Genomic DNA, 138233 nt, shown 5'->3' with positions numbered 1-138233 from the left:
GACTCTGGCCACAGACTCACAGGGAAGTAGAGCAGCAGGGATCCAAAAAGGATGGCTTCCAGCAGGACAACTCCAGAGGTTCGGATCCTCTGTGAACCCAGGAAAGAGAGAGGTGTGTGAACAGGGCAGTGGGAAAGCAGAGCCTGGACGATCGTGGGGGAGAATCTCGGGCCTGTTTTAGGGGTCACTTGATGGCCCTGGGCTAAGGTCTTATCCTATAACATCAGCTCTGCCCTCTTGGTCCACAGCCACGCCCCCCCCCCCCCCCCACCACAGGCTAAGACCAAGGTTGCACGTAGCATCTATCCCCCAACCCTGCCCCCTGCCTCCCCACTCCTAGAAGGGGCCTGATTGCAGACCTGGGCTCCAATCACAAGCTGCTGGAGATAGAAGGATCCCACATATTCCCCAGACTTTGGGTCAGACTGCTTCTTTGTCTAGGTAACCCCTTCTCTGCCTGAAAATCAGTCAGTTGACCTTCAAGACTGGCTCAAATGTCATATTCTCCAGATGGGCTTTCCCAGGCCATCTCAGGCAGGACAACTGGGTCCTTTCTTTGAGCTCACATGGCAACCAACACACACTTCCATCCTCACCTCTATTGTGCTGTGTTGTCATTTTCTTTATAGGCCTGCTTCCTCCGTTCAACTGGGAGCTCCAGGGGAGTCTAGACCACGTCTCCCTAGTGCCTACACTGTGTTTTGAATCAAGTCCAATGCCTACACTTAACAAGCAACAAATCTAAGGCAATGGGGTCACTTGCCCAAGGTCACCTGGTGTGTTAGGTTAAGCATGAAGACCAGAACCCATTTCTTCTGAGTTCTCGTCTTAGGGGGCCTCTGGCCCCTAGGTGATACTGGGGACCCAAGGGACGTGTAGGAGAGGCGGAACCTTCCTTGCCTTGCTCCGGCGGCATCTGTAGGAGAGCAGCATGCTCAGGAAGACCGCCAGCATGCAGCAGGCCTGACAGGCCAGCACGGCTGCCCGCAGTGCCGAGGCTTCCTCCACCAGGCACGGCCTAGCGTCCCTGCAGCTGGTGCAGCCCTCGGCACACGGCTGGCACCGCAGCAGCCTCCCGGAGCTGCCATGTGGGGCCCCGAATTGCCCAGCAGGCTGGGCAGCACTCTCTCCCAACCCTATAAAGAACAAGATGGCTGCAAGGAGAGGGGCCCGGCAGGGGCATGCCAGCCTTCTCTCCCACGGGCCACCATAGCCCTCTTCCTGCCCTCCTGGTCACCCCTGGGGGCGGGCTGGGAAGCAGGGCGAGTGAGGAAGTGGATATTCCCAGGGAAGGACCGGGAAACAGAAAGAGGCAATGCCAGGCTAGGACTCACTGCAAGGCTCAACTTGCATCAGACTGGCATGGTAAGGGCTCATTTTCAGAAGGCTCAGACACTCCCACAGTGGATCCTGCCTGCCTTGCCTGCTTCTCTGCACCTTCTGCCTTTGCCCCACAAGACCCCTCCCTGCCAGTGTCTCACCCCAGCCTTTTCTCCCCAGATACTCCCTCCACCCAGCCCAGCCTGACCCTCACCACGGTTAACATACCCCCGGAGCGGCTTGCCCCGTAGAAACCAGGTCGGCAGCGGCAGAGGTAGTGGCCGAGGACAAAGCCCTGACTGTCCAAGGGGACACACTGCAGGGATGACAAACACGATAGGGGTTTATATGGGGTTTTCGCTCCTGGGAAGAGAAGGAGGGTCTGCGTACCTTCCTATTCACAGCACCTGCTCCTTACAAGGGACCCCCTCCCCCCACTAGAAGTCCTTCCAGTCCTTAGGAATCCTTCTCTCTCTGGAAACCCTACTCTATTCCCGTCATCACCTCTTTTCAACAAAGAGTTTGGGAAGAGATTACCCTTTTATTCTGAGAGGCAGTGACGGGAGCCTCACAGATCCCATGTCCCAGTGCCCAGCTGTTGCTACAGTGAGGCACCGGGGAGGTGGAAGTAGGGAGAACTTGGAGTCCAATCGCATTTGTGTGCCTACATCCTGTTTCAAAGGGTCCCCATCACCTTCACTTTTTGGTTCACAGGTGGTTTGAAAAGGCCCCCACAGAGGAGAGGCTTCCCCTACCAGGGGCCATCTGGCTTTGTCATAGGACTGATTTCCCCAGCCCTAATGCCAGGCTAATGCCAGGCTCGTGGGATGCCAAGGCCGGCTCTTTATTCTACCTCCGTCCATTGATGTCTGCCTAGCAGGGGACGGAGCAGACCTCAGAAGCCAGGCAGGGGAGATGAGCACATGGATGAGGTCAGATCTGCTGGAGGCAGCGGTTAGGAACAGACCTAACAGTGGGATGAAGGAAGGGCTTCGCCCTGGGAGCTTCCACATTGAGCACCTGACTTCACCTAGAAAAGTTACATGGTGGTACTTCTGAAATCGTGGCCCAGCTTCCCTTCTTGCCAGGAGCACGAGAACGCGCTATGTTCCCACCAGCGTCTGCACAATCAGGCCAATGTATACGGAGACGTGCTGTGGCCGGGTTTAATAATGCACTGAATAATGGGAGCCCTTCTCCATCCCTGGACTTAGAGTTCCAAAAACATGTGCCCCAAAAAGCCGCAGATGCCCAAACCCGCCCCACCTCCCAGCAGGCTGCTGGGCTCGCCTTGGCTTTGGTTCAGCTCAGGCACGACACGCGGTCAAGTGCAGCCGTGGAGCAGATTATTATTAGTTCACTGGCCTCCCAGCTTCTCAGTCCCGGGCTTGCAGGATTACCAGCCATTGTTTTCCATTATCTCGATCTCCTGCATCCATGGCTTTGAGTCTGCCAGCACCTGGCTTGGGTTCCCTCACCTTTACCAATCCCAGAGCTCTTCAAGCTCCTTCTTTGGTTAGAGTCCTCCCACATCCCAATCAACAATTACTCTTAGGAGCCCTGTCAACATGGAGAATGTGGTCTAGGAGAGGGAAAGGGAATGATTAATAGGGACTTAGGGAGAGGTCCTGGGGATGGATCTTAGGGCACCCAGTACCAAAAGGGGAGAGCAGACAGGGAGGCATACTGAGAAATCAAAGGAACGAGGGTGACTATCTCCATTGGAGGATGGGGAGCAGGCTGTAAGTGTCCTCACTTTTTTTTTTTAAAGATTTTATTTATTTGACACAGAGAGAGAAGTCACAAGTAGGCAGAGAGGCAGGCAGAGAGAGAGAGAGTGGGGAGGAAGAAGGCTCCCTGCGGAGCAGAGAGCCCGACATGGGGCTTGATCCCAGGACCCTGGGATCATGACCTGAGCCGAAGGCAGAGGCTTTAACCCACTGAGCCACCCAGGCGCCCCACTTTTTTTTTTTAAGATTTTATTTATTTGACAGAGTTCACAAGTAGGCAGAGAGGCAGGCAGAGAGAGAGAGAGAGAGGAGGAAGCAGGCTCCCTGCTGAGCAGAGAGCCTGATGCAGGACTCCATCCCAGGACCCTGGGATCATGACCTGAGCTGAAGGCAGAGGCTTTAACCCATTGAGCCACCCAGGTGCCCCTCATTTTTTTTTTTAAGATTTTATTTATTTATTTGACAGAGAGAGATCACAAGTAGACAGAGAGGCAGGCAGAGAGAGAGGGGGAAGCAGGCTCCCCGCTGAGCAGAGTCCGATGCGGGGCTCGATCCCAAGACTCTGGGATCATGACCTGAGCCGAAAGCAGAGGCTTTAACCCACTGAGCCACCCAGGCGCCCCTCACTATTTTTAAAAAAATGTAGGTTCTACACTCAATGTGGGGCTTAAACTCAAGGTCCCCAGAGATCAAGAGTCACATGCTCTACAGCCAGCCAGCCAGGTGCCCCCTCACTTTTTTTTTTCTATGTTCATGTTTTTTTTATTATTCATTCAACTTTAAGTGCCTATTATGTATCAAGCAGGAGAAGTTGGGAACTTCTCAGAAATGACCATCAACATATCATTTCTGAATTTTCTTTTGTCTTTTAGTTTTTATTTTTTTATTGAAGTATTTTTTGGCTGTAAGTGTCCTCGCTTTTAAATAGCCTGGTATAGGGGGCGCCTGGGTGGCTCAGTGGGTTAAAGCCTCTGCCTTCAGCTCAGGTCATGATCTCAGTGTCCTGAGATCAAACCCCAATCGGGCTCTCTGCTCAGCAGGGAGCCTGCTTCCTCCTCTCTCTCTGTCTGCCTCTCTACCTATTCGTGATCTCTGTCTGTCAAATAAATAAAATAAAATCTTTAAAAATAAATAAATAAATAAATAGCCTTGTATCTGAAGGTGCCTGGGTGGCTCAGTTAAGTGTCTGACTTCAGCCCAGGTCATGATCTCAGGGTCCTGGGGTGGAATCCTTGCTCAGTGGGGGATCTGCTTGTCCCTTTGTCCCTCTCCCCACCCCATGCAGGTGCATGCACGCGCGCACGCATGCACACACACCTACTCTCTCTCAATCTCAAATAAATAAATAAAATCTTGAAAAAATAAAAATAAAAAAATTTAAAGCCTAGAATCTCATTTCTGTCTCTCTCTCATTACTAGGGATTCCCTTGAAGCCCTGAGGCTGATATGCTTTGGTTCAGTTGCTCCCAGGAGCTGGGTGGTGGCAGGGATGGGAAAGGGGAAAGGAGGCAGGACCCCAGGCGCCCCTCCCCACACCGTCTTCCTTATCCTTACCTGGGTGCTGTTGAGATCACACAGGTGTGTGTTGGAGTACCAGCCTGGCCCACTGGCACACTGATTGATGTCCACGCTCTGAAGGTCTATGTCCATCTGCACCTGCCCCCTAGGGCAGTGAATTGGCAGTTAGGGGTGCAGTGAAGGGTGCCAAGGTGGCATGTGTCCTCAGACCCCAGACCAGGGAGCACTGCAAACTTTGCAAACTTTAGCAGAGCAGTTGCAGTGTGCAAGGACAGAGGGCACACCTGCATTCCATTTCTCCAGTGCTATTCATCCTCACTGTTTCTGTGGGCAACAGTCTTCTTCCCTGTAGGTTGTTCCCCGACATCCCTCAGCTTTTCAACATCCTAGCATTTCCTCTTTCTATTAGTGGGTAGACGGAGGGAGCATGTCAAGACATGTGGAAGCCCGGGCTCTGATGATCTGTCTGAAGGGGATTTTCACACTTCTCCACCACATGTATACACACACACACACACAAACACACACACACGCGTGCGTGCGCACAGGCCCTGAACTCAGCTATTAACCACCCCCTCACTCTGCCCAAACCAGATATGAATTGATCACAGCATAGGAACTATGGAATGGAGCTGCCTGGCCCCAGAGCTCCCAAACTCTGCTCTGGGCTGAATGGGGAGACTTGGCTAGAGGCCAGGCTGCTGGCTGGCAGGAGGGAAAGCCTGTTGGAAGCAATGAATAGGGACACAGAGCTGGAAAAACAATTTGAGTGTTGCGTGCCTTGCAGTTCTGTGCCCATTTGCTGCCTCCTCCCCACCAGGGTTCCCAATCACCTCTTTATTTCGGTTGAAGGAGGAGGTCAGTCATTTGAAGAGTACCAGTCAGGACAAGCAGGACTGGAACCCATTTGAGGTGAGAATATAGTCACTGAGAGTGACCCTGGGGACCTGGCCAACTCCTAGACAGAAGGGGCAATGAATGGTTCCCAAGCTTCCCCCCGCCCCCGCCAAGAACTTTTCTTCCCTTGGAGAAGCCTCCTTTTATAGTTCTAGATTGCTTAAGAGCAGCAGGTTGGTCTCCTGGAATGCCCATGAGACTACTTGTGCATGGCCTGTCAACTGTCATCCACACTAAGCCTGCTCCTGCCTTCTCCCCACTCCCCAGACCTGGGGGCAGACCTATGCCCAGCTGTACACACACATATGTCTATACCTACGTACAAGTGGGTTGATTCATACGCACTGTGTACACTCACACCTGTATGTGCTAACAGACAGTTACAGATTCCCAGAGTCAACTGCAAATAGCTGAACGCAAATAGGCACATCTGTGCCCCCCCCAGATACATATGTGTGTGCCAAATGGCCCACGCACAGCTGGCTGGACTCGGCCCCCCCCCACATACCTGCAAATGTGTCGAAGACTGTGCAAACCCACTTACCTGACCTCTGGGCTGAGGTCTGGCTGGAGACCATAGAAGGTGGCAGAAAGAGTGACAAGCCAGCCAGGACGGAGCCGGCCCTCCTGGCACTCCAGGAAGGGAGGAGAGAGCTTCACATGCCTCATGTCCCCCACATAGCCATCCCCCTGTGGCCACTTGGGGCTGCCGAGGCTCCCGAGGTCATTGGTCAGCACACGCTTCTGTAGGGCAGAGGTGTCCGGGGCCCGGGTTGGGCTCTCCTCCTGAACTCTGGTCCCAGACAAGTCCTGAAGGAGGGTCTCCTCCCCCATCCGTGTGGCCTGTAGGGCCAGAGGCAGGTGGCTGGCCCCTGGCGGAGGGTCAAAGGTCAGAAAAGCCCGGTACGCCCTTGGGTCCCCCTCGGCCACGCTGCGGACCAGTGCCTGGTACCACTCTACATCCTCCTCCACACTGGACTCGCGGATGTCGTTGGCCTGCAGCAGCATGTTGAGGAAATTAGCAGCCTGGGCAAGGGTGCCCGCTGCCCTCCATAGCACTGGGGGGAGCCCTGGGCTGGCTTCTGCGCCCTGGGCTTCGTAGCGTTCACTGCAATTAGCCCCCGACAGCTGTTGGGTGTCTCCAGAGTAGAGAAAAGCCAGGGCTGCCTCGGCTCCCTCTAGGGGCACCCACAGGGGCCCAGACCCCGGTTGGACATGGGAGGACAGAGGTGGCCCAGAGCGGAGGGGCCGCGGACCTCCCAGAGCCCAGCTGCAGAGGAAACAGCAGCCCAGCAGTCCCCACACAGGGTGGAGCATGACCCCCGCTCTGGGGCCCATCCTCAGGGCAGCTCTCCGGTCCCTAGGGGTCCAGGCTGCCTGGGGAAACTAGGGGCTCAGGAGAGCCCAGGCTGAGGTTGGCTGGCTCCACACCTCCTATCCTCGCTTTCTCTCTTCCTCTCTCCCTCTCTCTCTCACGCTGTGCTGTCTTGCCTGTTTTTCCTTCTCTCTAATGTCATCAGCTGGCTTCTGGATGTAGGCATGAGGGCTCTGCCCCTCCTCTCTCAGTGTGACCGACCCCCCATTGCAAACCCTCTTAATCCTGGCACCACCCCTCTTCCCTCCTCCTCTCATCCAGCATCTAGGCTCCCTTCCCCCACTGGGCATCCCACATCGGCTCCAGAGAGAGATGAACGGGAGGGAAGAGAATGAGATCAGACCAGTGGCACTCTCCCTCCCTCCCTCCCTCTGCCCTTTGCTCCATTAGGAGAGCTGGGCAAATCCAGGATGGGGCGCCATAGCAACCGCAGATGAGCTTGTGCCCCTCTCTCCTCCCCTCTGCTCCACTCAGCCTCCTGGCAGCAATAGCGACGGGCATGATAAAGGGCCAAGCTGCAGCTCCTGGCAGGCAGCTCTGGCTGCCTGTACCCCCCTGACTCGGTGCTGCCGAACTTGAATTTGAGATTGGGGGTGGTGAGGGCGGGGAAGAGAGCCTAATATAACCACCGCCAATCTCTGAACAAACTGTGGCAGTTTATCAAGAGCTTCTTGTGTGCTTTCTCCCAACGGATCTTCCCCACAAGCATGTATGGGAGGTCAGTATTATCCCCATTTCACAGAAGCAGACACTGAGGCTCAGAGACTCACCTGAGATCACATAGCTCACTTTAAGTTGAGACTCAAGCCCAGAGCTCTGACTCTCCACACTGGCCCCCATCAAACTCCCATGACCCTGTTATTCAAGACTAGTTACCAAAGAGTGAATCGAGGCCCAGAGAGTTTAAAAGTCCCCCCACCCCGCAAGGATCACACTGTCATTCATGACCTCAGCAGGTCTTCACCTTCCACTCAGGGGAGCCTCTCTTCTCCAGCACCACAGAGGTAACAACCCCAGCCAATGGGGTGTATGTACGTGTGTGTATTTGCGTGTACGCACGGGCGCTTGTGTGTAATGAGGACAGGGAGAAGAGAGTGAACAAAATTTTGCTTCTGCTTCACACTCCTTCATTTTGTCATCCTAAATCCCGTCTTCCTTTATTGAGTTAGTACTGCCTTGGATCCAGAGGGTGTATTCTTTTTTTTTCTTTTCCTTTTTTTAAAGATTCCATTTATCATTGGAGACAGAGAGAGAGGGAGGTACAAGAGGCAGGTCAGGGCAGAGGCACAGAGAGAAGCAGACTCCCTGCCAAGCAGGGAGCCTGACACAGAGGTCGATCCCAGGACTTGATCCCGGGACCCCAGGATCACAACCCAAGCCAAAGGCAGATGCTTAACTGACTTAGCCACCCAGGAGCCCCAGAAGGGTGTGGATTCATGCAGGTAGCCATAGAACAAAGCTCCCGTCTTCCTCTCCTGCCGTCTTCCATCACTCTTGTGCTCTCCACTATCCCACTCCCAGAGATCTGGCCCCACATACACAAGCTGTCTCTTGGCTTCGTTCTCTCTCTTGCTCTGCCCACTCCCTTAAACCTTTGATGTCCCAGAGCACTGAGTGTATGCAGCAAGGGATGGGTGATGATTTCTAGAAACTCCCTTTGCTATACTGGTGGGCTCCGTAAACAGTTCTGCATTGGATCCTAAGTGAGAACATTAGAGTGGGAGGGAGAAGAGGGGCTTGAGGGCAGCCCCCCAGCAGAACCCCTATGATGGCAGAACTGGAAGGGCCTCTAGCCCAGACCTTTCTCCGATAGAGAAGGAAAATAAGACTAAAGCTGCGGGTGGGCATCGTTGACCTTCTCAAAGCCATGAAGCTGCTTGTGAGTGGAGTCAGACCTGTAGGACACATGCATAGCTCTCTCCTCAGCCATTGTGATTCCGCGTACTAAGAGAGAGGGATGGAGGGGAAAAGACACCCATTCCAAGCTCTGGGTCTTACTGGTTACTGTTAGTGGAGGGTCACGAACACATTGTATGAAGACATAATAATAATAATCGTTTTGATCCCCCAAGAAGCTTTTCATAATAATAACTACTAACATTTGTGTCGTGTTTTCGCATTTCTGCGTAAGCTTTCATTTAACCCCCACAAAAGCCCCTGGGGGGATTTATTAGTGAACCATTTTTGCCAATAGAACACAGGTTCAAAGATACTAGATTATTTGCTCTTGGTCGTCCATCCAGGAAATGGTGTGAGTAGGACTCAGAGTAGCTGGAGAGCTCTAGAGGGGTAGGGATGGTCCCTGTCTCCCTCATCACTGCAGCCCCGAGGCCTAGCCCACCACTGAACGACTAAGTGATCTCAGGAGCGACTTCCGTTCTCTGGGTTTCTCTTCCCAAACCTTTGAAACTAGGGTCCTACCACTTCAGGGACCACCTAGATGGGCCTCAGTGAAAGAGATATGTGTAGACGCAAGACCCATTCAACAAATACACACAAATTCAATTCATACAAAGATAACACTTCCTTTACTTGAAGCTGAATTTTCAATGCTTTTTCCCAGGACCTGAGCTCTAGGCCTCACATTTAAGGAAGTGGAGAAAGGCAGTATTCCTTGCCCTGCCTTAGAAAGAGCTTGGGATGCCTGGGTGGCTCAGTCATTAAGCGTCTGCCTTCAGTTCAGGTCATGATCCCAGTGTCTTGTCAAACCCTGGGTTGGGCTCCCTGCTCAGCAGGAAGTCTGCTTCTCCTTCTCCCTTTGCTTGTGTTCCCTCTCAGACTGTCTCTCTGACAAATAAATAAGAAAATAAACGAATAAATGAATGAATGAATGAATGAATAAGTAGACATAAATAAACAGATAAATAGACAAATAAACAAACAAACAAATAAATAAATAAAATAAAATAAAGAGCTTGGATGTGTTGCCCTATGTCTCTGTGTGCTCTGGTGCTGGGGTGGTACCCTAGATGGGGTCCACACCAGGTGTAGACCGAGCTTCCCTCCCAGGCCAAGAAAGTAGCTGGACAGCAGAGGGCGCTCCAGAGCTACAGACCTTGCATTCATAGGCTAATTAACCTGTTCTGGGGCCAGGGAGGTTTTCCAGAGACAGCCAGGGATCTTGAGCGGCTGTCTTAAGCCTCTGGAGTTTTGTGATCCTGTAGCAATTTCTCTTCTTTTCTCCAGAAATCTGAGTGACACCTTCCAGGGAGCTGAAGGAGAGTGGGTGGTTTTGAATTCCACTTCTGGAATTGTGTGACCTTAGGTAAATAGCTCTCTGAGCTTCAGTTTCTTCATGGGAAAGGGAAGACGGTTTGTTGTGCAGAATTAGACATGAATTTGTATCAGGAGCCCCTTGCAAAGCATGAGGTTGAACAATCATCCCACGCTTTTATTTCAGTGGTCCACTCTGTGGCAGGAAGCGTCTGTGGCACGGGAGGAGTCCATAATGGGTGAAAAACAGATCTGGCTCCTGCCCTTGTGGAGTTTACAGCCCAGTAGGGAAGACAAGATTTTAATCAAATAACCCCACAGAGAGATGAAAAATCACAGCTATGTCAGAAGTATAACAAAGCAACGGTCTGGGAGCTGGGTGGGGAGGAAGTAAGGACCCAGGCAGGGAGAGTTCCCTGAGGTAGTGAGGAGTGAGTTCAACCTGGGGGTTTATAGGAGTTTACTAAGCTAAAAGAGAAGGGAAAAAAACCTTTCAAGAAAAGGGAATAGCTTATGTAATGGCCATATGTGTACGAGTCTCACACAGGGCTAGCGGAACTGCAGGGGAGAGAGAACAAACTGAAGGCTGATGGGAGATGAGGCCAGACAGAAGCAGGGGTCAGATCACACAGGATCCCACAGGCCTTCTTTTTTTTTTTTTTTTTTTTAAAGATTTTATTTATTTATTTGAGAGAGAGAGACAGTGAGAGAGAGCATGAGCGAGGAGAAGGTCAGAGAGCAAAGCAGACTCCCCATGGAGCTGGGAGCCTGATGTGGGACTCGATCCCAGGACTCCAGGATCACGCCCTGAGCCAGAGGCAGTCGTTCAACCAACTGAGCCACCCAGGCGTCCCCCCACAGGCCTTCTTAAGGAGTTTTCTCTTCACCCAAAGAACGATGGGAAAGTACGGAGGGATATAATCACCGGTTACAGACAAACTTCCATGTTATTTTTTAATGTTAATTTTAGTCTTAAGTAATCTCTACACACAAGGCAGGGCTTGAACTCATGACCCTGTGATCAAGAGTCACATGCTTGGGGCGCCTGGGTGGTTCAGTGGGTTAAATCTCTGCCTTTGGCTAGGGTCATGGTCTCAGAGTCCTGTCATCGAGCCCCACATTAGGCTCTCTGCTCAGCCTGCTTCCCCCCTTCTCTGCCTGCCTCTCTGCCTACTTGTGATCTCTCTGTCAAATAAATAAATAGGATCTTAAAAAAAAAAAAAAAAGAGTCGCATGCTTTTTGGACTGAGCCAGACATGCGCCCTGAAAAATTTCTGTTTTAAAAAAGCTCTGTCTGGGGGGGTGACTGGATGGTTCAGTCAGTTAAGCGGCTATTTTAGGCTCAGGTCATGATCCCAGGGTCCTCAGATCGAGCTCCGCATCGGGCTCCCTGCTCAGCGGAGAGCCCACTTCTCCCTCTCCCTCTGTCGGCTGCTCTGCCTGCTTGTGCTGTCAAATAAATAAATAAAATCTTAAACACACACACACACACAAACTCTCTCAGGCTCCAGGATGCATACCCTCTTCACTCCAATGCACCCTCAGGTACAAAATTGCTAAGTTCTGCTGGCTTATCCTTCCTCCTATCTGTTGCATCTCTCGACATCTCTCAGGGTACAATTTCAATGGTTTCCTAACTGATATCCCTGCCTGCTATCTCCAGTCCAGTCGTCTCCCTCTCCTCCAGTCTATGATCCTCTACACAGCAAGCTTTCTATAATTTGAGCTTTACAGCATGTCTGCAAGTAAGTGAAGCAGCCATCCTGATTCCTATTTTGCAGATGAGAAAACTGAGGTATGAAGGTGCTGTGGAGCTGGTTCATACAGGACTGTGAAATTCAACTGTTAAAATTTCAGGAATTCTGTAAGCCAGTTGTGAAACAGCCACTATTCAAAATTAAATCATGTACACTTATAATTAAATTATGTTTAAAACAAAGGTAATAAAATTTTCAAAACTCATCACTTTCTAATAATTTTACTATTACTATTTACCTATGTTCCTGGGGTTGTTATTCTATCTGCATGATGAAACTATTACATAAGGGTACCCTACTGTTCATCTCTAACTCTGTGTTCAGTAACTCTGTGTTCTGAAGATTGAAATCAGCCATGGTGGGAGTATTTACACGATGGATATCAGCAAATGCTACAAATCAGGTCCTAATTTATTGTTTTGTTGATTATCCATATTTTAAAAAGTGATGAAGGAAAAGTTAGTAATTCAGATTTAAATTTAATTGTTATGCCTGTAGCCATTACACCATGAATAGTACAAAAATTAAGGAAACATTCTTTTTTTAAAAAGATTTTATTCATTTACTTGAGAAAGAGAGAGGGAGGGAAGGAGAGAGAGGACACAAGTGGGGGAGGTGGCAGGAGAGGGATAGGGAGAAACAGACTACCTGCCCAGCAAAGAGCCCCAAGGTGGGCTCCATCCCAGGACCTGGGGATCATGACCTTAGCCGAAGGCAGACGCTTAACCGACTGAGAAACCGTTTTGATTCAGCAAGCAAGTCACTCCCATAATTGACAGTTAAGACTGTCTTTATTTTTTTCACTTTCCTCTTACACTGATGTTGAGGAAAACATCAACCAACTTTCATGCTGCAATTCCTCTATTAATTGAAACCTTAGGTTGGCTATCCACACGAGAGTTTGACCAAAACCAATGAAAGGATTCTTGAGAATCAATTGGTTATATAGGATTTGCAACTGTATACTATTGTTATCATTTGTAAATTGTGTGCTATACATCCTTTATATCAGTAAAATTCATGATAAACATATATATATATATATATGCATACAATGCCCCCTGCCTCCAGAGAGCCAACATTCATCAGCACACCGCTGACTCTAGAACACATTATTCATGTGTCATTCCACAAACATTTACTGGATGCCAGCGGGGATACGGTTAGTCAATGAAGAAATGACTTGGCCAAGGTCACACATCGAAGGTGGCACAGCCGGGACATCACAGATACTCCCCCAAGGCCAGGCACTCTCGGCCAGGACCAAACCAGGCTTTTCAGGGCCGCTCCCCACCGCACCGGGGAGGGGCGGCTTCGGCCTCAGCGCCCGGGAAGTGAAAAGCGAGGGTCGGGGCAGGGGACCAACGACTAGGCGAGAAGCAGCCCACCGCCAATAGCGGCCCAGGCTGTACTAGACGTCACCCTCCGCGGAGGACAGCGCGAGCACGCCCCGGGGAGGGGGCGTGGTTACGGCCTCCCGGAAGTGACGCCATCCGGGGCGGGCCTCGGCGGCGGCGGCGGCGGCGGCGCGCGCCCTCGGCTCGCGCTGGGCTCCGCGCGCCCCCCGCCCCCCTCTATGAGGCAGAGGCCGCGGCGGCCGTTAGCGCTGTCGCTCCGGGGGCCGCGGCGGGCGGGGCTCCGGCGGGGCCCGGCCTAGTCCCCACCCCAGCCCGGCTCCCAGCCGCCCGCCCTCCCTCCCTCTCCCCGATGCAGGGGGCCGAGCTCCGGGACGGCGAGGCGGCGGCGGCCGCCGCTTCGTACCGCGTCCTGAGCCGCCTGCTCGGCTATGGAGAGGCGGTCCCCGAGCCAGGCCCGCCGCCGCCGCCCCCGGGCCATGGTCCCCCGCCGCCACCCTTCCTCGCGCGGCCCGGCCCGCGGGGCTCCCGGCCGCCGCAGCTGATGGTGTTCCGCAACGTGGGTCGGCCGCCGGAGGAGGAGGACGCGGAGGCGGCCCCGGAGCCGGGACCCTCGGAACTGCTGTGTCCCCGGCACCGCTGTGCCCTGGACCCCAAGGCCCTGCCGCCGGGGTTGGCACTCGAGCGGACCTGGGGCCCGGCGGCTGGACTGGAGGCGCAGTTGGCGGCTCTGGGGCTCGGGCAGCCGACGGGGCCGGGGGTCAAGACGGTCGGTGGGGGTTGCTGCCCGTGCCCGTGCCCATGCCCCCCGCAGCCGCCCCCTCCGCAGCCCCAGCCGCCTGCTGTCGCCCCGCAGGCCGGGGAGGACCCCACGGAAACGAGCGACGCGCTGTTGGTCCTGGAGGGCTTGGAGTCGGAGGCCGAGAGCCTGGAGACGAACAGCTGCTCGGAAGAGGAGCTCAGCAGCCCGGGTCGCGGAGGAGGAGGGGGCGGCCGGCTTCTGCTGCAGCCCCCGGGTCCCGAATTACCCCCGGCGCCCTTCCCGATGCAGGACTTGGTCCCCCCAGGGCGCTTGGGTAGAGGGGAGCCGCAGCAACCGCCCCCGCCCCCGCCTCCTCCCGGGCCCCTCCGGCCACTGGCGGGCCCTTCTCGGAAGGGCTCCCTCAAAATCCGCCTCAGTCGCCTCTTTCGCACGAAGAGCTGCAACGGCGGCTCCGGCGGCGGGGATGGAGCCGGCAAGAGGCCTTCTGGAGAGCTGGCTGCTTCTGCTGCGAGCCTGACAGACATGGGAGGCTCTGCGGGCCGGGAGCTGGACGCGGGGAGGTGAGACTGGCGGGGGGCGCTGACTGACAGAACTTCCTTTTCTTCTTTCATATCCCTTTTATTCTGCTGCGAACATGATTCTGACAATTCTTAGGATGTGCTTTTCATAAGGATGCATAGAGACGTAGGCCTAAAGGTGGTGACTTCGCCCATTAGGTCAGAGCTATTTGGGGGAACAGTTTTCACTCTTAGTTCAGTCTGGTGACATTTCTCAGCTGGTTAGCAGCCCCCCAGTTGGGAGAGGATTTGAAACCATCCTCCCACCCCCACCCTGGTCTGGCTTTTATAAAAAGTTTTCCAAGGTGTAGGTCTACCATTACTTCTGGTAAGGAGGTTGCTGGAAATGTTTGGTCTTAGGGGCAAAAAGTTGGTCCTGTAACCGTTTTGCTTATTATTCTCTCTGTGTTTCCCACCCCTTTCATGCTCATGCCTACAAATTGTGTGACACACTTGTGCGGCTGTAGGCCAGCAATTGTTTGGGCATCTCTATTCAAAATGTTAATGTTTTCCTGGTTGGTTTCTTAGATAAACCTGGCTTAGCTCAAGCCTGTGCTGACCATCAACTCTGAGGATAGAAAATAGTTTGCTCTCAAGCCGGTGTGAGGGTTCTAAGTGTGAGGTATAGACATGGGTGTGTGGGTTCTAGGCCAGCTGATGAAAATTCCAAACTTAGAGGTTGTTTTTTTTTTTCTCTGTGTTTCTGAACGGTGGACGGCACTCTGGCATGTAGTGTTAGGTCTGTATACTAGTTTAAAAGCTGTCAACATTTGTGTCAAGAAGTGAGACTTCCCTTGTGGTAACTGCCTTGGTGGTTTGCACTGCCGAATGGGTTCTGAACAAAGATTGGAATTGGTTTTGGTGCCGCTCATACGATGGATTCTTGAGGCACACTGGCAACCACAACCCAAGGCTGAAGAATGGGTAGACAATAGATTTGAGAACTTTACTGTGTACCAGAATCACGTGGGGAGCTTTGGGAAGAGATGAGTGTGTCTGAGGGCCCAAGAGTTTGAATTTCTACAAAGCTTCCCACATGACCCAGAAGTGTGACCTCCACTGGGAACCACTCATCCTTGGACTTCTTTCAGGGGAGTTTGCGTGCTCCCAAGAGAAAAGTATGGGGTCACTTTTGACTTTGCTGCCCTTTCTGAACAGTTGGGCCAGAACATCATCTTGGGGATCAGACCCAACCCATATTTCCTGAAGAAGTCAGTAGGTTGCTGTGTGTTGCCCCCTCAGGTAGACCTATGTTTCTGCCTTTGCTTCCCAAGTGAACTTACGCTGGGAGCTCAGATCTTAAAAACTGTGTGGCTTCCTTTTGTTGTAGGCTCTGCATTCGATGCTCTACTTCCCAGTATAGAGGAAATGTTCATCAGAGGAGGGGGAGGGCAGAATTGAAGCTGTGGTTAATGACATAGGATAGACTGCTAATTTTCTTGTGGTCCGTCTTGCCTTTATTCCATATTGACCAGGACTTGGTCTAAGATTCCAGAGACGCCAAATACGAGGTGTGGCGTGAAATTAGCTGCTATGTCTAATAGATTAGGAAGAGGAAAAGGCATATAACATTATACGGCTTTTTGCCTTTGGAAGCAGAATTTAATGGTCATTGGCTGCTCTGTTACCAACCCTCACACTTAGCACAATACAGATTTCTGCTGCAGAGCAAATTGGGATGTAGCTCTGCAAAGAAGCTTAGTTCAGGGCACTGGAGAATTACATTTTTTGGTCCAAGGGCTTTCTCTGATGAATTGGAGAAGAGCTAGGTATTTGTGTATGAACGTCTGGTTGACTGCTATTAGGAGGCAGCGTGTTGCACAGAGAACGTGAACATCTAGGTTCTGCTTACAACTCCAGCGTCAGTGGAATGTAGCCAATTTTGTCTTCTTCATGCTTCCTCTTTTTTTTTTTCCCCATCTGTAAAATGGGAGTGATTCTCGTCTTGTTCCTGTCCTTGTAGAAATAGAGTGAAGACAAGAGAAATTGAGATGGAATATTTTGTGTTCTTGGAGAAGTAATAAGATTGAACTGGTATTTCTTTTTTAATGCTTAGGATTTGGTGCTGCTAGATTTGCTTGTTAGCTTTTCCACAGCTTACGATGTGCCAGTCTTGTTGGCAGCCTCGCAGCTGTGAGAAACTTGGTAAGTCTGGCCAGGGTAGTTGTGATTTCTATGGATCTGCACCTCCTAAGTGCACCCCGTTGGGAGGAAGGATGAGTTTGGAATTTTAGGCTGTTCTCTTTTTTTGATTGGTAGGGGCCTGGAGGCTGTGAGAAATGTCAGTCTTTTGCCAGAAGGTATATGGCCTCCTGCCTTATTGTTGTTTGGAATTAATTACGGGTCTCTGCAGTCTTCGCTGTATAATTTGGGGCTTTTCAGTAACCTCTGGGTATGGTTCTCTCTGCCCTTCTCCACATCTACCTTTCCCACAGCTATCACTGGAAAGTACCTCCTGCTGTCATATTATAAGGCTTAATAGTTTCCATGTTTTAGCATGAAGCAAACCTTTACTTCCTTTCAGATGCTTTAGAGTCTGGGAAATGGACCTGCCTGGATATACCAAGTCTTAAGTCTTTTGTGTGATAGCTTAGAGAACCCTTTCCAAGTGAAGGAAGAAGTGGGCCACCGACTAATCAGGTTTCTCTTCTGGAGAACTGGGCTAGGCCTTGTAACACACATATGTTGGAATTCAAAGAGCTGGGCTTGATGCCTGTGGGCCTCGGTGTGATATAGAATTGCTATTTCAGGAAAACCAGTGAAGTTCCCTTGTCTTTTTCACATATGTTGAGCTGATTGTCTTCCTTTGTATTTGCTGAGAAATGGCATTTGATCTAACCTTTTAAAATCGTCACATAATACACACATGGTCAGAAATGGGTACCTTGTTCATTTCTCAAGGTTTGTTTTTTCAGAGTTAACAGTTAAGATTATTCCTGGCAGTCTTCGTAATTGTGAGGTGGGAAAATGGAAAATAGTTCTGTAGTGGTTTCCTATCTATTTGTTTGGAAAAAAGATGGAATTCTGGAAAGAGAGGCAGGCTGCCTTGGCATTAGTCTGGGGCCCTGCTGTCATGGACAGACCCGGCAGACATGAGAGAGCCTTCTCTGTTTCCTCGGGTCTTTAGGTCTAAGGGAGTGTTCTTGAGAATAGTCTGACGTGGCGAGAGCAAGATGACTCTATGGTGTGTGTTGAGGAAGTTCTGACTTTTGGCTTGGGTTTTGGGTCCATACTCTGTGGATCTTTTTAACTCTTAAGCCACAAAGTGGTTGTGGTTGGCATCTTTCGGAGTGAGCCACCTAAGTTCAACCTAAATCTTTGTCCATTGAGCCTGTGTCTTTCACTCCTTCACATTTTTCCTGCTAAAATCATTCCAAGGTTTTAGACCTTGGACCACGTCTCTTGGCTTTTCCCCGGAAGTTCCCACCATAGGTTCTTCAGTTGGTGTATGATGGAGTTTTGGATCTGACCTTGCTGCACAGATGTCTGTGTATTGGAACTACAAATGAACACATGGTTTTTGTGCCTGCAGCACATGAACAGACACTGGCTTATGACGTGTTGAAATGGCACGGGCTGGCTGACTTGGCACTGTGTGCTGTAGCAGGCGCAGAGGTAAATTGTGGCCATCAAACCTGGCATTTGGACATCCAAGTTTGGGAGTTACTGTAGAAAAGGACATGTTTAAGTGTTAGGACATCAGTAGATGGGGTTTATGGACAAGGGAGAGTGAAGACATCATTATTTCGTGGTTTATATTTTAGGTTTCAAGGAATTTGAAAAGTGGCCAATGGTTTTATCAATGTGTTGACGGCCCGTCTAGTCTAATGCTTGTAACCCATTTTCTCCCACGGATCTGTTGCCGTCCAGTCGGTAATTTGCAGGGTGGAAGTGGACAGAGGCATTCTCTTTGTCATCTGTAGCACAAGCAGTGTGTAGCTGACACAAAGGACTGCTAGCCGCAAAGAAGACCTTTGCCTCAGGTCTTCTGCTGCTCCTGTCCTTTTCTGCCACGTGAGATACAGCCCGCCATATCCACCCCACCCTATACCGCTCAAGTCTTTCTACTACTAAGATGCATGTGGCCTACTGGCAGAGTTAAAATGACTTAACTCTGCACCCTAATGCTTGTCAGGGTGATCAGAGTGATCTGGGGAGGAATAAAATAACATGGGAATGTAGTATGGAAGGGTTAGTTAAAAATGTTACTGGAGCTGAATCATTCATGTTGCTTTCCCAAAACAGCCCATCCAGCTTAAATGGGCTTTTATCATTTTAAATGCCTCAGACCTACAAAAGGAGATATATAAAGTGTATGTACTATAATAATAATGAATTGCATACTTGGGTACCCACCACTAAGCTTAGCAAATAGAATGTCATCAGTATCTTTGAAGACCCCTGTGTGTTGCTTCCTGATTACATCTCTTCCCTCCCCCACGTAACCACCATCCTCAATTTTATGTTAATTGTTCCCTTGCTTTGTTTTTTATAGTTGTCTGGATTGGTCTTTTCATGAATGACTGCCATTAGAATGCTCTCAGGATCCTTGAGACAGAAACTGCTTAGGATTTTTAGTTAGCGTCTACCCGAAGAGGGAAGGAAGCACTTGTTTTTATTATTAGCCTATCAGCCCCCTAGACCTTCTACCTCTTCAAGCTTCCTGCCCCAAGGCCCCCTTATTTGCCAGAAAAAGCCATCCTAGGGCTCTCAAATGGCTCTGCCCATGTTCAGATTCTGATGTATTTCTTTCTCCAGATCCCAGAAACTATGATTTTCTTCTGCAAAATGCCGGGGGTGGGGGAGAAGATGAGCCGCAGTGAGAAGGCCCCCGCAAGATGTGTGCATTTGGGTACTGCCGTTCTTCAGTGCTTGGCACTGAAGAGACTCGTCCCCAGCATGGGCAGATGGCAGAGTAATGCAGCTTCCTTTGAAAAGAGGCAAACGGCCAAGTGGCTGAGGTGTGAACCCTTTGAGAGGCCAGTGCTTTGGGTTTCTGCTTACTGGGTTTCATGTTGTACCCACAAGTTATCAAATAAAAATCAGCTTGGAAGCCCTTCAGTCTTAAAGTTCATGTCCAGCAGAATTAACTTTCCATCCCAGCCCTCTAGAGCGTTGGAACTAAGCTGCAGACTGTCACAGGCAACTTATATAAACAGAGGACTCCGTGGTTGTGTCTTGTTTTGACACGGCCATGGGCCATGTCTCTCCTGTGTGTGCCTCGGGTGGGGCAGGCATAGGCGGCGCCATCGTTAGATGAGAAGTCTCAGCGTGGAAGAAGTTGCAGAGGGAGCGTGAGGTAGGAACCCAGCATCTTGGCCGTTTCTGAGTAAGGTCTTCGCAATATGGTTTTGAAATTTTGTTTGGAGGGAGTCTTGAGAAGCTTAGACATCTGTGTTAAAACAAATGTGTAAAGATCTTCCAAAGTCAAATAATTTAAATAGGGTTTCATTTCAGATTTTCTGTGCAGCTTCTCTATTGGTGCATTTGAAGTTTTATTTGGTCCTTGGGTGAGAGTAATTTTGGAAGTTGAGCCAGGTATAAGACCTAGAGTCAGGCACTCAATTCGTGGGTTTTTTTTTTTTCTTTTCTTTTTTGTAAGTCTGGTTTGTTGAGGCATAGTTTATGACCACCTAAAATTCCCCCCCCTTTTTTTTAGGTGTCTAGCTCTATTAATTTTGGCAAGCCTATACAGTCATATAAGCTCTGCCATAGTCCAGATATAGCATATTTTTATCACTTCTGCAAATTCTTTACCTTGTAGTCAATTCAGTCATCCTGAGGTAAGGTTTTTGAACTTAGCACATTTCTGGCCAGAAAGTCTTTGTCAGAGTCTTTTGGATTTCGTTCATTTCTCACTGAAAAGCCAGTTGCAATTGGTACAAAGTAAAGTTACCTGTGGTGTATCTTTTCACGGGAGATCTGGGTTTTCCAGCTGGCTCCCTGGAGCAGCATCAAGAAGCCATGGGGAGAGCTGTGTGACTGGCCGCTCAGAGAGGGGAAGGTCCATTTTCTTTGGGACCCAGACAAAGCCCTTAACCAGAGGGAGTCCCCCAAGTAAGCTGATAGTTTTGCCCTATGGCTCGGGGGCATTTGTATAGAAAGCGGGGATCTTAGTGGTTTAACATTGCCTGTGCTTCTTGTGCCATTCTCAAGTCCAAATCTATTCCCTGGTTCCCTTTGGGACCTTCTGCACCTTGGGGCAGGGCCATAGGGAAAGCGTTTGCTCCAAAATGGCACCTGCTCAGGTCAAGAGCCATTGTCTTGACTCCCTTATGAAAATCAGCCTTGCATCTGTCTACCTTCCTCTAGAAATGGACTTGCTAATTACCACTCAAGGTGTTTTACTCTTCCATTATGCTGGGTGTCGAGAGATCTAAAGGGTTTTCTCATTGCTTTGTAGGCTGAACTTCAGAGCGAAATTTATTTTTTTTTAAATTAATTAATTTATTTATTTGAGAGAGAGAGCATGAGAGGCGGGAAGGTCAGAGGGAGAAGCAGACTCCCCATGGAGCTGGGAGCCTGATGCGGGACTCGATCCCGGGACTCCGGGACCGTGACCTGAGCCGAAGGCAGTTGCTTAACCAACTGAGCCACCCAGGTGCCCCCAGAGCGAAATTTATTTAAGAAATTGCCTGAATTATTTCATTCTCCCCCTTTACATTTTAGGCTTTGTTACAGAAGTGTTGTTGACAGTGACTGGGATTTTTTTGGTTTTTCATTGCATCTAGACTTGAGTGTCGTAGTGACGTAAACGCAAATGTGCTCATCCCCCATCCTCCCTCACATTCTCTGTGTGCTCTCTCACCCCCTAGGAAACCCAGGTTGACAAGAACTCAAAGTGCCTTTTCTCCGGTCTCCTTCAGCCCCCTGTTCACAGGTAAGGGTGACAGCTCTCTTTTTCTTCTGACCTCTGAAAGCGGGAGTGTTCTAAGACCTGTCAGGGGGCGCTTACAGATGCCCCACAGAGCAAGCTTCCGGCTGGCCTGCAGTCACTTCCTTCATTCCATGTACTGGGGTTGGGGAGAGGCTATTTTTATGGTGTGGAATGTGTTCTTGACTTTGGAGGCTTTATAGTTGGAGGTAGAGACTGCTTGCTGGTAATTAGGTGGCATGGCAGGTACGCAGTGCTCCGTTCAGGGTTAACGATATAAATTAAAAGTAGGAATTACAAATTTATAGGCTAACAGTGTGTAAATGACTCTCTAGAAGTCATGCAGTTCCTGTTCCTGCTTCCAGGGGAGTTGGTGGATGATCTAATCAACATGATCCGTGATCATCTGGTCTATTTTTAAAGACTCTGGGCAAAGGGTATTACGTGAACTCTTGGCTTACCCATTTGGGGGCCAGGAGTTCTTGCAGCTGTTGGAGTTCTTCATTGTGTCTAATTTAAGTCTTTCCTCTTGCAGGAGGGAACACAGTTGCTCAAGTAGGGAAAGTGGTCAAATGTACTTTGGGTGACTGCCTTCTCCTTAATGGGGAGCTTGTTCAGATAGGGAACCTTTTCCTTATGTCAGTCCTGTATGGAGCTCCTGCTTGAGTAAGCGCCAGAGGAGGTCTTTAGCACAGTGCCTCTCGTCTCAGGCACGGAGTACTCCTCATTGTTTGTGGCCCAGCCAAAAAATCCGAACTTCAAACTCCTTTGGAGATTGTGTCCCTCGAAAAGATGACTGGAAGGATTATGAGTTAAGAATGGACATGTCCAGAAGACGTTCAGCGGGCTTGTGGGACCCCCATTACCACATGGACTGCCATGAGGTGTCCGAACAACTGAGCTGGTGTCTGTAATAGGCACAGGTGGAGAGGGAGGCCTCCGTTCTTACCCAACGTCCAGAATTAAAGAATCCCGTCCTGTGGCAGCATGTCTTTCTCGTTAATCATTGTTTCCTCTAAAGTAAGGAACGCTCACCCACATTTGTACTTTCGGGTTTGATGTTCCTGTTTCAGACAGTCTTAGCTCTTTTGAATTACATCTTTTGTTTTTTTTTCTTTTTTCTTTTGTAATTACTTGCTTTATTTGAGTGCTGTACCTAGGGGTGCCTGGCTGGCTTAGTCGGTTAAACGCCTGCCTTCAGCTCATGTCATGATCTCAGGGTCCTGAGTTCAAGCCCTACACTGAGCTCCCTGTGCAGGTGGGAGTCTGCTGCTGCTCCTTCCTCTGCCCCTACTCCCATTCATGCTTTCTTTTGCAAATAAATAAATAAATAAATAAAATCTTAAAAAATAAGTGCTATAGGGGCGCCTGGGTGGCTGAGTGCGTTAAGGCCTCTGCCTTCAGCTCAGGTCATGATCCCAGGATCCTGGGATTGAGCCTCACGTCGGGTTCTCTGCTCAGCATGGACCCTGCTTCGTCCTCTCTCTGCCTGCCTCTCTGCCCGCTTGTGATCTCTGCCTGTCAAATGAATGAATGAAATCTTCGGGGGGAAAAAAAAAAAAAAGTGCTATACCTATTGTCCAGACCTCTGACCCTTCAGGAAGTGCACTTGTCTGGGCTCATGGCGTTGCTCTGGGCTGCTAGGCTCTCAGTTACTAAGCTATGTGATGAGTCTGGGTCCAGCTTCCCAGAGCTGCTGATGACTTTTAGCAGAGCTTTTTTTTTTTCTTTTTCTCTGTTGCTCCCTTCTTCCCTGCCTCCTTCTCTCTCTCTTTTGTTGCTTGTTTGTTTCTTTTTCTTTCTGTAGGCTCTATGCCCTATGGGGCTCGCACTCATGACCCTGAGATCAAGAGCCACCTGCTCTACTGACTATGCCAGCCAGGGTGCCCCTTGCAGAACTTTTCTGCTTACCTTAATTAGTGCTCCAGACCTTTGTAAAAAACTGTGTTATTAGATTCTGAAAGCCCAACTCTTGGCCTTTTAGAGATATTGGTTACCTCATTTTCTTAACTGGGAAATAATAAAATTCTAGCCGAGGGGTTAATTCAGCATCCTGAATGAGAAAAAGTTGATGGAAATAATACCTTAAGGGCCAAATTAGAGAAATCTTGAGAGTCTTCTCCCTATGGGTCAGACCTACCAAAACTTGTCTATCAACCTTTGTTATAAAACACCCTTTGCCCTCTGGTGACTGAAGTAGAGAGAGGGTAGATGGGCTTGGATGGCAAGATGGAGGGTATAGGGCAGAGAACGGAACTGCATGATAGGCTGTAAATAGAAGAAGCTATGTGCCATCCCCCATCAGGTTCTTCTGGAGCTTACCTGATTTGGCTGACTGTGGAAGTGGTTCATTAGTAGGATTGTAAATGTATTTTTGGCCTTCGTAGTCTCAGCTCTTAGGAATTAGTTGATATGTGAAATGGTTGCTTCTCTTGTGAGGGAATATTCTGGAAAATCTAGATGTAGAAAGCCATTTGGGAAGAAGTTGAGGCCCACCTTGAGACCTTTATCTGCATTCAGGTTACCGTGCAGTTCTTAAATTTTTCTAGCATTTACTTTCCATGTCCATTTGGACTTGCAAGCTGCTTACCTTCCTCCCTAAGGCAGAAATTGGTACACCTGTCTGTAAACATACATGGTGTGGGGTCCATTTGAATAAAGACCTCTTGTGAAGGTTACATAGTGAGCGGCACAACCACAGTTAGTTGGCCTTTCCACTGTCAATCCCGTGTTTCTATCCTAAAGAATCTTTGACCTTTTACAGGACCAAGAAATGATAGAATTAAAAACTGACTTTCCCAGGTGTTTGGGGGTGACTCCAGCTCTGGGAAGCATTAAGATTTGAGGTTTTTGAGAGCCAGGGGAACCTCTTGCCTCCCTTGCTTGCCCTTCGCTTTCCTTTGCTTTTGGCCTCAGCTGTGGGCAAGGTGCTTCCGTAACGTGCTTGGTCCGTGAATCCCTCAGGTGAAACTGTGTCGCTTGTGGACGTGGACATCTCTCAGCGGGGCCTGACCTCTCCACACCCTCCAACTCCCCCTCCTCCTCCGAGAAGAAGCCTCAGCCTCCTAGGTATAGTCTCTGCCCCTCTCTGCTGCCTTGCCCTAGTGGGAGGGGATGAGCTATATGGACCTGTTGTTCTTTTCCAGGAGCCAACATGCTCCTGGGTTTCTAATAATGACCCAATTATTCCCTGTCCCTTTCTCAGCACCCTTGTCATCTCCCTAAGCAATTAAATGGGTCTCTTACCTGCATGCTGTAACATTTACTGTCCATCTGTTGATCAGCCCTGAATCTACAGCTAGTAGACTGCTTTCAGAACATCCTTACATTTCTACTTTCAACAAAGGATACCAGATTAAGATGCTTGTTGCCCTCTGTGCAGAAAGACAGGGGGAAGGTCAGGCCATCTCCATCCAGAGGGCAGCCTGATGATCCTTCTCCCTCGCCTCTGCTTCACCTCACTCACCGGTGCTCCTATTTCTGAACCTCTTGCTTCTGTTCTCTCTTCTAGATGATATCAGTGGGACGCTGCCTACATCTGTCCTTGTGGCTCCGATGGGGTCTTCCCTGCAGTCTTTCCCCCTACCTCCGCCTCCTCCACCCCATGCCCCAGGTTAGCTTAGTATAGAGGCAAGCCTTGTAAAAGTTGGGAGTACAAAGTGATAGACTGTTGATGGATGGGAGAGGTCTATTTATGGAAATAATCGGATTTACGAGACTTAAATCTTATCCCCTTGGCTGGGCCAGAACTCCTTGGAATTGAGGCCAAGAACTGGTTTTTTTAACCCATTTCCCCTGTGGAGGTGAATCTGACTTTTGTTAGGGATAAAAGACTATTGAATTTTTCACCTCTTTGCTGCTGAGACTGCTTTGCAGTCTCTGAGTAGATACCATTTAATTTCCAAATGATGAGAACGTTTAAAGTATTCAAGGTTCTCTGGTGTTTCTAAGCTTTCCGTATTTACTGCAGCCTTGTAAATAAGTACCCAGCATTTAGTAGCCCACACCTGCTTTGCCAGCCTCCAGTACCCAAGGAGTAAAATGAATGAAATCAGCATTCTTTCCTACTTGCCTGGCAAAATCGTTCCCCTTCCTGGGCAAGTAAGCGAGTCACTATTTCCAAGGCTGCTTTACCGGCGCTTCACCTCGAGGTGGGAGAAGCTGGAATCGCTCTAGGCTGGTGAAGCCCCTGACGTAGTCACCTTAGTCAGGTTAGTGAGCAGCTCCCCCACCCCGCTCTTGGGGTCAGACGCCCCCACCCATCCTTCACAGCTTACACGAGCCCACACAGCTTTTTGTTACAGTCCATCCAGCTCCTTCCCACTGCTTTGGCTTCCACCCTTTCCAGCTTAGCTTCTGATGCCTTGCCCCTCTTCAGTTAGCATCTCTGTTTGGGGGTAGGGAGGGTCTGCTTGTGGTTGGGAACCGGGAGGGTGAACAAGTAACTGCCCCTCTCTCGCCCGGCAGATGCGTTTCCCCGGATGGCTCCCATTCGACCAGCTGAATCCCTGCACAGCCAGCCCCCCCAGCATCTCCAGTGTCCCCTCTACCGGCCCGACTCAAGCAGCTTTGCCGCCAGCCTTCGAGAGTTGGAGAAGGTAGGCGGTGCCTGGAGACTGGCGGCTGGCCTCCTCTCCCACTCTCCTTCTTCTGTCCTGGGCTCCCCTTTTCTTATTTTTAGAGGAAGAGTAGTTCTCTTGCCTCTATATTTACAGTGCCAAAGCAGTGTGCTGCGATGATCAATTCCATAAGGGACGTTGGAAAATCGAATCACGGAGAAAAACATTTGAATGTGGTGAAGAACGGTCGTGGAGAACTGTTTACATAGTGGAAGCTGACTTTGACAGATTAACTGACCCAGTTCCCTCTTATTTTTCTTGTAGGCCTTGGTAATGGGATTGTAGGCTTCTGTTACTTTGGAGGGCTAAAGGAATGAGTCTGCTGTTGGTGGCTAATGGTTAAGACACTGTTAGCAGCCCTTATGTAGTGAAATGTTTTGGAAGTGGTGGGAGAGTGGGGATTCTTCTGCAGTAAAATAGATTGTGCTGAAAATGTACCCGTTTCCTCCATGCTGTGAAGTACTTGACCACTTCTTGTCTTTGATAGTGTGGTTGGTACTGGGGACCAATGAACTGGGAAGATGCAGAGATGAAGCTGAAAGGGAAGCCAGACGGCTCTTTCCTGGTACGAGACAGCTCTGACCCTCGTTACATCCTGAGCCTCAGTTTCCGGTCACAGGGTATCACCCACCACACAAGAATGGAGCACTACAGAGGTAAGAGGTGCTGCCGTTTGCCGTGCTGCCGTTTGTGGAGAACCTTCTTCCCCCTTTGCGGGTCACTACTCCTGCTCTTTGGCCTTTGTGTGGGAAGGTTTTATGGAAGTGGAATTACGGATTGGGAGAAAAATCTCATCATGCTCCATTGAATGTTGTTATGGGTACTGGTTTCAGCCCTAGAAGGATTGTTGGCAGGGGTAGGGAGGAAGGTGACGGTTCTCTTGAAAAATACTCTCAGCATTTCTCTCCAAAAGAGGAGAGCCTGAACAAGATTGTCAAACAGAGCAAAGCCCGTAGAACTCTCTCAATAGAAGGAAGAAATAACCTAGGACCATTCCACAAATTCTCCCAGCCTCTGTTCATAGTTAGACTTAACGAATGATGTCACTTCAACTTTCACCTCTATGTAGGTAATTGCTGTAGCTGTAGCTAATAAAGAAAACATAATTAGACTTGACGTCAAGAGAGACTTCTGTTATAATCCTATACACAGAGAGGAGAATTTAGTGTTTACCCTGTGGCTGTCCTGTAGTGAATTTCTTTGCCTGAGAGTCACATCAGCTCCTCCTCCCAGACGGCATGGTGATAATTTCTTCAGGTCACCTGTGTGGTCTCTTAGGAAATAGCCATCAAAACTCAGAGACTTTGTGGGATCAACATGCTTTAGACTATCTGACTTCCTCCCTAGGGGTGTCTCCTCCTCTGTGCTCAGCTGGTGCTGAATGCTGCGGTCACCTCTAGAAGCTGATTTGTTCAACCCCGCTGTCTGGATTGACTTTACATTGTGGCATTCTGTGTTTGACGTGGGCCAGAAACTCACGCGGTCAGCAGTGGCCGGGCTGGTTCCTACATCCTTTGGCTGAATAACTCCCTGTGTCACAAACTTGAAAAGTGGAGAGAACTTAGGGGAGTTTCAGGGATCAGCCTCAAACGAGCTGTGTTAGCCGCTCTTGCGGGCTCTTCTCGGCCCCCGCTGTGTCTTCTCTCTCAGCCGTGTTGTGCTGTATTTATTTGGTTTGCTTCTCATGTGAGGCAGGAAGTGGCATGTTAGGCCAGCATAGCTCTGTCCATGGCTTCCTCCGTCCCCACCCCTAAAGGTGCACGAAGAGAGAGGCCCATCAGTCCACAGACCTGAGAATTAGTTAGATGGCTGTTGCCTGCTCTCCTGCTCTTTCCAAAGGCCAAAATCAAACTAGCAGAAAAATACCCTGCAAAGTAAAGCATTTCAGAATGAAGTATTTTTATAAGTCTATGAAAATGATGAATGGCTCGGCCATGAGACAGGAAATGCCTGACCTCTAAGGTCCCTGATAGGCGAGAGGCCAGTAAGGAGAGAACCTTCACATGGTGCTCCAGTTACTTTTTGTTCAAAGGGGCTTTTCTTCCTTGAATAAATGGAATTTTTAATGGGAGCCTGTGGGTCTTTAAGTTGGCAGTTGCAATGGAGCATTTGTCTTCATCTTTTTAAGTGATACTGTAAGAGTAGCTAGAGAGACTTAGAACTGTAGTTCTCTTGGATTCCATCCCTTTTGTAGGTGATTCCTTTGCACTTAGTGCTTGAGTTTTTGGTTTGTTTTTAGTCACGGGAGTTCATATTCCCTTTTGCTTTTGGGTTTGGGGTGGGATCTTTGCAACATACCAGGGGTGGGAGTGGCTTTGGAAGTTAAAGAAGAAAAGACTAGAATTCGGTGTTTTGTGCCTAACACATGAATGAGTGAGACTTGCAAAACTACTCTTCCTGGGACGCCTGGGTGGCGCAGTTGGTTAAACGACTGCCTCCGGCTCAGGGCGTGATCCTGGAGTCCCGGGATCGAGTCCCACATCAGGCTCCCAGCTCCATGGGGAGTCTGCTTCGCTCTCTGACCTTCTCCTCGCTCATTCTCTCTCTCTCTCACTGTCTCTCTCTCTCAAATAAATAAAATAAAATCTTAAAAAAAAAAAAAAAACTACTCTTCCTTTGTTGGTTGACTATTCTATGAATGCTTGAGCATAGACCTTCCTGAGGGGATGGCATTTCAATCGGCTTTTTCTGTGGCAGTCTTTTTTTTTTTTTTTTTTTAAAGATTTTATTTATTTATTTGACAGAGAGAGATTACAAGTAGGCAGAGAGGCAGGCAGAGAGAGAGAAGAGGAAGCAGGCTCCCTGCTGAGCAGAGAGCCGGATGTGGGACTCGATCCCAGGACCCTGAGATCATGACCCGAGCTGAAGGCAGCGGCTTAACCCACTGAGCCACCCAGGCGCCCCTCTGTGGCAGTCTTTTTTAACGGTCTGTGATTTAAGGATTAGTGTTTATACTAATGTCTTATTAAAGACGATTTTGATTTCTTTTTTTCCATTCATTGTGGAACATAGGGGAACAAGGCAGCTTCAGGGACCTCTTTCTGACTGCTTGCCCACAAATGACCCTCCCAGAATTGCAAATCGTTAAAATGTTCAATTGAGCTTCCCAGATGCTTTAAAAGTAAGTTTTTACATCTTTATCTCTCCCTAATTTTCCATGGCAGGAACTTTCAGTCTGTGGTGTCACCCCAAGTTTGAGGATCGTTGTCAGTCGGTGGTGGAGTTCATCAAGAGAGCCATCATGCACTCCAAGAATGGGAAGTTCCTCTATTTCTTGAGATCCAGGGTTCCAGGTGAGGCTAGAGTTACATTACGTAGTTTCCTTGGGCATGATGCAGTATAATATCAACATGTGTCCCCCTGCCTCCCGGAAAGAGCCATACTTCCTTGAAGTCATTTTTCCTGGCTCTTATGGCAGCCGCTCTTCCTGGAGTCCAGTGGTTAAGTCCCTGCTCCTGAGCATTAATTCTTTGACGTACTGAGAAGGAATCTGCTTCTCAGACCACACGGATGAGAATATTTAACATTGTGAATATTTAACCTGTGACTATTTAACATTCAGAGGTGTCCCCTGTCCTGATCTAGGCATCTCACGCTTCCATGTGAAGCAGAGAGGCGAGAACTTGCTCAGGCTATTTCTACGGGAACAGGGCAGGTAAAAGAGTATTCACTAGAAAGGCCACGGTGAGTGGCAGAGAGGCTGAATTCAGTGGCCATCTGCTGTGGATTTTGTCTGTTTGTACGAAACTTGTTATTAAAGACTAAGTAGTTCTTGTGTCTTTTATCTCTGCCAGCGGCAAATATAAAGACATCTCTCCACTTGGGAGCACTGGGCAGTTCCCATCCCCTGTCCTTACTGGTGTGATTATGTAGCCTTTCTGCCCATGAAGTAGGGAGCTGTCTGTATTATCTCTATGGAGGGGAGAGAAGGGGTGGTTTGGAGGAGTCTGTCTGCTTTTCTAAGGCTGGGGAAAAGCAAAATGACAAGCATATTAATTGAGGGATTTGTAAGATACAAACAGAACTTAAAATGAGAACTTCATGCATTCCCAGTGAATCAAATTAAGATTCTTAAACAAACTATGTGCCAAGAAATTGCTCTAAAAAGAAGTTCCAGGGGAGCCCCAGGCAGAACATCAGTAACAGAATTGAGCCAGGTTACAGGAATGCGTTTTATAATCTTGGTGATTTAAATAAAGCATGACAGGGTGAGAACTGTATTAATTCTCACTTCATTTTGTATTTGCCTCAGTGCCGTCAACATAGTTGGATCATGTGCAGTTGACTTGGTTAAAGGGAAAAATTAGAATCCTTTCTTACAGGAATTGACTAGTAATTTTAAAAATTTGTGGCTTTTGGAGGTTATTTATTTAACAAACATTTATTCTGTAACTCAGTATCAAAAATAAGCCACATTTCTACCTTTGGAGATCTCATAGCCTCAAAGAGAGGACAGGTAGGAAGAAAAAGGCAAGAGCACATGTAGAACTCAATAAAAGGCATGGCGGTTGGTGGTGGATGATTGACAAGAGCTGGGGAAGCAGCTCTGTCTATGGGTGAACCAGGAGATCATCTCAGAGGATTCTGGAATCTGGAGCATGTACCTGTAGAGTATTTGAGAGACTTTGCAGAGTCCTAGACACTCTGCTGTAGCTGATTTCATTCTACAAATGTCCCCTGTTTGCAGAAATTTTAACCAAAATTCTTAACATTGGTAAGGGCTCGAAATTGTAGCAGTTGCTACTATTTATTGACTGTGTATCCTGTGCCATTTACTTTGTCAGGTACTACAGGTTGCATTTCTTACAACAACCCAAAGTTAGCTAATAGATTGGGCTGTTGATAGATAAGACTATTTTCATTTGCCAGTGAAGAAACAGGCTGAAAGGCTCCACTGGGAGGTCACTTAGCCAATCAGGGCTCAAGTCAGAGTTCAAACCCAGGCTCAACTGACTCCAAAGCCTGTGCCTTATCTGCTGCCAGTCTGTTACTGGGGAAAACTAACAGCAAGCAAATTGAAATCTGAGTTTGAGGAGATTTGTGGAGACTGCATAAGGAAGTCAGCAGTGTGTTTATTAGTGGAGGATGTCTTTTGAGGACCTGTGAGGAATGCTCCTGAGAGGATATCTATTTGCACTTAAAACTGTAATCAAGCTGAGAAGGCAAAGCAGAGTTCGTATTTGCTCCCAGACCGTAAGTGACCTCTCTTTGAAGGTTTGAGGCAAAAGCAAAGCCAGTATTCTCCTTTACTTTATTGTTTGCTGTCCTCCTTTGCTTGTCGTAGAAGTCTAGGCATTCTGGGAGGTTGATTCTGTGAGGGACTTGGCGTGAAGAAGAGGTAGTGATTAGCATTTGGGTTGAGTGTTCTCAGCCTACTCCAGTCAGTAGATTGTAAAAGGAGCCTGTTTGTTGAGACTTTGGGATGATGATAACCCAATGCCTACAAGGGTAGGTGTTATTTCGTTTAACCCTTACAAAATCCTTTAAAGGAATATTACAGTCTCTCTTCTTTTCTTTCCTTTCTTTCTTTCTTTCTTTCTTTTTTTTTTGATACAAATTAAGAAACTGAGGTACAGGGGCACCTGGGTGGCTCAGTGGGTTAAAGCCTCTACCTTCGGCTCAGGTCATGATCCCAGGGTGCTGGGATCGAGCCCCGCATTGGGCTCTCTGCTCGGCAGGGAGCTTGCTTCCTCCTCCCCTCTGCCTGCCTCTCTGCTTACTTGTGATCACTCTCTCTCTCTCTGTCAAATAAATAAAGAATATCTTAAAAAAACAACAACAACAACAACTGAGATTCAGTGGGGGCACTGGGGTGGCTCAGTTTGTTAAATGTCCTTCTCTTGATCTCAGCTCAGATCTTGATCTCAGGGTTGTGAGTTCAAGTCTCACATTGGGCTCCATGCTGGGCCTGAAACCTGCTTAAAACACACACACAACAACAGCAACAGCTGAGGTACAGTGAATTGCAGAGCCAGGGTTCAAAGTCAGGTTTTCTTTCTAGCTCAGCACTAGGGCGGGGTACATTAACAGGGCCTGCAAGCTGGTGTTAAAGGGATGCCAGGGATCATGGGAATCATAAAACTAGGACTAACAGAAAAGTTCTGGATGGTGGCAAATCAGAAGCAGAAGGAAGGAAATGAATTGAAATAAATGGAGTAAGTGGCATCAAGGGAGGGACCCTTAGTAAAAATAAAAATGATGGCACCTAATCTTGGTTTCCACTTTATCTCTTTTTAATAGAGGAGCATGGTGGTAACAAAACTGAGGTCGCTGTCTGCATCTCAGTCTGGTCCACCAGGCAGCAGTCTCAAAAAGAGACTGTGATTGGATTAGCACAGAACCCTTGATGCTGTTTGAGCCAAAACTCAAAAGTGAGTCTATCTCTCTTAGTTGGGAGGACCTTCATCATCTGTGAAGTGCATAAAGAGAAAAAACTTTTTTTTTAAACTTTCATTTTATTTTATGTTTTATTTTATTTATTTATTCGACAGAGAGAGAGAGATCACAGGCAGACAGAGCAGCAGGCGAAGGGGGGGGAAGCAGGCTCTCTGCTGAGCAGAGAGCCCAATGCAGGGCTCGATTGTAGGGCCCTAAGATCATGACCTGAGCTGAAGACAGAGGCTCAACCCACTGAGCCACCCAGGTGCCCTAAGATTTTATTTTTAAGTAAGCTCTACATTCAACATGGGGCTCGAACTCACAACCCTGAGATTAGGACTTGCACGCTAATCTGAGCCAGCCAGGCACCCCAATACCTTTTGTTTATTCATCGCACTTTGAATTGCACAACATTAAGGAAATTGGTCTCTTTCGTAACCATCATTAATCTTACAATTATTTGTTCAGTGACAGGTTTTCCCTGTGTCCCAGGGTTTCTTAATTCTGCACTATTGACATTTTGGCCTGGAAAATTCTGGTCTTCAGGGAACAGTTTGGTTTGGCAGAATGACCTGTGTGTGGGAATGCTCAGACTTGGGAAGAGATTTGTCACCCCCATCCTGGTGTTTGTTGGGGGGAGAAAAAACAGTGAAGTGGCCAGAAACTGGATTGGTGCCCAGGAACCCTGGTGTGAAGGACCAGAGGAAGGTTCCTGGTGGTCACAGTCCACCTCACCCTTTCCCTTTCTGCTGTCCTGGTGTGCGTCTCACATTTATTTCCATTTCTAACCTCTTCCGCTAACATGCTCTGGATGTGAGAGCTCCAGCTGTTTGCTGTGTTTGGGGCAAACAGTAAGTGGTCAGGCTGACCCCAGGGAATATCAGAGAATTAACAGGTTTCAAATTGCTATTTGTGAACCTAAGGCTAAAAATAACACAATTAAATAGGCAAGTATATATGGTCATTAAAATTCAAGTAGGCAAACTATCAGATAATTTTATGCTACTTATTATCCTGATCTCTTTAAGCACAGGTCTGATAGTACTGTGTCTTTGGGAATAAATAATTAGATAAGTAAATTACCTTTGTTTTTGAAACGTCATGTTGAATTTAGCTTTATTACAACCTGCCCCCCAAAAGCTTTCTGTTTGCCATAGTTTAATTACTCAAGTTTAATTTACTAAAGAATATATTTTTTTAAAGATTGTATTTATTTATTTGACAGACATAGATCACAAATAGACAGAGAGGAAGGCAGAGAGAGAGAAAGGGAAGCAGTCTCTCCACTGAGCAGAGAGCCCGATGTGGGGCTCGATCCCAGGACCCTGAGATCATAACCTGAGCCGAAGGCAGAGGCTTAACCCACTGAGCCACCCAGGCGCCCAAAAATATTTTTTAAACATAGGAGAGAGAGGGTAAATTCAGAGGCCTTTGAACCCAATACCATTTTAAAACCACTTGAGTTTAAATATATTCAAGAGAGAAATCCATGTATGATGTATGTGTGTGTGTATGTGAGCAGAGAGGACCATTCATGAGGGTGGAAGAGGGCTACAGTGCTTCAAAGGATAAGCCCCAGAATTGAAGGGATAGGAGCAAGGAGAGGCCTGAGAGAGGCTGGTCATGAATCAAAGTGCTGGGGCTGTCCTGGACAGTGCCCTCGTCAGAGAACAGAAGGGCAGGTGCTCTGGGGAGACGCCTGAGGAACCCTCCTTTGAGGTTCTGTGGGCTCAGCTCTTTCTCAAACAGAGCGGATGCTCATGGCAGGCCGGCTTTGTGGGTTCTGTGCTGCTGTAAAGGTCTTTGAGCCCAGTAGGCCTCAGTTTCTTCATATGTGAAATGGGGATAATTGTGATACCTGCCTCAAAGTATAGTTCTGAAGATTGAATGACTTAAATGTGTTAAAGTCAATCCTACTTACTTAGTAACAGTGCAATACGTATTTTGACTTTTTTCTTTTTTTAGAAAGTCTGTTATCAGTGACCATGCAAAGGCTCTGGGAGACAATCTGCAAGCTTTAATTTTTTTTCTTCTCATCCCTTCAAACAAAATTTTAAAATGTTTGAAATTCAACTCCTGAAATGGTAGATGTTATTTTCCAACAAGTTGTGTCCTCAGAATTTCTTTTGATAGGACAGCGGCCGAGAAGAGAATTCTTTCAGAGATTTTGCAGCTCAGATTCTTTCTGAGAGCAGTTTGCTTATTTACCTTCTGTAGCCCCTTTGTTTAGTGAAACCAGAATATTCTTTGTTCCCCTGGACCAGTTTCAGTGTCCCTGCCATTGTGGATGTCTTCGTTCTGTGGCACTGACCCCTGGGTGGGGCTGGAATTTCGCAGCACCGAGCCTGCTGATGCTGATGAAAGCAGGGGGTGGGGCTCCCGTCGGGCCTGGTTGGCATCAGGCAGCGGGCACTTTGGCACTGAGTGGTACTAATTTCAGCTTCCCCGAGCTACCATCATTGGTTTTCTTTTAAAAGCATCATCTTTTTTTTTTTCCCCGTTCCTGGATCCAGCCTAAAATTTCTGGAGCACAAGGGGCGGGAGGAGGCGAATGGGGGGTTGAAGTAAATGGCAGGAGTGACGGGCTTGTAGCCTTGATCCCAGCCATTGCCTTCTGTTTACCAGCCTCTTAGCTGGAATTGGCTGGGGACACCTCTGAGAAGCGTTTCTGAGTTCTCCCCTTCAGGATGCTGTTAGATGTGCCATCGAAGTATCCCCCCCCCCTTTCTAGCAGGGGTGCATTGATTCCTGCTTTTCAGGCCTGGGATTGGCCACGTGGCTCCAAGTAAAGTCTTTAGCTTGGCGGTTTTCACTGGACTCTTCTGAAGAGCGAGACTCTCAGCTGTGAAGAGTGATGCTAGGGAGGCCCTTGGCAGAGGAGGTTTGAGTCCCTTGAGTGAAATACAGTGGTAATATTTCAGCAAATGGAAATCAGTTCTTTGTGGAAGGAGCTTTTGCACCCTACAGAACGCACATGAGAACTATAAGGAAGCCTATTTTCCCTTCCCTGGATTCGCTTCATAAGCGAATTGTAGTTAGCAGCGTTGTTCCTTCTGAATATGTCTTGGTTTTCATTCTTAAAGGACTACCACCAACTCCAGTCCAGCTGCTCTACCCTGTGTCTAGATTCAGCAATGTCAAATCCCTCCAGCACCTTTGCAGATTCCGAATCCGACAGCTCGTCCGGATAGATCACATCCCGGATCTCCCACTGCCTAAGTACAGCGGGGTCTTGCGGGTCGGGGCAGGGATGGAGGTGTAGTTAGAAATGTGAGTGAGGCCTGCCCGCTGATGGCACAGGCATCCTCCTCTCACTTCTCGAGTGTCTTAGCACCTAACTCTAGAAGTGTCACATGGCGGCTCGAAGGGAGGAAGGTGTGTGTGTGTGAGACTCCCTTCTGCAGTCTCTACGAAGAGTGGAAGGGAGGTGGTAAGAGGGAGGGAGACAGAACTATAACAAGTGAGAATGTGGCAAGTTTCTTAGGTCGGCCGAGGGTTTTTTGTGTGTTCCCAGGCATATAGGGGTTGAAGAAGAAGGAGGGCTTGAACAAAGGGGGTCTTTTGCTTAAGGTCTTTGCAAATAACACTTCATGTGTATTCCTCTTTTGTTTTTCGTAGACCTCTGATCTCTTATATCCGAAAGTTCTACTACTATGATCCTCAGGAAGAGGTGTACCTGTCTCTAAAGGAAGCGCAGCTCATTTCCAAACAGAAGCAAGAGGTCGAACCCTCCACGTAGCGAGGGGCCCCCTGCTGATCGCCACCAAGGGTATGAGCTCACTGCCTCACTGTCCAGCCGAGTCTCTTCCCAGACAGTTACTGTCATGCACTGGGCCTCACCTCCCTCCCCCACATCCCATGCGTGTACTCCTGATCCAGGCATCTGCCCAGAGAGTCACGAAGTCTGATAATGGAGGTCCCCCAGGAGGCACATACACCAAATGGGAGAAGAGCAGATAGACACGAGGGGCTTAAAATGTATTTGCCAAGCTATGTGCAAGCTAACCACCAAATATAAACAAGGAGGAGGACACAGAAATGTAGCTAAGTATGGAGCCTTCTCTCATACTTTATCTACTTGCTGTTGCACAAATGACATGGAAAAGAGGAAACCAAAGGGAAGGATAATGTCGTCAAAGAGAATGCAAACGTGCCTTTCATCGCAACAGGAATGCACTTCAGTGAGAACTCCCAAGGTCCAGTGGTTTGGAATGTGAGGGTGAGGAAAACATCCTCGCTTTTCTAGTGAGGGTTCCACCTGGACCACTGAAGAGTAAACGATCAAAAAGATTAAGTGAATTAGCTAAGGGATCCATTTATCTAAGAGGCTCTTCTCCCGTCACTACTTTAACTGAATTCTACTCATTAATTTCCCCATAAAATATCTTGGAATACTGGTTTGTGCAGATTGATTGTAATTAGTCTTTTAAACTGCCTTCTTGGAGGCACTGAAAGGTAGAGGTGAGTAGGGAACAAAATTGCCAGTGAGTCGTGAGTTTGGTGCTTTGGGTTACCTGCAAGATCTCACATTCTCACCGCCAGGGGCGGTGACCCTATCTGCTCTTCGTGTAGGCTGTCCTCCTTGTGCACTGACTACGTCTGCTTCCTCTCCAACCTTCTTTGTTCCCCAGCGCCGTCTCCCACACGAGACAAACTCGGGGAGAAACCCACAGGGAGACGGTCTGAGGATGAAGAGAATCTTCATCTCCCTACGCTCTCTGCTCTCTTCGTAACTGGAGAGTGTGATGACTGGCGTTTATGCCCCCATGGGTTTTTCTGGGCCGTGGCTAAGGTGAACCCAGCTGCGTGCCTCCCCTCTTAGTTCTAGAAGTCCCTGATTCTATTCTACGTGGGGGAAAGCGCTCGAGCTGGGTAACAAAGATTAACAAAGCGAGAAAGAATGAAAGAAGAGAGATCAAAAAATCCTAACTCTGGGACACTGCAGAGCTTTAACTTAGAGCATCCTGGACTGGGTGTACGTCTTGTCATATCTTCGATTACATGCAAGTTGTATCCCCTCGGAAGTGACTCCTAAAACATCCAAATGTTCTGATGGCTGGGGTTTTTCTCTGTTTGGCAGCTTGGCTGCAGTTAGGATGGGAAGGTAGGAAGGAGCTAGGGACGCACTGACACACACCATTGTGGAGGAATCAGGACCCACTAGTTAGAGCCCCTCTGTGGGTGTTATGCCTCAAGAGGACCCCTCCCCAGCAGCACAGTCAAAGGTGGGCTTGGTGCAGGGGTTGGGGGGCGGCGCTCCCAGCTTCAGCAGGTGAGGAGTAAATGACTAACACGGGGCCAAGACGTTTCAGGGTGAGAGGGGCTTGCTAGCTGAAAGAAGTGTGAAGCGGGGATGGTTAGACTTACCCTGTATGGCTCTGGGGGTAGGACAGGGGCCATGATGGATGTAAGGTGTTAAGGAGTTCGACTTCAGTCCCACTTCAGAAGAACTGTTTTACCAGACAGGTCCAGAATCGGAGTGGGTTTCCACAGGCCTTAGTGAACTCCCTACGGGGCTCTGCCTTCAGCTCTGTGTACTCGTTAAGTCCCCAGTGTGGACCGGGAAGAGTGTGCTGGGCGAGGTGGTCTAAGGCCCTGACCTCGCGGAGCTGCTGTTTTCATGAGGAGAGACAGACAGGGAGCATGTAAAGAAGTGAATAGGCTAATTGCAGTTGACCGTCTGTGTTACGAGGAATAAAACCTGGTGGAGTTTAGTGATTAGTGGTGGCATAGTGGTAGTCAAGTTTGGGTGATCAGGGTAGGCCCCTGTGAGGACATGTCATTTCAGCTGAGATATTCAGATATCAGCTGATCATCTGAATATCGAGGCAGAGCGTTCTGGGCAAGGGGGTCCAGTGAGTATAAAGGCCCTGAGATGGGAAGGGACTTGATCCAATGAGGTATAGGCCAGGGGTAGCCAACTGTCATGAGTATGGGGGAGGGGCAGTCATGAATTGGCAAAGGGTTGAACTGAATGAACTCTCAGGGTGTCTTTGATATGTGTGACACCAGGATTGTCATCTATGGCAAAGAATAAGCATCTTGCTGTCCTCACTCCTGATTTAGACCTTAGGGCCCCTTGAAAAAAAGGGAAATGATGCTCGTGAAGGGAGAATCTTTATGTTGTAGAATTTGGCCCTTATGACTTCCTGTCAGTCAGGCTGATGTTAATTTGGGAATTCTGAGCGGGCCACTTGGTCTGTGCATGCTGTTACCTGGGGAGTTTCATGTTGGAGTGCTTGGAGTCAGCAGACAGAGTGACAGGTGGGACGATGCCCTTCTTAAATCAGAAACCACATTGGCCTTTGTGACTGTGTCAGTCCTATTCAATAGCCAGAAGCAGCAGAGACCTGTGGCTGTTCCCAGCTGGGCTCACCAGGGGTTACTCCAGTTTTGTTCCAAGATTTTATTTAGAGGCGGGTTGGGGCATCAGACAATTACGTGCCTGCCTTCAGCTCAGGTCACGATCCCAGAGTCCTGGGATCCAGTCCTATCCCATGTCAGGCTCCATACTCAGCAGGAAGTCTGCTTCTCTCTTTCCTTCTACCCACCCCCTACTTGTGCTCCCTCTCTCTCAAATAAATAAAAATCCCCCCCCTTTTTAAAAAGATTTTATTTGACAGAGAGAGAGAGAAATCACAAGTAGGCAGAGAGGAAGGCAGAGAGAGAGAGGAGGAAGCAGGCTCCCCACGGAGCAGAGAGCCCGACGTGGGGCTTGATCCAAGAACCCTGGGATCATGACCTGAGTCGAAGGCAGAGGCTTTAACCCACTGAGCCACCCAGGTGCCCCAAATAAATAAAATCTTAAAAAAAAAAAAAAAAGAGTTTATTTAGAGAGAGAGCGGGGTTTGTGGGAGAGAATCTTAAGCTGACTCTGTGCTCAGTTCAGTCTCTCCACCCTCAGACTATGATCTGAGCTCAAGTTGAGTCAGACGCTCAGGGCACCTGGGTGACTCAGCTGATTGGGTGTCTTCCTTCAGCTCAGTCATGGTCCTGGAGTCCTAGGATTGAGCCCGTGTCCGACTCCCTGCTCAGTAGGGAGCCTGCTGCCCCCCGACCTCTCACTCTTGCTCTCTCTCAAATAAAATTTAAAAAAAAGAAAAGAAAAGAGATGCTCAACCAATTGAGCTACCCAGGCACCCCTTTTTTCTTTCTTTTTTAGTCCCTGGAGCAGGTGAGCCTCAGGAAAAGAGTAGGGGGAAAAAGTGGGTGGAAAATTTAAGGGGCAAGGGAAATAGAAGTGAGGTGATAGGACAGAATACATTTGTCAGTTATTTTAGGACCTTTTTTTGGTGTCCAAGTCATGGGCTATTCATTTACCCCAGCAAGTGCTGTTGTTACATCCTGAGCCCTCCCCACGGTTTGTGGAAGCCTTTGGCTATCCAGAATTCTCCTTTGGGGCTGTATTTTTCCACCTCCAGAGGCTGGGCTCTTCTCCATTTGCTTCCACTCCATTGAGCTGCTCTCATTTTTTTCCTTTTTTCACCTAGGCATTTGGTTGCCAAGCTCCAGTTTTGAAGAACCAAATGAAGCTACTGTGGAAGGGGGAGTGAGGAGAAACGAGGGAGTTGGAAGGGCTGAGATCCTCCATGCGAAGACTTTGGTCCCCCTCGCAGCCCTGGGGCTTGGAAGAAGCACACGACCACGCTCTGTGCGCGGGGCTCCACCTCGTCACGCCCAGCCCCTGCGCTACCCTGGAGCTGGACGAGCTCCTTGGAAAACTGGAAGAAGTCTCAACACTGTTCCTTTTTTAGACGTTTTGTTTTGGATATTTGCATTTCTCGGTATGGAAAACTTCCTTTAAAGGCAGCTGGGGTCTGTGCCCATTGGACTGGAAGTGGTGCCAAGGGTGATCCAGGTCCAAGGGAGGGGAGGGGAGGGAGGGGATTGCCAGTGACGGTCATTCAGCTGGTGCCAAAGGCGGAGTGTGAGTGTTCACCTTTGACCTTGAAGAAGGGAAGAGAAGGAGTCAGAAGTGCAAATCGAGTTGGGAGTTTCTGAGGGATGAGGATCCTCTTCTGTTTGAGCATGGGTAGCTTCAGTGGGAGCAGGGAAGAAGCGAGGGTGGGTAGTCTCGAATAGAAGATTGCTGAACAAGAACTGGCAGAGGGCCTCTGGCGGGGAAAGCAGGGACGCCTCACATCCTTTTTCTTTAAAGTTTAGGAACCTGGTTTCAGAGTCACCTCTCATAGAAGCTGTGTTAGTTTTGTCATACTGAATTCCTCAGTTTTGTGACCTCAAGTCAGTCCCGTTCTTCCTCCACCCTCCTCCCCTCCCCTTGAGATAACTGTACATTTCACTCTGTTCATGGTAGCATCATTCCTGTTGCTTCTGCCAGCTGCCAAGGCAATCGAGCAATCGACTTTCTCATCACCGGAGGGGTTGAGAGCCCTAATCACAAGCTGCTAAACTTAATGGAGCACGCTTCCAGATTCTTAATGGCAGACTGTACCCATGACTTAGGAGTCAGTGTTACTTACCTCCATGTCTGTCAGCGAGTGAGAGGGAATATGGAGAATAGGGAGAAACAGAGCTCTTGTGCTCGTGCTCTCCGAGAAGCTCTCCAGTGTCTCAGCCTTAATGGAGTGTCTTTGCATCAGAGAGGAGGAGAGCATTGGATCTCGTGTTTTTAGGTTTATCCCTGTTGTCCCACTTCTGGGATGGGAGGTTAGCAAGGGCTTTTTTATTTTCCTGTGTTTTTTCTAGCAACCCAAACACTTTCCTGAGTCTGATCCTGTTTGCCCCCCCGACCTTCATTGGGAAGTCTGTCCGGTGCTGATTTGGGAGCTGTCCACCTTCCAGACAGAAGGGAAGGAGTGGAGTGGCAGGGTCAAGCTCTGGTGTGGTTCATGGTTGTTGAGTTTTTCTGAAGTGGGCCGTTGTCAAGTCATATGATATTATGAGCTTGCTTTTCTGTAGAGTTACTCTGGGGAGAGGTTTGTTGTTAAGATGTGAAGATTGAGCTGTTTGTGTGTTTACTGCTCTTTTTCGTAAATGTTCCATTAGCCTGCCTGGTTCCCCTGGGTTTATATCTGCCTCGTCTCCTGAGATAAATAATATCTTCAGGTTTGTGGTTTCCTGATGGTTTGGGGTGAGGCCCCAGTGTCTTGGTAATTTATAGGACTGCCTCATCTGGAAGCGCTGACCTTTTGCCTTATGTCTTGCATGGAATGACCAGTCTTCCTCCTTATAGCGGAACAAAAAGGAAACATGAATTGTTATCTGTCTGGAAAGAGGGGGTCACAAAACAAGCTTCGTGGCATAAACATAGCCCACCTCTGATTTGTCATGAGGTACCTCTTTTCTCCTTGGATCCTGAAGACAGTGGTCCCAGAAATTGGCTGAACCTGTGAGTCTTGCCTCTTGAGGGTGCGGATGAACTTGCCGTCTTGCAGAAGGTGCCCCCTAGCTTGAGAGCCCGCAGTCTGTAATCCATCGGGATCCTTGAGTAGCTGACGTGCAGCTCTTTGGGTTTTTTGGCCTTTTTTCTTTTATACATTTCAGCCACCCATACTTTAAAAAAAATTCTTTTTTTATAGTGTGTTTTAATGCATTTGCCTGGCTCTGGGGTAGATACTGTGGGAAACACAAGAGGGGAAAGACACCATATCTGGCCTAAGGGAGCTTTTAAGTGACTGCCCCCACGCACAGCAGCTGCAGAGTGACTCTGTGGCAGCAAGAACCAAGGGCTATCTTTAAAGAAGTTCAGCTGGGTAAGATCAGGACAGACCAAATGGTCTGGGAGAGCCCTATGGCAGTGAGGCCTTCGGGTCCTAGGCAAGGGTGAGACAGGCAGGAGACACACAACAGAAACATGGAAACAGCAATCTGCAGGGTGTTCTGAACAGGACACAGCCCCAGGTTAGGCGACGTTGTTGGTCACTCCTTTCTCAGGGCCAGTGGTTTAGATGGAAACTTCTAGTCATCAGGCAAGTCTCAGTGCTGAGGGCTTGTGAGGTGAAGTGAAATCCAAAGCCATAAGTTGGCTAGTTCCTGCCTGTGGCCAGGGGCCTCGCTGCTCTCAGCGCAGTCCAGGGAGGGAGGCAGAGCCCTTGTACCCCTTGTGGTACCGGGGGTTTCCACTGGACAATTCCTGAAGTCAGGTCCAGAACCAAACCAGCTGAGGAGGCATGATCCAAGCTTACCACCATCCTTCTTTCTCCTTCGGGGAGAGCGTAGTATGCACACGTGTCCGTGATTTGTCTGTGTGCTAGTCATGGCCCAGGCTATAGCCTAGATCTTCCTCAGTAGAGCGAGGCAGTTACATGGGGAGAGACAGGCTCCATCGGGAGGTGAGGGGAGGAAGAGGCGGGAGTGGGGCAGCTGGCCGAGCGGCCTGCCTGGTCAGAGCGGGAACAGGAGTGGCTGCCCTGTCGCCAGCCTCCCCTTCATCTTTCCAGGCTGGGCCCACTCCTCCTTTGCCAGTTCCGTGTCGCACTAATCGAAATGCAGTCCACAACTCATTCCTTTTCGCTTGTTGTATTTTAAAGTCACAAACTGGAAAAGGTTCTCACCTCCAGGGACCCATCATCGATTTTACAACCCACAATTAATGGGTCCTTGCCTGTGTGACCCTTACTTGTTCGTGATTGATCTACTGTAACCTTCCTCAGGACAGGTGTAAACCACTGTGAGCTAAGTGACAACTACTGCTACAATTCGCTGTTGCTTGAAATTCACGTGCTGTGGCAGGAGCACAGAATGAGGAGGGTGGGCTTTGCTCTGAGGGCTAGGTAAGTGGGTAACGGCTGGGAGTTTGGGACCGTTGGCGATGGCTTTGGCCCGGTGGCCAGCCTGTGCCTAGATTAGTGAGTGTGAGCCACGGCCTAGAGCGTGTAGGCTTCTGAGAGGAGACGCTTGGTGGGGAGCTCGCCATTAGGGTTTCTACTCCTCCTCTCCTCCCTCTCCCCGGGGGGGCTGATGGTGTCAGCCTCCCTAAGGTTGGGAGTGCCGCAGAGACGGCTGCAAACCTGCTTACGGTGCACATCCAGGAAGACCTGGGGAGCCGGGAGGGGGCTGAGTGCTCACATGTCCAGGTATGAGAGGTAAAAGTAGAGCTGGATGCCCCCGGGGTGCCCGCCTTTTTGGCCCTCACCCTACGCCCCCAAAAGGGCAAGACTGCTTGAAGCCCTTAGGTCCCAGCAGGAAACGGGGCTAGGCAAGACTTTTCCCTTAGGTTAGACCCTTTCCCTGCCCTGCTGCCTTTGCCTTGGCTTTGAGCCTTGGAAATGGAGGGCGAGGTGCTGGGGTCTGGCTCTCTGGCTGCAGGAAGGAGCTCTGAAAGTCAGTGTGCGTGCATGTATGCGTGTGTGCGTGCGTGCGTGTGTGTGTCCGCATGCGTGTCTTCATTTGCAGGAGTCTTGCTACCAGTTGGGGTGTTGAAAGCATCTCCATTGTGGGGAGACCTGCCATTTGTTTTCCACTTTAAAGAGAATGACATGCCCCCTGTCCCTAAGGGAGGAGCTTTTGAGTTAGACATTTTCCCTATGGGAATCCTCTTGGTTTGGTTTGTTGTTGGGGGGGGTGGGGGGTGGATACTGATTTTTAGCTCTAATTGTCAACACAGCTGTTCTTACACTGAATTTGTGCTATTGCATACATGTAGCCATCTTTCTTTTCACTGCAGCAGTGTTTATCAGTAGTTCAAAATGATTTATTTGCTCCTGGGGAGTAAAATCTTTTTTATTAAAAAAGAAAAAGAAAAAAAAAAGGAGAAAGAAAGCAAAGTGTGGCTCCCTCCCCCCATGATAGCTGGAGGATTAGTGAGCCTCAAAGCTCAAGAAGGCAAAGTTGAGTCTGCCAGTCCCTGTGACTTACCCTGTTTTGACATCAGAGCCTTCGTGCTCAGCACAAAAGGACAGGAGGCCTTGAGAAGATGGAGAGCAAAGCCTTGGAAGGAGTGAGGTGGGGTTTGGACCGTAGAGATGGAGGCACTGGGGGACTCAGGTGCTGCAGTTAGAAAAACAGAGTAAGGAATTGTATTTAAAATACTGATTCTCTAATCTGCCAGGGAAAGACCTTTCTTTGCATACAGATTCCATACTGCCATTGTCATTTTCATCGCTTCTTGACCTTCCTGGTAGGTGCCAGCCCAGTTTCTTCCTGCTTCCCGTGCTCTCCTCTGTGCCCCTCTCCCCTCCTTTCCCTCTCCCATCTACCTCTAGGAAGCCAGTCCTGCACACTGAGTCTGTGACTTGCCTTCACGCTCATTTCATCTCGGTTAGAGGGTCCCTGGAACTGCTCCCTGCCCCCCCCCGCCCACCCCCGAAGTGCCAAGAGGTGCAAAGGGGCAGGTCAAAAGCAGCCAGCCGTGGTGGGAGGACGTGAGGGTCTGGTTGCAGCCGGACTGCAATCTTTGCTCCTGGAGAGAGGGTGTGAAGAGAACCAAGGACTCTGTTGATCAGAACCCAGGAGCTCATACACTGCTCCGCCCAGCTCAGGTGGGGTGGGCAGGCTGGTCTGGTGCTCCCTTGAACGGGAACCTGCCCCCTCACGGTTCTGCCCAGCACCTTTTCCAAGGGACAAGCATGATCCCGGCCCCGCTCCGTGGGCAGGCCGGTCACGTGGGCAGGGGTGCCCAGACTGGTGCTGCCTGTGGCACGGCCACTGCTGTACATTTTTTGGTTGTTTTTAAGGAACTCTGTGAAAGAGGGGTGTCGTTCTGGGCTCAGGGTGGCTGCCAGCCCTTCACCAGAAGGGGAGCCGCACCCCTGCCACCACTTCTGTCCTCACATGCCGCCCCACCCCGCCCCCCTCCAAGCCAAAGCGTGGCCTGGCTTTTGTCTTCCCATTTCGTTTTCCTCCTCTCTTCCCCCTTTTTGTGCTTAATTTATTAAAATAGTTGCTGTATAATTTATTTTCATAAACTATAAAAAATTACTAAATGGTTAAAATAGACTTGCAGGCCAATCTTAAACGGGGTGGGAGGGTCTGCGGGTGGGGTGGGAGAAGGGAAAGATGTTTTGATATAAACAAAACAAATGCACTTTGGGTGTGTTTTGGTATTTTTCTGGGGATAGATGGGTGGGTGTTGGGCTGTCCCTGTAGATTAGTTCCAGAACCGGGTGTTTGTATATACTGTATTAATAGGCATGTGTGACTCTTACAAAGGGACGTTAGTAGCTGCTGCAGGTCCTGTTTGGAAACCCCTTGTACAACTCCCAGTTTTTTGTAAGTGTCAGTGCGGGAGACATTGGACTCTTGTGTTTGTATCTCCTTTTTATGATTGCTGTACTGACCCATGTCTTTTTGGGGAGGGGTGAAAAGAGATTTGAAATAAAAATGTTTAGAAATTACTTCAGGTGGTTTGGGTTTGTGTTTGTCAGTCCTTCTCTCGTCTCCTGGACTCCTCACATCACCACCAGCCCCGCGGAGTCAGAGAACCCACCCCTGGTGACTAGGGCATCTCTTGTGATGGGAACCAAGCCGGGTGCCTCCAGAACTGGTCTTGTCAGAATTAGAGATGTTGAAAAGTTCCCCAGGCCGATGGCCATTGCTCAATGCTGCTTTCTCCTTCCCCGGGAAGTGCAGGAGAATTCCAGTGCCCGGGCATTTTTTGGGTTGGTGAGCCATGGGGTGGGGCTGTGGCTAGGCAGAGTGTACGTGTTCCTGCAGCAGTCAGTCCCCACGTTTCCTCGGACCGACAGGCGACGTTTCTCATGAGTTTAACCTGCATCGTTTCTGTCTTGCTAAGCCCAGTACCTCTTGAACCATGCTCTTAGGAGAGAAAAGAAACAGTGTTTCTCTGACAACCATGTGTACTCGGAGCCACTGGAAACTCCCTTCTTCACTTCCCCACCTAACCCTTTCCAAGTCCCCTACTTAGGGGGCCATTGTACCACTTTGGCACATTGAGGAGCACTTCCTGCAATTTCTCTGCATCCTCAGAGCACCAAGCATGCTCCGTGAGCCAAAACCCAGTTTGGGGGAGTTGTGTTTTCACTGGACTGGTGGAAAGAGCCGCCCCAGGGGAGTCTGGGAAGCCCCATTGCCTGAGTCCCCGGCCCGCGTTAGGGCGAGACGGTGTCAGTTCTGTGACAGGGTGAATTTCTTTCTTTCTTTCTTTTTTAAGACTTTGTTTATTTATTTGACAGAGATCACAAGCAGGCAGAGAGAGAGGAAGGGAAGCAAGCTCCCCACTGAGCAGAGTCTGATGGAAGGCTTGATCCCAGAACCCTGAGATCGTGACCTGAGCCGAAGACAGAGGCTTTAACCCACTGAGCTACCCAGGTGCCCCAACAGGGTGAATTCTTTTTTTTTTTTTAAAGATTTTATTTATTTACTTGACAGACAGAGATCACGGGCAGGCAGAGATGCAGACAAAGAGAGAGGCAGAGAGAGGGGAAGGGAAACAGGCTCCCCACTGAACAGAGAGCCCGACGCGGGGCTCGATCCCAGGGCCCTGAAATCATGACCCAAGCTGAAGGCAGAGGCTTAACCACTGAGCCACCCAGGCGCCCCCAGGGTGAATTTCTGATGGAAGTTTTCTTCCGTTTTCGAAGGGAAGGTGCACCAAGCTACAGAGGGTGAACGACACTACGAGGGAAAATGCTTAACCCAGAACCAGCAGTTCAAACACCCCCTTGGCCACCGTATGCACACGGTCTTCAGTCATAAGGACCCTTGGCTCACACCATCGGTCAAGAGCGTTAGTGCACATTGCTTCAAAATAGAGGCGCAGGTTTTAATAATTTCAGACGAGCACCGAGCATCGTTCACAGTCGAGATGACTTAACTCGTTAGGAAAGAGAGCTACAGGAGCCTCTGATTTGGGTGATGGAGCTCAGAGAAGGAGAGGCATTCGTTTGGTCACAGTAAACCCCAAATAAGTAAATCAAAGGGTCCCCTGCCCTCCTCTTTGCCCCCAACACCTGACACCACCTACATCACCCCCTGTGTTCCTCGGCCATTCTCTTCAGCCAGTACTTTGATTCTGTCCCCAAGCCTGGTCCGTGTCACACAGCAGGTGGTGCCCCTCTCCCCTCCGTCCTGGCGTGTGTCCCCAAGGGTGAGGATGAGTGTGAGGGTGAGCAGGGAGAAGGGAGTTTTCAATCTCTCTGGGTTCCCTCCCGCCTCACCTCTACTGTGAGCATCCTGTGTCTCATGGTTCGAGGGCCTGTTGGTGCCACTTGGGATTCTGGAGAACAACCCTTTCATCTGGCGCTCAGCCAAAGGCTCGGGCTTTGACTCCAGCTCTGAAGAGGCATGAGCTGAGTCACCGCTGGCCTCTCGTGGAGCCCCGTCCGAGAAATTTTTTCAGGAGGAGATTTGATCAGGCTAATCCTGTGCACTGATCCCTGTTTACGCTGCGACTTTGGACTCCGTTGCCATGTCCTAATTTAGACGTCCCCCTTTTCGCACCTGGGCAATTCCAGCAACTTCCCAGCTGGTCTTTTTGCATCTTGTCTCCTCTCTCCAGTCCTTCTAAAAAGTCCTTCCCAAGAAAAGATGTGCTCAAGTCCCTTCCTTAGTTGAAAACCCTTCCTTAGTTGATGACTCATCCTAGAGCAGAAAATCTTCCCTCCTCAACTTGGCACCCAACTGTTCTCCTTCGCCTGCCACACAGACTGCAGTCTGGTCGTGACACACGCAGTGTCCCCCGAGGACAGCATCCCTTCTCCTGCCACTCCGCCTTCCCTCATGCTGCGGGACCCTTACCTGTCACTCTCTCCACCTGGAAACTACTCCAAGGGTTTGCTCCGGGACCACCTCTGGAATTGTCACCAGCCACTTGTGGCCCAAACCAATCCTCCTCCCTTGGCCATCTGTTTGTTCATGCATCTGCCTGCTTGCTCATCCTGACCTCCAGTCTGGGAGGGAATGAGCCCAGGTCCTGCTCAGTTCTCTCCCCGCCCCTGGGCCTAGCCCAGTCGAGGACACTCACCAAGGTGAGGAAAGGGGACATCAGCCGCCTTCCCGGGAGTGCTGCTTGCTTTCCCAGCCCAGCCAGCCTTGAGCTTGGATTTTCACCTTTCACACAAGGCAGCTTCCATAGGGGGTTCTTAACTATTAAATGTCAGTTCTCTTCAGAATTTCTCAAGGAATTGGAGTTTGGGTAGTTGAAGGAAGAGTGTGAATGATATAACATGACTGTAACGCAAGGTAGCCCAAAGGTGGGGTGTAGACTGCTTCCTCCTGCAACCAACAGTGTTACAGCACCAGGGCTGTCCTCTGGTGGAACCTGCTTCCCACATAGGGTCAGCAGGCTTCGTCCAGCCACCCGGAGTTACACGGAACCATCTACCGTCCCTGGTGAATTTTCCCCCAACAGAAAGTCTGCATTTAAAAAGCTCATCCCAGGGCACCTGGGTGGCTCAGTGGGTTAAGCCGCTGCCTTCTTGGCTCAGGTCATGATCTCGGGGTCCTGGGATTGAGCCCTGCATCGGGGCTCTCTGCTCAGCGGGGAGCCTGCTTCCTCCTCTCTCTCTGCCTGCCTCTCTGCCTACTTGTGATCTTTCTCTGTTAAATAAATAAAATCTTTTTTTTTAAATAAATAAATAAAATAAAAAGCTCTGCTCAGGAGTGCCTGGGTGGCTCCATTGGTTAAGCCTCTGCCTTTAGCTCAGGTCATGATCCCAGGGTCCTGGGATCGCCTGCTTCTCCCTCTTACTCTGCCCCCCTGCTCCCCCTGCTTGTGCGCGCTCTCTCTGTGTCAAATAAATAAAATCTTTAAAAAAGAATCTTTAAAAAAGCCCATGCTGGGCTTCGGGTCTCATCCCACGTGGTGTCACAGCCCGGCATCCCCCACCCACCCCGCCCACTTCTGAGAACTTGGTTTTGTTTCTGGGCCTTTATTCTGCAAATCAAGGGGTGATGAGACAGGTGGAGAACAGGCGAGGCTACCTAGCTTTATAAGGGGAGGGAAAACTAAGCGTGGGCAGGTCACCGCTGAGCCTGGGCACAGTTTGGAATGTTCGAAATGGGACGGGACAGTCTGGCTGCAGCCATCCTGTGTGGGAGATTGGAAGTTAAAATTTCCTGAAGTTTCTCTGCACGTTGGGTGTCACCCCCTGGAGCGCCTTCCCTGCAGCAGCCACCCTCCCCCATGCCCTCGTGTCAGTGAAGAATAGGGCCATAGGGATCCGTCTCCTTTTCTTCTGGATCAAGGGCTCTTTCCCTGAATGGACACCATATGCAGAAGGCAGTACAAGCCCAGCTTTAGACATGAGCTCTTATTGCTTGTGGACAGTGGGTTCTGTGTCTGGTTCATCTGCTCTGTCTCCCGCCCCCGCCCCCCAGGGGCTGTGCCAGCCCACTGACAGGTGCCCCCTGGATGTTGGCAAAGGCAGCCAGGCCAGCCCTAGAGGCAGCCCTGGGGTTAGGTCCTCTGAGCTGGAATCACCTTCACTGCTGAATGGGGGTGACCGGGGCTAGGGGGTGGACTCGACACCGGAATGGGGATTCACATGGGAAGCAACGTGGGCAGGGAGTGAGCCCAGAATGCCTTGTTCAGTCTGTGGAAGAGGCATCAGGGGAGTGTGCGGGGGCTCTCAGCCAGAGCAAGGGTTGGTGAGCCTGACTCACTCAGGCAAAGTGTTGGTGTTTTGTTTTGTTTTGTTTAAGATTTATTTATTCATTTTAGAGGGAGGGAGAGAGAGTGAGCAGGAAGGAGTTGCAGAAGGAGAGGGAGAGCGAGTCCCAAGCTAACTCCAAGCTAAGCTAAGTGCCGAGCCCGTCATGGGGCTCGATCTGATGACCCGGAGATCACAACTTGAGCAGAAACTAAAAGTAGGTCGCTTCACAGACTGAGCCACCCAGGGGCCCCAGGCAAACTTTTTTAAACTTCACACTCACCGTGAGACTAAGACACATTCCTAGAATCTCAAGGGGCCAGGTATGGGGGGTGGGGACTGGTAAGAAGCGGGGATGGAAGGTCTCAAATGCATCTGACGGGTCCTTTGTCCCCTCTCCATGCTCACACCTCCTCTTTCCCACGCTCCTGGAGGACCTCGCCCAGCCCTTGTAAACCTGTCAGAACACCCGCTCCCCCACTTGCGGGTCGTGTGATCTTGGACCGTCTATTTATGCTTTCTTAGTCTGTCTCCTCTTGTGAAGAGGGAGAGTATTTTTACTTACCCCATGAGTGAGTAAATGAGATAATGCATGTAAAATGCCTGGTACTTCTTCAGCACTCAATAAATAGCCACAGGCACTAATTATTATCATTATTAGTGGCATTTTGAAGAGAGGGACTGAGAGCTTTTGCCTTCTCTAAAGCAGAAGGAAAAATGGAAAGATTTCAGGGCTGTCACCAGAGGCTGCAGCAAGGGGTGGGCTGGAGGGAGGAGGGGGGAAGGTTTCGGGAGGATAAGGCAGATGGGGGGGGGCGGTGGGTGATGGGAACAGGTGGCACCGGGTGAGTTCTTAGGCTTTTCCTGCCACCTAGCGGCGCCTCTGAGCTATGCCACCCAGCTGTCCCCTCGGGTCTGGCTGGGCAGCAGTGGGGCGAGGCTGGGCTTAACATCCCAGAGCGCAGAACCTCCAGTCCTCTTCTGCTGCCTCCATTTAGTGCCCTGTCCCCTCGGAGACCCTGGCCTGGGCACATCCTCCACATGGTCCTAGCATGTGGAACAAGACTCCTTTCTCCAAGTGCAGGGATGGGGGAAGGCTTTGTTCTCTTGGCTCCCAGGCAGAATGAGGAGCTGGGGCAGACACCCCAGGAGCTGGCAGAGACCTCCCCCAGGCCGCACCCTGTCCCCCGCTGGCTTGATGGCCACCCCAGGGGAATGCCAGGCCTCCCCCAGACACTGGGGCCCCAGACCCATCTTGGTGTCTGCGTCGGGTTTTATTGAATTCTCTAAAGATGTGCAACCCTAAGCAGAGCCTGGATCAGGGTTCTCCTGAGCTTTCCCATCTCACCTTCTCCAGAGAATTTTGCCTTTGTCTCTGGGATGAGAGGAGGGGGACAGGGAGCTGCAGCCTGAGTACTCTTCCACCCCCACGTGAAGGACCTGGTTGGGGGGGGGGGCTCTGAGCCAGCTCCGCCTCTGGGGCTTGTCATCTCCCTCCCCAAGGGGAGGCGCCAGCCCTTCCAAGGAGGCTGCATGGAATGATATACTCCTTGCATCATGTCTAGCTCCTGCTTCAAAGGCAGCTGTGCCTGTTTGGTGAGGGGTCTGACCTTGGGTGAGGGGTTTTAGGAGGAGTCTGGGAGCTACATGCTGGGCTGGGGATCTGGAGCCGGCGCTTCCACAGGCCCCACGCATCTGCCCCCCCCCCCCCCCGTGCCCACTTTTCCTCTCAGGGCCTGGTTAGAGCCTCAGCTGCAACGGGCCCAGAATTGCATCATTCTTGGCTTTGTTCACCGAGCAGCAGGTGGAGGAGTGGCCCGCAGTCCATGCCCCCCCTTCCCTCTCATCTCCTTCCTGGGTAACCCTTCTCCTTCCTCCCTTCTCAGACTCACAGCACCCCCACTCTAGGAGTAGCCTGCCTTAACCGTGGCTCTCAGATCCTTCTCCACCCTTCTCCTGCTCCCCAGGGAGCCCTTGAGGCTCCAAGGGGAAGGGAAGGAGGCTGGGGAGGGGTGGCTGGGGGGGTAGGGGGCGGAGCAGAAATCAGCATCAGGAAACTGCCTTTCTCATTTCTGTTCCCCACCCGGTGGGAGGCAGATGCCACCCCCAAAGAAACACCTGGTTGTAGCCAGTATGGTGTCCCAGAATTTGGGAACAAGGTTAAAAACTGTCACCTGATACATGAAAGCTAATAAATAATCAACATAAGGTGAATGAACTCAGCTCTTTGTAGAAAGCACTCAACTTTCATTGATGGTTTATGTGTCTGTCAGTGGGCCCAGAATGTTATACTCCCACCCCAGTCTCCCACCAACCCTGTGAGGTGGTGCTGACATCACTCTTGGCTTATGGATGAGGAAGCTCGGAGCTCAGACGTGAGTGTACCACCCAGCTACGGAATGGAAGACATGGGACTTGAATCTTGGTCAGTCTCCCCCCCGGTGGGGCTCAAAGCTTCTCAAAGAGATGGTTGGAAAGTTTGGTGCTGACCAGGCTGGGGCTGCGCCCCGCCCGCCACTGCCCCAAATGAGGTTTTTGCCCAAGACACTTAAAAAAAAAAAAAGATTTTATTTATTTATTTGATAGAGAGAGACACTGTCAGAGAGGGAACACAAGCAGGGGGAGTGGGAGAGGGAGAAGCAAGCTTCCCACTGAGCAGGGAGCCTGATGTGGGGCTTGATCCCAGGACCCTTGGGTCATGACCTGAACCAAAGGCAGATGCTTAACGACTGAGCCATCTGGGCGCCTCTGCCCAAGACACTTATTAAGAGACAAGACAAATGTCGTTTTAATCTAATGAAGGAGATTCAATAAGATATATGTCAAGTGACCTGGGCTGGGCCCTGCCCCCTTCTATTGCTGCCCCTCTACCGCTGTAGCTGAAAGTTCTGGGCCACGTGGGGAGGAGCAGTAAGAAATAAAGAGCCAGAGCCTGTCGAGGCCCTGGGCTGCCAGGGAAGAGGGAGAACTGGGAGGCTGCACACATGGATCTTGCAGTCCTCACAGGGACCCTCTGCTTATGGGGCTTCCTGAATAGCTTCTGGGTTTAGCATTCTAGCCACTGTGACTTTGTCTAGTAGGAGTCTATTTGTTAGGGCCCGCTCAGCATCTTTGGGGACAGACAGTTCTCAGCCTTGCAAAGCCCAAGCCCAGACTTTAGGTCTAGCCAAGCAGCAGCTGTTCCAGAAGCCCATCGTGGGTGGCTGCTGCCGCCACAGCCACCTCCTCCTCCTTGTTTTCACTTCCCAGTGGCTGCTTCATTCCTGAAAGACAATCAGTGGGAAACAACTAGGAAGAATGGACCCTGCCTTCACAGCCCAGGGCCCAGCTCCACCAGGACCTGGGAGAGGCGGGGTCAGGGTCTGGGGTACATGCATGCTGGCCCTTAGCACTCTTCCCAGTCTCCTGTCTCTTTAGCCCAGGACAGGCTCCCTCTGAAGAGACAAAGGGCCCCATTGACCCCCTAGCCTTGTGACCCCACCCAAATCTGTCCCTCCCCTCCCCAGGCAGCCAGCAGGGCGCTCACTCATTTGGGTAGCAGACAGCGGCCACAAGGCCGATGAGAGGGCATGGCAGGGGAGCCAAGAGAGGGGGCAGCCAGCAGGGCAGGGAAGACTGGGAGTGTGTGATGAGTCCCCACCAGAACCCTGAAGAGATGGGCGGCCCGGGATGAGGGGCTGCCAGGACTCCTGGCTGTAGTTCCAGGAGCAAACAACAAATACCCCACAGGGCCAAAGCGTGGGAGGACCGGGGGAGTCCAACCTCAGCCCCAAGCCAGGCTGCCCCTGAGCTCAGGGCCTCCCCGGACTGCATTCCTGCCTCCCTCCCCCCAGTATGTCCCCCACACCCAGGCTATAAAGCCCCCTTTGTCTGGGCCCACTGAGGATCTTAACTCGCCCCATCTGAGCTTCCCGCCCTCTGCCCCCTCACCCTCTGGTGCCCAACAAAGAGTCCAGGGTGCAGTGGGAAGGGGTAAACCCCCCTTCATGCCAGCCTGGGCACTGGCGTGGGGGGGTAGGGAGTTGAGGCAGCCAGCCCCTGCCCACCAACGCTCCCACCCTGCTTCCAGCCTCAGGGCAGGTTAGTTCCCAGCCCTGTCTGCTCTGGACTCCTCACTCCTGGGCAGCACGCCGGCCTCTCACATGCCTGCTCATGTGACATCGCCCTCAGTGCCGCCCTATCCAGTCAGGGGCAGGACAGAGGGGCAGTGGGCCATCAGGAGCCACCTCTGATGGGGGTGGTGTCAGTGGGGGAAGTGGTCTCTTTGACACCTCTTTGGTCTTTCCCAGAGTGGGTGGCTGCCCTGCCACCAGTCAGGTGCCTGGCTGGCATTGGGGGCTTCAGAGGACCCTTCTGTGGCAGAGGGCCCGAGTTCAGCCCCTCCTCCCACTTGGCATATGCCTGGGGCAGAGCACCCGGTAGGCGACAGGAATCTCTGTCTCTGCTCCCCACACCCAGCCAAGGACCTCAGAACACATTTGAATAGAGGCTGGATCCTGACAGGAGGGATGACGCCTCCCCACATCTCCTGTCCTCACAAGGTCACAGGATCCAGACCCCTGCTCACGGGCAGTGGGGGCAGGGGGTGGGTGGAGGGGACAGTGCTGTGTCCCCCTGTGTCCCAGACTCTGTGGGTGTCTCTGACCTGCTCTCAGGCAACCCTGGAGGAGGGGCATCAGCCTGGGAGACAGTGGTCTGGGCCACGGGGTCAGCTCTGTCACCAAGCTGCCGGGTAGCCTCCGGCAAACCCTTCTGTGGCCCCTGTAACATGAGGGGTGGGGCCCTTCTAAGTCCTAAATCTCGGACATGAAGCGAGGGTCTTCCCTAGGAGAGTGTGCTCTCTGGAAGAACGATGTCCCCAGGACAGGGAGAACAAGGTGTGCTGGCGGGGATGAGCCCCTGGATGTGAGTGGGTGTACGTTCTGTGTGTGTGTGTGACCGAATGCGCGCGGGCGCGCGCGCGGGTGTGAGCGCGGCGCCTCCACCCGCGGGTGGGAGGGGGCGGGGCGGGGCGGGGGCGGGGCCTGCGGGGCGGGGCGGGGGTCCCGGCGACTGACAACCGGCGCTCCTCGCGCTGGGCCGTCGCCCGGCTGCCGCACCGACAGGGCGCATGGAGGGGCCGCCGCCCCCGGTGCCCCCCGGGGCCGGCGCGGCGAGGACGGCGTAACGGACAGTAGCATGGAGCAGGTCGGCCGGCGCGGGGCGCGGGGGCGCGTCTGGGAGGGCAGGGCGGGGGCCGTAAGCACCGGGTGAGGGTGGGCGCGCCGCGGGGGAGGGGGGTCTGGGGCGCTAAGTCTCCGAGTCCGGCGGGAGCCTGGGGCGAGGGATGAGGCTGGTGTGACACTGAGCTGGTGGGTACACACACACACACACATGCACACGCACACGCACACGCACACACACACAGAGGGAGGCGCACACAGAGGGAGCGCACGCTGCTTCTCTCCCCACCCAGGAAATCACCCTCATTTAGAAGCCCCCCTCCGCACGCGGGAAGGTCTCAGCCCTTGCTAGGATCCTAGGCCTGAGGGGGCTGCAGGCCCTGCGGAATGAAGGAGTGACAGGAGACGGAGGGAGCTCTCCCACGCCAACTACCGCCGACCCCCTGGCGAGACCTCACAGCGACAGGACACAACCGTCTCCCTCCCCCACCTACACATGGAGGGTCTTCTCCCAGCCAGCTCCCCCCCACACCCGGTTACAGCAGCTGCAGCAGCTGCTGCCACCATTTCATGGCAGTGAAAAGATGGGGTGGGCTGGGCAGCTTCTCCATATGCCCCCCAAAGGCAGACCTACAGCCCCAGCCAGGCCCAGTGGTCTTTCATTACCCAATCGCCATCAGAAAGGGGCAGGGGTGAAGACTCCCTAAGGCTAGAGAGCCTCACCCCCTCCAGGCTGTGCAGCAAATGGAGAAGGGGGGAGGTCAGTCCCCTTAGGTGAGTGAGGGGGGCCTCTTTTTGGACTGGCAGTCAGTCTTCTGCTCTGAGAGGCAGCAGCCTGGGCAGGAGTGAGGGCGCAGCTCTTGAGATTGTCTTACTCCCTTCATAATCTTGACTTGGTAGGAGGTCTTGGGGTGGGGTCTGGAGTGGTAGGATTTTCTGTTCTTGGGTGTGCCTTTAAGTGCTGGGCTTATCCGCACTCCTGGGCTCTTTGGGGCTGCTCCGCCTGAAGCAGTGGCCTGGGGCCCTGGGCTCTGAGACCTCTCCCCTTCAGACTGAGCGCAGACCCCCTACCTTTGGCAGAGGGGTTCTTGGGTTGACTGTGGTGGTGATGAGGAGGGGCGGGAGGCTGGGTAGGGGTAAGGAGTCAGGGGTGGGGGTGAGCCTAAGTTCTGGGGAGGCGAGAATGCTCTGGACATCTTCTCCTGGGGGCTGCGTGTGCTGTGTGGGGAGGATCTGTGGGCTGGTCTAATCTCTAGGCCTGTTTGGGATCTTCATTGTTAATTTAAATGGCCAGTGGCAGAACCAGGCCTGGCAGGGAGAAGGGGACTCCATTCGTCATTATCTGCTGTCCTCCACTCTGAGTATCAACAAGTGGGGGCTGGGGGAACAGTCCTAAATGCCACTGAATTGCTTACATTAAAACTGTGCATTTTACGTTATGCGAATTTCACCTCAATAAACAAAAAAAGTCGGGGTAGGGCTAGGGATCATTGCTACTTTCTGCCTAGAAAGTAGCTCACTGGGAGTGCAGCTCAGCCTGAATTGCTCCTAAAAGCAGCCCTCAGTTGCTCTCCCATCAGCCTTCTAGACCTTTTCTGGGGGTCAGCTGTTTCCCCTTTCCCAGAGGACAGACTCTGGCTCCCCTGTGCCCTGGCATTGCGGAGGGGAGGAGAGAGAGGAGAGAGTAGGACATTAGGCTCCTGCCCCCGCCCATCAAAGGGACACTGGGAGGTCTTGTATATCTGTCCTCTCTCTGGGCCACTATGAAATCCCTGCTAGTGGTGGTGAACGGTGGCTGTCGCGGTCCTTTCTAGGTGTCCTAGGACATCTCTGCCAAGCAGCACAGCAGTCAGCCTGTCCGCTGGACTGTGAGTTTCGCCCCCCACCCCCAGATGAGGATACTGATGTTCAGCACGACCAGGGACGTGCCCAGGCCGCTGTTAATGTCTGAAGGCAGCCCCAGCCCTGCCGGCCCCATGGGTGTCACCGGCTTTCTGGAGGAGTATGGGGCGCTTCTGAAATCGGAGCTTCTATCACCACACCAGGGGAAGCTCCTATTTTAAGTTTCCCGTGTGCTGAGCCCTCTTGTAAAGTGAAGGATCCTTTTATAGTGCAAGAACCGCCCCAATGTGTCTGTGTGGTATGCGTGGATTTTGGCATGTAGGGTCTCTTAAAAGGGAGCATGCCTGGAATCTCACAGGGGGGAGTGCCCAGATGGAGGGGCTTGCCCCCTGTGGTCAGTGCCCTGCCCCTCTTTTCTTCCCATCTAACTCCCCTCTCCCTCCTAGGCCTGGCTCAGAGCCAGACAGAAGAGAGGGAGCAGCTGCTGGGGATTTCCAGAGCTTCCAGGGGGAGGTGGGAGCTACCCCTCCCCTTCCCTTCCCCTCTCCTCCCCTTCTCTTCCTTCCCTCCTTGTTTCCCTCCTCTCTCCTTTCCTCCTCTACCCTGCCCCTCCACCTCTCCTTGAAGGACACAATGGAGACAGGGAGGAGAGTGGGTCATGGCCCCCCTGTGTGCAAGGCTTCCGTAGAAGAGCTGAGCGGGCTCTGGGGGCCTGTGGCAAAAGCAGGACTGCAGGCTAGCTGCTGGAAGAATTTAAATGCCCTCGCATAGAACCTCAGAATTTAGCCTCCTGGATCTGGGAAGACACTACCGGGCCTAGCTACTCCTAGAGATCCTGCTTCATAGAGCGGAGGCTTGGCATCAGACTTGACCAAGTTACTGAAATTTCAGACCTTGTTTCCTCGTTTATACAGTGGGGCTAATAATAACACCTACCCTACAGGGTGGTCATTGGGTGTAGACAAAATCGTGTCTGTAAAAAGCCTGGCACACAGTAGGCACTCAACTCATTTGAACACATCTTGGCAGTGGGTCAGGTGACATCATGGTTCTTGGAGGTCATCTGCTAGCCTTCTATACACAGTCCAGGCCACGGGACTGATGTAACGCCCTAGTATCACACAGCTGGGAGCCTGCAAGGGCAGGGACCCCAGCCCAAGGCCTCTTCCTTGTCCCCGCATCACGACAAACACGGTTCCTCTGAGGGGTCGCTGGTGGAGAATGGCAGGACTGGGCATCTCTTACCCATTCCCTGCCCTGACACCAGGGTTTTACTGGGTGTGGCTTGTTTGCCCGGCTGCCAGCCCGGAGAAGCCACAGCCCCTTGCTTCCACCCCTGAGCCAGCTGTCCAGAGGTTGTTGGCCTGAGTTCCCAGCTGTTTGGCCGGTTACCAATGGCCCTTGGCCCCAGCCAGGCTAGAGGCTCTGTAGCTTCCCTCCTTGAGGGGTGTTTGGGTGGGATTCCTGAGGGACCTGGTGGCAGGGAGGAGGGTGGGGACTGGCGTCTTCTTGAGTGGCCTGTTGCCCTACTCTTACACCATTAAAGATGCTCAGCGAGGTTTGCTCTGTGGGATGCCTGGGGTTTCTGCCAGAACCTGGGCACACACACCCCGCACCCCCTATGCCCCAGCTCTCAGCTTTGGGCCTCCTTCCTCTGCCATTTGCCCTGTGATGGCCTTCAAGGTCTTAGCCACACACCCAGCATTCCAGGGCCCCTGCCTTCTGCCCTCATTATGGGAGGCCCCTCTTGTTTTCCTCAATACACTGCTTGTACAGCACTGCAGCCCCGACCTAGCCATCCTCTGCTGTTTCTTGCTCTCCCTGGAATCTGAGCCCAAAGAGGACAGGCACATTGACGGTCCCCACCACCGGACATGGCAGTTTGCATGTAATCAGGGCTTAATAAATATCTTTTGCCTTGAATGAACTGGGCCAGCACCTGCTTCAGAGGTGAGCATTTAGGTGGGGGTGGGTTGCTTTCAGGGGACAGGCAGAGGACAAGCTGGGTGCCGGAAAGCCAGAGTCACAGGAACACACCTCTCCTCTGCGATCCCCTCTAGTCCTGCCCTTCCGCCCTTCTCCACCAGAGGGTGCTCCTCCCCCTTCGGTGGAAGGACGGGCGCTGTTGTCCAGGGTCACCACCCGGCCCACAGTTCCAATAACCCCCCTTCCACCCACTGTTTCTCCTTTTCAGCTCCCCGGGTGCTTTGAATCCATGATCAAGCGTGAGCTCCCAGTGGGGAGGCAGGCAGAGAGGGTCTTACTGTTCTCATATTACAGAGGACGAAACAGGAGCAGAGCATGTCCTTTTCTTTAAAGACATACTACTAGGTGGACAGGAGGGGAAACTGACCCCAGGCCTTTGGACTCTGGAGTCAGTGCTCCTTGATGACAGCATGCAACTCCTAGCTGGGTCCTGGGCCAGGCCTGATCCTGGCTGTGGACAGCTCTGGTCGGAGGACCCCTCCCTGACTGCCCCTCCCAACTCTTGCCTTAGCTGGAGTTGGGGGACACAGAGCCTAGAGCTTTGCAGTTTCTTCCTTCACTCAACTCATCACCCTCCGTCTCTCTCCTGCCCAAGTCTCTCCCAGGGCTCCCCTGTGCTGCTAACTTTCTTAACAGGCCTGCCTCCACTTCCTCATCCCCAATGATGCTCTTCCTCACTGTGAAATCTGGCCTCTGCCTCCACCGATCTCCTCTTTGCCCAAGGTGCCCTCTCTGCCCAACACAGTGCCACTTCCTTGGTTCAGGAATGCCCTGGGTCTACTATTCACTTCCAAAGCTGTGACTCCAGTTTAGGCCTCTCTTTGGAGAGACAGACCCAGAGTTTAAGGTGCTGGTCACTCTTCCACTTGGCAACACAGCTTGTGGGTTAAGTGTATGGACTCTGGAGCCCAAATACCCAGATTCAAATTCTGGGTGGACTTTGGTGAGGTACTCAAGCTCTCTGGGCCTCAGTTTCCTTATCCATAAAATGAGGATTATAGTTTCTATTTCAAAGCTCCTTTGTGAGGCTGAATTGGAATAACACTTACAAAGGACGCACAGTGCCTGGCATGCCCTCCCTCCCTCAGAACACTCCAGATTTTTTCATCTCCTTCCCGCAACACCCAGCTGGTCACCAAGTCGTGGGGGCCTCTGATGTTTCTTGCCCCTGTCCTCATTCAGGGTCTCCCTCCTACCATCTCTCCGCCAGCCGCATCTCCTTGCTGCCCCCACCCCCCTGTCTTTCCTGCTAGGTGGCCCATCTCCTCTTAAATCCCTGCCCCCTAGCCAGGCTGGAATCTAAGTGCCTCAGGCCCAGTCACTCCATCGGCATATCCCCCGCCCACGTTTCCTTCCTCATCCCTCCATGCTTCCTGCCCACATATGTACCCTCCTTACCCTCTTCTTGGCTCCAGCCACATCACTAGAATCTGTTTTCTCCTGCCTTTGCCTATGATAGTCCTTTTCCCTGGAGAGCTTTTAACCTCCATTCCTCACCCCCCCCATCTCACCATGAAGCCCCAAAAAGCTTAAGGCCCCCTCATCCTGGAAGCTTTCCTCTGCTCCTTTTTGGAGATCTCACTACAGAGTCAGGATTGGTAAGACTAGGACCCCCACAAGGGAAAGAGCTAGGTCTTATCTCCGTATCCCCAGGGGCAACCTCCAGTCCCCCACCCCCTCATATATATTAAGATTCCCAATAAGCATTTGAGGAAGGTGACTGGGCTGGGGGGGGAACTTAGAAAGAGGAGAAGTATAAGGAGGGTCCTCAGTGAGGGACCCCCCCCCTTCACCCATGCTGGGCTCTACTTCCAGGAACCCCAGAGAAAGCGTGTGCCAGGTATGGAGTGGATTTGGGGGTGGGTGGTGGGACCCGGGAGTGAGACCCCGTGAGCCTAAGGGAAAGGACAGGAGGAAGAAGGGCTGGAGAAGATCAATGGGAGAGGGCCAGGACAGAATGGGGGTGCAGGTCAAGGTGCAGGAAGAGGTGGGAAGGGCAGCTGGGTGGGGGAAGAGCGTACTTTCTGGGAAGTGGGAGAGGGTGGGGGAGGTGAGCGCGGTGCATTGTGGAGGGAGGAATTCATCTGCTGGCGGGTGTGAGCTCATTTCCTCTCACTGCCTCCCGCTGTGTCTGAGGGCATCAGGCTCTGGAAAAAGTGAGCCAGGGGCACCCCAGCGGTCACCACCCTCCTCCGCTCCCCCTACAGCCGCAGTTCAGTCTGGACCCCTGGTGCCACTGCGTCCCCCTTACAGAGACAGCCCGTTTGTTCTGAGAGGGGAGGACCCCTGAGCCAGCGTGGCAGCATTGGAACCCCTGGAGCTACAGGACAGAGGGAGGGAGAAACAGGAACCTTCTTGAAAACCAAGCAAGACAATACAGGCAGTATGATTCGTTACAGTTAGATAGCGGGAAGGACTTCTCAGAAGGGCCAGGGGTAGGGGGTGGGGTAAGGGATGGGGTGGACAATTCCAGTTGCACATGACTTGATGAGGTGAGGTGGGGAAGGAAGAGGAGTCATGAAGGGCCCTTCCATCATTATGAGAGCATCCCCTTTCCAAGGACTGCCAGGGAACTGAAAAGAAATTAAATAAAATGTAAGATTTAAAAACAAGTCGGTACATTCTTCCTCTGGCTCACAGGATTAGGGACGGCCTAGTGGGTGTCTGGGCCCCTCTTAGCCACTCCAAGACCTGAGTCCTGGCCCTGGGGAGACTTGGAGCTGGCGAGGTAGGCAGGCTTTATGAGGTTTCCTTGCCCCGAGGACGTGGGTCATTCCCGTGGGCAGAGTCAGCCTTCCACTTTCGTTGCCTGCTTTATCCCAATCCCATTTGTATCTACCTGTGGCCTCTGCCTTCTTTTCTTCATAATCTGGGTGAAGGAATATGAGAGACCTTTAAATCTGCAAGAAGGCATGGGAAAGAGGTAAACTGAGGCTGTAGGAAATACAGGCAGTAAGAAGGATGTCAGTTAGACAGCAGAAGGGACTTTTCGGCAGAAATGAGGGACTGAGGGACCAATTCTTCCTGGTACATCAGGAAATGGCCTGGAGGGGTCCTGCTTAGGGGCAAGGAAATAAAAAACTGGCTCAAAACCCCAGGGGCTCTTGGGGTCCCCTTGGAATGAAACCCCAAAGGAAGGTTGTGGGGAGCTTGTGACTGGAAGGCCTGGCGCCATCTCTGCCCTCACTGTTGTCCACGGCACAGCAGATCTATGGGCTGGTCCAGAAGCCTGAATCCCAGGCAGGCTGGCTGGCTGGGTGTCTGAAGGGCTGGGGGACCCACCAGCCTCTTTCTTCCAGTCTCCATTTCTCTGCCTTCTTGGGGTCCTGGACTGAGACTCTTGCCTGGGAAGAAGGCCCTAGACAGAGGGGTTAGAGCCCCTGAAGATCCCACCTGCCCCCACCCTTGTCTGTCCTTGTCTCCACGAGTCTCTGGTCAGAAGGCTCCCTAAGCCTTTTTCCCGTCTATCCTTCTCTTCAATCCTGGGTCTCTGTCTTTGTCTCTGACTTTCTTCTTCTGTACTCTGCACTGTCACTATCTTGTCTTGGCCTCTGTGATGCTCTCTGTGTCTCTCAGCCGTTGTTTCTGACCACTTCTGTCTGATTGTGTTTCTCTCTGCTTCCCTTTCCTTTCCTTCTTCCATCCCTCTCTCTCCCTGTGCTAGCTCTGGGTTGGGTGCCCTTGTCCTCTTTCCTCCCCCAGCCAGAATCTCCATCCATTTGGGCCTGTTCCCAGGAGGCCAGCCCAAATTGTCTCCCTGAGACCACCTCTCTTCCCCAGGCTGCTCTGTCTTCTAGCTCCGCCGCCGGCTCAAAGCCCTGCCTGAGCCCCCTTTATCTGTCAGCTGCTCTGGGGAGAGGCGGCGGGTGCGCCCCGTCGGGAGCGCAGGGGGCGGAGCGAAGGGGCTGGCCCCCGGGGCGGGGGGGACACTCCGCGCTCGGCCCCGCCCCCTCCGGCCCCGCCCCTCCCGGGTCCCGGCCCGCGCCCCCAGCAGTGCCCCGGCCGCAGAGCCGCCGCTGCCGCCCGATGAATGGAGTCGCCTTCTGCCTGGTCGGGATCCCGCCCCGCTCGGAGCCCCGGCCCCCTCAGGTGAGGTCGCTGGGCCAGGGGAGGGGGGCGGATCCAGGCGCTGACGGGGAGCTGGCGTCTCAGGGCCGGGGTCGCGGCGCCCCCGCTCGGCGGCACGGCCTGGGGCGCACGCCGCGGGCACCGCGGGCACGGCTGCAGGGAACCTGGGCTGGTGGCGGTCCGGGGGAGGGGGCCGGAGCGAGAAGTGCCCCGGGTAGGGGGGCGGGAAGGGGGAAGGCAGGCAGAGGACCGGGACGCATACGGGGCTGCCAGGGCAGAGGGCACCGACCAGGGCGGCGGTGCCAGGCCCCCCGCGGCCGGGCAGCGGGGGCGGGAGGCCCGCGCCTTTTGTCCGGGTTTTTCAGGCGGGGCGTCTGCCGCCGTTTCCTCTGCCCGAGTTTTCGTTTTCCGTTGGCGAGGCCCCGGCACAGCTGGAGGGAGAGGGAGTGGGGGAGGGGGTTCCCTGAGCGGGATGTCCTTGGCCACGGCGGCCGGACACCCCCCTCCCCGCGCCACACTCGCCCCCTGCCGGGCCTGACCGCACGATGAGCTTCAGGGAGCGGGTCTGTCGCTCCACTGGCTCCTGGGAGAAGACAAACGGGCCCCGGGACCCCATGGTCCCGAAGGCTCAGCTGCACTCCCCTCCGCCCCCTCGGACTGGCTGTGGGTGGGTCTGGGTGCGGGGTGCCAGGGGCATTACTCAGCGCTGGGCTGCTTTGCTTGGGTTCTTTCATCTGCCAGCTGTTGAAGCTGGGGAGGGGCCAGTAAGGACCTCGGGGCCCCTTTGGAGCCAGCCCCCTACCTCCAAGCCTGGTTGACCGGTGCTGGAGTACCCCAACGCTGCACCACCCTCCTTCCAAGTTCAAGGGTTGGACGCTGTCTGGCCAGTCCTTTCCCAGGTTGGAAAAGAAGTTGCCTCAGGGTCCAGGTTGAGGTCAAGGTCTGGGCTGAGGCCTCTTCCTCTTCAAGGCTGGAGGACTTAGTGATGCTCTTTCTCAGCTGCCTCCCCCTCTCCCTCCACCCCATGCTGGAGCTGGGGTCTGGTGCTCTGCAAACTCTTTGAGACTGGTGTGTTTCTCAGAAGCTGGACATATGCTCAGTTCTCCCTCAGCCTGGAGCATTCTCTCTTCCCAGACTCTCCCTGCGCCTTTCAGCCAAAGTGTTTCCTAATTACAAACTTGAAATTCAGGATGGACAGGGGGTGGGGGTGGAGGTCATTAAGCCTGAGTCCCATGGATTCACAACCACCCCCAACCACACATACTTCATCTCCACCCCCCACCTTGTCCACCCCCACCCCAGGCCCAGCTCGGGGTGGATGGGGTTTGATTCCATGGGGTTCAAACCCCTCTGCCAGGTCAACAGCCTTATTCCCAAAAGTGGCTGCTCTTGCTGAGATGTGCTCATTGGCCTGCAATTTGAATCTCCATTACATAACCAGTCATTTCGCCTCCAAACACAACTCAAAGGCCCCTAGCCCCAGCCTCATCCACTTGCTCGCAAGGTGGTTGGGTCCACCCTTAGGTGGTTGGGAACTCCTGTTCCAGCATCTGAGGCCTTGCCTTCCCCTTGGGAATGGTAAGAGCAATAAATCTCTTTTACCTTCAGTGCTGGATTTCAGGACCTCAAAAGGCCTGTGGGTGGGCAGGGTGGGTATTTGGGTCTGAGACCACACAGAAATATTGCCAGAGATGGAACCTGGGTACCCTGATGAGATCTGGGCATAAGGCGAAGCTTTGGGGAAGAGGGTGCTGTTAGGAAGGTGGCTTTGGGACACCATGGGCAGTGGGGTAGGATTTCAAGGATCCCAGTCCAAGCAGAGAAGGACTGGACCTAGGGAGCAGGCCTTGTGCTGGGCTGCCTGCATGGGGACCTCTCTGCCCCCTCATCAGACTTGCCCTGAGCTCGTGGAGAAGGGATGTAGGAGGCCCCTCTGGTCGCCCAGCGGTGCAGCGGTTTGCTGGGGATGGGAGTGGGATGAGGGATGGTGCTGGTTGCAGAACAGGGCAGGAGTGGGCAGGCGCACGTGTCCTTCATCCTTCATTGCAGGGAATACTTAGAGGGGCTGCCTGGTATGTAAGGTTAAAAGAGACTACAAAGCAGGAGAATGGATTAAGTGATAGCAGGAAGGACTGTAGTTACCAGTAGGGAGAGGCTTTCGAGCGGCAGCATCCCAGCCTGGCCAGGAGCATTCCACAAGGAAGTTTCTTCCAGGATAGTAGGGTAGGTAGATCCCCGTGACACTGGATTCCAAGCAGAGGAATCTGGAGAGATTCATAAGGGATGCAAATATATTCAAATAGACATATACATTAGTGCCTGGAAAAAAAAAATGTGTTTTTAAGGAGGTGGGAATTGCTTTACTAATATACCTGATAGTTAAGATGTAGGTAGCAATGACTCTGGGCCAGGATTTATAAAAAATTACTTCTTTTAATCCTCACATCACCTCTGTGATGTGGTACTGTTACTGTCCCCATTTAACAGTTGAGACCACCAAGGCATGGAGAGCTAATAGCTTGGCTTAAATCATATCACTAACAAGTGGCAGAATCTAGGAGGGAATGTGGCACTCTGGTTGGAGACTCCATGCTATTATCCTGCCATCCTGTTTTTTGAGCTTTTTCTGGTCCCACTGTCACTCCTGCCTTGATCAGGGTCCATCTCGCAGCTACAGCTCAAGAGCAAGGTGAATCTCTTGCTGGTTTGGAGCCTGGTTGCTTGTCTGGAGCCTGGCTGCTTGTAGTCACGCTGGGGCAGGGCAGAGGACCGGAGACATCAGGCGTCCATCCAGTGTTGGTGGAACCAGCTCATAGACTCCCCCAGCATGCCCACCCCACCCCACCCCAGGCCAACCCATAGCCCTTGGACTGTGGCTCAGTTCATTGGTGTTTCCCTCCCAAAGGGGCATCAGCCCTGCTCTGTTGGCTGCAGGGGTTCAAAGGTGAGATATTGGCTTGGTCAGGGATTTGGACAAAGCCCGGTTTTAATGATCCTGCTCTCCCTCCCTCCCCAGAGACAGCCATGAATAGGGCCTGTGGGAGCTGGCTCTGCCTTTCCCCAGCACCCCCACCCCCTTCAAACAACCCGCTTTTAGATCCAGGCCCCCCTATTTCATGCGATGTGCAAGCTCTTCAGCTGGGCTGTGCCAGTCAGTACCAGGAGAGCATCTCTTCCCCCCTGCCTCAGTGGGACAGCAGGCTGATATGCCCTAAGGACCACACTTAGGGCGAGTTGGAAACTTGGTGAGAGTGGGATTGTTACCTGTCGGAATGCGTCAGGACTGGAGGGGTCATCATGTTGAACTCCTTCATGCTCTAATGGGGAAACTGAGGCCAGGCAGTACCTAAGGTCAGGTGGCCCGTGAATGCAGGACCTGAACCCGGTGTCCTGATTTCCAGGCTCCCAGGTCTTGCTTTTCTCCATACTATTCTGTCCATGGTGCGCCCCGCCCCCTGCCACCACCACCACCCCGCCCCCCCCGCCCCCCCCGCCGGGTGCTGGGTTCTGGGACTGGGCCTTGGGACAGAGGGGAGGAGCAGGGATGAGAGGACAATGTGCCCCGTTCTTCTCTGTGTCCCCAGCGGCCAGCACAGCGCCTGGCACAGGGCGGTTCTCCATAAATGTTTGTGGAGGCCAGGGAGCAGCCCTGCCCCTGGCCTCCCAGGGTGCCCTGTGCCCGGCTCTCCCCCTGGCATTGTGACAGTTGGTCTGCACATTAGTCCCCTCTAACATCTTGGAGTTATTTGAGGATAAGGAAAGTAATAAAAGGAGCTACTTCCGTAGTGCTTCCCACTAGGTGGGAAGCTACCGTATCGCGGTCCCATTTCACTGATGAAGAAACTGACACAAAGAGATTCTGTGGCTTCCTAAGGTCACACAGCTAGTTGTAAGTGGCAGAGCTGAGGGGTGGAATGGGCCCTTCACATTCCCAGCAGCCCCAAGGGTGTGGTGTTTGTCTTGGTGTCCACAAGGCCAGCATGCAGCCAGTACTCAGAGAACGTTTGTTGACTGACTGGTTGACAGAATATGGAGAAACCTCAGATTCCTGTAATCTAACCCTTTGGAAGTAGCTGGAGTTGGAGTCTTGGGAAGGCAGCCTAGAGGCACGGCATTTGGTTATCTGTTGCGGGTGTGCCTGATCTAAACCCAGACAGGAAAGGAAAGCTCACACCCTCTTTGTTTCCCCAGAATTTTAAGGACATGGTGCTGAGCAATGGGCACATGGGAAAAGACTACAGGTAGGATTAATGAGTCTTGTTACTTTTTCATCTCTCTGGCCCTGAGATCTTCAGCCCAATGCATCACCTTGGATTGGTGGAAGAATCTGCCACCTTCAGTTGGAGGTTCAAGGCAGAGCTTGTCATAGTTCAAGGTTCTGGTTCAAGGCAGTGTCTGGTTCAAGGCAGAGCTTGTCATGGCCACCCAGGCACCTTTCCTCCATGGGATGTTGTGGAATTTCTGGCCACCCCCAGTCCTAAACCTTAGGCCCAGGGTTGTCTCCTCCACCCTCCTCCAACCCATGTGCCCCTGGGCAGGGGACCTGTTTCCCTCTGACTACCCCTCTGCTCCCCACTTGCTGGTCTGAAATCACATCAGTTACCTGCCACACGTCATCTGCAGACAAAGACTGGCGGGGAGCTCTCTAAGGAGAAAGAAGACCCAGTGTGGAGGAGTCCTTCTAATACACAGGCAGCCGTGACGGGTGAGAGGCCTGGGCCTGGCGTGGCCTGTTGGCACGTTGGGGGGCAGGTTGGTGGGCCCTTGCCTTGAGCCTAATGCAGTCCGCATTTCAGCTGCCCACCTTTCTCACTGTGTGATGTGGCCCTCCCGACCAAGTTCTTTGCTTTTAGCCTCTGTTTTCTTACCCCTGAAATAATCTCACTGGGAGGGTGAAACAAGGTGATAGGGGAAAAGTGGCTGACACCTGGTAATCTCCACTGTTAGTAGCAACAATTGTTAAACAGATGAGAGTCAATGGATGGAAACTAGAATGACCTTCTTAGGGCACAACAAGGAGATGTCAGAGCCAATGAGCTGCTCCTGGAGATAATGAGGCTCCCATCAGTGGAGGTGAGCAGGCACAAGCTGGGCTAGAAAGAATTCAGGCATTGGGTGAAGGGTTGAAAGAGAAACTTTAAGCGCCCTGCTTTGGGATCAGTACCCTGTGGTAGGAAGTTAGGGGAGCAGGTGAGAGCTGGTTCTTGTTGCAGGGTACTGGGGAGTAGGGGGGGGCAGAGCCCCAGCCTCCTGGGAACATGAGAGGTAGACTGCTGTGACTGCGGGATGCTAGGAGGCTCCTCTCAGGAGAGGGAGTCCGGGGAGGCTGCCTGGAGGAGGTGTGGTAGGGTAGCTGTGGTTCTGAAGGATGGGAGAAGAAGAAGGCCATTGCAGGCCTGGGCAGGCTTGGTGTTTGAGGGGCAGGGAGGCCCCTAGGCTGCCAGTCCTGAAGTCAGCTCCAAAGCTCCTGGCTACCCAATGGGGTATGGTGGTGGCGGAGGGGGACCTGCTGGCTCCCTGTCCTCCCACGCCTCAGCCTCTTCTTGAGGGGCCAGGCCTGCTCCCAGTGGCAAAGAGCTGTGGCTTGTAAAGAGCGGAACTGGGGAAAGAAAGACTTCTTATGTCCAGTGCCTTTGGGGGCGTCTGGGGGTCGAGGGAACAGTGGGGCTTTTGTGCCCTGCCTCCGGGAATCTGGCCGAGGAGGAGCCGTCCCTGGGTCTGGCTGGGCCCTCAGCAGGCAGGTCCTCTTTGAAGTGACCCTTTCAAAGCTCAGCCTGAATCCCTGGGAGGGGAGACCGCTCAGGGAGGGGCTTAGGGATGACCAAGACTGGCAAGCCAAGCATGGAAAGACCCAGTGCCAGCCTCTTTGTGAAGGCAGGCTGGTAGGAGGGGTGTGGGCTGGAGGAATGTGGCCAGGCTGCGGCGGGGCAGGGGCATGTGGGAGCCATTTAGGAGGACAGCACTCCAGGGGTCTTGGCCCCTCAGTATGGGTTAATATAGGGAAGGACAGAGTTCACCCTGGCCTTGTGCCTGGTTTCTATCAGTCCCCAGATTGATTACTGTCTGATTCTGGGCTCCTAAGTCCACAGCTGTGTCTTCCTTTTTAACTTCCTCAGGGAGCATGAGAACACCCCTTGGAAAGAATCTGTTTCCAGCACGGGACTTAGAGCCCCTGGGAGAAGGGACAGGGGCAGTCTGGCCTATTGGAGATTTTCCTGCTCCTGAGAACCCCCCAAAAGGCTGGAGTGGAGACCCCCACCTTCTACCACAGTTTCCTTCATTCTCAATGTGGAGGAAACTCTGTATTGTTCTCTAAGAGAAAGGGAGGGAGGGAGAGCGAAGCCAGCCAGAGAGGGGGCATCTTGGAAGATTTCAACTGGAGGGATCTTAAAGGCCCCCCTCCCCCACCAACCTGGCCACTTGGCCCCCACCTCCACATTTGACTCATGGCAGAGCTGAGGCCTAGAGAAAGCCCAAGGCCAAAGTGAGGAGACAGAGGAGGAGGGACAGTCTGAAGTGGGAGGAAAATGGAGGATGGAAGCCAGGTGGGGACAGGGTTCAGGCGGCTGAGTTGTATGTAATCCCAGGGTAGTGGAGAAGTTCCCAGAGTCTCTTCAGCTCGACTCTGCTATGATTCCATGAAAGGAGTCTGTGGGTGAAATTTTTGGGGCTGAGCAGTGGACAGTGGCACAAGACAGCCCAAGGTGAGAGCCCTACCCCACCCTGAGGCTCTTTTCTAGTTCATGGCCCCACGCCCTGATCTCTGGGCATCATGGCACTCTCTATACTCGAGAAGATTCTTCTAAATCTCCCTTTCCTCTCCTGAGGGTGTGGCCCCTGGTTCCTCCCCAAGAGAGGGGGAGGAGGGAGCTGAGCACCCCAGGCCCTGATGGGGGGCTGTGGGCGGTTCTGGTACTCTCCTGTATCTTGCACTGGCATCTGCAGAGCTGAGCCTTCATTAACTCTAATGAATCCTTGGCACCATGCCCTCCCTCTGGCCTGAAGTTTCTGGTAGGAGTGAGGGGACAGCTGGATTGAACCTAGAGCCCAGGAGGTAGAAGGGTGTCTGCAAGAGGGGAGTGGGAGGCAGAAAATGGGGGCCAAGCAGCAAGGCTGAGACTGCTGTGGGGAAGAAAAAACAGCCGCCCTTTATTCCCCACTGGGACCTTTTCCTCCCAGATGCTTAGGTCCCCACCGTGCTGGCTGAAGGGTTAGCTTCGAGACTGGGTGTGGCCTGGGACAGTGAAGATATTCCCAGGCTTGGCCTATACATAGAGTGTCTCTCCGCTCCCTAATGTCATGGGGGTGGGGGCAGGAGAAGGACCTGACTCCTGGAATTGGAAAATCAGGCAGCGGGCCAGATCTTAATGCAAACTGACCTTCTTTCATCTGGTGGCCATTTCTTATGTAGGGTCAGCATTCACAGCTCTCTTTGTGGGTCTTGGGATCCAGATGAGTATATGACACAGCCCCTGCCCTCAAAGGGTTCATTGTTGCTTTTCCTGCCACCCAAAAGTTTCACGAAGATCTCATAACCACGTTATGTTTGTTTCTATACTGTCTGCAAGTCCAGAACATTCTTTGCTGCCCCTCGCCCAAATGATTAACATAAACGTGGCCTAGCCTAACTGGGGAGTCAGACAGAAGCAGGCACAAGGGAATGTCTTCACTGCGACATCATCTGAGTGTGAATGTGGTCACAAAGCTAGGAAGAAGGGTTTCATGATGAAAAGAGTGTTGGAGGGTAGAATTCCCACAGGGGTTTGTAAAAAACCAGTTGGTGATAAGATTAATCGCCTTTCTCTCATCTCCTATTTCCAAACCTATCCTTAGGTTGAAGATTCTTTTAGGAAATTCCTTTTGATCGTTTTCAAGGGCCGTCGTGCGGAGGTTGTATATTTACAGAGCCTAGAGCTGAGACTCCGAGAGGGGTAGACAACTTCACCAAAGGTCACCCAGCATCTGCATTTAAAGATTTTATTTATTTATTTGAGAGAGAGAGACAGTGAGAGAGAGCACGAGCGAGAAGGTCAGAGAGCGAAGCAGACTCCCCATGGAGCTGGGAGCCTGATGTGGGACTCGATCCTGGGACTCCAGGATCACGCCCTGAGCCGAAGGCAGTCGTCCAACCAACTGCGCCACCCAGGCGTCCCTAGCATCTGCATTTAAATCTACGTCTTTCTGAATCCTAAGCCCGGCTTGCGGCTTGAGATCTCTGCTACATTCCTCCACAAGAAAAAGCCTGGAGGATACCTATCCCACTCTGGGAAGGTGGACCCTTCCCCTGGCCCCCTCCTGAACCTTGAAATCCATGGAGGTGTTAATAGATATGGGCAAACCCCGCTGCCTCTTCTGAATATGCTCCAGCTCTGAGGGAAGAAGGCTCCACTGAGGCTTGCCAAGGCTTGATAGGATGTCTGGGGGGTGCGGGTTGTGGAGGAGAGAGAGTGGCATTCCAGACAGAAAGATCCAGCATGAGTAAAGGCAAGGTGTGAAATAGCCTGGCCTCTTTTGGCATCAATGAATGCAAGACCGAGAGTCGAGTTGAGATTGTCAAGGCCAAGGAACGGCAAATCCTACCCCTCCCTGCCACCATCATGGCAGACCCCTTCATACGAAGGAGCTTGACTTGCTGCCATAAATACTTTGGAGTCCTGGAAGGGTGTCAGGCAGTGGAGGCAGCAGACCAAGTGAGAGATGATGAGGGCTGAAACTGAAGGTAGGGGGAGAGGACAGGGTAGGAGTAGGACTTATCACCCTCTTCCCCTTTCTAGAAACTTGACATACCATCTCTTCCCCTTGTCTGATAAACCCTTCCCTGCCTTCTCTGTTTTTTAAACTCCTATTCATCCTTCAATGCCCAGGTCAGATATTCTCCTTTGTAAGCCCCCAACCCTAACCCCATTTCCTCAAATATATGGGAACTTCCTCCTCTGGGCAGTGGATCTTAAGCCTCACGAGGGTGGGGACTTAGTGTTGTTCCCTGCTTTATCTGCAGCTTCTAGACCAGGACTTGGTGATTGGATGTGCTGACTGATGAGCAAACATTCCCGTAGCACTTGGTATGCATTGTGAGAACAACAACATAATAATAGGAATATTGGTGACAACTAACATTTAGTTTTTTAAAGATTTTATTTGTTTATTAGAGAGAGCACGAGCAGGAGGAGGGAGAGGGAGAAGCAGACTCCTCACTGAGCAGGGAGCCCGACTCAGGGCTCCATCCCATGATGCCAGGATCATGACCTGAGCTGAAGGCAGATACTTAACCTACTGAGCCACCCAGGGGTCCCACAACTAACATTTATCGAGCATTTTGGTGCCAGACACTGCTGTGCCAAGCATTTTGCATACACTATCTCTCTAATTTGGCACAACCCCATAGGAATAGATTATTTCTGTTTTATAATTGTAGAAATCTCAGGTTAGTAACTAGTCCAAGGACACACAGCTAAGAGGTGGACAAGTGGGGGTTCAAACCCAGATTCCTGGGGCTCCTGGGCGGCTCAGTGGGTTGAGCCACAGCCTTCGGCTCAGGTCATGATCTCTGGGTCCTGGGATCCAGCCCCACATCGGGTTCTCTGCTCAGCAGAGAGCCTGCTTCCCCCCACTCCCACTCTGCCTGCCTCACTGCCTACTTGTGATCTCTGTAAAATAAATAAATTTTTAAAAATATTTTTAAAAAATCCAACCCAGATTTCTCTGAATCCTATTTGGGAATGTTTATTTATTTATTTTTAAAGATTTTATTTATTTATTTGAGAGAGAGAGAGCACAGAGGGGGAGTGAGAGGGAGAAGCGGATTCCCTGCTGAGAAGAGAGCCCATGGAGGGCTCAATCCGGGGACCCTGAGACCACAACCCGAGCAGAAGGCAGACACCCAACTGCCTGAGCCACCCAGGTGCCCCTGTTTAGGAAGGTTTAGACACTATGCTTTACAACCTCTTTGTTTCATGCCTGTCTCTTCATAAAATCAGGGATTGTTTCATTAATTTAAAACAATCCTTTGTGGACTACTGAGCTCAGATTTGTTACAGCAATTCAGATGTGTCAAGCACTCAACAAGTCCTCTCAGGGGCCCCATTGACAACTGAGACGGCAGAGGCTTGGAGAGGGAAACCACTTGACTGGGGTCACAGAGCTGGGAGCTGATCTGAGTTCTCTTGGACTCCTCACCCTCGGTGACACCTACTCAGTAGTCCAGAATGGGACTGGGGGCTGAGCTCTGAGGTTGGCTGACTCCTTCGGGGACACACAAGGGGCAGGGCTAGGCCAGGGACCTAGTCTCCTGCCCCGAGGCCAGTGTGCTCCCTCACTGATGAGCAGAGGGAGTCCCGAGGCAGGCCTGAGGGCCTTGTAATTTCCCAAGTGCCAGCCATCTGTCAGACAGGTGAGCTCCAACGGGGCGGACTGGCCTGGCGCTGGGGTGGGAGGGCCGGTGTCTTACGGCGGCAGAGCCTTACAGGGCCTTGATAGAAGAAGGTGAGAGGCCTCCACTGGGGTCAGGGCATCAGTGGGATATCAGCCATGGGGTGACCCTAAAGACCTCCAGCCGCCGGCGTGGGAGCGGGTGTGAGCCGGGGCCGGACTTCGGCGCTGGTTCCCAGACCTGCCGAGACCAGCCAATGGGATAAGCGTGCTGCGCTCTGTTTGCATTGCTATTTGCATGACCACGCCCCTTCGCCCCGGCTGCTTGGCTTCGGCTCCCCTGCGGGCCTCCCAGGCCCCCGCGGTGTTTCTGGCCCCTGATGCAGGGCTGGCGTGGGCGGGCTGGGGCTGGGGCTGGGGGCTGCGGGCTGCGGGGCGGGCTGGGCGGACCTGGGCTGCCAGCCTGGCCGCACTATTCATAGCTCCGGCTGGCGTAGTTCGCATACTTGGCGTTTCTTACGTCTGGCTGGTCTGAGGCTGCCGCCTCTCCGCGCTCCTCCCTCTTTGTTCCCCTGTCCTTACCTTCTCACCCCCTCCTTTCCCGGCCTCTTCCCCCGCTCCTGCCCCTTCGACCTCTCTGCCAGTCTTCAGAAATCTAGAGGTGGCCCAGCCCACAGGAGGAAACTGAGGCCCAGAGAGTGGGCGTGTCTTTCGACCTGGCCTCCAGGGAGAAACTGGTAGTAATGAGGCGTGTAATGAGGTGGCTAAGAGCCTGGGCTCTGCCCGCAGACGGACCTGGGCTTGAGTCAGAGCTGCCACCCCGCGGGACCCTGGCAAGTTCTTGAGCTTGTGGTCGGGGGAATTTTTTCAGAAACAGTCAAGCTGAGATCTGGAGAAGGGATCTTGGGTTAAGAGAAGATAGGGGTGGGGGAGAGGGATCTGTGGATGTGGAGGGTCAGCCCTGCCTGGGTGGACAAGGGCCTGGCCAGCTGGGCTTGGGGGACAGAGGACACCGAAAGAGGATTGGAGCAGCTTCCCTCTTTTCCCCACCTCTTACTCCCTTATTCCAGTACCCCCACTTTCTGGATCCCATTCCCACTGAGGAAGGTGTGGGGTATCAAAAGATGGCTAAAGATCTGAAGTAGCCTCTGCCCTAGATAGTTTCCCCCTGGAGACAGTGTTCTGGCCAATGTGGACTCTCTCTAAAGAGAGGCTCATTCATTCCTTCGCATTCAGAAACATTGCCACGCACAGTCATAAATATATACACACTAACTCAAGAGTGATACAGGAATCTGACCCAGTCTGGGGTCCAGGGGAGGTGTCTCTGGGGAAATGACTTTTTTGCTGAGAACTACAGGGTGGTTAGGAATTAATTAGGGTGTGGTTTGGTGAGGCAGGGAGGGAGCTGGGCAAGAGAGAACAGCATTCCAAAAAGAGCATGTGCAAAGGGCCTGAGGCTGGAACCTAAAGGCATTGGAAGTAGACCAGGGTAGCAGAATACGGGGCGGGGGGGGGGGGCGGTGTGGTGTACATGCAACCTGGAGGCCCGTCCCACAGGGCCTGGTGGCCACAACTTTAAAACAATGAGTCTGGACCAGAGGAATGGTGGCAGCTTGGAAGAGAGTGGTGAACACGGTTAACTGGTGAAGGAGTCATTTGGGAAGCAGGGTCCTCTGATGGGTGGGATGTGGGGCTTTCTAGGCCGTAAAACCTCCAATTTGTTGATTCCCAGAATGCTTTCCCAGTAACTTTGTCAGGCCAGTATCCCTGAAGAAGTAAGAAAGCCTGAGGGACCTAGAGGCAGAAAAGGGCTAGGACCAGTACCAGTGGCAAGTGTGATGTTCTCTCCATAGCAGCCTTCATGCTGGGACAGTGATCTCTCTCTCACTAACCCCATGTCTCCCATCGCTCAGTGCCCTAGCTCCAATCATTCCCTACCTAGTACCAGATAGGACGGGGGCTCTGAGGGGCCGGGGTGGCAAGTGGGTGTGTGTCACACTTGTCCCAAGAGGCTGCTCTGCTGTTCAATGAGGGAAGGCATGCATAGAGTGCCTGGCATATAGTAAGGGTTCGATCTTAATTACTGCTGTGACATTTACCATGTCCCAGATTCAGGGCCAGGCAAGCAGGGGAGGGGTAGGATCTGGGGTTGGGGGACCAAAGCGATGCCATCTGTCTGCTGACTGCAGAGTCCAGCCCCAAAACCATCATGGCTGCCTCGTGGACAGGAGCCAAGCAAGGTGGTTTGTCCCTGCAGAGCTACCATCCCCTGCACCCTTCCAGCTGCCTCTGAAGCATCCTGGGCTGGATTAGGGAGAGGTTCAGCTCAAAGGCTGGGTGAAGGGATGACCTGGACAGGTTAGGCAGGGCCTGGGGTGAGGGGGTGGGTGGTTTCAGGGGTGGGGCTGAGAGCCTCTCCCTGCCAGGGAGCCCCAAGTACCCTGGGGGAGACTTTCGGCATTTGCCGAGACCTGCCCTGGGAGGGGATGTGGTCTCAGCTTGAGTAGGACGAGCTCTCCCCTGAAAGAAACCAGTGGGTGCACCTGTTGTCTCTGCCCAGGTGCTCAGACAACGGGAAGAGCCTCCGGAGAGGATTGTGTGGGGCCACAGGGAGAGTCAGCCCCAGAGCTCTCCTCCAGTGTGGTCCAGTGTGGAGGAGCAGAACGGATAGCATTTTGGAGCAGAGTCTTTGCAAGTATTCTTCTGCCTTCAGGAATGACTGCCTGCCCTGAATATGACCTAGTCTGCAAAGGGGCTCTGGCCTCTCTCCAGTACCCCTTGACCAAAGGAAACCCTCCCGAAGTTCTCGCGGTCACTCCGTCCTTCTGCAGGGAACCCTGCTCTTCTGTACAAGATGGGGAGGGGTGATCCTGGGGCGTGATACGGGGCTGAGGGGCTTGGAGAAGGCAGTGGGGAGGGGTGGGTGGAGGGATGAGGGCACCCCGCCCACTCGGGGCTGTGAAGGAAGATAAGCATGCCAGACCTGGGCCAGCAGGGGGCTCTGCTGCACATGGGACCCGCCTGCATCTCTGACAAGAGCGCGCACCCTTCAGAGGGTAGGGATGTTTTTCTTGGAGTGTTTGCATGAGAAAGCATTTGAGAATAGGGACTTGCCTCGGCGTTACGCCCTTGCGCACACGTGTTTGTGTGTGTGTGTGTGTGTGTGTTACAGGTGGTGTGTAAGCTGGGAACAGACGTGTGTGCTGAGGTGGGGAGGCCTCAGGGGGCGGGAACCCCACAGTTCCCACGGCTTTTGCTATGGAAACTCTTCCAAGGTTGTGACGCCTTAGGATGATGTGACATCCCGAGAGTTGGGGTATCCATGGGTCCATCCATGCCAAGGACTTACTGGGTGCAAGGGTCAGACTCCCCTGGCACCCTGAGAGCTCCTATTCCGGCTACTAGGGCCCCAAAGGTGACAATAGGGACTCTGAGAAGGCATAACGGAGAGGGGTGGGAGGGCAAGGTCGTCCAGACAGGAGGTTGTCCAGCTATCCTGGGCAAACTCTATGGGCAGGGCCTGCTCTTAGGCCCCCCGGGGAGACTTGTTCATTTGTCCCACCTTCTTTCAACACTGTCCTTCAGATGGGAGTTTCAATAGGACTGCATCCTTTCTTTTTATTGTGGTAAAACACACGTACTATGCAATTGACCATTTCCAGTGGACAGTTCAGGGGCATTAAACACATTCCCATTGCTGCACAACCCTCACCCTCACTGCCGTCCATCTCTCGGACTTTGCCATCTTCCGAAACCGAAACTCTGTGCCCATTAAACAGTCCCTGACTTCCCCCTTTCCCTTGGCAGCCACCGTTCTGTCTTCTGCCTCCTGGCATCCAGGTAGCTCGTCTAAGCAGAATCATGTAACGTCTGTCCTTCTGTTCCCACCTTATTTCACTAAGCGTAACGTCTTCCAGGTTCATCCATGTTGTGATTTCCTTCCTTTTTAGGACCAAATAAATTGTCTCGTATGGATTTACCGCGTCCTGTTTACCCGTTCACGCACCAGTGGGTGTTTGGATTGTTTCCACCTTTTGGCTGTTGCAGATATTGCCGCCATGGATGTGGGTGTACGCATACTGCTTTGAGTCCCCATTGCCGCTTCTTTAGGAGACATAGCCAGAATTGCTACGTCTATGGTAATTCTGTGTAATTTTAGGAGGACAAAGCCATACTGTTTTTCCACAGCAATGGCACCATTTTGCATTCCACAGCAAAGCATATGCAGGTTCCAATTTCTCCACATCCTCCCCAGGAACAATTCATTTTTTTTTTAATTTTTTTTTAAAGATTTTATTTATTTATTTGCCAGAGAGAGAGAGCGCATAGGCAGGCAGAGTGGCAGCAGAGGCAGAGGGAGAAGCAGGCTCCCCGCCAAGCAAGGAGCCCGATGCGGGACTCGATCCCAGGATGCTGGGATCATGACCCGAGCCGAAGGCAGCCGCTTAACCAGCTGAGCCACCCAGGCGTCCCGGAACAACTCATTTTTGAGAGCCTGCGGTGTACGAAGCATTCTAGTAGTACGAATCCACTTCTGAAAAGTTGTCCTTAGGAAGCTCTCAGGCTAATGAGGGAGACTTGGGACATACCCTTGAGCAGCCTCCAATCTGAGGGGAAAGACCCAGGCTGTGAGCTCTGGGAGACCCTGGACAGATATGGGATGAAAACACAAAACACAACAATGAAACCCTGTCTTTTCTCAGGGAGCTCCCAGTCTGATGGAGGAGGCGTAGCTTCTTCCCTCTGGGGAGTCCCACGTGGGCCCAGACACCAGAATGGATACATGGAGGGTGAGCACTGAGACAGTCAAGGGCCGCTGAGTGGAATAAATCAGGGGGTGGAGAGGGCTTGCGGTGGGCCCTGTCCCACGCCAGCCTGTGGTTGCCTGGGCAATGGCGCTCCTGTTTACTTTGTGGCTGGTTCCAGACTCACCCTTTTCTGCAAGTGCTCATTTCCCACCAGAAGGAAAGATGCTCTTTAGTCTCCCCTCTCTCTGCTGTCCCTGAGGAGGGGACTGGCTCTCCTGCTGGGTGGAGGCCCTGCCAGCCTGGCACCTTGGCCGTGTCCCTTGCCTGCCGGGGTCTCACGTTGCCTCCTTCCCCACTCCCAAAGGGCCAAAGTTCTGCTATGGCATTGGGGCCTTCTGCTGATGCCTCCCTGCCTGGGGGGCGCTGGGGCATGTGGGAGCCTGTAAGGGGCTGGCAGTGGGAGGGGGAGATGAAGCCCAGGTGAAGAGGTTCACCCGGGTCTGTGTAGACCTCCCGAGTGTCTGCCCATGTCGCTGGGCCCTTGCGTACACTTGGTTGGGCTGTCGGCCTGACTGTGAGTGTGCGAGAGAGTGTGAATATCCAAAAGACAATCAAGACAGTTTGCGTTGCCTTGGAGGGCATTATGCTAAGTGAAGCAAGTTAAACAGAGAGAGACACATATTGTCCAGTCTCACTTATATGTGGAGTCTAAAAACAACAACAACGACAAAAACCGAGCTCAAAGATAGAGAGAACAGATGTTGGTTACTAGAGGCAGGGGCTTGGGGTGGGCAAAATGGGTGAAGGGTGTCCAAAGGTACAAATTTGGGGTGCCAGGGTGGCTCAGTCAGTTAAGTGTCTGCCTTCGGCTCGGGTCATGATCTCAGGGTCCTTGGGATCGAGCCCCACATCAGGCTCTCTGCTCAGCAGGGAGCCTGCTTCCTCCTCTCTCTCTGCCTGCCTCTCTGCCTACTGGTGATCTCTGTCTGTCAAATGAATAAATAAAAATCTTAATAAATAAATTGTTATTTAAAAAAAGCACAAACTTCCAGTTATAAAATAAATAAGTCACAGGGATATAATACAGGGCATGATGATTCTAGTTAATAATGTGGAATTGCATATTTGAAAGTTGCTAAGAGAGTAAGATCTTAAAAGTTCTTAACCAACTGATTCACCCAGGCGCCCCAGGATCTTAAAAGTTCTTATCACAAGAAAGAAACTTTTATTACTATGTGTGGTGATGGGTGTTAAGTAGACTTATTGTGGTGATCATTTCGCAATATATACAAATAGTGAATCATTAGTTTGCACCCCTGAAACTAATAAGTGTCTCAATTATACCTCAATAAAGAAAATGTTTAAAAGGAAAAAAAGAAACCAGCCCAAACCAGCTTGCATTTCTTGAACCCTTACTATGTGCTTAGGACCTGTGCTAAGGACTTTCTTTAAATTACTTTGTTTCCCCAACAACCTATGAGGTTGGCAAGGAGTGTCATTCCCATTTTACGGGTGAGGATCAGTAGTGAAGTGAAATAACTTGCCCAAGGTCTCATAGCCAGGGAGCGGTAGAGATCCAACTCAGACCTGGAGGTCAAGGACTCCAGAAGTCTCCAGAGCCCGTTGCTGGCCCCTGAGCCTCTGGAATAACTGGGGATTCTGGTTGCTGAGGTCGTGTCCATCTCTCCTTGAGATGGCAGTGGGACTCCTGGGAGGGCAAGTGCTTCCTTCTCCCTTTCCTCCTCCAGCCTTCCTCAGCTCTGGCCCAGTTTGAGGGTAGGAGAGGAGCGTATAGCAAATACCCCAACTCAGGGCAAGCCTGGCTCTGGATGGGGAGAGCAGGAGGTCTGGAGAGACCCTTTGGACCACCCTCTGCTCCATAGGCTGGACTGAGGGAGGTTCCCCAGGCTCCCAGTGACGCAGGGTTATGGCACACCGAGCTTGCTGAAGATGCAGGCTTGCTGGGCCGGCTCATCAGCTTGGCCTGTTAAGGCATGCCAGGACTGCTTACAAGCAGTGCTGGGAACCAGGCCTCTGAATGGGGCAAAGGGGTGGAGGAGGACGGGGGGAGGGGGGAGGCCGCCCTTGAGCAGGGAGACTGGGGCAGGGGTCAGAGGCCCAGGCGTGGGCTGGGCTGGCATGCCTTGGGTATCACATTGCCGGCATGCCTGGGATGGACGGGGACTGGCGGTGGATTTGCTCTGTCTGTGTATGAGATTGTGGGGTGGTTATAGAGGTGAATATATGGGACCTGTCGGAGAGTCATAAATGGGGGAGATTCTCTCCAGGTAGGGGCACTGTTTGTCATGTTTTGGGGATCTACATCTGAGAGGAGGCACTAATTAGGCAAGAAAGAAAAAGAGAAAGAAAAGTAGGCAAAGTGACCCTGAGCCCCTCTCTCTCACTTCCTGAACCACAGGCCTTAAGTGCTATGCTTCTCTCTCTTTTCTTTTCTTTCTTTCTTTTAAAAGATTTTACTTATTTATTTGACAGAGAGAAATCACAAGTAGGCAGAGAGGCAGGCAGAGAGAGAGAGAAGCAGGCTCCCTGCTGAGCAGAGAGCCCGATGCGGGACTCGATCCCAGGACTCTGAGATCATGACCTGAGCCGAAGGCAGCAGCTTAACCCACTGAGCCACCCAGGCGCCCCTGTTTCTCCTCTTCTTACATGCCTTGACCCTTGGGCCCCAGAATGCTCTACTCTTTCCCAGTTCCTGCTTGTCAGGCTGGCCCTACAGTCTTCTTCTGTAGCCCAGGCCACCCTCTTCTTGGTGGTCTAACCCGGAAGGCCCCTGACCTTGCCCTCAAGCAAACCGCCCCCTCATAGAGAGATGCAGCTTTGACACAGGGACTCCCTTGGTATGTGGGGGTCTCCCTTGGTGGGAATGATGACAACTGGCTCGGGCCTGGATTGGAACTTGGGGGCTCCTAAAGGTTTCAGGGGCTGGGATGCTAGTAGAACTATGAGCACCCTGAGATCAGGTGTGTACTTATTCTCCAAGGTGTCCCAGCCCTTGGCCAGGCTCCTGGCCCACAGCAGGCACTCAAGACATGGTTGTCGAATGGATAAACGAGAGGGGGAATAGAAGGAGATCTGAGTTAGTCTGGGATCGGGGTTCAGCTTCGTAAAAGTGACATCTTGAGTCAGGCACTTGCCCTCTTCGAGCCTCAGTTTCTGCATCGGACGAACGGTGGAACACAATCCCTGAATAGCCAACTTAGGGTAAAGGCTGCATGAAATCCAGTGAAAGTGCCTTCAAACAGTAAAGAATGATGATCTCATTTGAAGAGAAGACTGGATGCCCTCCCCTTGGAGGCACAGCCCCCGAGCCCTATCCCAGGGACCCTCAGCAAGATGAAGTTGAATGGATTTTGCAAGCTGGTCAAACTAGAGGATGATGGGAGGGACTGCTCAGCGGGGTAATTCCTGATTTGGGGGGAGGAAGCCGGGGAGGGTGCAGGGGAGGAGGACTCACACCAGGCAGGAAGGCTTGGAATAGAATCTCAGCACCGCCTGGTATTTCCCAGCCCTGGGCCCCATCCCCCCCCTCTGGGACCCACCCCACATTCCTTTCCCAGAGGAAATGGGGGAGGGGGCTGAGAGGCTCCCCAGACCTGTAGAATCAACTGTTCAAACTCTGTACAACCTTCCAGGCCCTACTGTGTGCACCCCATTCATGACACCCCTGCGGAGGCAGCTGGGCAGAGGGGGCAGGGTGGGGAAAGGGCACGTTTGGGTTGGAAGAGACGGGGACCCCCTTGCTGCCCAGCCAGGTTAGAGGGCAGGAAGTAGACATCATATATGGTTTATCATCTCCTAGGTCTCTGAACACAGGAACCCCGTGCTGCTTCTCTGCCTCGCCCCTCCCTGTAGCCCTCAGAAACCTCAGCAGTTTCGAGGGAAGTGGATTCCTGATAGACCCACAGCAGCACCTGTTGGCCACGAGAGGCTCCGTGGGGCACGTAGTGGGGAGAGTAACCCCATTTCCTCAGAATCAGAGACTGGGCTTGCGGCAAGAAGAGAGGAAGTCAGGCAGCTGGAAGGACCTACTGGCTGCTTACTGGGGAGAGCAGGCCGGACTCTGAAGGAGGACATCCCTGAGGCTCTTGCCCTCCGTTGGGGCCACAGTGTGTGACAGGGCTAAGGACAGCGTGTGGTGGGGCTCCCAGCTGGTTTCTGAAGGCCTGACCTTGGTGGGGGAGCAGACAGGGAGGCACAACTGACAAGGGCAGGAGTGACCCTGATCCAGTATCCTTGGTTTTCCAGTGATGGGGGGGCAGGGAGGCTGCTAATGGAGATGCCAGGTCAATGCTCCCCCTGACTGTGGTTCTTTCCCACTCTGCCCCTAAGCTCTCCTGACTCAGCGCCCGAGGCAGCCTTGCTCTTCCCGTCTGGCTTCCGCCAGGGTGGGGGTGGGGGTCCAGCTCCTGCACAGGGGGCCCAGCAAGCGGCAAACAGGAAACAGGAGAACAAAACCCGCTCCCTGGCCCCCACTCGCCTGCCTCACCCTCACCCTTCCTCCTCCCTTCCTCCTCCCTCCCTCGCTCCTGCCCAGCCCAATAGTCCTCTAGTTTGCCTCCCTAGGTCTGGGTCTGGCCGAGTTCCTCTCCTGCCTCTCCATCTCCCTCCCCTACCGCCTCCCACCCCATCCACCGAGATCCACCACGGTGGCTGTCCAGCAGAGGACACAGGTGTTGGGGTGGGGCGGGCAGGGGGAGGTACCCCTTCTGCAGGGCCCTCCCTTTGGTGGTTGCCACTCAAGGACCCAGCCCTATGGCTCTTCCTCCCAGAACTCCTAGATAAGGGAGCAGGGTTGGGCTGAAGGTGCTCCCCTACAGCCACTGCCCTTCCCTGGCTGCCCGCTAGAATTTAGGTGTAAGATCCAAAGTTGGAGTGAGGGGCCCTGGGCTTGGAGTTCCTCGCTTGCCATAACAAGCTAAGTGCTCTTGGGCCTCCACTGCTTTCCTGGAATATGGGGTCATAGCCCGGGGCCTGGGCCACAGGGAGTGGCTATGGTAAAAAGCACCCTGGGAACCATCCAGTGAGGCAGCCATGGTGGCGAATATGCACCTACTAGCCAAGGCCTCTGCTGGCCCCACCCGGGAAGGGGCCTGGGGAGAGAGAGCCAGGAAGGGGAGGCAAGCAGGGTCTGCCATCAACATGGCCTTCCTGTCTGACTCACAAGCTGGGGTGGGGGGTTGGCGAGCTCAGCGCCCATTGTCAGCCTGGCCATGGCCCCTCTGGGTGGAACTAATGGGCAGGGGGTCCTGGGGAAGAGGGATCCTCGCAATCCCCTACCAGCAGTGGTGGGGACCCCACCCGCAGCTTTAGGGGCTATCCTAAGTCTGCTGTGGGGTGTTAGGAGAGTCGGTCTGCTCTCAGTGCTGGGCAGTGTGTGTGTGTGTGTGTGTGTGTGAACGGAGGGGTACAGCACCTATGCATGGAATGTGTGTCTCTGGGCGATGTGTGCATGTCATCTAGCTGCCTTCGTGGGGGTCTCCTGGGGTGTGTGGCTAGTGTGTGGGTGTGTAGGGGGGGCGGGGAGGTGTCTGGTGTGGTTTTAGGAACACAGTGGGTATGTTTGCAAATGTGTGTGTAGGGGGTGTGGGGGGCATATTTGCGTGGGAGGGTGTCCAAAGCATGTATGGAAAGGTGTCCCCCCACAACACATATGTTAGGGGAACAGTGCGTTTATGGGGGGTCTGCAGACGGAGGGAGAGTGAATGTGAGTATGTGTGTGGATGAAGAGTAGCAGCTGTATAGGGGTGTGTGTGTGTGTGTGTGTGTTGTGTGGGTCTGTACAGGGTGGGTAAGTGTGCGTGTACATGTGTGCCCGAGTGAAGGTGTTTCTTGGGCACGTGAAGTTGGATGCGCGGGTGTCCTGTGGAGTACAACTCTGCGTGCGTGTGGGCCTGGGCACCGTGTGAACTTCCGTCGTGCGGGAGGGTGAGGGTGTGTGTGTACGTGTGTGCCCGTGGCCAGGGTTTGCGGCTGCGCGGGGGCGCTGTGTAGTGCCTCCCGCGTGTGTGTGGGTGTGGGTGTGTGTGAGTGTGTGGCATCGGGGCGGCCGCGCACAGGGGCCGCCCCGGAGGGGGAGGCGTCTGTTGGGCGCGACTCGCCGGCGTGTCCGGGCTCAGGCGCCTTCTGCGGCCGGGGAGGCGCGGGAGGCGCGGGGCTGTGCAGCCGTCCTGCCGCCGTCGGAGCGGGCCGTCCATCCCCTCGGGGCCCCTGGGTCCCGGACCCGCGGCTCCGGGGGGCGGGCGGGGACCCCCGGGGCCCGCCTGCCACCCGGGGGGCCGAGGACGCCGCCGGCTGGGCGCCGTGGAGCCCTCAGGGTCCCCTGCGCTGCGCGCCCCGCTCCGGAAGCCCGGCCCGCGGCGCCTAGGGGCCGGGGCGGCGGCCGGACCCTGGGGCCCCCGCCGGCTGCCGCGCTCGTGGGCAGTGCCGTGTGGCGCGTGGAGCGGGCGGGGACCCGGGGCTGGCGCTGGGAGCGAGCCGTCGGCGTGGACTGCAGCGCCCCGGAGCCGCGCTGTCTCTGGCTGCCCTGCCTCGCCCACAGCGATCTCCGCGCGCGGGGGCCGCGCAGTGCCAGGGTGAGCGCCACGGGGCTGCGGGACGAGGGGGGCGGAGAGCTGAACTGGGGCCTTGTCCGGGTGGGTGGGGGGGTGCAGTCGGGCTACCAGCTCCTTGGGCTCTTTGAGCTGAGTGCGACGGAGGCCCCGGAGTAGGGAGGGAGTGAGGAGCTGGAGAGATGTGGTCCAGGGTGGCAGGTTGTGGCTGGGAGCTTCTCTGGGGTTGCTGGATGTGGACCTCCCAGTCTGGGGGGCAGCCTCCAGTGGTTCAAGCCTCTGGGTTTACACGCAGTGAAAGTATGGAAGGGACCAGGGTTGTTGGAAGAGATGCTGGGGCACAGAGTCCTGAGGAGTTTGCTGGGCAGGAACCCTGAGTCAGAGGCAGGCAAGGGTGTTAGTAAGTGGAGTGGAGGGCATCGTTTGGCCATCTTCCTGTTAGGGCGAGTGGGCACAGGGCACAGGAGGGCTTCCTAGTGGGCAGAGGGGTAATGAGTGATCTCAGGGAGAGGACTGACAGGCATGGAGATAGGGGGTGGGGACAGTGTATCTGCTGTCCGGGATCGACCAGGCTGGTAGGGCGTGAGTCACAGTGGGCATCGTGCCCAGCATGAAGGCTGTGCTCCCGCAATGACCTCTTTATGCTACTAGCGGGGAGGAGCAGGACTCCTGGGTTCTGGTTCCTGGTGTTGCTAACCTACCACGTGTCCTCTGTCTCACTTGTGGCCCTGGGGCCATCTGCCCTCTTCCCACCATCAGCTGGCATTTCTGGATGTCTCTAGCTGGACCAGGAGAGTGGTAACCAGTGATGTCCCCGTGTCCCCCCCGAGTCTCTCTCTCTCCACGTCCCCTTGTCTCTGTGCCTCCCCCAGAGAGGCAGAAGTAGGGATGTGTGTGAGCTGAACCCCTTCCCCATCTAGTTGTCTTTCTATTCCCAATGCTGACTCCTTCTCTGTTCCTGTGTCTACCCCCTCACTCCCTGTCAAGACGAGAGCCAGACCCCGTGTTGTCCCAGGTCAGAGGGGAGGAGAGGAAATGTGTGCATCATAGCGTGAAGGATTGAGGTTAAATCCAAGGAAGAACTTCCCACAGGGGCACCGCCAGATCTAGCTGTTGATGGGGGTTGTGTGCTCTTCAGGCAGGGGTGTAGTGGCTGTGACGGTGGGGGGGAGGGGGATTCCCACATGGACATTCTCAGGAGCTGGGTGGAAGGGATGGGGGAAGGGAGACTGGGAGGAAGGAAAAGAGGAAAGGGAGAGGCAGAGACAAGGGAGGAGGTACCAGTGGGGCTTGGGCCAAGAAGGGCCCTGAGAGGAGAAGGCCTGCCCCCTGCCCTGGGTTACAGCCAGGCCCCCAGAGAGGGACACCCCCAGGCCACTGGCTGCTCAGGGCAGGATGTGTGCTGGAGGAGGGGTGGGGGGCGTGCGGGGACCTGTCCCAGCCACTTCTCGTCACTGGGGCAGCTGGTGGCTTAAACCTTAATCCAGGACACCGGCAAAACAATGGGCCCTGCAAAAGAGCCTCATCTCTGAGCCTGGGGGGGAGAGGTGTGCAGGGGAGGCAGCTAACACTGGGGAGGAGCAGGGGCTTCTGGTAGGAGCAGGCAGGGAGGATCCCCCAGACCCTCTTCTCTCCCCCATCAGTTCCTTGCCACATCAGCAGAGATAGAAAATCCTGGGGATTTCAGACCTCAGCAGAATTTCCAGAGAATTTTCTCTTCTGGACTCTTCAGACACCCCCATGGGGGGTGTGGGGCTTGGTGGAACTTGCGGGGAGCTCTAGCTACAAGTGGAAGGAGCCAAGGGTCCATCTCTAGGCCTCCTGCCCCATGCCGGAATCCATGGAATGCCATGGCTGCCCGGACTGGGGAGCACCACTGGGACTGGGGAGTTCTATTGCTTGGACCTCTCAGGGGAATGAGGGCTCACAACCTCATCTGACGAGCTTTCTAAATGGATATGATTGGAATGATTGTCCTGGCCTGGAGCCTCGCTCAGGCCCCCGTACCTTCTACCTGGCCGTGTTTGCTGGGACTACGTGAAGCAAGCCTCCCCCCTCTGTCATGTTTTTCTTTCATCTTCTGAGACCTGACAATCCACCCGCTCTCCCAAGTCTGTGTAACTGTGGTCCCACTTTCCACCCCGCACAGAAGTCCCTAGTGAGGGTGCCTGAGTGGCTGTCGGTTAAGCGTCTGCCTTCCGCTCTGGTTGTGATCCCAGAGCCTTGGGATCGAGTCCCACATTGAGAGAGCCTGGTTCTCTGTCTCCCATTCCCCTTTCTCATACTCTCTCTCTCTCTCAAACGAACAATCTCTGAAAGAAGAAAAGAAAGAAAGAAGGAAAGGAAGGAAGGAAGGAAGGAAGGAAGGAAAAAAGGAATCCCTAGCAAAAGGGCTGGGTCCAGGTCTGCTTTCCACCAGAAGTGTGAACAGGCTGGGGCAGGGATACATGAATGAGTGTCTTAGTATCCGTTCATTGGAGTGGCAGATTTGAACTTTCTCTAGCTGTTAGACTGGGGTGGGGGGTAGAGAAAGGGACTTACTGGGGGGCGGGGGAGGGGAGTTCTCACCCACTAAGCCCACTGACTTTTCCCCTCTCCTCCCAGTTGCCTTTGTTCCCCGGAGGACTCCTATCTGGTGCTGGTGCTGGGAGGAGCTGGGGGTTGAGGACTGTTGAGGGTGGGGGTAAGAGGATTTCTTGCCCTCTGAGGTTTGGATGAGGGCCCTCAGATAGGTTAGGATGCCTGCAGTTGGGGGTTAAAAGCCCCAAGGGAGGCATCCTGGCTTTTCACCGTCTTCTCCAACTTGCCGTCCACCGCCCTGGTCACGCGTCTGTCTGACACCTTCCTGTCACCCACCTTCCCTCTCTGCGTCTGAGCAGGGAATCTGAAGAGAGAGCCCTCTCTCAGGGGGTGTCTGTGCTCTTGTCCCTCCTGCTCCAGAAGCAGACCTGAGTGCCCCCAAACCCTGGTCTTCAGACACCCTCTGCCAGGTCATCTTGGGGAATCCCAAGAATTGCATCTGGTCAGCCAGAGGGCAGTGGAGGGCCTCCCAACCCCCCCATCTGGTTCCCCTCTTCGATCCCATGAATAGCCAGGCCTTTGGCTGGGCTCCAGAGCCTCAGGAAGTCCCTTTGGTTGTCTGGGGTCTGGGCTGCTCCCTCGTGGCTCTAGTCCCCCACCTGCTGTTGCTGCTGCTCCTGAAGGATGCATGTTTGCGCTCCCGTCTGTCAGCGCACGTGCGTGTCTGTGTGTCTGCAGCATATGCCAGGGGCCTGTGTCTGTATGTATGTGCTGTGCAAGACCCTGATTGTGTGCGACTGGGTGTGCACATGTCTATCTAATGTAAGTGTGTGTGTGTGTTTGCTCCTTTGTGTGTCCGTCCTTGTGCACCTTTGCACAAGAGTGTGCTTCTCTGGGTGTGTGCTGTTCTCACTGCAGGAGTGCAGGCTGACGTGTGTGTGTGTGTGTGTGTGTGTGTGATGGTACAGCAGGCAGCAGTGAGCGTGGACGGCAGCAGGCACTTCTCCAGCAAGCAGTCTATATGTGCAGATCCTGGAGCATAGTAGGTGCTCAGTAAACATTTGCCAAACTGACCTGAATGAGAATGTGGTTGGCTGGGGAGACTTGTTTGCCTGGAGGCAAAGGTGACCTGTGGGGATGGAGGGGAGAGAAAGAAAGAAGCAGCTTTGGGCTGCGGAGGGTGGGAAGGGAGTAAGGAGGAGGGGGAGGTGGGGAGCAGGGGAGGGGGCCTGGAACCCCCCAGGGCCCACGCCCCCCCACCAGCTGTCCCCCATCCCTCCTCCTGGCTGCGGAAGGCAGTGTGCAGACTCAGGGGCATGGGCCACATGGCCACTCAACCCTGTCTCCCTGTGCTCCCACAGCTGCCACTGGGCCCGAGAGATGGGTGCTCCCCGGGGCGCCCCCTCCCCTGGCAGGGACCACGGACACTGCTGCTGCACAAAAGTCTCCAGGATGGCTTTGGCTTCACCCTCCGCCACTTCATCGTGTACCCACCGGAGTCAGCCGTGCACTGCAGCCTGAAGGTACCCCCACCTGGTCCCGCCAGCCCTGGCCCCACCTGAGGAAGCCTTAATGGGGGGAGGGGAGATCCCTTTGCCCCACCCCCTCCATGGCCCATCTTCTGTGGCCTGGAAGGAAGGAGGCTCCCAGAGAGGCAGGGACAGCCCTGGCTGGGTCATTTGCATTGTGTGAATGTGGACTAGCTCCCTAACTGCTCTGGGTTTGGTCTTCCCAGGAGAAGGGGTGGGTGGATGGTTCTGGGCGAGCCAGGACGGCTCATGCCCACCACCAGACTCTTGGCCCTTGGAAGGTGAACAACCTTCTATCTTCTCTGAAAGATGGAGATCCAGGGACTCTGTGTTCTCTTTGGCTTCTGAGCTGGGTTCGTGGTTCCCCTCCCTGGCCCAAGCTCTTGGGGAGTCTGTCTCCACATACCTCTGGCACTCCTGGAGTGTCCCCGTCTGCTCTGGCCTGGGCTCTGTGCTCTGGAGAGCAGCAGGCTTCACGGAGGGTGCTCTGGGTTCTAATCCCGCTGTAGCTCTTACCTCACTGTGGACCTTGAGAGGGTCTCCCTCTCCTCCGGGCTCCATTTCTCCTCCCACTTGACCACCAAGAGCCCTCTGGCCCTCACTTAAATGTCAGGCTCTCTGAGTCCAGGAACTGGGGCTGCAGCGTGGGCTGAGCGGTGGAGGGCCTCCCTGCCTGGGAAGCAGGCACTCAGGGGAGGCAGGCGAGGGGGCCCCAGGCAGGAACCAGGGCTCCCCTGGAGGGCCCTGCTCCCTCCCCCACCTGTCTCCCAGCAGGGGAGGAAACAGATTTATTTTGGAGTCAGTGAACCCTATTCTCCTCTTCCCTCCGGGCTGGGACCAGCTGTTGGGGGCTGTCCCTTGGGGAGCTCAGTCCCACCTGCCAGAGAGCCAAGGCCTTGCCTGTGTCTATGAACTTGCATGACTCGGTGTGTACAGCCGGGTGCCCATCTATTGGTCGTGAGCATGTGTGTTTGTCCATCTGTATCTACGGATATCTGTAAATATGCATCTCGTGTACACGGCCCCGTGCGCCCTCATCCGTGTGTGAATCTGGGAGCCCCTGCCTAAAGGATTCCCATTGGCTGCAGCCATGCTTAAGAGTGTAAGCCAAGGGTGATGGTATATAAGAGGGAGGGGCACAGGCCCTCCTTGACGCCCAAGGGCCCCAGCCTCCTAGGTCCCTGGGACCTCCAGTCTTTGCTTTCCTTCTTCCCTAGAATGTCCCTCTGCCACCTTCTCTTGGGAGACCCAGCTGAGGGGTGAGTGGGACAGACACAGCCTGAGTGGTCGAGGCTGGGTGGTAGGCCTGTGTCAGAGAGACCTCGCGCATGTGGGGTGCTGAAAGACCACAGGCAGGGCCAGCTAGGGACAGGCTCCATCCAATTTCCAGATCTGCCCAGGCTGGGAGCCCTCAGGGAGCTCAGCGGTCTAAGTGCATCTGTCTGCCCCTGCCACCAGCTCACTGTGCTGTCAGCTCACATCAGCAGGCAGGCACGCTCCATGTGGGGAGGGGCAGGGCCCAGTCACCTTTCTCTCCCAGCTGGGGTGCCGGAGAGTCCTGGGTTTCAGCCCTGCTTCTGCTACTGCCTCTGAGTGACCCTGGACAACTCATGCCCTGTCATCTGCGTGGATGGATGGATGGTCTGTGGAAAGTGGTAGATCTGATGACGCCCAACATCTCATCCAGCTCTAGTGTGCCATCCGGTGGCCCTGTCCTGTCTCCCTGACCTTCTCTCCTCCCTCATTTCTGTTTCCTCCCCAAATCCATTCTCTCCCTCTCACTACTAGGCTGATCCCAGGGGCCTCCCTCATGGGTCTCCTGGACTCCACTTCTTAGCCCCGCTAGATGCTAGAATCCTCTTCCCTAACTGGTATTTCACATCCACTTTCTCCCACCCAGGAACCTTCACTCGCTCCCTCTTTCTCTCCTTTCAACCCCGAATGCTTTCGTCTGACTTCTGGCACTTGCTGGTGTCACTTTCTTCCTCCCTCCGCTCAGCTGATCCAGTCCCACAAATGCTTGTTTCTTTCTGCGGCCCAGCGCCTGCCTGCATGGGCTCCTCTGCTCCCCACAATGCTCTCTCCCCTCCCTCCTCAGACTTGCCTTAAAATCCCTTCCCCCAGAGGGGTGCTAATCAGGCCTTCCCTTCCATTCTCTAAGAGCTGATAGCCACCGTTTGCACTTGTCCTCCCTGCTTATCTGTGTGGGCCTGGATCCTCTCTGTGGGTTAGCCTGTTTGGAGCTGCCTCCATTGGGCTTTGAGCTCCCCAGGGGTAGGGGTCATGGGTCCCCCATTGAATGGGGGGCTTGCAGATGGCCGAGGTACAAGGCTGTGGGATCAGCAGTCATGAGAGAGGGTTTGTGTTACTAGGGACCATTCCCTGGGACTTGATGTCCCCACTGACCCCCCCCTCCCGGGGGTGCTGGGCTAGTTGCGGGAAGATAAGAGGGAGGCTGCAGGTGGGGGAGTTCAAGGGTCCCGCCCAGGAGGAGCTGCTGAGGGCTGGATGGAGGGCCCACACCCACCTCTCTGTCCCCTGCAGGAGGAAGAGAATGGAGGACGAGGAGGAGGAGGAGGAGGAGGAGGTAAGGAGTGGTGGGGGCCGGTCCTAGGGCTGGGGCTGTGGCCTGTCCTCCAGCTTCTGTTTCTCCCCTCTCTACCCAAAGTCAGCCAGAATTTTGCTGTCCACCTGTACCCCCCCAACTGTCGTTCTAGTCTTTGCTTTTCCCTATGTCCACTCTGGATATCTTCTCTCTCTCTCTCTTGATCCTTCTTTTCTTTTCTCAATTTCTCTCCCTCTGGGCCTGCATTCCACATTGGAAGTTGGGGGTGTTCTGGGGAGCCAGTGGCTTTCTAAGACCTGGCCCCTGGCCCCTGGCAGTTACTCCCAGGCTAGAATGAGGCACAGACAAGGGCTGCAGAGCCCGGGAGCTGGCGGTAGGTGAAGCTGACCAATGGCTGTCCTCAGGGGTAAAGATTCTGTTGGGTGTAAGGGGACCCCTAACGTCTTTGTCTTTTCCGATGAGGGCCTGACTCCCCTGGCTGTCACCCTTGTTAGCCCCAAGGGCCCCGTTCCGCCACACAAGGTATTCAAGATGGGCATCCTTCTTTCTCTGCCACTGGGGCTTCTGTGGGGCAGCCATGGTGACAAAGTCTCCTTAAGTCCCCATCGCGGAGGCCCGTAGGGATGAGGGCAAGAGCCAGCTGACCTAGAACAGACCTATTCCTCTGATGGAGACAGCAGCAGAGGATAATTGCTGGGGTGTAATGTGTTGTCCAGAGGGGGTGAGCGTCCATCTCGGGAGCTGGAGGGCTCTGCTTAGAGCGTTGCCCTGGGGAAGGGGTACGAGGGAGGTGTGGGCATTGTGTATCTGAGCTGCAGGGCTGTTCATGGGTCTGTGGGTGTGGACGTTCTGCCCCGCTGGCCAGGGAGCTCCAGGAGGGCAAGGCCCACATCCGTCTGTCCATCTGCCTGTCCTTATTAGTCCGCTTTCTGGCACAGTGCTGGGGTGCGAGGGGCATTTAAGGAGTGACCCTGTGTGTCCGTTTAGGTTTCACTCCATGTGGGTTTTTGTTCTCCCAGGGGTGTGTCCTCTGGTCTCCCCCAACCACCCACCCGTGCATCCTCATCTCTGTGAACGTACAGGTCCACATCTGTGTCCGTGTGGGTGTGATCCTTCTGAGTGTGTGTCCCCTGTGTGTGTAGCTGCGCATGGGTGTGACCTTCAGCAGCTCCCCACCCCAGCTAACCTGGCTGATGCCCACCAGGACCCTCCCCCCGGCACCACCGCCTGGAGCCCATGGATACCATCTTTGTCAAGAATGTGAAGGATGACGGCCCTGCCCACAGAGCAGGCCTGCGCACAGGTGAGCTGTCTGGATTTCCCTGGATTTTCTTCTATTTGCCTGGGTCTCTTCTCCCTACCCTCCAGTCAGGATGGGATTCTCAGATCCAGGCCCCCCCTTGGCCTGCTCACACTGCGACCCTGCCCCTCTTCTCCAGGAGACCGGCTGGTGAAGGTGAACGGGGAGAGCGTCATTGGGAAGACCTACTCCCAGGTCATAGCTCTGATCCAGAATAGGTGAGCGCCCCCTGCCTCCCTTCTCCTGTAATAGCTCCCAGCCCGCTCTGGGAGGCCCTGCATCCCACCGCCTTGACCCCAACACCCGAGGGGGTGGGGTGGGGGGTGTCCTGGCGACCAGGATTCCCTGTTCTCCCAGACCCTGTTGCCTCTGCCTGGCCTTACCCCCTGCCCTGTCTCTGTAGCGATGATACTCTGGAGCTCTCCATCATGCCCAAGGACGAGGATATCCTCCAGTTGGTGAGTCCAGTCCTGCTGTCTGAGGTGGAGGGCCCCTGGGGCCTGGGGGCACAATACGTCCCTTCTCCTTGGGCCTCCTTTGTGCATTGGACCTTTTGGGAGGCAGATTAGAGTTTCGGGGGCAGCCCCAGCCTGGCATTGCCCAATCGGGGCTGCCAGGCCCATCCCGGGGCTGGGGCTGGTTGTTGCTTCATTCAGGGCTGCTGTCTGTGCTGGGGGAGGGGGAGGCGCTGTCCTTGGCAGGCCAGATTCCTGCCAGGGCATCTGAAAGGAGGGTGGCCCAGCGGGCCCTGCCAGACTGGCACGTTCTCATCAGCTCCCAGGAGCCTGTTCTCCACACCCCTTCCCTGCTTGGCCCCGTGTGAACTTGTCTCCTATAGCTGTGTCCCCACATACACGTACACACACATACACACCACTCCATCTTTGAGTCCTGCTGTTCGTACAACACACCACGCACCACTCATTGCGCACACACAATATGCTAGATACACAGCCACACAACACAAACACCACGGTGCCCACCCTTCATCCCGCTCCCGGTGCGCAGTCACACACTGCCCCAGGCCCATGCGGCGCCACACTCGCGGCCACAACCCCACGCCTCCTCAAGCCTCCCAGGACACAAACATCACACCAGCACAACACACTTCGGGGTGTCACAGCATGTGTACCCCAACTTACCACCACATGCACACTCTGACATCACAGAGGCTTGCCATGGTCACAGCACGTGTGCCCACAGACACCACGGCCTGTTCAAGCCTGGTGTGCCAGCCCTGTCACCCACACTGACACTCTCGGGGTGCACAGGCCAAGTGCCCCTCCCCCTGAGCACTTCAGCAACACCCAGAACCCGGCCCTGGGCGGCCACACACAGAGCAGGCACCCAGACTGCATGCGGGGTACCCTGCACTAATTTGTGTCCCTGTCTGCACACACACACACACACACACACACACGCCGTCTCTCTGGGCACCCTGACCCCAGTCCTGGCCCAGAGCCCAGGCCAGTCCTCTCTGCCCAGTGTCCAGTTTCCTGATCTCATGGGTCTAAGCCAGATGCCAGCTTGCTTGCCCCCAAGGTCACTGCCCCCTGGGGGAAGGCCGAGGGCCAAACCCAGAAGGCCCTGGGAGCCGCCGGGCTGGCCTCGGCCCTGGATGTGCTCGCATAATCCCTGTAATCACAGTGCCATGCTTGGCACCATGCCCCTCTGGGAACCTCCACCCTCTGACCTGGGTTGTCCCCTGTCCTTCCTGGGGAGGGGGAGGTAAGTCTGGAAGCCAAGAGAGACGTGGATGGCTCCCCACAAGTCTCAAAGGCCCTGCGGGTACACTTGCCCCAGGCTGAGCCCTGCGGGAGTGACAGGGTAGGATCTAGGGCTCCCCAGGATCTCTCCCTGCCAGGGCAGAGGAGGGCTGGGGTGGGGAGAGGGGCCGCCTTGAGCTGCGTTAGCTGTGTTAGCCAGAAGTTCGAGTTCAGGCGGGCAGGCAGCCCCAGATGTCAGCATCTGGGGCCCTCTGCCGGCCCCCCACCCCATCCTAGGCCAGCCAGAGGGTGGGGCCCAGGCATTCCTGTGGTTGGGAGCCAAGGCTGGAGGCCAATGGGGCCGCGGCAGCTGCTGACGCCACCGCCGACGCAGCGAGGCCCCTCCACACCCATCTTCCCCTCCCTCCTCCTCCTCCCTCCGGCCTGAGAAGGAGAGAGAGAGAGAGAGAGAGAGAGAGAGCCAGCCGTTGGGGGCTGAGGGTGGCCGCAGGGAGGGCAGCCTGGGGGTGGGGGGGAACGGAGGCTGGGCTGACGCCGAGGTCGGTGGGGGTTAGCCCCGAGCAGGGGGGGGGCGGAGGCTGGCCGAGATGCTGCCGCCACCGCCCTGATGCACGGAGCCCGGGGAGCTGGCAGGATGGCAGGAGGGAGAGGTACGTGAGTGTCCCTGGCTGGGTGTGTGGGTCTGAAGGGGGCTGAGTGTGTGTGTGGGGGGGTGTGGTCTAACTTGTCCTCATCACATGATGTGTGTGCCTGGGACCGGAGATAGAGTTATTTGTTGTGTCTGTGTCTCATTGTGTTTCGCTCTGTGTGTGTGTCTTTGGGTGTATATTTTCCGGTATCTCCTTGTGGTGTGGCACACGCACGCGGGCGCCCGTGTGTGTGTCTTTGTGTTTCACCCTCCCAACCTTTGATACTTCGCCCGGCGATAGCCCCCTCCGCATCGCCCCCCCCACCCCGGCACCCATCAAGGGCCAGGCTAGGCCAGGGCCACAGGCCGCTGTCCCTGGGGGCTGCCTCCTTTTTTGGCTGGGCCTGGGCGCGGGCCCTGTCCCTCCTCAGCAATGCAGCGTCAGCCTCAGCTCCCAGTGCCAGATTCCAGGCCTGGGGTGGCAGAAGGTGGCCCAAGGCCCCTTTGGCAGTCTGGCCCCTCCCCCAAGCCTGGCCTAGAGTGAGCAAGAGGTGGGCAAGTTTCTCCTCACTCCGCTGGCCCAGGAGCCAGGTCCCAGCTCCCTGTCCAGGGGATGGAGGGACAGCCGGGCTTTCCCAGCCCCCGCCCATCCCCTGCCCACCCCACTGTGGACACACCCCTTAGTCGGTTTCCCTCTTGTCTCCGGCCACCTTGGCTGGTCTCTGATGGGGTTTTCCAGCTCTGCCACAGAGGGACCGTGGGCACTGTTGGATATAAGGAAGCAGGGAGGCGGCTGAGGCCAGCATCGGGGGGAGGACCCCAGAAAACAGATGTTGGAATGTTTGTGGCTCAAGGCAGTCCTTGTCATAAGTCTTCGAGAAATCCTGGCTATTTCTCCAGTGAGAGGAGAGAGAGAGACTGTGTGTGTATGTGTGTGTGTATGTGTGTGTGAGACTCTCAAAGGCCTCTAATTTCTTTGTTCTCTCCCTCCCTTCCCCCGACTCTCTTTGGAGCATGCCCTCCCTCTCCCACCCACTCAGGGCTTGGTCCTTTCCCTCAGTCCCCGTCTCTGGGGTCCTGACCTCCCAGGGCTACTATAGTTCTGCCCTGTGGGACTCGTCCCGCCCTGTTCACCTGCCTCTGTGTCCCCTGCCAGGCCTACTCCCAGGATGCCTACCTGAAGGGGAACGAGCCGTATTCCGGAGAGGCCCGGAGCATCCCAGAGCCGCCCCCAATCTGCTACCATCGCAAGACTTACGCCCCGCCAGCCCGGGTCTCTGCCTGGGCCACTATGGTGCCTGAGCCCCTCTCAGCGCCGCCCAGTGACCCCCGGAGTCCTGCTGCCTGGAGTGACCCGGGGCCCCGTGTCCCTTCTGCTACCCGCACCCATCTGGACAACCCTTCCTTGGGGATGAGCCAGCCCCGCCCCAGCCCTGGTGCCTTCCCCCGCCTCCCCTCGGAGTCCCGGACGCCCCGTGCCTTCCCCGAGCCTGGCGGCCGGGTGCCCCCCAGCAAACTGGAATGCCAGCAGGCCTTGTCACACTGGCTGTCAAACCAGGTACCCCGCAGGGCCGGGGAGAGACGGTGCCCTGCCATGCCCCCCCGGGCCCGCAGTGCCTCCCAGGACCGGTTGGAGGATGTGACTGCCCACCGCCCATGGCCCTGCTCCACCTCCCAGGGTGCCTTGAGCCAGCTGGGTCAGGAAGGCTGGCATCGGGCTCGCTCTGATGACTACCTGAGCCGGGCCACCCGCTCCGCCGAGGCATTGGGGCCGGGAGCACTGGTGTCACCCCGTTTTGAGCGCTGTGGCTGGGCGTCCCAGCGTCCATCGGCCCGCACCTCTGCCTGCTCCTCTAGGGACCTTCCTGCGCCCCAGGCCCAGCCCCCACCTGGCCTCCAAGGCCTGGACGACATCGGGTACATTGGATACCGGAGCTATAGTCCATCATTCCAGCGCCGGACTGGCCTCCTGCACGCACTGTCTTTCCGGGACTCACCCTTTGGGGGGCTGCCCACCTTCAGCTTGGCTCAGTCCCAGGCATCGTTCCCACCAGAGGCCTCCGAACCACCCAGAGTTGTCCGCCCAGAACCCAGCACCCGGGCCCTGGAGCCTCCTACCGAGGATCGTCGCGACGAGGTGATCCTGAGGCAGAAGCCTCCCACAGGCCGCAAGGTCCAGCTGCCCCCTGCAAGACAGATGAACCTTGGGTTTGGTGAAGAGTCCCCAGAGCCAGAGACCATTGGGCGAGTAGAACGCCTGGGCAAGAAGGTGGCCCCTTTGGCCACCACTGAAGATTCTCTGGCTTCCATTCCCTTCATTGGTGAGTGATGGTGCAGGTGGCTGTCTTGGGAGACTTGGTCGTCGGTGCTGGGCTGTACCCCACCCACCTGTCATCATGGCAGAACTCTGGGTTGAGTGCTGATGGGACCAGTCTGTTTCTCTGTCCATCCATCCATCCATCCATCCATCCATCCATCCATCCATCCTTCTGTGCTCTCTTGAATCCTTCTGTCATCCTTTCTTCTGTTCATTTGTCCTCCAGCCACCTTTCCTCCCTCCCTCCCATTCTTCCTTCTCCCCCCTTCTCTTTAGCTCTCTGTTTTTACTTCCTCCTGTCTTTTCTTCCTTCTCTTGCTCCCTCCTTTTTGTCTGCCCACCCACCCACCCACCAGCTCACCCACCCATTCATCAGTTTGCTTCTTTCCTGCTCCCTTTCTCCTCCCTCCCTTTGTTTGTTCATTCCTTTCTCCCTTCCATCCCTCCATCCTTTCTTTATCCTACCCTTCCTTTGTTCCTTTCACTCTTCGTTCCTTCCATCCACCCTCCATCCGACAAATACTTCTGTCAGGCACCGAGCGAGGCTCTGTGCTCTCCTGGAGTGTGTGGTCCCACGGCAGGGACAGTTGATCAGATGATGGGACGAGAACAACCCCATGGGGTGTGTGTGTGTGTGTGTGTGTGTGTGTGTGTGTGTGTGATGGGAGTATAGCGAGCTCTAGGAGACAGAGAAGAGTTCCATGGCCTAGACTGGGGCGTGGTCACCGAGGAGAGAATCTTGGAGAAAGGAGATTAGGGCTGAGACTTGAAGGATGAGAAGGAGTTAGTCAGGGGGGAATGTTCTGGGCGAGAATAGACTGTGCCAAGACCCTGAAGTGAGAGAGGCCGGGTGCCCTTCCCCAGGTCATCAGAACAGGGCCAGAAGGGTCATGTCAGTCCCTGGGGAATTTGGACTTTATCCTTAGAGCAGAGGGGACGCTGAAGGTATGCTGCCTGGGGAACAGATGTTGGATAAGGGAGAGGCAAGAGTGGAGAGGCCAGCTGATTCCCAGGTTTCTGGCCTTGCTAGAGGGTTGTGCCTCACCTCCATATCGGGAATGAAAGTGGGCCTGAAACCACTCTATTGTCCATGAGGATGCAGGATAGGCTGGATCTAGGGGCTTGAGAGAAAGACCAGACGCAAGATCATGAGACTAGGAGCCAGGAGCCGAGAGATGGTCCCTGGAGCTGAGCGTGCTGCGATCACGCTGTGTGAGCTCCCGGGAGTGAGGGAGAAGAGGGAGAGGAGACCTAACCCTGGCTGGCCTTCGGTCCAAGCAGGCAGACACAGCCTTAAAGATCCTGGTCTGGGGCAAGAGGTAAAGCCTTTATTTTCAAACTACTCCCAGTCTGAGGGAGAAACGTAGCACCTGTCTTCAAGAAGCCTCCAGCTGATGAAGGGAGACCATCTTTATCCTTAAGAGACCCCTAGCCTAGGAGCCCAGTCTAAGGAGGGTGGCTCAGTCTCCGGCCTGGGTCACACCTCAGTGTAAAGAACCACCCCATCTGGGAGGCAGGGGCTGAGCTCACAGTCTGGGGATGTGGAGGGAGCCCTTGGCCACGGGCATATTGCTAGCAGGGCCTTGGAGGGCTTGAGCATTGGGGATGTGGGCTGGGCCTGGAGGTGAGGCTGGGGATGGGGTGGGCAGGTTCCGCTTTGAGCCACCTTTACCCACCACTCCCTCTGCTTGCAGATGAACCCACCAGCCCCAGCATTGACCTCCAAGCCAAGCATGTCCCCGCCTCCGCCGTGGTCTCCAGCGCCATGAATTCAGCCCCTGTCCTGGGCACCAGCCCCTCCTCCCCAACCTTCACCTTTGCCCTTGGCCGCCATTACTCCCAGGACTGCAGTGAGTGCTCCCTGAATCCCAGCTCCGTCCTCTCCCTCGCTGTCTGGTCCTGGGGCAGGGGGTCCCTGCTGGGCTACCGCTACCTCATGTCTGGCGTCTTCCTGCTGGCTTCTGCTACCCGGGATCCCCTGGGCAGAGTCGCCTCCAGGCCCAGCCCAGACGGGAGGGCTGAGAGAGCCCCCCACCCCGCCGCCCTGCTGACCCTGTGGCCCACCGTGGGCGGCTTTGCAGGCAGCATCAAGGCCGGCCGCCGTTCCTCCTACCTGCTCGCCATCACCACAGAGCGCTCCAAGTCCTGTGACGACGGGCTCAACACCTTCCGGGAGGAGAGCAGGGCTCTGAGGTGAGGACGGGCCGCGGCCATCCTTCCTGGGAGTCCGCACCGCCACCCCCTCTGGGGGTCCCCTACACACCAGGGCGATGAGCTCCCTCCCTGAAAGGCTCCAGAGCCTTTGGATTTAGGGGGGAAAGTCCTAGCTGTGCCCCCCACATCCCTCACACTCCGTTCTCGCACACAGGCGCCTGCCAAACCGAGTCCCCAGCCTGCGGATGCTGCGAAGCTTCTTCACTGACGGGGTGAGTGGTGAGGGCACGCGTGGGCGACAGTGCCGGGGGGCTGGGGAGTGACCCAGTGACCGGACATAGTCTCCTCCAGCTCCCGTCTCCCCTTCCCCATCTGGGCCCAGTGCCCCTGGTGTGGTGTCCCTCGTCACTTAGAGACACCCACGCCCTTCCATGTGAGGCCGTGGCCCTTGCCATTTCCCCGTCTGGAACACCCTTTCCACACACTCCCCTCCATAGCCCCGTGACTCACTTGGTTACTTTCTTCAGGTTTTTCCGAGCTTTTCTGAGGGTTTGGCCTTCAGCCCTGTCATGTCATGCCTCCCTCCAGCTCCTAGGTTTTTCTCCTCAGCGGTCCTCCGGTGACACGGTTTATGCATCCGTCCCCTTTCTTGCCTGGGTCCCAGCTGGAATGTAAGCTCCTCAAGGACAGGGATCTCACTTGGCCTCCTTGCTCCCTGTGCGGACCTAAAGCTGCCCACACTGGGTAGCATCAGGCATTATGTGTGCAGCATCTTCAGGGGACAGGGGACATGGGCAAGGAGGGGGCCCCAGGATTGAGAGCAAAGGACAGGCTGGAGTTCCCAGGCTCCGCACCTGGGGATGAGTGGGGGCTTAGTTCTGAGATGGCCCTCCCTCTTTGTGATTAGGGACAGACTGGAAGAGCCATTTGATTTCAAACCCTCAGGATCTCGGATCTTCGGTTCATTTGGCACCTTGAGGCCATTGTCACCTGGTTTACTCCTTATCACTTCCTCTGCTTACTTAACTCTCCCTTGACCTGTCACTTCTGTTGCTGGAGTCATGTTGACACTATCACTTCCTCTGTTTAACTCCTTGTGGACATGACTACCTGCTCCGTGAACTCAGCCTGTGTTGATGTTTCTACTTCCTGTTTATTTAACTCCATGTCGACACAATCACTTCCTCTGTTTCCTTAGTTTCTTCGAGTCTATAAAATGACGGGAGGCTCCAGATTGGCATTTCTAGCGTGGGGAGGCATGGGGTCGGCAGGTCATGGCCTTTCCTCCTTTCTGGCTTCCTCAGCGCATGCGTCCCGTGACCTCAGTGCAGTGGACCAGAGAGGGCAAGCAGGGCCCCTGAGGCCACACAGCACGGCAGCCTGCAGGGCTGCGCCAGGCCCATGGGGCTCCTGGCATGCTGGCACCGTGGCAATCCCCCTAAGTTGCCCTCCGTTGTCTTGCTGCAGTCCTTGGATAGCTGGGGCACTTCCGAAGACGCAGATGCTCCTTCCAAGCGCCACTCGACCTCTGACCTCTCAGACGCCACCTTCAGCGACATCAGGAGAGAAGGCTGGTTGTATTATAAGCAGGTCCTCACCAAGAAGGGGAAGGTAAGGTGCTTGCTGGGATGAGATGGAGGTGGACGGAAGCTGTCTCCGGCAGAACTCTCCAGCTTCTGCACCCACCCCACAGCCTCTGGAGCCAGAGAGGGCCAGCCAAGGCTGTAGCGTGAGGGGTGGAGATAGAGGTCAGGAAGAACTTCCTGGGGGACCTAAAGAACTCATGAAAAGGAGGTTAATCAGAGAGATGGGCTCTGTGGAGCAAGGGGTCCGGTCAGCATGCCTGAAATTCAGACAGAACCATCCCACAGTGAGCCTTGGCTAGTGGATCACCCCAAAGATGGACACGGGGACTCAGGGAAAGGAAAGGAGCAAGGCCAGGGCAATTCTCTTAGGGGAACTGAGGCCCCCAAAGAAGGCAGAAGTCAGCCTTTTCAGGGGTCTTGCAGGACAAGGAGCGATTTTAGTCTCTATCCTGAGGGCCACTGAAAGCTCCGGGGCCCCTTTGATTCGGCTTCCTGGGGAATGAATTAGAGAGGGGCCGAGCCGAGGCGAGAAGACCAAGTAAGAGCCACTGCAGCAATCCAGGTGAGCGATGAACATGGCTGGGCCCCAGGGTGGCAGGGGGAGACAAACAGGATCCTGATGTGAGAGGGCGGGGCCCCTGGGTCCTCGGGGTGGGAAGGCCATTCCAGGCCGTGTTGTGGCAGAGGAGGAAGGAGGAGACGCAGACGGGAGCAGAGTGGTTAGCATAAAGCTGGGCTTGGCCCTTGACAGCATCATGCCTTGCTGGGGGCAGCTGGGATGACTCAGCTGTCTATGACTCAGTTTCCTCATCTGTAAATAGAGCTAACAACAACCCCTAGCACACACAACCCCATGGCTGAGGATTAAATGAGTTAACCTGAGCAAAAGTGTACCCAGGGCCTGGCCCAGGGAGCTCGTCTTCTGCTGTGGTTGGAATTTTCCATCCTGCCTTTTAGGTGTCTTGTACCTGGGGAAGTCACACAGACTTGGAGTTCCTGCCCGGTCCCCTCATGGCCAACATCAGGCTTTGGGCAGCCCCTGTAACCTCTGTGCCTCACTTTTCCAATCTATAAGATAGGGACATTCTGGGTTATTCCGCACCCTGGGCTGGTGTGAGGGGAAGTGAGCCGGGTAGGCCAGGCTGGACAGACATTCAGCACTGCCCTTGTCCAGTCCATGGTGATGGCGGAGTTCGTGGTAAGCTCTGGATTTGCGGTCAAGGTTCTGGGTATTTCATGGAGAGGGGGCCAGGCCAGTCCTGCCCTGCTGGGGCTGAGGATGAGCCGAGAAAGCACATGGTTGCCAGTGTGTGACTGTTAGAGGGGAGGAGTGGAGCAGAGTGGTGTGTAGGAGGTGACCCCAGTCTCGGAGGGCTGCAGGAAGGTGTCCAGGAGGCTGTGACGTGAAGGGTAGGTGAGAATCCACAAAGCAGGGAGGGAGGGGAATGCTCAGACGTGGAGACACCCTCCTGGACGGTCGGTGGTGGGGGAGCGGAGCGGAGGGTGTGCTAGGTGACTACGAGCCAGGCCGAGAGGGGGGAGCCAGGTCGAGGTGGGGAGTCTGGCGCCTGCTCGCAGGACCTCGCCCCTGTCATGGCAAGCCTTTGCAGGGGTTCCAATGGGGGTGGGAGGTATGTGAGCCTAGGAGGCAAGGGTCATGCCCATGACAGGAGAAGACAATGGCTTTGCCGTTGTCCAGGTGAGTGAGAGTGGGGGCCCTGACCAAGGTCCTGGCATGGGGCCGACAGGGAGGGACAATTTGGAGAGATTGCAGAAGGGATGGCCTGGGCTTGCTGATGGCCAGGTGGTGAGAGAGGATAGAGGAGGCAGCTGATGGCTATGGGGGTGATGGAGCCTTCCCCTGAGCCCCAGGGCCCTAGAGGGGCAGGTTTGGTGAGACCACCAGCTGTGTGGTCTGACGAAGGGGAGCCAGGGTGGACAAACCTTGTCAGCCCAAAGTTGGAGCCCCTTGGAGGGCCTGGGGAGAACGACTGACTCCTGGCCACCAGGTAGCCTGGCCCGCAGCTCTGGATGGCCCCTGGCAGGCCTAGCACAGTGTCTCCTGGGCAGGGAGGGGAGCTGGCCTCTTCCTGCTCACTGATCAGTTCTAGAGGACAGGGCGTTCCACTCCTGGCTTCGCCAGGACCTGTTTCCCTTGTACCCTTGCTGCTGTGACCTGGGAGTTAGGGGAGAGGTCTTCAAGTCTGCTGTAGGCCATTATTCTGTCTGGGGAACCGATGGCCAGCCGGCTGTTATCTGCTCTAGCAAATCCAGTGTCTCTTGGGTGACCTCCGTCCAGCCCCCAGTCTCTTTCAGAGGCCATTCTGTCGGGCAAGGGGGAAACGGGTGTCACAGGTCCCTGCAGTCACAGACCTAGCGCATGAGCTGGACATAACCTTGGAGACCCGCTAGTGCACTTTTCATTTTACCAATAGAGAACACTGATGCCAAGAGAGGGGACTTGACTTGTCCAAGGTCACCCAGCTAGTTTGGTCTCACAGGGGCCCCTTGCCACCACCTCACTCTGATACCAAAAAAAAAAAAAAAAAAAAATCCCCTGGAGGGCCATGCCGTCTCCTGCTCCGACAGTCCTGCCTGGGACCAGCAGGTCTGTGGTGGTGGTGGTGGGCAGGGCTTGTGGCCAGATGGGGCTGTGTTACTGCTGTGGAAACTCCTCACCTGGTTTGTTCGGAGGGCAGGGGACCATGATGGGTGAAGAGGATTGGGTAGACCAGCAGCCCAAAGAAGGGATGAGCCCTCGGTCCAATGGGAGGAGATGGCGCCCCTGCCTTCAGCGTGCTCCGAGGACGATTAATTGGTTTATTCAGTGAATTTTGAGGAGCTCTTACCCTGCGCCTGTGGGTACTCTAGGCTCTTGGATGTGGGAGAGGAGAGACAAGCTCCCCGCCCCCAGGAGCTTACCGCTTATTGGAGAGATCCATATCCTGCGTAATGGGAAGTTGCAGTAAGCACCCCGGGAAAATGAACTGGGTCACGTGATGGCCTTGATGTTTGCAGGTAACAGGGAGCAGGCTTCAGAAAAACAGGGTCTGTGAAGGCCTCGCTGAGGAGGTGATATGCGTGACGTTTGAGTTCAGACCTAATGGGCAAGAGGGAGGCCACACAGAAAAGCGAGAAAAGAGGCTCCGGGCAGAAGGAACAGTGTGATCAAGGGCCCCAAGAAAGCAAGTGTTTGGCCTGTTCACTAGAGAAGGCCCCTGTGTCCTGGCACAGCGAGAAAGATGCCGGTGGAGAAGTCGAGTTCGGAGAGGGAGGGACACATCACGGAAGTTCTTAGCTTTGATTGCAGTGGGCGGCAGGAGCCCAGGATAGGGTGCTGAGCAGGGGAGAGGTGGGATCTCATTCGCGTTTCTGAATGGTGGCTGCAGGGACGCCTGGGGGCCTCCTTTGGTTAAGCATCTGCCTTTGGCTCAGGTCATGATCTTGGGGTCCTGGGATGGAGCCCCGTGTCGGGCTCCCTGCTCAGTGGGGAGTCTGCTTCTCCCTCCAACCATCCCCGCTCTCATGTTCTCTCAAATAAGTAAATAAAATCTTAAAACAAAAAAATGACAGCTGCAGGGGTGCCTGTCTGGCTCAGGCAGTCAAGTGTGCAGCTCTTGGTCTGAGGGCCATGGGTTCAAGCCCCACGTTGGTTGGAGAGTGGATTATAGGAGGCAAGGGTGGGGACTAGGAAGGTTTCTGTAGTTGTGCAGGTAAGAGCGGTTGGTGGTGTGGACAAGGTGGTGTAGGTAGCAGGAAAGATGGAGATAGGTGGTATTTTGGAAGCAGAGCAGCTGTGCCCTTCTGATGGATTGGATGTCAAGGGTGAGGAAAAGGGAGGGGTCGAGGGCAACTCCCAGGTTTCTGGGCATCTGGGTGGATTTACTGAGCTAGAGAAGTTGGGGGAGGGGTGCTGTGGAGAGTAAGTTTGATGACAAAAAGCAAGTGGCCCATGGCGAGCAGGTAGTATGCAGAGCACCTAGGGGACAGCAAGTGGGGACACTGAGCAGGGAGGTGCAAGGCTGTGGCGGGGGGAGGAGGGATGCCAGACCAAGGATACAGTTGGGAATTTGGGAAGCATCATCAGCAGACAGACAGGATTTAAAGCCACAGGCACAGATGACATCATGGGAAAGGCGTGCAGGGACAGGGGAACCCAGGAGAAAGTTCCGGAGCCCCCCCTCTTTAGGGCAGGTTCTCAGCCTCAACTCTGGTGACATGGGGGTTGGATGATTCTTAGTTGTGGGGGGGCTATCTTGGACATTGGAGGGGGTGATTAGCAGCGTCCTTGGCCTTTCCCCACTGGATGGCATAGGACTTCCCCAGGTGTGACAACTGAAAATGTCTCCAGACAGATGTCCCCTGGGCACCATTCGCCCCTGTCAAGAACCATTGGTGTGAGGATGTTGGGGGGAGGGAAACCAATGGAGGAGACCGAGAAGGAGTCATTGGAATTGGGAGGAAAAACTGGGACCCTGGGCGAAGCAGAGGCAGGGGCCGGGGATGAGACCTGAGTTGGCTGGCAGTGGGCACTGATGCAGTACCGGATGACAAGAGAGGGTTTAGAGAAGGAAGGAGCAGCAGGCCAGGCCACATGTCTCAGAGGGGTTAAGGAAAGGGCCGGGGAGGTCAGAGAAGCTGCCACTGGCTTCAGCAACACCGGGGGCCCAGGCGGCCAGGATACTGAGTAGAGCCTTTAGCCAGAGGCGGAAGAGCCGGGAGATCAGGTGCCCATGGATGACTCTTGACCTGTCTGGCTGTGCAGGGGCAGTGTGTGGACTAGGAAAGGTTTACAAGGATTTTACCTAAGGTGGACCCCGCTGGGCGGCCAGCTTCTGTGGGGCACTGTGGGGGGCCCGATGCCCCTAATGCTACTATTAAAAGATGCTAGTGTTGAAAGGAAGGTTGGGGACCCTCTGGAGGTGGGGGTTGCACTGAAAATGATGTGTGGGGCTGTCCAGGCAGGGAAGGGGCTGGGCAGGAGGGCTGTGTGCAGGGGGGCTGGGACACCACCTCTGTGGCTGCCGGGAGCTCTCCTCTGGGCCCCTCTTCCTGGCCCCTCTTCCCCAGGCTTTGGGGCGGGGCGGGCGGGGCGGGCCTCTCACACCCGCCCCCCTCCTGTCTCTCCCCCTCCCCCTCTCCCTCTCTCTCCCTGCAGAAAGCTGGCGGCGGCCTGCGCCAGTGGAAGCGGGTGTACGCCGCGCTGCGGGCGCGCTCCCTCTCGCTGAGCAAGGAGCGGCGGGAGCCCGGGCCGGCGGCGGCGGCGGGGGCGGCGGCGGCCGTCGCAGGTGAGGACGAGGCGGCGCCCGTCTGCATCGGCTCCTGCCTGGTGGACATCTCCTACAGCGAGACCAAGAGGAGGCACGTGTTCCGGCTGACCACCGCTGACTTCTGTGAATATCTCTTTCAGGCTGAGGACCGGGATGACATGCTGGGCTGGATCAGAGCGATCCGAGAGAACAGCAGGGCCGAGGGCGAGGTGAGGGCCCGACCGCCCATCCTAGGCCAGGGGTGGCAAGAAGTGAGGGGAGGGGGGCAGGGCCGCCCCTCACCTGCCAGTGTACCTTAAGCTCTCTCAGCCTCAGTTCCCTTGTCCATGAAGTGGGCTAACAGGAGCGCGCCTCGCAGCTCCACACACACACACACACACACCCGGGCTTTCGTGTGAACAGAACATGCAGACGGCGGCTCCCAGAGCACCTGGCATCCTCCGGGTTCCCTGGCTGGCAGGAACCATAATAACTGGAGGAATGGCACTAATTATTATTATTATTATTATTATTATCCTTATTAATTATTATTACCGCCTTGGGCGGGCTCTGGCACAGAGAGGTCAGCTCCAGGCCAACCTCTGATGGGGTACCAGGAGGCAGAGGTTTCTTCTGGAGGATATTACAGAAGGAGGTGCCCCTGGGCCAGCAGCTGGCACTGCTGACAGGGCTAGCCTGTCAGCAGGGCATGAACACATTGACCTTGGGAGGAGGCCAAGGGGATTGGCCTTTGGCAGCAGGCTGCACTGGTTGAGCCAAAGGGCTTTGGCCTGCATTTCAGGATAATTTTAAAACGGCACCCCCTCCTGGGCAGCTGTGGCCACACACTAGGAGCCTGGGCCGGGGTGTCGGCGCCCCCTCGCCCTCTTGGCCATGTGCCCACACCCCGATGCCCCAGCACACTGGCACAAAGTGACACGGGGGGCCTGAGCTCGGGCTGCTCATTGCCTGAGGATGGAGGGCCTGGGCCCTGGGCCATGTGTGCTCCTGCTCGGGCCATGGGGAGAGAGGCCCTAGTACAGAGCCCCTGGGCCACAGACCTGCTCTCCCTGAGGGGAGACCCGTCTTCTTGCTGAACCGGGCTCTGCTGTCCTCAGAACATTACCTTTCCTCGCTGTAGGGAGGCAAGTCCTTGGAACTTATAGCCCCTGCTCTGGGGGAGCCTGTCCGGGCTGTCCCCCAGCAGGGCCTAGTCAAGGGGTCCCAAGTGACCTTCCTTATTGCAGTCACTGCTGTCAGGGGGCACCTTCTCTGTGCCTTGCCAGGAATGCTATCAGTGCCACCTGCATAATTCTGTACCCCAGCCCTGAGGTTGCCCTATTATCTCTTCCGCTGCTATGGAAGAGACTGAGGCTCAGAGAGGTTAGTGGGTTACTCTAGGTCACACAGCTGGTGAGGGGGTGCTCGGGAGTCCAGCCCCGCTCTTTCTCGCTCTAGGGTGTGAGCCCTCCAGCCGGCAGGTGGAGGAGAGAGGGGAGGCGAAGTGGAGGCAGGGGCCAGGGATGAGACCGGAGTCGGCCGGCTGTGGACACTGATGGAGTCTACTTTTTCTTTGCTCTCCTCCAGGACCCCGGCTGTGCCAACCAAGCTCTGATCAGCAAAAAGCTTAATGATTATCGCAAAGTAAGGTGAGGCCCGGCTCTCCTAGACAGTCCTGGTTGGGGGCAGGGGCACTCGGGACAGAGGCCATCCTCCTGGCCTACTGCTAGGCCCGAGGGCAGCCCTCAAGTCACCCTTTGCTGGGGGCACACAAGATGCTGGGGGCCTTGAGGCCACTGCTTCAGGGCTGGGGAGGGGGTCTGGAGCAGCAGGAGGCCAGGGCACGTGGCATGTCAGCGCACCCCAGATGAAGACTTCTCCTCTCCCCCTTTTCCTACACAGCCATAGCTCTGGGCCCAAAGCTGATTCCTCCCCCAAAATCTCTCGTGGCCTGGGGGGCCTCAAGTCTGAGTTCCTCAAACAGAGTACTGCACGTGGCCTCAGGACTCAGGACCAGCCCACAGGGAGCAAGGGTAGGAAGGTGTGGCTGCTGAGGGTGTGATGTGTGTGCGTGCATGTGGGACAGTGGGGGTCAGCCCTGTATGTGCGTGGGAGCTGTGGGCTTGTGTGTGTGTGTGTGTGTGTGCTGGCCTATGTGCGTGCCTGTGGGTATGTGCCTGGGAGGGTCTGGGGGCTTTCAGAGTCTCAGGGCTGGAAGGACCTAGAACCTGATTTCCTTCCATGACATTCCAGCTGGGTAGCCTCCAAGTGTTTGCTTGTGTCCCTTCAGGAGCAGGAGACCCATCTTCTCTGGAGGCATCCTTTTCCATCTTTATACACTTTAGGCTGTGAGGAAGTTCTTTCCTTGGCTGTACCAGAATCTCTGGCTCCTATCTTATTGTTTTAACCCTCGAGACCACATAGAAATCCTTACAGTACTCTGAGGCCTGTGTCCTCGGGAAAACACACACCCTCATCTCTTAGACTTTCTCTCAGGATATAATTTCCCATCAGCCCTCAGCATTCCAGTTGCTTCTCTGATGGAGCCCCCCTATGTCCAAACATGGGTGAGTGTGTGTGACCATGTGTGGTTTCTGCCCCTGCCCAGGCCCCCCAGCTCACCCTGGCTTTGTCTGCCTTCCCCCACCCCAGATGACAGTGCCGCCCCTCCCAAAACCCCCTGGGGCATCAACATCATCAAGAAGAACAAGAAGGCAGCCCCTAGGGCATTTGGGGTCCGGCTAGAGGAATGCCAGCCAGCCATAGAGAACCAGGTGAGTCTCCACTACACTCTAGAGTGAGCAGCGAATGGGGGAGCCCAGGGTACCTAGGGCCAGAGCTGAGGGAGGTGCGAACCAGCTCTCTATCTTGCAGACACAGCAGTTGGAGGGCTGGGGAGGCGCCCAGGGAGGAGACAGCAGAGCTAAGGCAGAGCCCAGAATCCCCAGGCCCGCAGCTGGTGCTCCTCGGCACACCTCGGCGAGGCTCTGGTGTTCTATTTAACTCCCAGGCTGGAGAGGACTGGAGGCTGTGAGGGCCTATGTCCGCCCACTCCCCTACCCTGCACAGGGCTCTCAGCAGCAGCTCTGGCCTTGCTCTGCTCTCGCCTTGGCCTTCCCACCTCTTCCAGCCCACTGGTGGGGAATTTTACCCTTGGCCTTCTTAACATGCTTGCCCTGCCTGTGTCTCCAGCGGGTCCCCCTGATCGTGGCCGCATGCTGTCGTATTGTAGAGGCACGGGGGCTGGAGTCCACAGGCATTTACCGGGTGCCAGGCAACAATGCGGTGGTGTCCAGCTTGCAGGAGCAGCTCAACCGTGGGCCCGGCGACATCAACCTGCAGGATGAGGTGGGCACAGCGGAGGAGGGGGGCAAGGCGATGTGTGTGTGTCTCTCTCTGGTGTTTGTTGGACCCTGCAATGTGCCTGGCAGTAGGCCAGGGCCCCGAGACAGGCGAGGCGGGGCCTGCCCTGGCAAGCTAGTCCTGGGGATGGGCATCACCCTGTCCAAAGCTGGAGAGATAGACCCAGTCACGGACAGGAAGCCCTTGACGGTAATCCTTTCTGGGACTTTGAGGATGAATAGCCGTTCACTAAATGCCAGTGAAAGCCGGGTAGGGCCATTCCAGGATGGGGGAATGGCTGGGGCAAAGGCGTAGGCTCTGAGGGGTCGCCAGCAGCCAACTCACCTTCTCTGCAAAGGGCCAAATGGCAAACGCTCTAGGTGTTGGTTACCACTCGGTCTCTTCCTCCTCCTCCTCCTCCTCTTTCTTCACAGCCCTTTAAACATGGAAAAGCCCTTCTTAGCTTCAGGGCCATACAAACCAGGCCGCGGGCTGGTCTGGAGCCCTGGGCTGTGGTTTGCAGACCCCTGGCGGAGAGGGGGAGCATGTGGTATTTTCTGGAGCAGCCAGCACTTCAGGGAGGTGAGGGCTGGTCAGGGGAGACAGAGGCAGCAGGGGAAGGAATCTTACAGCCTGATTTAAGGGCTCCCTGTAAGTAACATGTCAGTTACAGCTCAGTGAAGCTGGAAAAAAGCCAGAAATATATTTCAGTGTGAACAAGAAAAATAACAGAAGTGTTTGCCCCAGGGCCAGTGTTTCTTAAACTGTGTTCCCCAGAGGAGCTGTGGGGGGCAGGGAGCAGGTCAGGAGCCCCCATCCTGGCTTGAACTAGAGCAATCTGCTTTGTTCTGTTTTTTAATGTCTGTTATTTTCATATTGGGTTTTCATGTTTGAGAAGAGGGGCTCTGCTGAGATAGATGTTTGGGAAGACCACGGATCTGGGCAGTGAAGTCCCATGAGTCCCATATCGTGAAATTTTTTTGTGATACGGGACAGTCTTCCTGCCCTTGGGGAGGAAATGTGGAGACATGCCATGTGGGATAGGAGGCAAGAGAAAAGGCTGATCTTACCAGGGACCAGATTGTGTGATGAGGAAGGAGAAGACACTGAGGGCTGGAGCAGGCAGGAAACTTGAGTGTTGGAATCTTTAAAGATGAAAGTGAAGGAGGCAGGTGGACCGGAAGGCCATTCCGGCTGGGAATGATGACATTTTCCAAAACCCCAGAGAAGGGCCTGGGTGTTGGGAGAGAATGGACCCACCTCCTTCCTCCTTCCTGGACTTGGCAGTGGGGAGGGTGAGGCGCAGGGCAGGAGGCAGAGGGCTTTTGATGGCTCTAGTGAATCCTTTGACCTTGATTCCATGGACAATAGGGAGCCAAAAGTGGGGTCTGCTCTAGCTTATGCCTGGTGGGTATGAACGAAGGAGACCCAGAGCAGGGCATCTACAGGAGAAATTGCTGCTATGTGCGAAGTGCCAGGGGCCAGGAGGACACGGTGGTCCCAGGGGAGTAGGGAGGATGGGAGCAGCTCTAAGAGCGGGCCACATGGGAGGGAGGAAGGGGTCGCAGGGAAGAGCCAACATTTGAGCTGGGGGCTGATGGTATGTCTCTGGCAGAAACTGGGGAGTAGGGCTGGAGAAGGAGGATGAGTCAGGTTGGGGCCCCCCAGATTTGGGGTGATGGCCAAGAGTTGGCTGGAGAATGGGTGTAGTTGGGGCGCAAAGCTGGACGATGGAGGGAGCTGCTGGATGGGCAGAGGTGGGAGGTAGGAGGGAAGGGCTAGGCTCCACATGGTTCAGAGGAGAGGGTACCAGTGAGGCCGGGGCTGAGGGGCGGATACATGCACGGGGGAAGGGTCCAGAAGCTGTGGGTTTGGCAGCTGGGAGATGAGAAGAGCCCTGCCTCACGGATAGAAGGTGACAGGGCAGGTGGGCAGAAGCTGCACTGGGTAGGGGCTTGTATGCACCGAAGCACATTTGCTGGGCCTTAGCCGGGGAGAGGCATGGCCAGAGCTGGTGGGCAGCCGGCCCAAGTCAGGGCCCAAAGTGTGGTGGGTGGGTGGTTTTGTCTCAGACATTGGTCCTGTCCTTTGTTGTCGGACTGCTGAAAGTTAAGTGTTTGATTTTGGTTTTTGTTTTCTAAATTTTTTAAAAAGACCTTATTTATTTATGAGAAAGAGAGAGAGAAAGAGAAGGCATGAACAGAGGAGAGGGGTTGAGGGAGAAATAGACTCCCTGCTGAGCAAGGAGCCTGATGTGAGGCTCAATCCTAGGACCCTGGGATCATGACCTGAGCTGAAGGCAGATGCTTAACGACTGAGCCACCCAGGTGCCCTGGAGGTGAAGTGTTGTGGTCAGGGTACCTGTAAGTCCTCCTGAGCCTGAGGGGAGGTACTGTTTGTGGGATGGTGTGGCATTAAGCTGTGGACCCATTGTACAGAGCGTGCATATTGTGGAGCTGGGTGTCTTTGTGGAGAGCCTCACCTTGTTTTCGGGGCCCGAGTTACTCTGAGTAGTTCCTGGCAAGGCTGGTACCCTTGACTTACGCAGGGCGGTGGTGCCCCCTGGTGGTCGAAGGCCCAAAGACCCAGCCATGCTTCTTTCTTTCTCGCATTTGACAACCTATTTCTTTAGAACAGAGTTTCTCAATCTTGACACTTCCGGCAGAATAGTTCTTGGTCTCGGGACTTTGTCGTGGGCATCACAGAAAGTTTAAGAGCTCTCCAGACTCTATCTGCTGGGTACCAGTGGCAACCCCTCCCCCCCACTCAAGGAAACCAAAGTGATTCTAGAGTATCACCAAATGTCCTGGGGGCATGATTTCTGCTGCTGGGGAGAACTACTGTCTTAGACCATTGAAGTGCTTGGGCTGATTGAGCTCACTGCGTGGCAGGAACACAGTGGGGGACGGGACAGACAGGATCCCTGCTCCTCATGACGCTGCAGTCCTATCAGGCAGATAGGCAGGGACAAAGAGACGAATGCATACAGCAGTGACAAAGTGTAGCAAGTGCCATGGAGGAAACAAAGGGCTGCTGCACAGGTGACAGGGTAGTGGCAGCAGTGGCTGTGTTAGCTGGCACGGTCAGGGAAGGCCTTCCAGAGGCAGTGACATTTGGGCAGGGTGAGGAGCCAGGCCTGTGAGGGCAGGGAGGAAAGTTCTAGTGGAGGGAATTGTCAAGTACAAAAGGCCTGAGACAAGAAGATGCCAGGCAAGAGCAACTGCTATGTCATGGATAAGGGGGTGGGGTGTCCAAGGATGACTTTCTGCTGAATGGGGAGCCCTGGGAGGCAGGAGGGTATGCTAGTAGGCCCAAAGAGGTCTAATCACCAAGGAGGTTTTGCTCACTTCTGTCCCGCAGTGGTGGCACCAAAGAAGGTAGCTGGTACTTTCTACGGGTAGGCAAATGTTGGAGTCTGCTGGGCTTGCTGGAGCAGGGAGGGGCTGAGCCGGTCGGTCAAGGGGCCAGGACCTAGCTGGGGACTGTTCTGCCACCCCGCCCCGTCCCGCCATGAGTCTTCTTAGCGTGAGATCTCTGGTCTGGGCAGAGCTGCAGGTGTACCCCAGGGATGGCCTGGGCTGGGCTGGGGACTCTGGGGCTGGACTAGCATGGAGGCATGGGCGCCCCACTGGGCCTGCCTGGGGCCTGACGTCTTTGCCTTGCCCTCTCCCCAGCGCTGGCAAGACCTCAATGTGATCAGCAGCCTGCTCAAGTCCTTCTTCCGGAAGCTGCCCGAGCCTCTTTTCACCGACGGTGAGTAGCAGCTGGCGTTGGGAGGATGGAAGGAGGAGGAACGCCTATCCGTGCTGCGCTCCAATCGCGTTTTCAGTTGGATTTGTTGGTTTCAGTCTTCGGGTTTTTGTTTCCATGCAAGAGAAACACATGCTTGTCACACTCTTGGTATAGATACCAGTAAAGAAAGCGCCAAGGTCCCTGTCCCCAGAGGTGACTTTCTGAGGACTGGCTACGTGCCAATCCGAGCTCCCTCCAACAGCTCCACCAGGTACCATTATCTCCACTGGTAACGAAGAGGAAAAGATTTGGCCAAGGTCACACAGGTTGTACATGTCAGAGCCAGCATCCGGCCCCAGGCACACTCCAGAGCCCAGGCTCTCAACCGTTTGCTGAGCTGCTTATTGATGATCTGTCAGGTCTGTCGTGTTTCCTCCCAGACCGTCTTACACACCCGACGGAGACATACATGCAGTGATAGGGTTGGGAGCTGGGTGAGTTCGCTGGTGCGTTGACAAATATGGAACACCTGGCTCTCCAGGGGAAAAAGCCTTGATTCTTAGTGTTTTTTCAGTCACCAGAGTACAAATCTTCCCACCGTGGCTTATTTTAAGTTCCTGATAGGCTGCTGTCCTTAACAAAAGGAGGCTTCAGGGGCAACTGGGTGGCTCAGTGGTTTAAGCCTCTGCCTTTGGCTCAGGTCATGATCTCAGGGTCCTGGGATCGAGCCCCACATTGGCCTCTCTGCTTGGCAGGCAGCCTGCTTCCCTCTCTCTGTCTGCCTCTCTGCCTACTTGTGATCTTTCTCTGTCAAATAAATAAATAAAATCTTTTTAAAAAAATACCAAAAACAAAATGAGGCTTCTAATTTTGCAATTCATTCATGTCTGTACAAAGACCTCTACCTCATTCTTCTTTTAAATCAACCACATAATTGTTCATAGTCTGAATATATTATAATTTGCCTAATCACTCCCCTAGGGATGGATATTTAGGTTGCATTCAGATTTGTGCTCTTACAAAAATGGTTGCAAAGACTTTCCTGAAATGTGTCCCTGCACACCTGGATCAGTGTCCTCAAGGTAGATTCCTAGACATAGGATTTCTAGGTCAAAGTCCTGGTTGGCATTTTTGGAAGCTAATGTCAAGTTGCTCTCTGAGAAGAAAGCCCTACTTCACACTCTTGCCAACAGCTTAGGAGAGAATTTGCCTCCACGCACCCCCATCAACCCTGGAAGTTATCAATATTTTACAATTTTGTTAATTGGAGGAAAAATGTCCTCTCATTACTGTTTTCGTTTTTGTTTCTTTCATTACTAGGGAAATCCACTATCTTTTCATTAGTTTATTGGACTTTTCTGTTCTTCTCATTTCCTTTTCAGACTGTGCACCCATTTTCCTGTTGGGTTGTCTTTTTCTGGTACTGATTTGTAGGACACAATCTCTGTATTAACCCTTTGTTAGGCTTCACAGATGTTTGCTCCTGGTCTGCCATTTGCCTATTAACTTTGCATTGTAAGGAATTGGAAACAATTATTTTTTTTTAAGATTTTATTTATTTGACAGACAGAGATCACAAGTAGGCAGAGAGGCAGGCAGAGAGAGGAGGAAGCAGGCTCCCAGAACCCTAGGATCATGACCTGAGCCGAAGGCAGAGGCTTTAACCCTCTGAGCTGCCCAGGCACCCCGGAAACAATTATTTTAAGTGTAGTCAAAGCTGTTGGTCTTTAACAGATTTTACATCTCATGTTTAGGAAGGCTTCACAATTGTGGAGACATTTTCTTGTTTTTTCTCGATATTTTAATGACTTTTACATTTGGCTCTGAATGCAGTTAAATTTGTTTGCATACTATGTGAGCTGGAAGTCGAAGATAACTCATTGTCCTAGGGATGTTTATTGATACCTCCATTCTTCCCCCACTGATTTGAAATACTGCTTTTGTCCATAGTAAACATCCATGAGGCCTCTTCTCCTCCTCTCTGTGTCCTCATCCTTGGTCAGCTCTCCCTTTGAGTCCCACATGACTCTAGCAGTGTTGGTTTTTTGTTTTGTTTTGTTTTTTGGTTTTTTTTTTAGATTCCATTCACTTATTTGACAGAGAGAGGTCACAAGTAGGCAGAGAGGCAGGCAGAGAGAGAGGAGGAAGCAGGCTCCCTGCTGAGCAGAGAGCCCGACACGGGACTCAATCCCAGGACCCTGAGATCATGACCTGAGCCGAAGGCAGCGGCTCAACCCACCGAGCCACCCAGGCGCCCCTAGCAGTGTTGGGTTTTAAGTACGTTTCCGTATCTCAGAGGGCATGTCCTCCCTCGTCATTTTTCCTTTACAAGTTATCCTCAGCTATCTTTATGCATTTACTCATCAGATGGATTTTAGAATAAACTTACCATGTTCCATTTTTTTAAAGCCCCTCTTGGGCTTCTTCTGGGGACATCTTGACGCAGGCAGGGTGGGCATCTGAAGGCTGATAGGGCCCTCCCTCTTTCTAAGTAACCTTTTCTTCTGACCTTGTGGTGTCTTTGTCCCGGACGCTGGGACAAGGACCCCTCTTCCAGTATCAACATGCAGCTCAGGTCTTAATTCTTCCCAAACACACACACCTGGGCTAGCCCAGGTCAGGTGCACGCCCAAGTGTTGCAGTCATGGATTTGGTCACGTGGACATGAGGCTACGGAGCTCCCCCCGAACTGAAACAGTCTGGGCCTCCTCAGCTTGGAAGCAGCACCCCCTGAGAGTGGGAAAAGGGACTGCCTCCTGCCTCTCTAAAGAGTCTTCACTGTGTTCTAGACAAATACAACGACTTCATTGAGGCCAATCGCATCGAAGACTCAAGAGAGCGGCTGAAGAGGCTCCGGAAGCTGGTAAGGGGGCAGGGACAGCCTTAGGCAAAGGGCAGACTAGGCTGGGGGAGCACCACTGCCCTGGGATGCCTGGAGTCCAGTGCCGCCAGTTCCTTCTGTGACCTTGGAGAGGCCCTTCTCCCCTCTGGGCCTCAGTTTCTCCATCTCTCCAACAGGGGTGGTTAGAGGGCGGTTTCCAGACCCCTGAGATATGGCAGTGGGAACCCCTGTGGGGTATGATGGGAAGGTGGGGAGACCCTCACAGCCCCGTGTCCCTTCTTGCTCTCACCCAGATCCGGGATCTCCCAGGACACTACTATGAAACACTCAAATTCCTCGTGGGGCATCTGAAGACCATTGCTGACCACTCGGAGAAAAACAAGGTGGGCAGACGCTGGCATGAAATGTGGGGGAAGGAAGCATAGAGGGTCCTCTCAGCATACTCTAAGCTCCTCTGGGTCAGGTAATCCCAAGGTCCTCTAGGCATGCCCTCCTCCTTAAATGTCATCTTGTCCCCACCCCACCCCTCTGGGGTTCTCCCAGGGAGAGCCATCTCCTGAGTTTCTGAGGGTCTTCCAGAGGCAGAGAGCCACAGTCTTGCTGTGTCTGATGGAAATCAATCCTTGGATCTAGCTCGAATCCCTTGCATTGCATTTTCCTTTCGTTTTTTTTTTTTTTAAAGAATTTATTTTTATTATTTTTTTATGATTTTATTTATTTATTTGACAGAGATCACAAGTAGGCAGAGAGAGAGGAAGGGAAGCAGGCTCCCTGCTGAGCAGAGAGCCCGATGCGGGGCTCGATCCCAGGACCCTGAGATCATGACCTGAGCCAAAGGCAGAGGCTTTAACCCACTGAGCCACCCAGGCGCCCCCTTTAAAGAATTTATTTTAAGTAATCTGTACACCCAACGTGGGGCTCGAGCTCACAACCCCGGGATCATGAGTCACACGCTCTACAGACTGAACCAGCCTGGTGCCCCCCGCATTGCATCTTTATAATCAAGCCTCTATATCTTCTGGTTCTACAGCAGGGAGAATGAATGGAGCTATAGGAACTCTCCCAGTTTTAAAATACCCTTAGAACCTCCAGCAGGCCCCTATTCCAGGGTCTCTCACTGTTAGCACAGTGTGGGTGAAAAGTTTGGCCACTGCCCTTGGCTGCCAGGCCTGGAGGTGAGTAAGGCTGAAATCTGGCCTTCGCTCTACTTACCAGGCATCTCCATGCCCAACAAGGAGGAGTCTATCCCCTAAGCCAGGCATAGCCCCGGATGTGTTTGGGCCTTGGGAGTGAGGGGCCCACAGTGAGGGATGCCTGGGGGACTGGAGGTCAGAGCTCAGCGGGGTGTGAACGTGGACCGGTTCTCCCCTGCCCAGATGGAGCCCAGGAACCTGGCCCTGGTCTTCGGGCCAACACTGGTGAGGACGTCTGAGGACAACATGGCGGACATGGTGACCCACATGCCGGATCGCTATAAGATCGTGGAGACGCTGATCCAGCACGTAAGCAGCCATCTCGCTCCCGCGCGCCTTGTGGGAAGGACAGGCAGCATAAGCAAGTGCTCCTGGGATGGCTGATGCCCTTCAGAAGCGATGGGCTGCGTTGCCAGACCAAACAGGAACAGAGCCTAGAATCCTTCTTTCGAGGATATTTCATCCCTGAGCTTCCAAGATACGTGTGAGGGTCAGAGGGCAGAGGAAGGTCAGGGAAGACGCTGCTGGGCTGGAGAGCCATGGGGTGAGTGCAGGGGCACCTTCGGAAGGTGGTCTCCAGGAGAATTGTCCTGGCAGAAACAGGCAGACAGGTGGACAGGTGTAGGGGGTGGAGGCAGAGCTCCGCTTTGCCGGCCCCACTGTGGCTTCGGGGAGCAAACGGTGATGCCCAGCAGAAGGGAGGGGAACGGGGCAGGGAAGAGCAAGGGGTGAGGCCAGATCCTGCACTTGTGCTCCCCTATGTTTTGGGCTGGTCTCCTCCTTTCTCATGCTTGCCTGGAGGCACCCCAGCCCCCTGTCTCTAAGGATTCTGGTTATGGTCTTTGATGGATGAGAACTAGAACAGCCAGCAGGGGGCGCAGGAGGCCTTGGTCCTCCAGAGCCAAACCCAGAACAGCACCGCCCCCTTCTGGGGCATTCAGGGATTTTTATTTTATTTTTATTTTATTATCAATTATAGATTTTGCATTTTTAGATTTCCCTACTGCCGGTAGATGGAACAGACCCCCTTCTGCCAGGAGAAATAAAATTGGCTGCTGGCCAGGGCAACGGGGTCCTTGGCCTCTGCAATGTCACAGATGCTTTAGGGAAGGGAAACCAGGTCATGCTACTTCCATCTTACAGATGAGGAAGCTGGTGCTCAGAGAGGCAAAATGACTTGCTCAAAGGCACACAGCTAATAAATGACAGCCTCATGACTGTAGGCCAGCTTTGTGTGACCAAGGTTTGTGTTTCCCTCTGCCCCTACTGGGGGTCAGACGCCTGGGTTCATCCTAGAGCTGACTTGGCTGGCCATTTGAGGCGGGGCGGTAGACTTTGGTCCTGCTGACTGGCCCTGCCTGCTTATTTCCTTTCTTTACTGGGTGGTCAAGTCTCTGAGCCTCAGGAGGGAACATGGAAGCCTGTTCTCAGGCTAACACTGGGACACCAGCCCGGGAGCCTGCTCCAGAGCTGTGAGGGAAGCCAGGGCCAAGGGTTGGGGGCAGGGATCCTCATGTGGCCTTGGTCTGGGGCAGCTTATCTCCCTTGGAAAAGTTCAGCTCCCCAGCCCAACACGTAGCCCCTGGAGCCCCCATGAGTGTGTGCTTTGGGCCAGTGCCAGTGCGGAAGAGAGGGAGACTGGCCCCACAGTTCCTAGGGAAACCCTCAGAAGCCCAAGGCCTGTGGTCAGCTGGGGTGCCAGGAATAGCACTCTCTGGGAGAAAGGAGGCCCAAAGTGTGTCCGTTTACCTCCCCTACATCCCCAAGAGGGGGTCCCCCAGCCAATGGCAGCCCCTCCTTTGGGCGGGGTGGCTGGACGAGGAACACATCTGTCTCCTTTGCAGTCGTCTTCCCAGCGTCCAGCCTCATGCCTGGCAACACAGTAAACACTCAGGGTCTGCTGAGCAAATGAATGAATGGGTTGCTTTTGAGGTCCTACCCTTCTGGGCTTTTGCACTCAGGGATTGGTTCCCGGGCCCTCCTGGAACTGGGGCCTCTCCGTTCTCTGTCTCCTTGGCACTTGGACATAATCAGCCTGGACAGCTGTCAAGGGATTGAGTTCCCCTCCCCCACCCCGAGTCCCCTGGAGTCCACCCAGCCAAGTTTGCTGGTGTCTCTCTGGTCCAGAGCCAGCGTAGTCGTGAGTGCAGGCCGGAAGGGACTTCGGCAGGGAGCACTCCCGCTCTGGCCCTGAGCCTGTGGCCAGTCAGTGGGTGGTTGAACGTCGCGGGAGACATGACCTCCTGCTGGGTTTCCGGCCGCAGCTGTCACCTGGCCTCCCTACTGGGGGCTCCCGTCCCCCGTGAAACTCTTGGACAGCAGCACTGGAGGGGGCCGGAAGGCACCGAGCCCCATCCTTGTGTGGCACAGTGGGCAGAAACGGGTGTGGAGAGAGGCACTGACATGCCCGGGGTCACACAGCAGGATCGTGGTGAAGTGGAGGTGCGCAGACCCAGGGGGTCACCTTCCCAGTGGCAAGTCGCCAGCCAACCCATGACCGTATTCACTAAGCCACCTGAAACACAAAGACAATGTCGAAGCATTTGTTCCTTGATTCACCCAACAAATGTGATGATCCCTCCTGCACACTAGCTCCCACCTCAGCACTAGTGACCTTGGGAACCAGATCATTCTTTGTGGGGGGCTGTCCTGTGCATTGGAGGATGGTTAGCAACATCTCTGGCTGGATGCCAGGAGCACCCGTCTGGTTTGACAAATGCAAATGTCTATGTTTGCCAGATGTCGCCCGGGGGGCCAGGGGCCCAACTCACCCTGGTTGAGAGGCCCTACAGCAGGGCTGGAGGGCTCTGGTTCTGGGACCAGCCGGCTGAGTTCGCCTCTGCCTCTGTTCCTTGCCTGCTGTGCGACCTCGAACGAGGGACTGACTCTCTCATCTGCAGAGCAGAGAGAGTGGTCGAGCTTACCTCACAAAGTAGTCGGAGGCTTCCATGAGTTAATAGCTGTAAAGACCCCGGATGCCCCCTAGCGGCTAGGACTTGGTGTGTGGGTTTGAGATCGCCATGCTTGACCTCACGGGCTTTACTCCACGCCGGAGCCCGGTGCACCTGCTGGGACCAAGGGGATGGAAGCCAGGCCCTGCTCCGAAGGAGCGTTGCCCAGGGAAGATGTCATTCGTTTTCTGGGCTACGGCCAGGGAAGCCCCATGGGAGGACGAGACCCTGCCCCAGGTGTGGGGCTGGGACCATGGCTGGGGGTTCCCTGCAGTGTCTTCAATGGCCTCAAGGAATTTAGCCAGGCAGGGACAGGAGAATGCATGGCAGGCAGAGGGAACTGGGTGTGCACCAGCTGGCGGGCATTCTTCCAGAGAACGCTGGGATGCCTGGAAGCCTCCTTCATACCTCTGGCTTCCCACGGCACTTTCGGGCACCTGCAAACACTGGCTTCTCAAGGCTCCTCCTACTCAGCCCATCCCTGGGGACTGCACCTTTTTGTAATTTCCCCTAATGTCTATTATACACTAGTAGTGTGTAGTACTGAGCGCTTAACATACAGTGTTTCATTATTTTTTTAAAAATTTGAATGGGGGCCACCTGGGTGGCTCAGTCAGTTAAGCGTCTGCCTTCGGCTCAGGTCGTGATCTCGGCGAGGAGTCTGTTTCTCCCTCTCCCTCTTGTGCCTCTCCCCCTGCTTGTGTTCTCTGTCTGTCAAATAAATAAATACAATCTTAAAAAAATAATTTAAATGGACAGGGTTGCTTGGTGAATGTCCAACTCTTAATTTCGGCTCAGGTCACGATCTCAGGGTCGTGATGGAGTGCAACGTTGGGCTGCACACTGGGTGCCGAATCTCCTTGACATTCTCTCCCTCCCTGTCCCTCTGCCCAGCCCCTCTTCTGCTCACAAGGCATGTGTGCACGTGCTCTCTCTCTCTCTCAAGACATTAATTTTTAATGGAGTTCTAGTTGACATGTGACATTATATTAGTTTCAGGTGTACAACATAATGATTCGATATTTGTATATATTGTAAAATGATCAGCACTGTTAAGTCTAGTTACTACCCATCGCCATGAGTAGTTACAGTTGTTTTTCTTGTGATGAGAAATTTTTTTAAAGATTTATTTATTTATTTTAGAGGGAGAAAGTGAGAGAGAGCAGGGGGTGGGAAGGGGCAGAGAGAGAGGGAGAGAGAATCTCAAGCAGACTCCCTGCTGAGCACAGGGCCTGACGTGGGGCTCGATCCCAGGACACCGGCCGGGCTCATGACCTGAGCAGAAATCAAGAGTCAGACGCCTCACTGACTGAGCCACCCAGGCATCCCTTGTGATGAGAACGTCTAAGATTTATTCTCTTAGTAACTTCCAAATAGACAAGATGGTGATATCAACTATAGTCATCACACTCTATATTACATCCCCATGACTTACCTGTTTTGTAATTGGAGGTTTGTACCTTTTGACCCCTTCACCTCCTTGGTCCTCCCCCTGTCAACTCCTGGCAACCACCGACCTGTTCTCTCTGCCTCTGAGCTTGGATTTTGTGTGTCTCTTTGTTTTAGAGTCCACGTGTAAGTGAGCGCATATGATGTTTGACTTTCTCGGTTTGACTTATTTCATTTAGCATAGTGCCCTTGAGGTCTGCTCCTGTGGTCACAAAGGGCAAGATTTCTTTCTTTTTATGGCTGAGGGGTATTCCATTTTATAGACATACCACGTCTTCTTTAGCCATTTTTCCACTGATAGCCACTTAGGTCACTTCCATATCTTGGCTATTGTAATAATGAGCTGCCGCAAATGTCAGGGTGCAGATATCTTTTCTTGTTGGTGTTTTGGTTTTTTTCCCCTTCAGATAAATACCCAGAAGTGGAATTCCTGAATCATAGGGCAGTTCTATTTTTAACTTTTTGAGGAACCCATACTGGTTTCCACAGTGGCTGCACCATTTTACATTCCCACCAAGAGAGTGTGAGGGTTCCCTCTCCCCCCACATCCTTGCCAACAGTTGGTATTTCTAGTCTTTTTTTTTTTTTATAATAGCCAAATGGGATTTCATGTTAATCCTCACCACAATTCTAGAAGTAGATAGTCCTATTATGCCCATTTTGCAGATAAGTAAATAGACTCAGAAAGGTCATTTACCTGAGGTGAACTTGAGCCTGAGACAACTGATTTTAGATTTTGTGTTACTCTTTTTAAAGATTTTATTTATTTATTTATCTGAGAGACAGAGAACACGTTTGTGTGCACACACGTGTGAGGGGGAGGGGCAGAGGGAGAGAGAGAAGCAGACTCTCCATTGAGTAGGGAGCCCAATGCAGGGCTTGATCCTAGTACCTGAGCTTAAGGCAGGTTAATGCTTAACAGCCTGAGCCACCCACGCTCCCCAAGATCTTGCATGATATCTTATTTTCTCTTGTCTTTCTTACTTCTCTTCTGTGCCACTTATTTGGGCTAATAATACACCTGACTTCAGTTAATAACTGAGGTTCATGGCACACGGTCATTATCAACCTGCAAGTCTCCTTGTTCTCCCCTTCATTTCTACCCACTCTGCCGCACCATAGTGACCCACTCTAATAGGTTAATATTTGTCCTTCCAAACCACTTCTTTATGCTTATTTTATTTATTTTTAAACAAACAGTATTTTTAAAAATATTTTATTTACTTATTTGACAGAGAAATAGTGAAAGAAGGAATACAAGCAAGGGTAGTGGGAGAGGGAGAAGCAGGCTTCCTGCTGAGCAGGGAGCCCGATGCAGGGCTGTATCCCAGAACCCTGAGATCATGACCTGAGCCGAAGGCAGAGGCTTAACCCACTGAGCCAACCGGTGCCCCAAACAAACAGTATTTCTTTTTAAAGTAATCTATCTGTCCAACATGGGGCTTGAACTCACAATCCCAAGATCAAGAGTTTCACGCTGTACCAACTGGGCCAGCCAGGAACCCCAGATAGTCTGCGTGTTTTAATTTCCAATCAGTGAGTTTAGCTCCTTTGCTTGATGCTAATTTCTGTACTGTCAGGGCTTAGCTCGACTGTCTTAAGTGTCATTTTCTGTTTAATCCATTTTCATTTTATTTCTCTTCAGTCTGCCTTGCCTTCCTTTGGATGAATTGATTTTTATTTTCCCGATAGGAAGATTACACAATCTATACAGCTCGTCCTGTGTTTGATCACACAATTATAACAGCCCATACTTATGTTCCTTTTCACTGACAATTTATAAAGCTCATCAATATTCTTTGTCTTCCTTCCACCACATCTAAAAGCCAAGTAACTTTGTGTACTCTCCCCTGTCACTAGTTTCTCCCTCTGTGTCCAAAATCTGTTGCATTTTGGAGATACTTTGCTTGTTTGTATATGTGCACGAGTGTCCTTGCTTGGATCGACAGTGGACTTTTCTATGCTACTATCCATCCTTCTCAGAGCTTGCTGCTTCAACCTGGAGTCATTTCTTTACGTGCTCGTGTACACAATTAAGAGAGTCTTTGTGTGGTAAGCATTTTGATGTCTTAGAATAGCTGTAGGTCATGCTCAAAGTGAGAGTTTAGCAGGGTATAAAAATCTAGGTTCCAAATTCCTACATTCATAGTCCAGCGATACAGCAAAAATATTGTCTTCTTGGGTCTGCTGCTAGTTTACAGCTGACACTTGCTCATTCGCAAGCAGTCTATTTTTGTTTTTCAGAAAACTTTTAAGCTTTCATCTTCAAGATTCTCAAATTTCACAAAATACATATTTAAGAGTGGGATTTTTAGTTTATTGTCTATGCTGTTTGGCATTTATGCAAAAACACTTGCCAGCCTGCCCCTCAGGGAGCCTCCTAACACGTCCCTCCAGACACTTCTCTTTCATGGCGGGAGGACGGGATGCGGTCCCTGGGCAGTGTGGTGCCCAGCCTTGGGGAGAGGTGCACAGCGCTGGTAGCCAGGAAGTCTTCTCCCTGCAGTGGCCCCAGCCGGCACTAGATGGCGCTGCTGCCCCCCATACTTGGGAGCCAGCCGCAGTGATGTGCCCTAGACAGTGTCTAGTGACAGCTGGCCCCAAATCTCTCCCTGAGCCGGCTCTCTATCAATCTCAGCCCCCTCCCAGTCCAGGCTGCATTTCCCTCCCCACACTGGGGCCCAGCCTTTTCTCTCCCCCAGGGTTTCTCATAATCTGTGGAGTTGGGTCCTGGGGTTCATCACCCTCCTTTAAGGACTTCTAGTAACCAGGCAAGAATGAGGTTGTTGAAAAGAGGAGGAACCCTCGCCTTGGTGCCCTCTCTTGTCCTGCTCCATCTGACATCGAGTGGGGTCCTCTGGACTGTGCAGCTTGTCTTCCCTCAGCCCCTTTCCACACTGAGTTCACTTCCTTTTGTCTCCTCTGCAGTCAGACTGGTTCTTCAGCGATGATGAGGACAAGGGAGAGAGAGTAAGTGATGTGGAGGGAGGGGTGGGTCTGGTCTGAGGTGGGCCCTCATCCCAGGCTGGGGGCCAGGAGCAAGGTCCCTGTCCGTGGGGCTTCCCAGTCTGGTGGAGGAAACATTGACCCTCTCTTTAGGAGCCTCTAAACTAATGGGAGACACAGTCCTTGCCTTCATGAGCCCCGGGTCTGAGGGGGGAGATATAAGCTTTACCCTAAGGAAACTGAGTCCAATAGCAAAAGTAAACCCTACCTTCCCATCTTACGTGGAAGATACAGGTCTTAGGAAGGTCCAGTCCAATGGGGGAGACACGGCTCCTGCCTTCAGCTGAGAGAGCAGCTCCAGCCTTTGGGGGTTTAATCAAGGTGTTGGAGAAGGCACAAAATAGCCTAGTGGGGGACATGTAGGAGCTGCCCTCCAGAGTGCCTGATGGATGAGAGAGCCAGCCGCTGCCCTGGTGAGCCTTGGTCTGATGGAGGAGTCACTGGCCCCGCCTTCAAGTTACCCCAGCTTGCGGGACCACAGTCCAGCCATCTGAGGGCATGCTGGCTGACCGTCCTCCTGTTTGCAGACTCCCGTGGATGACAAGGAGCCTCAGTCAGTGCCCAACATTGAGTACCTCCTGCCTAACATTGGCAGGACAGTGCCCCCTGGGGACCCAGGTTCAGGTGAGTGCAGGGGCTTGGGGAGGAGGGGGCGGGGGTGGACTCTGCATTCTCCAGGGTCCCAGATGCCTGGCCAGATGCCCAGCTTCCCTGCTCTGCCCTAGTGGGGCCCTTGCCTGTCCCTGCCCCCTGGAGACTGGGCTGTGGCAGGACCATCTCCACTCCAGGGAGGTACGGCTTGCCCGTGCGCCCGCCTCTGTGTCTGCTCAGCTGCCCCCTTGGGCTGGGTAGGGGCTGTGTTTGCCCTCCTTCACTGGTTTCCTTCCTGAGCTTTTTATTTCTCTGGGGCTGTGTCCTTCCGGGCATGTTCCTCTTTTTAATTTTTCTTCCTTTTCTCCTTGCCTCCACCCTCCTCTCTTCTCCCTGTGCTCTCCTCCCGCCCCTGGACCCTGCCCCCCTCTTCTCTCCTTCCCCTCCTCCAGCGGACCTGTTGGAGATTTAAAGGGTACAGTGTGGCATTGCGGCCTCGGTCACTAACAGTGGCGGGTGATTATAAGAAGGCTGGGCAGGCCCGAGGGCAGGCAGAAAAGTCCCAGACTGTGAACACATCAATGTAACATACCAGCTCCCCGCGCTTGTTAACAGCTTACCCCCGCCCTAACCCTCCCGGCTGAAGGCCCCTTCTCAGGAGGAAGAAGGCGTTTGTTGGAGGCAGATCCTATCCCCTTGCCGGGATGAGCACCGCAGGTTGCCCCCCACAGTCCCCAGACTCTGGCCTTCTCTCTGTGCTGAGCCTGGCTACTTTGGGTTGTCCAGAGGAGGAGGCTTAGCTGGAAAGGGGACCCAGCCTGTCTAGACACAGGGGATGTCACCTCCCCCAACCCCCTGAAGCCCCTCTATAGCCACAGCTCCTGCCTCAGTTGCCTCTGAGGGCTGGCTCTTCCTGTGTCTAAAACCAGAACCCCTGGTCACTCAGCCCCTATGTCCTGTTTCTGGGCACTGAGCCTTGTAGCAGAGCAGCCCCAAGCAGCCCCTCCTTGGCTTAAGGCACTAACTTGTCCCGCCCCATGGGTGAGTCCCCCTTCGTATTTTGACGGCTCCTGTCTCTGACAGAGGCATTCCACAGCACCCCTAGTTCCCAGAGCAGACTGAGGAGGGAGCCAGAGGACAAGGTGGGTGGGGGTGGCAGAGAGGAGCCCCCCGTTTCTTCTAATCACCTGCTGCCGCACCCCTGCCCCGTGTGTCTCACTGTGTGGTCAGCCGTCTGCTCTTCTCACTGTGTGCAGGGGAGGGCTGGGGAGGAGGGCTCACTTGCTTGCCAGAGAGTGTGGATTAACCTGCCCACTGCCCCATCAGACCCCGGGAGGTCCTTAGATCAGCCTGGAGAAGACCCTGCCAGGACTGGTTTCTGGTTTCTTCTCTATCCCAGTGATGTTAAGGGAGGGGGACCCAAGACCCATGGATGTAACAGTTTCACTCTTCTTCGTAGCTCTGATCATTAACAGGGGCCTTGCCCCATCAGAGCAGACTGAGCTGGAGTCTGGAGCTGGAACCCAGCAAGGCCTTAAGCACCAGCCCGCTCTAGCTCCTGTCCCACCCCCCTGCTGCCTGCCCCTGTACCCCATCCCACACGGGGTCCGCCGTCTTCCTCCTGTCCTGGAGTCGGGGTGGGTGGAGGTAGATGTAGGTCCCACCTGTCTGTGCACTGTGTGGTCTCCATTTCTCCAGAGCATCTGTGACTTGCCGTGTTTCGTTGTGGTTTCTGTGGATTGCATCTGGTATTCGGTATTTTCTCTCCAATGCTTCAGAGTGACAGGGACAGGAGGGGCAGGGAGAGGAACTAGGCCCAAAGAAAAGTCCCCCCTCCCACCCCTTGCCCCTGACCCTGGCCAGTGAGAGTCTAGGGACTGGCAGCCTGATGTCACTTCCTGCCTCAAAGGGAAGTGGTGATTGACATCATTAGCCGCTCCATCCCTGTCCCCACAGGAAATGACATCAGAAGCCCATCACACTCCCAGGACCCGGGGAGATCTCAGGTGTCTGAACTCCCCGGTTTCTGAAGCCTCCGAAGAGAGGGAGTTGTGTTCATGAGACAGCCTCCTCCTGCCCCAATTTAACTTTCATTCTTCTTTCTCGCTTTCCCCAACAGATTCCACCACCTGCAGTTCAGCCAAGTCCAAGGTGAGTGCCAAAGCCATTCCGAAGGCTCTATTCCTGTCCAGGCCAGCCCGCTCTTTGCTTTTGGTCGAGGGAAGGGGGAGAAGTGCTTGTGGCCCCTGAGGAAGGTTGCTGGTCCCTGGGAAGGCAAGTGGGAAGGACTGTGTGTACGAGGTCAGTGGAGAAGCTGCTGACCTTGGCAGTGCTACGGGAGGCATCTGGGGGAAGAGAAGGCTCTGGCTTGGGAGTTAGGCGGCCGGGGGTGGGGCGGGGGCAGGCAGTGCACCCAGTGGTCAGAAGCACAGCAGTCCTGGGTCTGAGTCCTGGCTCCAGCATTCTGTAGCTTCGGGACATCAGGCAAGTTGCTTAACTTCTTTGTGACCCTCACTTCCTCACCTGTAAATGAGGCCTGGTACTTATCCCCATTTATGGGGATATGGGAACCAGCAGATATGTCTGCTACAAGTAACTAGGTTTTTTGGAGAGCCCAAAGCAAGCAGAAGGAAGGAAATAATAAAGACAAGAGCATCAATCAATGAAATTGGAAACCGTTGAGAAAAATCGATGAACCCAAAGCTGATTCTCCGAACCAGCCCTCACAGTCAGCTAGTCCTGCCTGCTCCAGAGCCCGGCCTCTGACACAGAGCCGGTGAGGCCAGCACGGCTGTCCAGTTTTTAGAGTAGAGCTGGATGGCCAAGGGGGTTGTCTTAGCGTGGGCTGCCGTGACAAAATGCCACATATGCCACATATGGGGTGGCTTACAAAACAGACATCTCTTTCGTTACAGTTCTTAAGGCTAGATGTCTAAGATCAAGGTGCAGCATGGTCAGTTTCTGCTGTGAGCTCTCTTCCTGTCTTGTGGATGGCCGCTTTCTCGCTGTGTCCTCACAGAGCAGAGAGAAAGCAATCGCACATGCTCCCTGGCGTCTCTTTGTGTCACAGAACTAATGCTGCCATCAGGGCGTGACTGCCTTCCCTCCCAAAGGCCTGGTCTCCAAATACACTAGGGGTCGGGGCTTGCTTTGGCAGATGGATTCAGGGAGGGGGACACAATTCTGTCCGCAGTAGTGGGTGAAATCCACTAAACTTTGGTGATCAAACCAGACTCATTTTGACCTGGGTCTCTAAGCACTGGCCAGGTCCCAGTGATCCCAGGGTGCCCAACACCAAGCAGGTGCTCATTACGTATCAGATGAATGTACTAGGTGGCGGGGAGCCTGGGGGCCCAGCTGGTTAAGTGTCCAACTCTTGATTTCAGCTCAGGGACATTCTTGATTTCGTGATCTCGGGGTCGTAAGATAGAGCCACATGGCGGGCTCTGCACTGGGCATGGAACCTGCTTGGGGGTCTCTCTCTCCCTCTGCCCTGCTTGCATGCTCTCTCGCTCTCTCAAATAAACAAACAAACAAAAAAGAAAGAAAGAAAAAGAGAAGAATGTCCTGGACAGAAAGAAAGAAGGCTGCTTTAGTCTAGGACAGAGGTCCCTGCAGCCTCTCCACAGAACTTCTGACTGCACACCTGTGGGGCACTCACCCGGTCAGAAGACTGTGTAATGGGGAGCAAGTTCATTACGGTGACCCAAACCCAGCTCCATGTTACTTCCACCCATTTTCCCCTGCTCGCCTCCTGGCTTCCCAGGGCTGACCTCTTGACTTTTCTGTACGTGCCCTGACCTCTGCCTTCCTGGAAGGGACCATTGCGACCTCACTGCTTCTGCAGCTCGCAGGGAGAGAGGATATTTGATCAGGTGGTCCTAGTGGCCTCTCAAGTCTCTCCGAGAGCATTGGCCAGTCGAAGTGGCACTGGCCACGGCCAGGGAGCCCCATGCCTCTGAATCCCGACTGCCTGGCATGTGTTGGCTTTCTCAGAGCCAGCTGATGTGAGAGAGAGCACGTAGGTTGCGGGGGGCCACGCGAGGCATCTCTGGGTCTCCATTCAATATTAGGCTGTGGGTGAAGCGGGCCGTGGCTTTGGAGGAGGGAGTCACAGGGCAGGCCATTCCAGCCCAGCAGGGGGAGCAGTTCTAGCCTCTGGGTCTGCAGGGCCTCCCATGTCAAAGGGACTGCCTTCATCCTTTTGTCAGTTTACTTGACATTTACTGAATGCCTGCTATGTGCCAGGCATGGCGCTAGGGGTCAGGGATGCAAACAGAAATAAGCCACAGACCTTACTCTCAAGGAACTCAGGGTTTGTTGCAGACGATGTGGACACAGACCCATCGTGATGGGAGAAGAGCAGGTGTAGCTGTGTTTTCAAAGGACAAGGCGAGGGCTTCGAGGTGGCCGCATGGAGGACTTAGAGCTCACCCAGCAAGTAGGGTGGACTGGGGGGGGGCAGCGACTAAGGGCTGCCAGTGTTAAAATGCAGGGGGGTCTGGCAGGTGGGCACCGCCCAAGTGAAGGCTGTGTTGGGGTTGAGGTTGGGGTTGGGTTAGAGAAGGCCCTAGGCTGGGAAAGTTGGGACCAGATTGTGAAGGGCCCTGTGTCTGGGCTTCATTCTGGTGGGGGTAAAGGGGCCCTGCAGAGTGTGGAGGTGATCAGACTCCCGCCTAGTCTTAGAAGGGCTGATTGCTCTAGAGGAGGAGGGACTGGGGTAAGGGAAGGGTGGAGGCGGGGAATCCTATCAGGAAGAGGGCAGAAAGGTCCAGAGAAGGCAGAGTGAGGGCCTGGAAAGAGGATGGTGAGGATGGGCTGGGTTTGGGAATCACTTCGGGAGAATCGAGAAGAAGCAGGGGAGAGGCAGGAGGCAGAGAATCCCCTCAAGGTGGGGAACATGAACGCAGGTGGCTTGGGGCCGGGGGTAGGGAGCATAGTTCAGTTGGAGATAGGAGAGTTTCCGGTGCTTGCAGACACTTTGCTGGAGACGGATTTGCCGTTGGAAGAAGAGTTTTGGGGTTCAAGGGAGAGTTGGGTGTTGGCCAGTGATGGGCAGCATGGCATCTGCTGGGGCACCATGGAAGGCTAGGACCAGAAAACACCCACAGGACTTAGCAGCGAGAATGGGCAGGAAGTTGGCCAGTGTGGGGTTGGGAATCACTGTTCTGGAGCAAATTCGTGTGGCCACTCCTGGTGGCAGAGCTGGTGGTTGGATTGATGTAGGGCTGCGGGTTGTGGGTGGCACGCTGATGGACTGTCTGAAATGCCAGCCCGTGGGCAGCCGTGGGAAAGGGAAGTGAACTTGGGCGGATTGCCCTGGAGAGGCCCATACATACGGAGTAGGTGCAAAGGCAGATTTCCCAAGTGGGAGTGAGTGGCGATGGAGGGGGCAGAAGCTGCGGTCGGAGGGAGGTGCCGGCCAGGGTCTGGGGATTATCACCCAGGACAGTCTCTGTGAAATGGGTTCAAACTGTCAAGTGTATTCCCTCTCGAGAGGCTATTATCACCAGAGCCGCGTCCACAAGGATTTCTCTAGCGCTGGGCATGCAGAACGGAGTGGAAGGTGGGCGGAGGTGAAGGACCGGCTTCCAGCTCACAGGAAAGAGTGGAGAGTCTGGACTGAAGCCAGAGCTCCCGAGTGGGTAGTGACGCTGCTGCCGGCACAGCCGTCTGGGGAGACCGGTCCCGAGGCCTCCGGGGGAGGGGGCGCGGGGCCGGACCCCGGTGCCGGGGCACCTCCTGCATTCTGGCCTGTCTCCCGCGCAGGGCTCGTGGGCCCCCAAGAAGGAGCCGTACGCCCGGGAGATGCTGGCGATCTCCTTCATCTCGGCGGTCAACCGCAAGCGGAAGAAACGGCGGGAGGCGCGGGGGCTGGGCAGCAGCACCGACGACGACTCGGAGCAGGAGGTGCACAAGCCCGAGGCGCCGGCGCCGGGGGCGCGGGACCAGCCCGAGGGACCGCTGCCGGGCGCCGCCGACGCCCCCGCCGCCCCCGAGGCCCCCGGCCGCCTCAGCCCTCCGGCGGCGCCGGACGAGCGGCCGGCCGCGGACACGCGCTCCATCGTCTCGGGCTACTCCACCCTGTCCACCATGGACCGCAGCGTGTGCTCGGGCGCCGGGGGCCGGCGGCCGGGCGCGGGGGACGAGGCGGACGATGAGCGCAGCGAGCTGAGCCACGTGGAGACGGACACGGAGGCCGGCGCGGGGCCCGGGGGGCGCCCGGCGCGCCGGCCGTCCTTCAGCTCGCACCGCCTCATGCCCTGCGACACGCTGGCGCGCCGCCGCCTGGCCCGAGGCCGCCCGGATGGCGAGGGCGCGGGCGGGGACACGGGCGCGAGCGCGGGGCGCGGCGGGGTGCGCGCCGCGGAGCCTCCGGGTTCGGCCTCGTCCAGCAGCCAGGAGTCGCTGCGCCCCCCGGCGGCCGCGGCGGTGGCGGCGCTGGGCTCCCGGCCGTCGCGCATCGAAGCGCTGCGTCTGCGCCTCCGTGGCACTGCCGACGACATGCTGGCCGTGCGGTTGCGGCGACCGCTGTCGCCCGAGACGCGGCGGCGCCGGAGCAGCTGGCGGCGCCACACGGTGGTGGTGCAGAGTCCGCTGACCGACCTCAACTTCAACGAGTGGAAGGAACTGGGCGGCGGCGGCGGCCCCCCGGAGCCCGCGGGCCCTCGGGCACACAGCGACAACAAGGACTCAGGCCTCAGCAGCCTGGAGTCCACCAAGGCGCGGGCCCCGTCGTCCGCGGCCTCGCTGCCGCCCGGGGACCCGGGGGCCCTGCAGAGTCAGCCCTCGCGCCGTTCGGCCGCCTCGCGCCTCCATCAGTGTCTGTGACCAGCCCCCCTCCCCGCGCCCGGTTCCCCTCCCCCAGTCTTCTCTGGCTTGCGCCTCTTCTTTCGTCCCCCCCCCCCTCCCCGCGCTGCGTCTGGCGCTGCAGGCCGCGTCTGTCTAGTTGTGTGCGGGGATCGGTAGGAGGTGGGCCGGCTAGAAGGCCTGGCTGAGCGAGGCGGGGGCGGGAGGGGATCCTGGAGGTAAGGGGAGGGGGACACTGGAGGGGACAGGCTGCTGGGGGCTCGGTGACAGAGTGGGCCCTTCTGTGTCTGCACTTAGAGACCCTTGTTGGCCATGGGATGCGGATAGGGAACCGCCAAGTCTCAGACTAAAGGAAAGACGCGGGGTGATGCTGGCTCTCGGCTCCTTTCCTCTGCCCCTGCCGTTAGCTCCTAGCTCCTCGCTGAGGGAAGGGAGTGTATATTTGTCCGGGGAGAGGAGATGGAGGGTGTCCACACGGGGGAGGGAGAGCCGGTGTGGCTGTGCGCTAGTCACCGTCAGGAGGTGTTTTGGTAGCAACTTCTGCCACTCCTGCCCCCTTCATTCCCACCCCGGCCACACCGCACACATCACAGCGAGGCTCCCTACCTTTGCTGCCTGGGGGATCCTGCCCTCTGCTGTTTGTCAGAGCCGGGGAAGGAAGTCAGGGCCACTCCACAGAGGCAGGACTGAGACTCTTCCCAGGCTTACTCCCCTCACCAACTTTTTGCCAACCTGGAAACCACCCTCACTAAGCGTATTGACCATGGGGAGCTAGCTGCCAGCGCCCCCCCCCCCCCCGCCTCAACCTCCCTTGTCTGCCTTGTCCTTCTTCCAGCTGTGCCTGCTTCTTCCACAACTCAGGCACACAGACCCCACCTTCTTCCCTGGAGGAGGCGTAGGAAACATCCCTGGTGTCTCACTTGCTCTCTTTCTCTCTCTCATTCTCCCTCCCTCCCTCTTTCTCACACACACACACACACACCACACACACACTGATTTATGGGATCTGAGCTGGGCTGTTCCTTCAGGATGGGCGGGACCCAGCCCCCTCTTCTCCCCACACTCTGTAAATAGACCTCAGACCACCAGGCCTCCCCACACACGCCCTCACTTATTCCAGGGAAGCCCGGGCGGGGTTGTGAACCCCATTGCCACGTCTGTCGGTCCTCTTGTTTTATGCAAAGATTTGCTGTAAAGTAGATTTCTCTCTCCTCCCTCCCTCGTCCTTTTATTGTAAATATTGTCTCTAAATGTGTAACATATTATAAAGAATTTATAAGGATTTTTAAAGATGTTTTGCTCATTTAAAAAAGTGTTGTAACAGTGTTGGATAAGCCTCTGGCCCCACGTACGCATGTCTCCTTTCACTGTGTCCTTGACACACCTCTCTAGGCGACAACTAAGATTTCCTGCTTCTGAAAAGTCCTGTCTTAAAAGTATAGTCTCTATCTTGGAAATAAATGGCCTTCCTTGAGGCACGAATCAGCTGTGTGGCTTGTTTTGGAAGGAGGGAAGGGGGAAGGAGGGAAGGGCGGGGGGTGGGGCTGGATTAGGGGCACCTATGCCTCCTGCTGGCTCTGTGGGTATCCTTGACGTGGGAGCAAAATACAAGCCCGAAGGGTGGCTGACGGTCATTGCTGCAAGAGGTTTCCATGTGCTTTCTGGACTTCTCCAGAGGCAGGGTAGATGCACAGCATCCTCCTTCTCAAGACCTTCAGAATGGTCCAGAGCTGCTGCCCAGCAGACAGGAAGCTTGGGCAAGACCCAGGCCACTGATAGGCCCATCCCGACCCCGGGCATCACTCCAGGCCCAGGCAGTATCCAAAGAGAACAAGAGTGGGTTTTACCCATTGCCTTACCCCACACGTGTAAGTTTACAACATGGGATGGGCTTCCTTCAATGTCGTGGTGCTAGAGGTGCCTCTGCCCACCTCCAGGCTGCCTCTGATGAGCCTAGTATCCTGCAGGAAGAGCAGGTGACTTTCATCCAGGAGAAGCTAGGAGAGAGCCCTGAAGCTGGGTAGAGCTCAGGCACTGAATCCTCCTTCCTTTCTCTACCCTCCCCCACCCCCAGGTTGTTTTTGTTTGGCAAATAAGCTCCACACACTGTTATCTCCATTTTATGTAGTAGGAAACTGAGGCACAGAGAAGTGACTGAACCTGTCCAAGGTCACACAGCCAATAAGCTGGTGGAGCTGGGATAAGTCTAAGCCCCGCATTGGGCCACCTTTGCAGGGCTGTAGTGGGCTTTGGTAGTAGGTTTTGCTCTCCGAAAACAAAGAGAATTGAAGACATCTAGGGGAAGGAAAAACAATTTGTCGTTAGCAGGCTTGCCCCAGGAGAAATACTCTTGGGGTCTTGAGGTCAAACGTCACGTTGGGCATGGACTTTAAAATAAAATGAAATTTCAAGCCCATAATTTTTTTAAAAAGGCAACTGCTTAAAGCAATGATTATAAAACTGTGTCGACAGGCTTACAACCTGTACAGATGAGATCTGTATGACAGTGATTGTATGAAGGTGCGGGGAGGGAATGGAGCTAGACTGAAGCAAAGTTTTGATACACTGTTAAAATTAACTCAGTATTTATCCAAGCTGTATTGTTTATTTTTTTAAGTTTATTTATGTATTTATCTTAGTAATCACTCTACCCAAAGTGTGGCTCGCACCCATGACCCTGAGATCAAGAGTCACACACTCTCCATGTTCTGAATGAACCACCCAGGCAAACTACAAAAATCCAAACTACATCGTGTTAAGTGAAGATGCTACTAATTGTAATGCCCAGGGGAACCCCTAGAAGATAACTCCAAAAAACACTGTAAATGAAACAAGGAACCAAAAAGATGCACTAGGGGCACCTGGGTGGCTCAGTCAGTTTAACAGCTGCCTTCAGTTTAGGTCATGATTTCAGGGTCCTGGGATCGAGTCCCGCATGAGGCTTCCTGCTCAGAAGGAAGCCTGCTTCTCCCTCTCCCTCTGTGCTTTCTTGCGCTCTCTCTCAAGTAAATAAATAAAATATTGAAAAAAAAAAAAAAAAAAAGAGGGGCTCCTGGGTGGCTCAGTGGGTTAAGCTGCTGCCTTCAGCTCAGGTCATGATCTCAGGGTCCTGGGATCAAGTCCTGCATCGGGCTCTGCTCAGCAGGGAGCCTGCTTCTCCCTCTCTCTGCCTGCCTCTCTGCCTACTTGTGATCTCTGTCAAATAAATAAATAAAATCTTTAAAAAAAAATAAAAAACTTTAAAAATTAAAAAAATTTTAAAAAAAGATACACTAGAGAATAGCTATCTCAACCAAAGAGGGCAGGAATCAAGAAATAGAAAACAAAAAAAGAAACCCGTAAGACATGAAAAAGATAGCAAAATGGCAGACATCCATCTTACCTTCTCAGGAATTACATTGAACGTAAATGAGGCAAACAGCCCAGTCAAAGGCAATCAGTGGCAGAATGAATTTAAACACATGATCAAACTACATGCTGTTTATAAGAAATTTACAAGTTCAGAGTCTCAAAAAAGTTTAAAAAGATGGAAATAGATGCCACACCATTACCAACAGAGCTGGAGTACCTATGCAAGTTTGAGACAAAACGGGTATTAAGGAGACAAAAACTATTACTTGAGACAAGAAGGACATTTATAATGATAAGAAGGTCTACCAGGAAGATTAAATTATTATAAATATATATGCTCCTAACGACAAAATTTGGAGCAAAACCTAACAATTGGTAAAAAAGTAGACAATTCAAAATAATGGAGACTTCCATACCTACCTTCCATAATGGATAGAACAACTGGGCAGAAGATCAGTAACACTGTAAACCAACTAGACCAACAGATATCTAAAGAAGATTCCAACCAACAACAGCAGAATACACATCTTTTTCAAGAGCACATGGAACATTCTCCAGGACAGACCATCCGCTAGGCCATAAAACAAGCCTCAATAAATTTAAGAGGATTGAGATCACATGAAGTTTGTTCTCCAACCACAGTGGAATTAAATTAGAAATTAATAACAGAAGGGGCACCTGGGTGGCTCAGTTAGTTAAGCATCTGACTCTTGATTTCAGCTGGTCATGATCTCAGGGTTGTGAGATCAAGCCCTGTGTCAGGCTCCATACTCAGTGGGGGAGTTTGCTTGGGATTCTCTCTATCCCTCTCCCTTCCCTCCTCACCCCCCAATAATACGTAAACAAATCTTAAAAAAAAAAAAAATTAGTACAGGGGCGCCTGGGTGGCTCAGTGGGTTAAGTCTCTGCCTTCATCTCAGGTCATGATCCCAGAGTCCTGGGATCGAGCACCGAATCGGGTTCTCTGCTCAGCAGGGAGCCTGCTTCCCTCTCCCTCTCTGACTGCCTCTCTGCCTACTTGTGATCTCTGTCAAATAAAATAAATAAAATCTTAATAAATAAATAAATAAACTTTAAAAAAAATTAGTACCGAAGAAATGTTTGGAAGTTCACAAATATGTAGAAATAGAAAACTTCCCTCTTAAATAATCAGTGGGTCAAAGAAGAAACCACAGGAGAAATTAGAAATACCTTAAAATGAACAAAAGCCAAAACACAACATATATAAGTACATGGGATGTAGCCAAAACTGTGTTTCAAGGGAAATTTATAGCTCTCAATGTCTGTATTAGAAAAGAAGAAAGATTTCAAGTTAGTAACCTAAACTTTCACCCTAAGATACTAGAAAGAGAAGAGCGAATTAAACGCAAAGCAAGCCAAAAGAAAGACATCATAAAGATAAGAGTGGAAATAAATGAAATAAAAAATAGAAAAAAATGGATAAAATCAATAAGACTACAAGCTGATGCTTAGAAAAGGTCATCAAAATTGACAAATATCTAACTAGACTGGCCAAGAAGAAAAGAGACAGCTAAATCTCTGCCGATTTTATCTTTTCCAAGAAGCAACTTCTGGTTTTATTAATTTTATAATTTTTAAATTAATCTCCTTTATTTTTCTATTTTTGTGTCTCATTAAGAAAATGCAAATTACAGCCACAGTGAGATACCACTTCACACCCACTAGGAAAGCTTAAGTCGAGAGAATAGAACACAGCACATGTTGGTAAGGACGCAGAGAGATAGGGATGCTGGTGAGAATGTAAACTAGCACAGTTGCTGTAGAAGATAGTTCATCAGTTCTTTGGAAAATTAAACCTAGAATTACCACAGGACCTGGCAATTCCATGCCTAGGTATATCCCCAAGAGAAACGAAAACATACATCCACAGGGAAACTGGAACATGAATGTCTATAGAAGTAATATTCATAATAACCAAAAGGTGGAAACAAGACAATTGTCCATCAATGGATAAAGAGATAAATAGATCATGTCCATAAATGGATAAAGAGATAAATAAAATCAAGAGATAAATAAAACATGATAAAGAGATAAATAAAGAGATAAATCAATGGATAAAGAGAGAAATAAATCAAATATATACTATTAAATGCTGTACCGTTCGTTCCATGAAAGGAACAAAGTACTGGTACATGTTACAACTTGGATAAACCTTGAAAAAATTATACTAAGAGAAGACACACGAAAGGTCACAATTCCACAATTTCTTTTGTATGATATATATCTAGAGTGAACAAACCCATAGGAACAGATTAGCGGTTACTCGAGAATGGGGAGTGGTGGGGAATGGGAGAGGCTGCTTAATGGCTATGAAGTGTTTTATGGGGCGATTAAAAAAGTTTGGAAACTAAAGAGAGCTGGTGGTTGGACAACATTGTGGATATGCTAAAGACCACTGAATCGTTAATTGTATGTGATGTGAATTTAGTCTCTTTTAAATTTAAGTTAAGGATACTCATAAATATGGTTGTATTAGAAATTGAGGTAAATACTAAATTTGGAATAATTTTGGAAGATTTTTTTAAAAGACTTATAGATATCTATTATAGATATTATAGATATCTATTGAGAGAAAGAGTGCAAGCAGTGGGGCAGGGGCAAAAGGAGAGAGAGACAAGCAGACATCCCAGGGTGGGGAGCCCGATCCTAGGACCCTGAAATCATGACCTGAGCTGAAATCAAGAATTGGACACTTAAGTGTCTGACTGAGCCACCCAGGTGCTCCAGGTTGGTTCGTTTGTTTGTTTCTTAACCAAC

The 138233-nt window shown here is 53.6% G+C and overlaps 3 protein-coding genes and 1 long non-coding RNA gene across 9 annotated transcripts in view; 2 read left to right on the top strand and 2 right to left on the bottom strand.

Moving 5' to 3' along the window:
• The window catches only part of GPR179 (G protein-coupled receptor 179), a 16588-nt gene extending 9785 nt beyond the window's left edge, over positions 1–6803 (bottom strand). Inside the window, exons 1-5 of the mRNA XM_044250450.1 lie at positions 6010–6803; positions 4605–4713; positions 1549–1636; positions 901–1136; positions 21–89 (exon numbers count right to left, since the gene is read on the bottom strand). Of these exons, the coding sequence (XP_044106385.1) occupies positions 21–89; positions 901–1136; positions 1549–1636; positions 4605–4713; positions 6010–6803 (1296 nt within the window). The remainder of the gene's footprint in view (positions 1–20; positions 90–900; positions 1137–1548; positions 1637–4604; positions 4714–6009) is intronic.
• A 6695-nt stretch (positions 6804–13498) lies between these two features.
• SOCS7 (suppressor of cytokine signaling 7) lies at positions 13499–40244 on the top strand. 2 transcript variants are annotated; one of them, XM_044248131.1, is made up of 10 exons: positions 13499–14488; positions 21301–21365; positions 24324–24428; positions 24871–24972; positions 25827–25957; positions 26466–26634; positions 29143–29271; positions 35440–35575; positions 35975–36125; positions 39847–40244. In XM_044248131.1, exons 1-9 carry the CDS (start codon positions 13518–13520, stop codon positions 36093–36095), a joined length of 1929 nt encoding a protein of 642 aa, XP_044104066.1. In that variant the 5' UTR covers positions 13499–13517; the 3' UTR covers positions 36096–36125; positions 39847–40244. The 2 variants fall into 2 exon arrangements, with proteins under 2 accessions (XP_044104066.1, XP_044104067.1); XM_044248132.1 differs by lacking the exon at positions 24871–24972.
• A 21063-nt stretch (positions 40245–61307) lies between these two features.
• On the bottom strand, positions 61308–66338 carry LOC122906321. Of its 2 annotated transcripts, none has more exons than XR_006384532.1 (3): positions 66189–66338; positions 65067–65188; positions 61308–61429 (listed from the first exon to the last, which is right to left on the bottom strand). It is a non-coding gene; the product is annotated as an uncharacterized LOC122906321 (long non-coding RNA). The 2 variants fall into 2 exon arrangements; XR_006384533.1 differs by lacking the exon at positions 61308–61429 and adding an exon at positions 63281–63355.
• On the top strand, positions 62883–133586 carry ARHGAP23 (Rho GTPase activating protein 23). 4 transcript variants are annotated; one of them, XM_044248127.1, is made up of 24 exons: positions 62883–62945; positions 88494–88655; positions 91206–91242; positions 92432–92530; positions 92667–92745; positions 92931–92985; positions 96039–97203; positions 98894–99049; positions 99281–99392; positions 99568–99625; positions 100821–100964; positions 106098–106418; positions 107776–107837; positions 108091–108221; positions 108841–108962; positions 109381–109536; positions 113205–113283; positions 116052–116125; positions 116398–116487; positions 117481–117606; positions 124626–124667; positions 125231–125327; positions 127414–127445; positions 131064–133586. In XM_044248127.1, the coding sequence occupies exons 1-24, from the start codon at positions 62883–62885 to the stop codon at positions 132123–132125; spliced, it is 4524 nt and encodes a 1507-aa protein (XP_044104062.1). In that variant the 3' UTR covers positions 132126–133586. The 4 variants fall into 4 exon arrangements, with proteins under 4 accessions (XP_044104062.1, XP_044104061.1, XP_044104063.1 ...); XM_044248126.1 differs by having other exon boundaries at positions 91206–91248; XM_044248128.1 differs by lacking the exon at positions 62883–62945 and adding an exon at positions 84313–84636 and having other exon boundaries at positions 91206–91248.
• Positions 133587–138233: the final 4647 nt, after the last annotated feature.

This window comes from Neovison vison, chromosome 5 (genome assembly GCF_020171115.1).
Source record: "Neovison vison isolate M4711 chromosome 5, ASM_NN_V1, whole genome shotgun sequence".
NCBI classification, from domain to species: Eukaryota; Metazoa; Chordata; class Mammalia; order Carnivora; family Mustelidae; genus Neogale; species Neogale vison.
This window is presented reverse-complemented; position numbering and strand designations above follow the sequence as displayed.

What these genes read in the sequence shown, in the direction of transcription:
- SOCS7 (XM_044248131.1), top strand. Translation starts at nt 13,518, where the DNA reads ATGCAGGGGGCCGAGCTCCGGGACGGCGAGGCGGCGGCGGCCGCCGCT. An exon ending in CTTCAGCCCCCTGTTCACAG is followed by an intron (nt 21,366 to 24,323) that starts GTAAGGGTGACA and finishes TGAATCCCTCAG; the next exon opens with GTGAAACTGTGTCGCTTGTG. An exon ending in CCGGATCTCCCACTGCCTAA is followed by an intron (nt 35,576 to 35,974) that starts GTACAGCGGGGT and finishes TGTTTTTCGTAG; the next exon opens with ACCTCTGATCTCTTATATCC.
- ARHGAP23 (XM_044248126.1), top strand. Translation starts at nt 62,883, where the DNA reads ATGAATGGAGTCGCCTTCTGCCTGGTCGGGATCCCGCCCCGCTCGGAG. An exon ending in CCATTACTCCCAGGACTGCA is followed by an intron (nt 99,050 to 99,280) that starts GTGAGTGCTCCC and finishes GCGGCTTTGCAG; the next exon opens with GCAGCATCAAGGCCGGCCGC. An exon ending in TGGAGACGCTGATCCAGCAC is followed by an intron (nt 117,607 to 124,625) that starts GTAAGCAGCCAT and finishes TCTCCTCTGCAG; the next exon opens with TCAGACTGGTTCTTCAGCGA.